Source organism: Colossoma macropomum, unplaced genomic scaffold, assembly GCF_904425465.1.
Source record: "Colossoma macropomum unplaced genomic scaffold, Colossoma_macropomum, whole genome shotgun sequence".
Taxonomy (NCBI): Eukaryota; Metazoa; Chordata; class Actinopteri; order Characiformes; family Serrasalmidae; genus Colossoma; species Colossoma macropomum.
Genome location: NW_023494810.1, coordinates 15,460,095 through 15,604,273, shown reverse-complemented (window position 1 = coordinate 15,604,273; position 144,179 = coordinate 15,460,095). Strand labels below are relative to the sequence as shown.

General features: G+C 37.9%; 2 protein-coding genes across 5 annotated transcripts; both read right to left on the bottom strand.

Moving 5' to 3' along the window:
• Positions 1–40,137: 40,137 nt before the first annotated feature.
• phf2 (PHD finger protein 2) lies at positions 40,138–104,541 on the bottom strand. 3 transcript variants are annotated; one of them, XM_036559024.1, is made up of 22 exons: positions 104,421–104,541; positions 90,526–90,611; positions 90,020–90,134; positions 86,383–86,543; positions 84,716–84,857; positions 83,353–83,539; positions 79,320–79,482; positions 78,512–78,599; positions 77,093–77,199; positions 70,938–71,029; positions 70,247–70,336; positions 69,751–70,104; positions 68,251–68,367; positions 65,955–66,070; positions 63,882–64,060; positions 62,623–62,690; positions 59,330–59,499; positions 50,617–50,915; positions 48,118–48,213; positions 45,786–45,895; positions 44,195–44,483; positions 40,138–42,760 (listed from the first exon to the last, which is right to left on the bottom strand). In XM_036559024.1, the coding sequence occupies exons 1-22, from the start codon at positions 104,516–104,518 to the stop codon at positions 42,672–42,674; spliced, it is 3,216 nt and encodes a 1,071-aa protein (XP_036414917.1). In that variant the 5' UTR covers positions 104,519–104,541; the 3' UTR covers positions 40,138–42,671. The 3 variants fall into 3 exon arrangements, with proteins under 3 accessions (XP_036414917.1, XP_036414918.1, XP_036414920.1); XM_036559025.1 differs by having other exon boundaries at positions 50,617–50,894; XM_036559027.1 differs by lacking the exons at positions 40,138–42,760; positions 44,195–44,483; positions 45,786–45,895 and adding an exon at positions 46,141–47,663 and having other exon boundaries at positions 48,007–48,213.
• Positions 104,542–106,605: 2,064 nt separating this feature from the next.
• On the bottom strand, positions 106,606–141,767 carry LOC118799250 (constitutive coactivator of PPAR-gamma-like protein 1 homolog). Of its 2 annotated transcripts, none has more exons than XM_036558976.1 (17): positions 140,968–141,767; positions 138,242–138,488; positions 134,322–134,404; positions 133,179–133,307; positions 131,845–131,935; positions 126,698–126,801; positions 125,624–125,853; positions 123,751–123,835; positions 123,433–123,654; positions 121,133–121,304; positions 120,472–120,721; positions 119,398–119,512; positions 115,152–115,361; positions 112,344–112,530; positions 111,501–111,642; positions 111,209–111,305; positions 106,606–108,543 (listed from the first exon to the last, which is right to left on the bottom strand). In XM_036558976.1, exons 1-17 carry the CDS (start codon positions 141,439–141,441, stop codon positions 108,244–108,246), a joined length of 3,138 nt encoding a protein of 1,045 aa, XP_036414869.1. In that variant the 5' UTR covers positions 141,442–141,767; the 3' UTR covers positions 106,606–108,243. The 2 variants fall into 2 exon arrangements, with proteins under 2 accessions (XP_036414869.1, XP_036414870.1); XM_036558977.1 differs by having other exon boundaries at positions 111,501–111,639.
• Positions 141,768–144,179: the final 2,412 nt, after the last annotated feature.

Genomic DNA, 144,179 nt, shown 5'->3' with positions numbered 1-144,179 from the left:
AGACATGTCTCGCACCGTCAGGAGAAGGAAAATGAGTATTTATCCGTCAACTTGTGTGGTTGTAAACGGCAGACTAAATAGGTTTTAGATAAGGGGGCTCCAATCCAGCTCTCAGCGACGATTACTGCGGAAATCCTCTCCACTCCTCCTTAGTGGAATCAAGTGTGGAATGTCAGATACAAAAAGAGCTGTACCCCCTCCTACCCCAATACACACACACCCAAGCCAAAGTTGTTTTTTTTGTTTTTGTTTTTTTTTTTGATCCAATCAGTGAAACTTCTGTCGTGAAATATCCTGGCTCACCAAAATGACAACCATCAGATTCTGGGGGGTATTTTGTGTCTATACTCCAAAGTCGTTGGATGGACCACAGTCTGCGAAAGACTATGATAGGGCCCCTTAAATGTTTTTCTTCATCACTTTCTGCCCCAAATTCTTTTGAGGTTCTTTCAGCAATCAGGGTGATTTCCGTAAAATGTTGCCATTCTGCTTCTTCTGCAATCGCACCATTACGCCGTACGCTATTGGTTTTTCTTCTAAGCGGCGGCGCTGGTCGTGTAAAAGGCAGGGCAGCGAATTAATCGTGTGCATACGAGCCCCTGGTTGCTGGCAGGCATACGGTGCCGCTGATTAACACTGAGCTGGGAACTAAAGCTGTTGTCCCAGGTGCGCTGTGTTTGGAGAAGGGCCGTGTCCAACACGGAATACTTCACAGAGGAAGTCCATCACTGGGGCCTACATGAGGGAAGTTGGGCTGCATTTAACCAGCAATGATAAGCTTCAGGGTACACAAGAACTGTGGCTATTACTGCCACTGTCCGTTGACATTACTATTAGGATTGTTATTGTTATCAGCGTTGCGCTGTATGCCTATTGTGCTGATACATTATTGGTGTTATTTGTAGAACTGCACATCTGTAGTACTGTCATTGTGCACATGTTCTTATGTTAACATCCATATACTTTGCTGTACATATACTCAGGGATTTGCAAGCCAAATTTTTTTTGTACGTATACCATGACAATGAAGGTATTAAGTTATTGATTCATTCATGCAAGATAAGGGCTATGTTTAGGTTTGAGAGTATGCATTAGGTTTATTGTTGGTCCTACAAGGGAGATTTATCATTTTGCTGTCTAATTATGCACAGTCTGCTTTTACAGCAGAACAGTGCCTGGGGGCAGTGGGGGGTGTAATTTTTACTTTGTTCTCACTCTTCCTTATTACTGTTTGGTAGTTTTTTTCAAGTAAAAAACTGCCAACCCATAGGTGGCTTTCCCAAGGGCACAACTATGAACACCCAGTGAGCTCTAGAATTTGAATCCACAACCTTCTCATTGTTGGCTCACTTCTCCTGTTGCTAGGCTTGCATTGAAGTTAAAGGGGACTTTCACCGATTTCTGCATAACTAAATCATTTAGATGTAAACATGGTCATTCAGAGAAGTTTGTAAAATGCTCTGTTCTAGAGAAACTTGCCAAGCCAGAATAGTTCACAGCATTGGTGACAGGAACCAGATGTCTGAAGTGCTTAATGCTTCTAAAGCTACCTCAGAAAGTTACTACCTGAAATGGGTATGAACACACTGCCTCATATCGGAATTAGTTTTTTTCCTATAGTTTTGAGAAAGTTTTGGTCTAAAACCTTAATTTCTGAAATACATTCTTGGCTTAAAAAGTACATGTAGAGTGTTATAAATAAGAAAACAAGTTTTTCACATTTACCACTATTTTACCATTATCAACATTACTGGAAACACAGAAGATATGTATAAATTAATCCATTTACCACTGTAAACAAATCAAAGTCTGTAACTGTCTCTACAGTGTACATTTTCACATCAAACCACTCTGGACAACTTTGTTTATATGTCATTGATTGAATTATGCTGAAATTGTGAAAATTTGGTGAAATTCCCGTTTTAGACTAGGGTTAGAGTGAATGTTAGGTTTATGGTTGGGGAACATCTTGAGTGAATGTGGTAGAAGTTTAGTGTAAGTTTAGGAGAAGATGAGTATCTACAAAGCGTCTACAGTGGACCATCAAATTTAACTGCTAGCAACAAATTACATGATAGAAAAAGCACTGAGGGCTGTGCAGATTTGCTTCAGCTGTGCTCTACATTATGTATGACAACCCCAACCCCAGCAACACGGCACTAATCCACCGTTTTCTGTGTAATTGCATTGAAGCTATTCGGCTTAACATCATGCACTGAAAGCTTCAGAGCAGCGATCCAAGCTATTGTCGATCTACCGAGTGCATATTCCTCAGGAATTCTTCTGACCATGGAAGCTATGCGATGTGGACCGCCTGCCTCTCCAGGAAAGTTGGATCAAGAGAAAATGCGAAGTTGAGTTTCAACCTCCAGTCTTAGTTCCAACCATGATGTTGTTACACAACTTTTTGGATCTTTAATAGGACTGAGGAAGCAGAAGGTGTATTGAAAGTGGTTAACCTTTCAAAGTCCCAAGATCCACATGTGGCCACTCTCATAACTACATAGCTTCCATACTGGTTTCATAGTAGTTACTGAATAATTTACAGTAGTTACTGTATAATAGGTCTTAGGAATAGTTCAGACCAGTATGTCAGTGTTGGTTAACAGTGAATGAAACAGTGTAGCCACTATTTAGCATTGGGCAGAATACTTTGGAGAAAAAAAAAAGATTGCTGAGTACTGACCTAAATCTTAATACTGTCCTTAATGTATTCAGTAATGTATCCATTACAGTACATAAAAGGCAACATATATAGATTGCCCCAAGCAGGACCGCCTATCTCTTGAACTCCTACACACTCATATCTTTTGTTTTTGTGAGTTGTCTCTTAAATGCCTCTTAAGTGTAAATGCCCTAAAACTGTAGTGAGCGCAGTGGTGGCGCTATGATTGGGCCATCAGGCCTTGGCCTGCCCATGCTTATTATTGGCCCACCCAAAATAAGTGCACAGATTTATTTTTAATATTAAAATCTTAATAAAATCTAATCTAAATTCTTAATAAAAAAACAAAATTACACACTCTCAAACATGAGTTCAATTTTTGACATTGACAAATCAAAATCCAAGTTAAGCCAGTACCTGTAACAGTGAGGGGTTCACTAAGCATTGCACCCTGCTGAAGTACCAACACATTCTACAAAACCCAGCTACAGTTTTCAGCTCTGAATCAAGGCACTAAATCTCATGACTCTAAAAAGAAAATTATGAGTTTAAGAAGTCCAGCATTAACATTGATGCTGCCAGCATTTTGGAGATCAATGTAGGGAGGACCGCTGCATGGATTTAAGGATTGGAAGCAAATTAACATGGCTTGTTTTAAGCATGAAAGTAGCCGGACTCACCATTTAGCATTGGATTAGCACAGAAACTACAGTTATCTAAATCTACACATGGAACAACAATCAACCAGCTCATTAACAATGAGGTGTGCAAAGCAAGATTTTTTTATTATATGCTCAGGTTGACTAACATAAAGTGTGTCTGCATTTTTTTTCTCCTGAAGTGTATGGACAACACTTAGCGAATGTCTCCATAGAAGTAAAATTTGCTCCACTTGTGAATTTGTCGTGCACTTTTCAGTACAGTTGGTTACAAATGGGTTAGACCCTGGAACAGAGTTCGGCACCATTTTTCAATTGAATTTTTTTTTTTTTAGGTTTTTGGCTAATGCATAATATGGCCACCATTGTGCTAAACTTGCTATACAAAACTTTTGATTAATCTATAAATATTTTCTCTAAGTAGTAATTCGTCATATCTCAATAACACTCATTTGCAAATTTGACTATGATGTAACATAATTCTATGAAACGCATGCATCATGTTCATTACAACACCGTTACTAAACGTATCACTCATGAACATGTCTCTACTGAAGAGACTGTCCAGTTTGATCATCTCAGAAGAGTTTAGTGATGCTGAAATTAATAACTGGCTCATTACATGGATTTATCAGTCCACTCAGGCTTTAGCAGGAACTTCAGTGTTTGCAAAGGAGCAGTTTTTTAAGTTCTTTAGAGACCACCTAATGAATGGGTTTGCTACATTCTGTGTGCTCATTTTAAATTGTTAATAAACAAGCACTGATGTTTCTTTTAAAGATTGTATATTTCATGTATATATTTTTTAATTTTGTGTCTAAGTGTTCTAAAGATATTCTCCTAAAAAATAACTGTATTCTGAATACTTTTCAAAATAGTATGACGTAGTGGGTAACACCACTGACCTTTATGTTGCAGACAGGGGTTCGATTACCTGCTCGGGCAAGAATACAACATTGTTCCAAGAAAGGCAAAGCACTAAAATGCTACGTTTTTCCTGCCTCTGTAACATGATTCAATTGTAAGTCAATCTTGATAAGATCTGGATCTTTTCCTGCACCTTATATGGAAATAATACTATATTTTGCACTTCTTGCACTTCTAACTGCATTTCATTGGCTCTGTGCCTGTACTCTGCACAATGACAATAGAGTGAATCTTATCTAATCTAATAAGAGCATCTGGCAAATGTTGTGAAGGTTAATTTCTGTATTCTAATTTCCCAGTACTTGCGTTCTCTTGCATCCTTTTCCTGGTAATTAGTGGCTACTAGCGTCCATTTACCATTAGCCATGTCAACCTTCCAGTTTAAGAGGCTAACACTAAGCCTAAACCTAACTGAGTTTTACTAGATGCTTCGTTAACAGTTTGGACATTGGTAGATAAGTTAGCCTATAGGGGAACCATCAAAAAAGTACATAAGTACATCAGTCAGGAGCCACTAGACAGCTTTTCATTTATATGCAGGCTTCACCTTCTCAAGCCTGCATGCATTTAGAGATGTGTAGGATTCTTAGCATTTCTGGCCACCATCCAGGAGCGCTAATAAAATAAGTGTTATTGTTCCTGACTGGCCTTAAGAGAGGCAGGCCGCTGCATTCCGTGCAGCTGCCGGGGCGGCCATGAACGGTGTTGATTAGAGCAATTGGGGCATCCTGAGCTGAAGCAGCTGCTTTGATTCGGCTTGATTGCCGGGCCTGAGTGCGTTCAGCTAAAGTACGCATCTGTCAGGGATTGTTTGGCAAGCTGCATGGATGACAACTTCTTTTTTCCATTTTTTTCTTTGCCCTGCATTTGTAGTCTAACGCATGCTTAATTTAACTCCCGCCATCCAAATCGGGGATGACAAACTGATGATTAAATGGCGAGGATCAGCTCGGACGTTCAAGGCCTGACACTGTGGCACATTATCGTTGGCGTGCAGCAACCTGCCCTAACTGGCTGCAGGCACGGCCGCTTAGTTTGGAAAAGTCTTCTTCATATTTTTCAAGCTGGAAATGACTTCCTTCTCAGATGGGAAAGGAATACAAACATTTGGACATTTGGACTCGGATACAAGTTCTCCGACCATAACTGCTTGGCACTGTGGCCTGTTCCTCGGCTTTCTTCATCTTCTTCTCCTTACTTAACCATTCTCATATTCTCATGAATGTGCAACAGGCAGCTTTAGCACACCCAGGGAAACAGCTGGAATGAACACATAGGTCTCTCACCTTGGTTTATGTACAATATTTTCCACCTTACTCCAAATTTCAATCAGGCAAGATGTGTTCAGTGTCTGTATTAGTTTTGCACTGGAGCTACAAAGCCAGTAAAACTAACAAGTAATGGAAGCTTATACCTCATTACTGGTTGTTAAGTACTCTTTAGTCCATAAGTGGGTCTATTTCAGATTACGTAACAACTTAATGTGGATTGAAGCATTTGTATAATGGTTTAAATGTGCTGTTGGCATGATGCTAATTGGTGAGTCCTCTATGTTCCATTACTTGTTAGCCTAATCACTCCAGTACAAAACATCATTATTGCCATTAAAATGCATTACAACATTGCTGCCATTAACAGTAACTAACTACATTACAATGTTACTTCCATTAAAAGTAATTTGCTACAATACAACATTACTGCCTCTAAAAGTAACTAATTACATTGTTACTGCCATTAAAAGCAACTTGCTATGTCACAGTGTTAATGCCATCAAAAGTAATTTGCTGCATTACAACATTACTGCAATAAAAAGTAACTGACTACATTGCAATGTTACTGCCATAATAACTCTCTTATTTAGTGTTACTGCCATTAAAAGTAACTCATTTTATTACAGCGTTACTACCATGAAAAGTACCTTATTACATTACGTTACTGCCATTAAAAGTAACTCTTTACATAAAAACATTATTTCCACGAAAAGTCTCTCATTACATTACAATGTTACTGCAATTAAAAATAACTGGTTACATCACAGTGTTATTGCTGTTAAAAGTAACTTGTTACATTATGGTGTTACTGCCATTACAGGTAACTCACCAAATGAAAACATTGTTGCCATAAAAAAAAATCCTGTTACCTTAGTGTTACTGCTTTTAAAACTAACTCTTAATTACAATGTTATTGGCATTAAAAGCAATGAGTGCTGATGAAAGTAAAAGTAGCTTCACCACAAAAAAAGTAATCTGTGTCCTCTCATTTCTTTGCTTGTGTAACTTCAGTTACTTTATAACACTTTAAAGCAAATATCAACACTATGTCTTGGCTAATCGACTACCATTTGGCCAAGATGAAAACTGTGTAAATGAGATTTTTTTTTCTAGCTATCACTTCAATCCTACTCTGACAGGTGGAACCACCACATGAGCACAAGCCTGCGGTCTGGTGGATGTATTCTGTGTTTCTTTTGCATGATATATTTTGGTGTTGTGATCTGTGCAGGGAACTCTGCAGGTATCTGACTTTACTGCTTCATGAAGTAAAGCATCTGCAGCCTTTTAGAGTCAAATGAACTGTGTGCTCAGTGTCGAGTTTCTTGATGAAGGACCGGCCTGTTCTGGCTGTCAGTCTGCGCATTCAAACACATTATTACTTCAGCCGTACCGCACATAGACTAATTAATGTACATACATGCTCCTGTTTCCTCTGCTGTCCCGGCCCCACGCTTGGCTGTTGAAACATGAATGACTCTCCAATGGGCCAAACCCTCCGCTTCTCTCTTAGCACCATTTAATTACATGACATCTGTGCTGACACTGTGAATGCCCGTTTGAGCCGAGGAGCCAAAAAACCATAAGCAGTCTTATGGGTGAGCTTATAGCTAACATAAACAAAAAGCAGCAACTTAATTCTACAGTTAGCTTGGTTATAAGCAGCTATTACATTCTCAAAGTGCCAAATGGAACCAAAAAGCATTCTTGAAAGTGAGTGAAGTAAGAGAACGTGTATGTTGAATGTATATGTAATTCAGTACATTAATAACTATGTAGTTACTTTTGTATTATGTAATTACACTTGAATATTATAGGAAAATAAAAGTGAAAACATTTTTTAACTATAAAGTTTTTTTTTCCTAGAACGGCATGTCCAAGCCAAGAAACATTTAGAAACCTTTATTTTGATTAGTATAGTGAATTGCTTTGTTTTTGTCATTGCTTGACATTCAAAGTTCAGACATCAAACCTGTGAATAGAATGTAAATTAAATGTGTATGTAATTCATCACATTAATAATTACTTTTGTATTTACATAATTACATTTGAATTGTGTAGCAAAATGAAAGTTCTAACAAGATTACTTTGAAGTACATCCAAGCCAAGAAACCTTTAGGAACCTTTATTTTGAAGAGTGTAGTAAATTGCCTTGTTTTTGTCATTTGGAATGTCAAATGAATGTATATGTAATTCAGTACCTTAATAAATCTGATCAAATCTAATTACATTTGTATTTACACAGTTACATTTGAATTGTATAGCAAAATCAAAGATATGAATAACTTCTAAAGGTTAAAGCTTTTACCTAGAACTGTAATTCCAAGCCAAGAAACATTTAGAAACTTGTATTTTGGAAAGTGTAATAAATTTCATAAATACTAATGCATGATGTGACTAAACATATTGAATTACTATGACGACAGGCGTCGTGGTAGATTACAATGTTTATCGTGATCTAGTTTATGCTTGTTGTCATCGGTATACAATAACAGATTTTCTTTTTCTTTTTTTGAAGTAAATTCCTTCCATGGGTTCAGACACGTTGACGCTTTCCAACAAAATAAACTTGTATTTATTTCTGTTCGGTAACTACACAGAGAGAAATGCTCCACTAGATCAGTGTCAGAGGTGATGATAACTGTGCGTATGAGTGTGTGTGTGTGTGTGTGTGTGTGTGTGTGTGTGTGTGTTTCGGTATGGGGGGGCACATCTGAGAGCAATCTCAGCATGTGACAGAACACAGACATAACAGTCTGCTCTGACACTTGTTACCAGCACATAAACACTTGCCTTAGTGAGCTGTGGAGGAGAGAGAGGTTTGCAGCAGCTGAGACTGCAGAGCATATCTGCTATTTATCAACCACTAATTAACTGTTAATTTGCCAACCTTTGGGTTCAAGCATGCGGCCAATTTATCACACCCAGCGCACCCTCTTTGCAGTGGTCCCGCGGGGGAGTGGTCAGCATGCTCACACTAGCTCCCCTTCATAGCCTTCATAGCCTTCATAGTTTCATTCCTAAATGCTGTATATTTATATATATTGGTAACAATCTTGAGTGTAATGCATTTTGGAATAAAACCCTTCATAAAGAGATGTTGTTGTCATTTTTCTCCACTTAATTAATGTTACAAAGATTACATAATCAATTACATAGTGAGTTGCATTTGACTGCATCCTGTATTAGCAGGTTCGAGTCAACAGGTTTGCATCTGCCTTAATGCCAAGATATGACAAAAATATGGCTAAAAGTAAAAGTTGTTTTTTTTTTACTGCTAAACAAGACTGTACACACAAGGAATGCACTGGAATGTATGAAAAAATATGTAAAAATACAAAAGATGAAGTATATTTAAAAAGTGTCAAAATGAACATGAGAAACAGTGATTAAAAACTATTTTTCTTTGCTCTCCTGAGCCAGTCAGTGCAGTTCAAACAGTTTGAGTGGCATCAGATCAACAGTGAAAATGTCAGCTGCATGGAACTGTTTCCCAGTTTCTATGAGGGACATTAGACAAACGATTTATGATCTCTGTTCATGCAGATTATCAAAGAGGGGGGCCAAGAACTTCTCCACTACAGGTTTGATACCGTTTAATATAAGTAGAAAGGAAAGTGAACGCCAGCATGTTGACGCAGTCTATAGCTTCAGTAAAAATAATTAAAAAGTTCACATGTAATTTTACCTTACCATATGCAAATGTTTGAACACCGCCAGTCAACTTACGTTTTGTTGAAAATTACTTACATCCTCTACAAAGATCACATTTTAGCACACTATTTCAATGTATTTGCTGAGTTTAACATATCAGAAAGCAGCAAAAACAGGAAAAAAAATGAATGTGAAATAACTTTTGCACAGGCCACATTTTATGTTTTATTTTTCATTCCCAATGTGTGAAATTCAGCAAATAAACAGTAAACAGTGCTCTAAAATGTGCAGAAATGTGTTCTCTGTACTGTATTATATGTGTGCTGTGTTATGTATGTATTTAGAAAAACAACAAACCATTGAAATTGACCAGGGGCACCCAAACCTTTGCAAACAACTGTATATGATCTTTGGTAGTATCATGTGATAGCATAAGACCTAGCTAAATTGGTGAGGAAAATTGTGTCAAAACAAACAAACAAAAACTATAAATTATGAATAAATAAAGAAAACATTGCAGTTTAATTCCTTTGTTCATTTAAAAATAGCAGTGAAAACTTTCAAAAGAAGCTAATGTGTCCAAAAACTTTAAACAGGCAAATTATCTACATGGCATGCTGTACACTGACTGCTGAAATTGCTGTTGTACTACATGATTTGTAGTAATGCTTGCACTTCTATTGCGGAAGGCTAGCATTATACACAGCAATTATAACACTGAGAGACTGTCTTTACGTCTTTATGTCTGAGTGAATGTGATTGTTTAGGGTGTGTAAGCCAGTGTAGACAGCGTGTACAGCACACACACACACACACACACACACACACACACACTCACACACACACACACACACACTATAAAACTAGTAGGTGACAGCTGCTGTCAGTAGGCCCGTGGAAGTGAGCGCACAAAACATCCTTGCTGACAGATTTGTTATCCTGAGTGGGCTGCTAAAGTTAACGTCACAATCGCTAACACCTCCCTGAAAGATCCCTCCATAAGGGCTTGAGCAAAGCATGAAAAGAGCTATTGCAAATGGCACTGAAACCCGGATAACCTGGCGAAACCGGGCTGTCGTCGACCACTGCTTTCTCACGCAGACAGTTTTGACACGGCTAATTGGCTAGAACATGTACAATAGTCATTAAGAAGTGAGTCTGCGATGCTTGGAGTGACACGAGGAACAACACTAAAGCTCAGGTGGATTTAGCCTTGGCAGACAGTTGATGAATCAGACGCTAGTGCTAGATTTAATAATGAATCAGAAGATTGTGTAATTGTGCATAGTGTTGATGAGATGTTTTTATGTTTCCTGTATAAGCGTTCAGAAATGCTACCTGTCAAAAGTTTGGGGATGTCTCTTATTCTTTTGAGAAAAGCAAATGCCTGTTAGCATTAAACAGCTACATGCTGTTTGGAATTTGTTTCAGTACTCAGCTTTGTGTTTATCATAAGCTGTTAGGTAACGGAACAAGCAGTAGTTTGTCACTTTATGGGCCGTTTTTTCATTTAGCAATTCATGGCCAGTTTTGGTTTCTCACTTGGCACTTTCTGGCTGCTGTAGATACACTGTACTGCATGCTTGCATGCTTTTTTGGATCTTTCTACTAACTGGTTCAAAGTCAGAACTAAAAACACATTTCAGCCTTTGAACTAATTTGGACTTTAAAATTGTTTTGCTTTGAATGATCTTATAACTTAATTATGTTTGTTTTATTAAAACAAATGACTGAACATTCAATTTTGTCACTACCAATACAGTAATAATGCCTCTGGAATTCCACCAAATGTGTCGTTAGTGACAATTTTAGGTAATATTGAGTCGAACTCAAAAACATTAGCAGTACCTGACTAGCAAACACAGCTTTGAATAGTTGAACACACAAAATCCTTTTTTTTTGTTATCTAGTAGCATTCGCTTAAATGCACAAAATATGTGTTTCAGTGGTGACAATTCTTAATGTTTCAGTTTTCATACTTTGGGACACTTCATAACAATGGGATCTAACTGTTCACCAATGTGTACTTTTTAGTGTGAAGTAGCATTGGGAGAAAAAATCGACTTTTCACTGTTCAATTCACAGAACATCATAATCATATTTTTGTGCAGGCTCTGCATTTCCCTACTGTAAAATTCACTCATGTGCACCCAGACACCTTATAAAGTCAGATAATTTTTGCAGCGCAGGTTGGTGGAAGAAATAAGGCAGGATCTCACTTTTTTACAGGCACAAATTGGTAGCAATTTCTGTGTATATGAAATAAAAGGTAACTATTAAACTATAGTAAACATGACCCTAAGTAAGAGCATGGCTTTGTTTAACAACCACCTCAGCAAACTGTTAACAGGCTAACAGGCTAATCCAGTAATGTTCAGAGTTAGGCTGTAGGTTTAAGAATTCAAACTTGTCCAAACGGCATCTCATCGTCTTCAAATGCTGACTGAAGGCCCATCTCTTTGTGAAGCAATGAACACTAATCTAGCACCTATTGAAATGTTTTGTGTTGCACTCATACTTTAGCTAGAATACATTTTCTGAGTGAACATTTGTAAGTCTCTTTGAATAAGAGCATCTGTTCAATGCAGATTTACTGAACTGCAGCATCTAAAGTTAAACAAAGTCAACTTTATTGACTTTTAGAAGCTTTAAGTGTCCAAATTTAGGCTAGAACTGCTGTAAATAGTATTAAAATCAGTCTGGCTAAGGTACAGCAGCATTGTTTTGGCACTAACATAACATTCTCAAGGCTCATTAGTGCTACCAAGTAGCAATAGCATAGCAGACGTTTCTATATTAAACACTGCTATATAAACACGTTTACAATTATATGACAAAAAAAGCTTGTGAAATGACTTTACATTTGGATATCTGTTTTAGTGTGTTACCTTGCAGTGCTCTACGTTAGCAGTTGTCAACTGAACTCGGTAGGTCTTTGTTTTTTTTCCTCAATGAAATATTTAGGAGCCCAACATTTCTGAAGAAAAATCCAGCAAAGCTCAGCTTTTGCTTAAAGCTGGTTTCAGAACTAGGTCTAGGTCAGGGGTTGGCAACATAGGGCTCCGCGGACAACAGTCTTGCCCAGCTAACGAAAAGGCAAAGAGAAAAAATTTAAGATGAACATCAGTGATTTTGAGATGAATGGACTTATTTGCATTCTGGTAGAACGGGGAAACTTGAACAAGAAACTGTAGAATGAGAAGCTGACTTCAGCCTCGTAAAAAAATCAAACATTGAGAGACATTTTACAAGAAACTGTTCTACTTTTGTTGAAAGATTTCCCTCTGGAGATGCGAGAAAAACAGCTATAGCTGAGCTAAAGCTTAAAGCAGAGCAAAGTAAGTCTGCGTTTTCATTTATATTTTATTTTTTAGCCTATACTAGTAAATTAGCACATACTGAGACATATTTACAGCCAAGATGGTAAAATGGGCATAAAATGTTGTGGCTCCCAAGGCAGTTTGATTTTTGTTAAAAGGACAAAATGGCTCTTCCTAACACTTGGATTGCCGACCCCTGGTATAGGAGGTTGACAAGCTGGACAAGTTGGTCTACCCGTTTGACCAGCTGGTTTACAAGCAAAGGATATGTTTTTGTCTAGTCCAGCTTGTCAACCACCTATACCAAGGGTGCACAACTCCAGTCCTGGAGGACTGGTGTCCAGCAGTTTGGTGATTTTCCTGCTCAAGTACATCTATTTCAACTCATCTGTCAATTGTCGTGTTTAGGGGATGTGTTTGAGTAGGGGAACCAACAAATTGCGCCCTCCAGGAGCGGAGTTGTGCACCCCTGGCCTCGACCATCAAACACCAACTTAGACCGTCTGAAACCAGCGTAGGGTATGTTTTCGTTTAAGTTTGATGGTATCTCTGGTCTGCCAACATGAACATCTTTACCATACTAGTCGACCATCTCGATCATGCTTGTCGACCTGCTTGGTCAAGTTGTTCGACCAGCTAAACTATCAAAATCAAACAAAGCATGTCCTGTGCTGGTCAGACAGCTTAGTTGGTCTACTAGCTTAACCAGCTTGGGCTGATCAAGTTTTCTAGCAGGGATGTAACACAAACAAAAAGATAAAATTTATTGTATTTTTATTAATTTATTTTTTTTAATTATACTTTAAGCCTATAAGGTGGGAAAACACAACTATAGACATAACGGGTGCAGAGTTAAGGTTACATTCAGATTAACTAAGTTAACTGTACTACTGCATGACAAATACAGGGAAAAAATCATAATGTAGGTTATAAAAATCTTAAACTGAGATGCATTGAGAGTCATTGTAGAATTGTATATTGGCATGCTGGATCGAGACTGAATGGAATCATGAGGTGCCTAGAGATTCAACCTCCAGTATAAAAAGCAGTTTTTGTCTATATTGTGATTTGGCAGATCTTTTTTCCAAACTACTGTTAAAAGCACATATTGAACGTGTTTTAGTCCAAAGGTGGTTTAAACACCTGAAAGGTTTCAGTGCTGGCATCCCAACAAGGGGATAAAAAGTGTGCTCTGTGTGCATTATTCCCAACCTAGCACTTGGACATACTGACACAAATATTGACATGTGTGATATTGTTTTTCTTAAAGTCTACCTGCTGAAGTTCAGTTATTGCAAGCCAACAAAGAAAACATACCCATTGATTAAAAATCACTTTGAAAAGCTAAGCAGGCTTTTGTAAGCTTTTGTCTGCCTGTTTTTTCTCTGGCATTGTTCAACATCAGAAAGTAAAGTTGGCCGTCTATAAAAGCCTTTAAACATGGCCTTGGCAAATTCCTCTACAAATTGTTGTAACAATTCCTCCATTCAAAAGCATTTATCCTCCATAAAAGTGGACTGTAAATGGCTGATCATTTTATTATGCTTGGCGTGCTCTTGTTTCACACACTTTATCCCGATTCTCGAATCGAGTGAATCCTCGCAAATTAGCTGACAATTTTACGGTAAACCTGGAACAAATGTAAACAGCACCTTGCAATTTGGGATGTTTCGTTTTTTCCAACTTTCTGGAGCTAATGACTTCAGGAAGTGTGTGTGCGGTGTGAGTGTGTGTGTGTTGCCCGCAGTTGTTGTTGGAGAAAGGTCCGAGCAGAGATAGTGAAGGGAAAGCTGAGTCCTGCAGTAATTAACATCACTCAGGCATAGAGCTCCAAGCCCAGAGCCAAATGAGGCAGTTTGGCTGTAATTTAACTTCCTGGGGCAAATCTCTGGGGCACTTTTGAGAAAGGACAGACTGTTTACAAACAGAGTCCAATTACAGAGCTTAAGAGCAGCAAGAGAATAACGACGGAGAAACACACACACCAGGCCTGGGTGAGTGAGTTGCAAGAAAGAAGTAAATCTCAAGTCTCAAGTCCTGAGTCAAGTCCCACTTCTTTTTTTTTTTTTAAACTTGGGACACTATCTGATGGCCTACTGCCCCAACACACACTCTCTTTCAGAGACAATAACTCTTTTCCTTTATTTTATTGCTATTGACATTCAATTCACAGTTTATAATAGTGCGGATAGTGCATGGCAAGTATCAGTGAAATTGTGTACAGTGATCACCTATAAAGGCCCAACAACTCCCCCCTACCACCCCCTCCCTGCCCAAAACCCAAGCCAACCCAACCCATCCAAGCGAAGAAACAATAAGAAGAAAAGAAAGAAAAACCAATGAAGAAAAAAATAATAATAGCAACAACTATAATAGACAGTGGACAGACAGCAGGCAAAATGGACAGATATAACAAACAGAGACATGATAATACATAATGCCTCAACAAGCAGAAACTGAAAGTACACTCATATTGATTTCATGGGATTTTAGGTGTGTGAGAAAAAAAGTTTGCTTTATGTTGGAGAAGGTGTTTTTTCACTTTTTTGCATGTTGTGACGATGATATGGGTAAATGTCAAATTTAATATGGATCATTCTATTGAATTCAAAGTCCGAGTTAAAAACACATTTTAGACTTTTAGCTGATTTGAACTTTAGACTAAAATTCCTTTGTGTTGAGAGACCCTCTACCTTAATTATGTTTATTTTACTAAAACAATTTATTGAACATTCAATTCTGTCACAACCAAAACAATCATAATACTACCGACACTTTAGCACAAAAACATTAGCCAGTACATGACCAGCAAACACAGCTTTGAACAGCTGTACACACATAAAATCATAATATATTTTATTAAAATAAGAGAATTTACTTAATTGTAGAAAATATGTATTTCGGTAGTGACAATTCTTAATGTTACACACTGATTTTTAGACTTACTTCAAAACAATGGAATCTAACGGCTCTAACAATGGAAACTTTGTGGCCATTAGGAACAGGGAAAATACAAAAAAAATCAAGTGTAAATGTAAAGTTAAGGTTAAGGTTAAATGATAATTTTGTAAATATTTAGCTTATTATTATCTCTATTAATGCCTTGGGTTTAATAGATTGTAACATAATCCTTGTAAATATCAAACATCTGAATACTTAATTCTTAATATATATAGGTGTGTGTGTGTGTGTATGTATATATATATATATATATATATACATATATATACACACACACACGCACACTCCACAGAGAGTCTGGGACGAGAAATGAGCTCTCAATATACCATAGTAGTTTAGAACAAAACATTCAAGTTATTCAAGTACAAGTTATTCATTTTTCAGGAGATATTTCTGAGAAGATAAGATAAAAGAAAACACACTTGCATAAGGAAGGGGAAAGTCAAAGGAGAAAGAAAAGAAGAAAATGTGCAAATCACACAAAGAAGCTGCTGGTGGTCTCATCAGTGGAATACTTGGGATCAAGGGCTGAACAATTAATCATTTTTATATCGAATTTGCAGTTTTTATTTCTTAAGAGGGGTCATTTTAATCATACCCTATTTAATTAATGAATTACTTATATTCTACATTATTCAATGTTGTCTTTACAAGTTTTAAGTGGGGATATTTAACCTATGAACACAGAGCTTGTGAACTGTCACTCTACATTCAGTGTTTAAGTCTCAAGCTTGAAAAAATGAATATGCTGGTCTTCGTAAGGAAAGAAAGCCTGCAGCCTAATCTATAGAAAATTGCAAATTGCAAGCGCAATATTGATCAGAAAAAATCGCAATTGGATATTTTCCCCAGATTGTTCAGCCCTTTATGGATTATGAGAAGCAGAAAATACAACCAACTTCTAAGACTGAATGGAAGAGTGGAAAAAGAGCAGAAGTTGATATAAACTTTAAGGGTGGACGCACTGAATAGTGAAAAGAACTAATATTTTATTTAGTTGTTGAGGCTTTTGTGTAATTGTCTGTTAAATGTATGTTTTCTGCTTTTGTTCCTGATGCTGAAAAATTAGTAACTTCTACTTAAAGGGCATTTTAGCTGGAAAGGGTGATCTCTAACTTTTACAGAGTAATGTGTGTTGTTCTGTTAGAAAATCCTGAAAACCTGCTGCTCATCTTGAAATGTAGACCAACAGGCCTAAAATGTCACGACAAAAGCCAAAATTCAAAATGTTTGCGCCACATGCAGGAAAAACACTGTTCAATCACAGCACTTTAATTTTAATGATGCTGGTTTCCTCCGCAGTCTGCTGCCCACGCTTTGAAACCAAAGAAACAGAAAATAAACACCAGGCCCGGGAAAGAAAACACGGCAGCATGTTTTACCCCACATCTCTGCATTCATCTGAACACAACACACATACTCATTCACACACACACTCACACACACATGCACAACTCTCTCACACACACACATGCACAGCTCACACATACGTGCACACATACACATGCACACAGTTCTCATATATGCGCAACTCTCTCACACACACACACACATACACAACTCACACATGTGCACACATGCACATACACACAGCTCTCATATATGCACAACTCACACACACACACACACACACACACACACACACTCATACACACACACAGTCACACATGATTTACCCCATGTGCATGTATTGCTTTCATGTATGCATCTTCCTACACACAGACATACACAAGCATGCAAACCTTCACACATTCATGTGCACACGTACACACTCAAACTTGTACAACACACATACTCCCAGTGTGCTGTGTGAGGTGTTGCAGTATGTGCGGTGTGTGTTCTGTGGACACTGTGCAGACTCTAGCCTGGTAAAGCCCAGCACAGCTGTGAAGTGTGTGTGTGTGTGTGTGTGTGTCTGAATTACCTGAATTAGTGCAAGACACCGGTCCCCCTACAGAGCTGCCTAATGCTCTGTTTATTTTAAGGGTTTTGCTTCTAGCAAATCATTCCTTATCTGACACTCACTTATTGCCCCACTGGGTCACCCAATAAAAGAGGGGGAAAGGAAGCGGTGGGAGGTTGGTGGTTACGAAGGCTGTATACCTTTACCACAGCAGCATTGATCTTTACTAAAAATGTTAGAAACGGATGAAGAACAGAACATCTGGGGATACCAAAACAAAAAAAAACATTATTAAAAATATTTTTTCTTTATATACGCTACTGTGCAAAAGCCAGAGATTATTCACCTTCATTTAATTCCACCTTCATTTCCAAGCAAAACATAAAGTACAATTTACTCCTTTTTCTGAGATTTTTTCTGTGGAGATTAGGCTTTAAATAATCCACTTGCAATCACAATCAGGCAAAGGTTTATAGACCACCAGAACTGCCACCACCAGATAAACAGTACTTACATAGCAGAAAATCAAGCTTCATGTCTGAAAAAACCCTACAGGTGTTTCAGTCCATCCTTCAGTAGTGAGAAGACAATACCACTATATGGGTCTGATGAGGATGAGTAGCTGTCAAGTAAAGGAAAGAGACAAAAAAGAAGAAAATTCGCAAGGACGTTGTTGGTGGTATCAGAACAATGGACTGTCCAGCCAAGAGTCCAGACCTCAAAATCATTGAATGATTGGGATTACTTGGATCGTGACAAGCAGACCAACCAACTTCTAAGACTGAACTTTGGATGTGTGAAAAATCAATGCAGATTTCTTTGAAAAAACTGAAAGCAAGAATGGAAGCTGTAATAAAGGCAAAGACAAAATACTGAAAAAAAAATTATTGTTTTTTCCTCCTTTTTTCATTTTTTGCTGACACTGAAAAGTGAATAACTTTTACATAATGGCCATTTTGTCTGAAAATGAAATATATGAAGGGTGTTCTCATCTGTACTCTATATACTCTATATACATTTTTTTTTCATAATAATACTTACACCTATAGAATATGTCTAAATATGACAACATATAGGCATCCCAATAAAGTGTATTTGTTAATCTCCACTAAATATGACAACAGGATTACACAAAAAAAAAATAAAGTAAATAAACAATTAACAAACTTATACATTTCTGCTCAATGTAAAAATGTCTTTGAATGGTTTTTATGGCCTAAAATTTCCTTCCAAAACTGACTCAGGCTTTTTCTATCAGTACAGAACACAATACGTTTTGTGGTGGATGGTGTTTATCTCAGACGTGCGGGCTTCAGTAATTACAAAGCACCATAAAACATGTGTTTTGAAACCGTTGGCCTAAATGACAGAGCAGCAAATGTTCCTTGACGTCTTTGCCCATGGCTTTGAGCTCCGTTTGAATGGATTAGCCTAGCCATGCTAAGCTGAGCCTATCTCATCTTTGTGAGCCATCCTAATGAAAAAAGAAGCACTGAAGCGGCCTGCTGCCTCTTTATGTCTGCTACCACTTACTCCAAAATTTCTTTATAATTGCCCCCAATCCTACGCCTGCTTGTAAATACTTCTTCTGCCCTGACAGCTAATTTATTTAGTTTAGATTGCTGCTATGTATAGGCCTGGCATGTGAACCCCCGAAAAGTGTGTCATCTGCATCCCAGCATGAAGACAAAAAGTGCTAAGATCATTATTGCTCCGCTTTTGGATGTGTTTATTTACCCAGAGAGGGCGAAATTGCCGTCCATCCATGCTTGGCAACGCAGATGGCAATTCCTCCAGCTTTGCATGGTTAGAACTGTCTCACTAACAAATGAAGAAACGAAACATAATTGGCCTCCCCTTCACAACCTGCAATTCAGAATTCCCCTCGGATTTTGTAATATCCCAGTGAAGCAACTCAGCCAAAGCTACCATCCTGTGCTGGGATGGGGATATTATTTTCTAATCTAGGGATTTTTGTTTCTCTTTAATTCCCCCCGATAGCACAACACACAAGTAAATGCACTCTCAAATGCATTTAATGTGAGCCCTGAGCCCGGCTCTTGTACAAACCCTGCAGTGTTTCTAAGCCGAAGCACAAAACACGATTTAGTTAGTGTTCATCAGGCAGAAAGGGACATGTCCCAACCTCTATCAGCAGGCTTAGAGTTCACAGCACAGCTTCCCCGTAAAGGAAAAGGCAGCATGTATTTGCTCAGCGTTCCATGGCTGATGCTCCGGGGGATGTTGGAGTTGTTTTCACTGCCACTTTACCATCAAGTGTTTGACGACCCCAAAGGGTAATTAACGGCTCAGCCTTCACCTTGTCCCTTTATTGTCAGTCTGGTTACAAAAGAGGGAGGCCTGTACCCGTCTGTCCTAACAGGGCCACAATCAGCAGCCCCACTCTGTTTGCACCCCCAGTTGCTTGAGGTTGCTGCCCTGCATCCATCTGCAGGGCATGATGTGGATTCAGACTAGAGATGCGCAGGTCTGGAATTTCTGGGCCCAATAGGATAACCAGTGTAACACCTTATTGTGGCTGATAATAACATACGACTACAATTTTATTCATTTTTTAATTAACTATTTAATTCTTTTTATTTTTTACATTATTTTATGTAGATATTGTAGCATGTTCAAGAAATGTTTATTCTGGGTTGTTGTTCTCCAGCAGTTATTCTCTGGGTTTATTCTGACAAGGACAATTCTGACATTGTGAAGGTGGAGCTAGCTTTTCTTTACTGTGTTTGTGTTGGAACAGGAAGAACTAGTCAGTGGGAGCTTGGAAGCAAGAGAGTGCAGACATGAGCTAATGCTAGAGCGAGCTGTTAGCCTAAGCCTTGCTTATTGTAGGGCGCAGCTGTGACCAACTACAGCCTTTAATATAGCACAACTTGTGCATAAGCTGTGTCCTCCTCAATAGCAATAAATGCTACAATGTTTTATATTATACCACAGTTGGTTCCATGCTATGGGATTGGCTGAGAGGCATCCTATGAGTGCCAATGTCTTTTTAAGTATCACACCGCCGTATTCACTTTTAACGTAGCAGTGAGAACCACCCATTAAAACAGTAACAGCCACAGTTTTAAGTAACATGCCTGTCAGAAAATTATAATGACAGCAAGCCGGCCCAAGTGTGCTACAATGACAAAACCAAACCACTCAAACAAAGCTGTTTACACCTGAGCTTAGTTTTTGAGGGACATTCTGTTTCTGTTTCTGTTTCTGATGCATCGCTTCACGCTAATGTTCCACCTTAAATACTGTGGCTAAGCCCAACGCCTTTCAAAACCTGGTTAAACTAGTCAAAAACAGATCAAGAAACCAATCCATGAGGTGGAGAACGGTGAGCTGTGTGAAGCTTTTCTAATTTTTATAAGGACATTACTAGCCTGCTGGAAGTTTCAGTTTGTAGTACCTTGGTTTTAATCTGTTGTGAGCTTCTGATATTTCTTTTAAATATGTCACACTGTGAGGTTTGTAGCTTGTTCTCTCGAGCTATTGGCTAGCTAGCTAGCTAAAAAGTTTGTAGTCTGTATATTTTTTACGTTGAAGTACAAATCTAGGTGTGTAGGTCAACAGAAACCCTATCATCTATTTCTGTGTTTAAAAAAAGGCTACTCTGTTAAATTTGAACAGCCTCGAATGTCTGGGCCTTTTCTGGGGCATTTAACTTAAAAAGGGGTGAATAAATGTTTAATACTATTTGCTGTAAATTAAGAACTGAAATTATTTTATTTAAAATATGAAATATCTATTTAGCTATCTATCTGTCTCTCTCTCTCTCTCTCTCTCTCTATATATATATATATATACACATATATATGTGTGTTTTTGGGCAGTTTACATGCACATTTATACATTTGTTGTGCATGAAGCTTGGAAGTAATTCACAAATGGGTTTGCTGATGTGTAACTGTTTCTACGGAAGCTAGCTTTACTGAGCTAGACAGCACGTGCAGACCAAATAAGTTTTCTGCTGCTCCAGACAGCTAGCTAACCAGCACATTCTCCTGTATTAAACAGAAATAAAAGCGCAATTGACAAAATGTCAGAAATCTGTGCAACCTACTGATGTATTCTTTAAATGTATTTTTAGCACTCCAGAGTGTAGGTGTGAGCAAGTAGTCAAAATATAGAAATCTGCTTGGCACATTGTAATTTCTACAGTCTTAGATTGAGCTCTACTGTTGGATTTAGTTCTTACACTTTACATCTGATATGTATTTGCATTAATAACATTTTATGACATTTAGTTTAACATTAATGTTTGAAAACATGATAGATAAGATTTTTTAAAAACATGATGTATTTGATCTGGTGTCTCTGCTCAGAGGGATCCCACCATTACCTGTAAGATATATAAATGTTAATATTACTTCACTTCTACTTTTTATTTTTTATAGCAATTGTTTTATAATTTTATAATTTGTTATATAATTGTATAGCAAAATATGAATTTTCCATGAATATAGCGCCATGAAATTGGACATTTAAATAATCAGCAGCATGCAGAAATTTTTAAAAATGCCAAAAATCTGTTGAGTAATGAGGAAGTTATGATTTAATTATGAGAACCCATCATATCTCAATGCACATACATTTGTTTACAAGCAAAACTTGACTGCTCCAACATGGCAGACATGTAGATGTATCACTTCAGATTGAGAACAACAGACAGTGTGGCATCTAGTATTTATATCTGTGCCTAACAAGTACAACTTTTGGCTCTCCATTTGACTTAAAACTCTGCTTAGCTGGTGTTATGCTAGCATAACTCATAGGTAGCTTGTTAGCAAGTTAAAGTAGGTCAGTCGCTACTCAAATTAGTTTTAGGTGTTACTTAAAGTCATTTCAAGATCTATTCTTTGGTATTTAAGGGTAGTTATTCTTCATCATGACTTGCAAGCTATGCTAATCATAGTTAATATGCTGTGTTAGCTACCTTGACTTACATAGCTAGGTAAAAACTTCAACATCATATAGGCAGCCCAGGCAGCACAAACCCTATTACCAACTGTTAATTATTAAGGGTTGTTATAGGAGTGTATGGTAACTTGAACTACTACGCATTTTGAAAGTTAACTTTACACACACACATACAAAATACTACACAATTTAGACTGATATGTTTTTTCTTATTCATTGGGCACCAAAAGGGACCCTTCAGTGTGTCCAGATTATGTGAACACAAATGTTTGATTTACCCACCTTATTCAGAACACCTTTTAAATCTCACTGATCAGAACCAGGAGGTTCATGCTAATATGAACGGAAGTGTCTACAGCATGTCACCAATGCAGAACACTCACTGAAGAAGGTTTTTCCTCAGATAATGGAGACATTGTCTACTAGTAACTTGCTGGATGGTGGGGTAGCGCTGCGCCTGTCAAAGCACCTGAGTGGAAGCAGGGGCCCGAGGCAGCCGCTGTTTCCTCCAGCCTGCCAATTTAGGCTAAAGAACGAGCTTCTCAATTATTTACACTTCAGGGGGTCAGAGGTCAGATGGCAGAGATTGGCGAGTGGGCACCTTGCGCTGTGGGTTGTGGAAGGTGACGTGAGTGATTTTTTACATGCACCCATATGGCACAGGGAGAAGTAGCAGCAGGCCAAGTATTTGCCATATAATGGTGCTAGTCCAGAAAATTAGATATGATGAGTGCAAGCATACTTGGGGATAGCCCCAGCTAACCCACCCTAACCTTAGCTTCAGCAACCGAAAGCTCAGCGCCAGTTTTACTTTTTACAACAAATAACAAAACAAAAAAGCATTTTTTATGGAGAGCAACCAGATGTCCTCACAATTCAAAAATGTTTACGTTTTAATTATCTTGGCGACATTTGGTCCCCATTAAGCACTAAATACACACACAGCAATGGTTTGGTGCTACTATAAGTAAAGAGGGCAATTACACACCCTCTTGACTTGATTATTTTCTGTTCATATAAAGTTATGTTTTATTTACTAGTTAATGGGCAATTAAATATAAAATGTTTGTCTAAAAAAGTCTCTAATGGTAGCTGGCATAAGCAAAGTGTCCACTTCATGTTCATAGCTCATTAAGAGCTATTTAATAGGAGTCTCTCAGGCTTGTTGTAATTACTGTCTAACATTACTGGGACGAGACACAAATTTAGCCCTGGCTACTTCAAAGTACATGGCTATAATCTTCCCATCAGATGTTCAGACCGCTTCTTGCAACAGAATGTCAATCAAAGCTGGGCTAATTATTTAGACGGGGCTGTATAAGCAGAATCCTTGTGGGTAAGGCAAGCCCAAATGCTAGCTTTTAAGCGTTCCGCTTTAAACGGACCAAAATTGAGGGCAGAATAATCCCTGTCAGTCGTAACTGGTCTGCCTCACATCAGCCCGGAATGTGTTCAATACGGGCGCACCACATTCGTCTCTTTAACGTAAACTTGCCCGATTTCATCCGCCCCGGTAGAGAGAGAAAGAGCTTGAGTTAGGAGGATTTAGGCAAAGCATTACAGCCGGCAGGCATGTGACCACATAATTTCTCCCCGAAATGCCCTACACTTCCTCTGCCCGCCGTCATTACGGCTCTCAATAACCCACATGAAAGCCCGTGGCCGTCCCGGGCCTTGTGAGCTGATTGGCCATTTTGGAAAATGAGGCCATGTTCTATATCAGGGGCTTCTTGACGACATAACAAGGCCTTTTAATATTCAGAGGAAGTGGTGGGGGTCAGGGAGCTCACAGCCGCTTGACCCCAGGGGTCCAGAGGGCAGAGTGCCGAGGGGTGGCACATGGTGGAGAGAGAGGCCTAATGATTTAGATATCTGTTACATGCTCAGCAGAAAGCCAGTCGACTCACATTACCTGTGCTGAAACAGGCCGAGCACTGCTTGGTAACTTTAAAAGGGATAGTTTGGCCAAATGTACAGTTTTAGCCCTTACACCAAATGTAATCGATCAGCCAGGACATCTTTCGTGTTTGAAGTTTTGCATTGGCGCTACAAGGCTAATTGTAGCTAACAAGTTTTGTAAGCTTATTCCCTGCCAGTTAGCATCATACACACTGCATGCCTAAATCATCACACACTTGCATCAAATTGTTAAGTAATCTCAGATAGACTTGGGTATGTGGTTTCTGACACTATATGACATCTGGAACAAAACCTTGTATCTCCAAAATAAGAAACTTTACAGGTGAAGGAAAAAAACATTCTTAAATTTCAATGAGTAATTTTGTTCTAAGGGATTTTTGACCATTTCTGTTGGTTCGTTCATCATGAAATGTTGACACTGTATAAAAGGTAACTGATGTTTTCAAATTATTCTAAAAATAAAAAAAAACATCAATGGAGTTTTGTTTCACAAGCGATGATAAGCTTGCATTACTTGCTTTGCTCTATAAACTAAATAAGCAAACGTCAGACACCAAATATGTCTTAGTTGATTGACTACATTTGGGATCTCTTAAAGTTGACAGAGTGAATCAGAGACATTATAAAGGAGGAGGACACAATTCACAGGTTGAAAAATGAATGAGAATGGACGTCTGAAGTCCTTTCCGTGTCCTGTATTCGGCATCCTGCCCATATTAGCAACCTTTTGGCAAAAATGAGTGGAAAATTACTAATCTACACAAAAAGGTTTCTAACCTGTTACATTTTGTCCTACGTACATATTTTTACTGAATGTCACTGGATTTCCTGAAATACAAAGTCTTTGATAAGCTGAAATATAAACATTGATACATCTGTGCTAATATCAAGCTACCACTCCTGTGCACTAAAATGATGTTGCATGAAAGTAAGTCTATTAATAAATTTCAACACTATCATATAATAACGCCAGCTTCTCTTAATGTACTTTACCACTGCCAAACTTAACTACCACACTTGAAGCTTGCTGGTTTGTTTGGGGTATTTTTGTGTACTTGCCTGTCTTATGATGTCAATTCAGTGTGCAGCAGTGTTAGCATGCAATAATATTTTGTGCATTATTTCAGCCAAACACTGAAAACTATTTAAGGTATTTTCTGCAGAATTTAAGAGTGAATTCAAATATCTTTTTGAAACATTAATATGACTTTCAGTTTCCAGTTTATAGGTCTCTACCCATTCCGCCCAGGGTTTTGCCAGGATGGCCGCAGACAGGATAGACTTTCCAATGAGATGTTTAGAGCTTTGTTTCTAGAAAGCTGCTTTGGGGTAAGGTCTGTTGTAGAAAACACTGTACAAATAAAAATGAACTGCAATGCATTTGAAGCGCATTGCGCTAAATGTTTGCTCAGACGACAGTTAAATCAAAAACAATCGACTGCTATCGATGCGTGCTAGCTGCAGGCTGTGGACTCATGACTTTGGTCTGAAACGCTTGCGTAAATATTAAAGCGAATGTCAAATACAGACAATTACTGTGCAGTGCTGATTTGTTTACTTGTCGGCCTGTGGTGTAACTGCTAAAGTGAAACAGTCCGCACTTTTTTTTCTGTCACAGAAGCCGTCTCTCCTCAGGTGGATTACAGCGGCATTCGCTTGAGTTTGCCTGAAAAACTTGTGCCCTCAGACACTTGCTGATGCGTGGCACGGTGTTGAATTTCACCTAAATGCCCTGGTAAACATGAGGCTTACACGCTGCAACAAAGGCGTGCCCTTGAAAAACGCTTTCAAAAGCAATTTCCGTCTCGTACAGCCACATGTAAACGGAGTAATTGTAGTTGGGAGACTACCAAGCACCAGCTGACTACAATCCTCTACGCTTTGCATGAGGCAGAATTTTGAATTACACTCTTTAGCTGGAGCGAGCCTGTGATTTGGATGTAGTGGTAGTCCACAGTAGTTGTATTATATGTAATAGGAAGGATTAGGGGGTAAACGTGGCCCAGTTTACACCATATGCCAGTTAAGAAATCATAAAAGAATAAGAATTTAATAATAATATCATATCTAATGATAATAAATCTAATAATAACATAATATTTGCAATTGGGCCTGTCTGCGTCTCTGGACTGACTGCAAAAGTTTCTAAAAGTGATGTAACTCGCTGGATCCATTTAAATAAATGGAAACGTATCAGTCATCAAAATATCCCATTACCCACTAAAGACTTTTTTTTTTTTTCAAATTAACTCACAAGAGCTGTTCTGTTGTTATTTGGGGACGCTGCCTCTACCCTGAAGTTACAGCTAGAAGTGTTTCCTTATGGACGCTGGGATTGCTTACATAGAAAATGGCTGGTTTCATATGTACGCTTAAAAAGCCAGATGTTTGCATTCAGCCTCAAGCCTAAATTTGATGCATCTGCTGTTTGGCCTATCTGTTTACGGACATCTAAAAGGTTGAGATTAAGAGTGTTTATTCACGTCACAAGGCCGACGTGATCACACTGCGGTGTGAAACACTTCACGACCATGCATGTGAATGGGGGTCATAGGGAGTTTAAAGACTTAATATGGGACGCTGATTGGCTAATGGGGCTCCACATATGCTCATTCATAAAATGTCCACGCAAACCTTTCCAACTACTTTTCTTTTTTCTTTTTTTATGGAAAAAAAGTTGGAATATGCTGCTTTGTGTAAACCGAAGTGGTTCCATATAGAATTTTAAAGTCTCTTGCCACAGGCAAAGTTATGTAAGTAGGCTAAATAAGGCCAACTCTTTCTGTGCTAATCATGTTAATGATAGCCTTTTATATATGCAATCATATACACAGTGGATGTTTTGATACTGATGAAAATGAATGGAAACAGAAGTGGGACACAGATGGTGACAGCACATGGCCCTGAAGATTTAAACTACAAACAGAATATTCGCGTGCTTGTGATATTTTGTAAACTGCAAAGAGGGGAACTCTCAGGGCCTTCAAAGCCTTCTGCGAAATAAAAATACATGTCTGTCATTTTTCTTTAATTTTTATTGAATACAGTTATCTTGCTCATTGTATTTAAACTGTTTTGTAGTAAAATGTAGTAATTTTGTAGTTTTGTCTGTAAACGAAAGCGCTAAATTCTTAAAACATCCAGTAAAAAATATCCAATCAAATTTTTTTTCCTCCGTGCTATCTACGTAGTGACTTCTTCCATTATTTAAGCCTTCAGAAGCCTAACACATATTATTAAACGGAAATAACTCCAATTTTTCAAAAGTTCTATAAGCATAATTAAACTGATAAGATAAGTAAACAAAGTCATTCAGAGTGGTTTAATATGAAATGCAGAATCAGAATCGTTTACAGTGGTGATGATAGGAACCAGATGTCTGAAGGGTTTAATGCCTCTAAAAGCAACTTCACAGAAAGTTATTGCATGAAATGGTTATAAATATGTTGTCTGGAATGTGTTGCAATAATCTTTTTGCTTACAATGTATTTTTTTAAAAATACATGCAGGGTGGAGAGATACATGCAGGAAAACTACTGCCCAAATAAAACTTTACTGTCATCAACATTACATATAAAAACTTAGAAGGTTCACTGGTGGTTTTGTATAGTACATAAAATGTACATTTGCATCATAGAAAAAAAAGAAAGCGGTCAGGTTCCGTTTTAAGAAGTGACAGAAGAATCAACCAATCATGTTTTGATTTGCAATGGCAGGGACCAATTTCATGTGGAAAAAAACATCTGGAAGTCCTAGATATGTTACTGAGTGAGCCGTAGTCTAAACAAGCATCTTTCAGATGTTAGAAAACATCAGCATCCCTATGCTACAGCTGTTTATTGAAAGAGTCACTATAAAACTGCAACTTTTGGTGTAAAATGTGTTATTTTATGTTACAGTTTTCAATGAAAAATATAGAGTGTTTTTTATGAGCTTCAAATGTTTGTATTTAGTCTAGAACGGCCAAGAAATGTTTATGTGAATCACACTGTAAGCTTAGTGCTAACATGCTACAGGAATCCTATAGGTGTGCTAGCAGAAATTAGCATTATCAGAGATGTTTGTTTTTTCAGAATTTTGACATTTGTGATCCAAACTAAAGGCCTATTGCTAATTCTTATGGCTTGCCACTGATTGTGTCACGTACTGAACTATGCTTTTCTACTGCATTTCTTTCTTTTGGACTTGAAAACATACTAAATCGCTCACTCAACATTTTTCCCCAGAACTGCCACACCGCTCATGTATTTTTCCTTGCCTTGCCAGCTGGCTGCAGGCTCAGATATAGTGGTTACATGTTAATGTAATAATATCGTTTCATGGTCACTTTCAGCCATGTCACTTCACTCCGTTCCTGGGCCGGTAGGAAAATTAAAGCTGAAGTGTTACCTTCCAGGTTGTCTGCTCAAGTCTGTCAAAAGTTAAATCCACACACCACCATGAAGAGAGTCTCCACATTCTCATATGCCGTCTTCCCTAGGATCGGAATCAAGTAAAAATAACAATAATACTACTCTCACATGGCAAATGACCTAATTTAGCAGAAGGGCAAGTCTGAAGGCTGCATAAAATGAGAGCATACGTATTGGCAGGCACACACATGAGCACATACACGTACTAGTGTGTTGGGCTGTGTTTGTGGGGTGTTTCCATGATCTTTTGTATGAGTATATGTAAGTGCAGCTCCACCTAAGCTAATCCTAACCTCAGTAACTTGGCCTCATTCACTTCTTACAAAAAAGCTGCAGTTTTATGGGGGAAAAAGTCATTTTTCCTGGTCACCAAAGCACCAAAATGTTCATGTTTTCATCATCCTGGCAATATCTGGTCCTTACAAAGAGTTAAATGCACACAATGTTGCTAGCTAACTTTAGTTAAAAGTGCTAGCTAGCTAACCTTAGATATTTACACTCTGTGTTGGGGTGTCTCGCATTTTGGTTTCACACAGTATAATTATAATTCTTACCATAGCTAGCTACTGAAGCTAGGTTACCATTTGGCACAAGTTCTGTATGTCAACAGCTAATGTTAATGTTAACACCAGCTAACTTTAGCTAACCCCATTTCACTATAGAGCGTTACTCTTATCAAATGTCTTACAGCTCCTGTCTTCTTTTTCCGCTCTATAGTTTTGAAACAAAATTTTTGTTTTGTAATCTTACTGTATCATAATAGCATTAAGTCAGTAATAGTACTGACACCTTGGGAATGTCTGTAGAATAACCATAGAGATGAGTGCAGTGTAACCATGGAAAAATGGTTGTAACCTATTGATCTATTTATCAGTTGTGTAGGCCTTTATCAGGCCATGTTATCACTTGCATCATCTGTATTATGATAGCCAAGCTGTACGAGTAGACCTGCACTGTTTAGTGACTCCGCCCACAATTTCTAGCTAACTTTGAAAGTACAAAACCTAGATTTTGAAAAGTCCCCAGTGGAAACTAGGTCTGTGAATGCACACAAGATCACTATAAGTGGTCTACCGGGTGTCCACACTCCCTCCCTCCTCTATCCTCCGCAATCTGCTCAAGATGAAATCAAAGCTGCTTATCACAAGTGACAGCCCTGAACCACACACACCCTACAGGCTGATTAAAAAGCCTAAGCCCACTGTTAGAGTAAACTACATTGATGTAGTAATGTGTGTGTGTATATATATATATATATATATATATATGTGTGTGTGTGTGTGTGTGTGTGTGTGTGCATTGTGTTGAAAAGGTCTAAAATGTCTTACTAAAAATCTTGTGACATTAACAACTTCTTCTCCATTTTAGAGATACATACATTAGATATACTAAAACACACAAGTCAGCGACCAAATTCAAAATGAAGTTATTAATTACTCAGGAGATTAGAAATGAGATAATCATATTACATGAAGTCAAAAGTTAAAGAAAAATAAGTAAAAAAAAATTAGAACAACAATTTCCACAACAGTGCTCAGACCACATCACTGAATGTGTTAGATTGCTTCAAATGTGAGAAGCAGAAAATTCAACCAACTTCTAAGACTAAAACTGAGCTCAGATTTGTTGGAGAAACTGAAAGCAAGTCTCTCACAAAGAATGGAAGCTGCTAAAAAGGCAAAGCATGGAGAAAATTCAGAACTCATATTTAGTAATTGAGGCTTCTGTCATTTTTTTGTTAAATATGTTTTGTGCTTCTTTTCCTGCCTATGATAAATGAGTACTTAGACTGGACATTAAATAACTTTTGTACAGTACTGTAAATAGATAGATACATAGATACATAGATACATAGATAGATAGATAGATAGATAGATAGAACTGAACAAAGTAAGCAAGAAAGAAAAGCGGTGACATCACGGCCACACAAAGACATGATTCGCTCAGACATTCCTGTGCAATTAAAGCATCCTCCTGCCGGCACGTTTCTCTGGACCACTGGGGACTGCTTTAATAAGGACACACACACACGGTGCACCAGACACTGGCCCTTCACATCTGGAGCGCTAGCCCACATATGATAGCAATGAGATCAGCTCAAATATGACACACAGCAGGCCCTGTTTGCGCTGCACTGACGCTCTAATTACCGACCCACTTACCCTCCTCAAGGTACCAATAATTAATTCCTACCAGACAGAGGCAGAGGGGCGAAAATAAACGCTGCTGCGGCTTACACAGCAAAGTCCCGCAGACTCTACCACAATGTGAAGAAAATGCAGTCTGCAAATGTGGATGCATTTGGCCTTTTGTTCTAAAAAATGTGAAAGAAGAAATGTGTTACAAATGGCTTTCTATTCTAAAACTTAAAAGAAGAAGAAAGATTTGTGGCTTACTTGGCCATTATGATAAAAAAAAAAATTATAATAATTGTTATTATTATACTGTTATTACCAGTGCACTTGGCCTTCTATTCAAAAAATGTGTAAAAGTGAAAAAAAAAGAAGTGTGAAAGTTGTTGTTTGACTATTTTACAGATAACAAAGGAAGTGGTATTGGCTCAAACTATTAAATAATAATGACTCAAGCAGAGCTGTTAAACACTGTAGCAGTTTTCAGCAGGCAAACACTCCAACACTCAGTTATCACCTGTATGGCTCTGTGTGTGTGTGTGTGTGTGTGTGTGTGTGTGTGTGTGTGTGCGTGTATATGTACGAGTGCATTTATTGCACCTACTGGTACTGTTCTCACTTTCATATTGAAATATCAGATACAAACCTCTATTCCAAAAAATTGGCAGTTTGTGAAATGCAAATAAAAACAGAAAGCAGAGATTCGTAAATTCGCTTTGACCTGTATTTAAACTAAAAAAGCACAAAGACAAGATACTTAATGTTTTACCTTGTCAGCTTCATTGCTTCCATCTGAAATGGACTAATGCACAGAGGAAATGTATATTGTGGTCTGTCAAGTTAGCCTTTCAGATGGAAATAATGTTTATGGGAAAAATGGATGTCATGTTCTCTCGACCAAAGATTAGGAGGACCAATCAGACTGTTACCAGTGTAAAGTTTAAGTCAGTGTTTGTCATGGAATGGTGTGCATTAGTGCACATGGCTTGGGTAACTTGTACATCTGTGAAGGTGTCACTAACGTTGAAAGATATAATGTAAACATATTTTGGAGCAATATATTGTCATTGTTCAAAGAAAAACAAGTATCTCCAAAAGGCTAACAGGAAAGGACAAAAATGTATTTAACTTTTAATGTCATTTAATGTAAAGCGATTTTATTCCAATGAATGTTGGAGCATTTCTATTGGTCCATTCATCATGAAATTTTCACACAATGTGAAGGATAATTATTGTTTTTTTTTCTTGGATATGCTGCCTTATAGGCAATGTTCATGCTTATTTATTACGGCCCTGTGTGTTTGCACAACTGAAGAATGGCAAAAATACTTTCTCTACAGTCCCCAGATTATTGTGTTGTTAAAAGGAAAGTTGATGTAAGACAGTGGTCTGTGCTCCTGTCCCAACGTTTTTGGAACATGTTGCAGGTGACAAATTTGGAATGAGCATAAATTCACAAAAAACCCAAAACATGTTCAAGAAGTACAACATCAGATATTGTGTTTTTGTTCTGTTTTCAATGTAATACAGGTCTAACCGAATTCTCTAATCACTGCTTCCTGTATTATTAGAATTTCACTTACTGTCCCAAGTTTTTTGGGACTGAGGTTTGTACATAAACAGTATAAAAACAAGCCCCATTTCCCACCTTCGCCAGCCACACACATACACACAGACGCTCCGCCAGCAGTGACTCTCAAATGATTTTTCTCTTCTTGTGAGGAAAACCCCAATCTAATGCTTTTAATCAGTGATGTTAGACGAAGGGAATTTCCTGCGAAAGCTCGGGCCACCTGCTCTTCTCAACAAGAACAAACAGCACCAAACTGCTGCTCTCTCTCCACGTCTGTCCGTTACTGTTTAAACACTGCGTTCAAAACGTCTGAGTAAGCAGAGGCGTGTATTAAATATTTAAATGAACAAAAAACCCAAACTGACCCCAACAGTTTAGGCCTAAAGTAAAAAAAAAAAACAGAGAAAAACACAGAGAAAGTTTAGATTTATATAATAGTATAATAGGGCACACACATATAGTCATATGCAAATGTTTGTGTGCCACTGTTCAAATTATATGTTTTGTTGATTTTGTATGTGAAAAAAATACACATCCGCTACACAGAACAAACTCCTGCACATTTAAATGCACAATTACTGTTTATTTGCTGAATTTAACATGCTGGGACAAAATGTGCCCTGTGTAAATGTTATGGAACGTTTTATTGTATTGTATGTATTATTTTTTCTAATACTCTAAACTCATTTTTAAGTTGTTCTGTAGAGGAAAACTTATTTTCACTCAAAACGTATAATTTGCCTGGAAGTGATCAAACTTTTGCATACAACTGTATGTTAACTAGATGTAATCATACTGTACCATACTATACCATACGTACATTGTATACTGTGCACACACTGTTACAATGTACATATGGTATAGTATAGTACAATATGATGCAATATGCTAGCGAGAGTTTAAAATAAATGTTCCTAAATAGTTCCTAGTTTATAGTTCTAGGAAAAACCTTTAAACTTTAAACCTTTGAAGTTAAAAAATTCATAATGAAAAGACCAAAAGAATTTATACAACATTCTTTGTCAAACTGACAAATTTTACATTAGCTTCCATTACATTCATGAAAAGTTACCATTTTATGGTACCATATTATGTTTTGTTCCAACCTTGAGAACATATATATGGGAGTGGGCTTTACACATACAAGAATTATCAGTTATGATAATTACTTAGTTAATACCACCTTTATCACAGAAGTTAAATGCGTTTTTGCGTTTTTGACAAAGTGTGTTACACGTCAACTGTTGTTCTTTTTAAACTTCTTTATATCCATAATTGTTATAAATGGATCTAAAGCATTTTGTAATGAAACTTTATATATATGTATATATGTATATATGTATCGCTGCTGTTGGGACAAAACCTCATATCTCCATTTTTGTTGTTTTTCAGTTTTTGACATAATTTTAAAATGCGTGTTACCCTTTAAATTGTGCGTAAATTTCATGATGAATGAAATAACCAAAAATGACATGGGGAAAAAATTCTGGTTCCATTGACTTACAATTAAAGGTAGGTAAAAGTAGGTTTTTTTCTTCTACTGTAAAGTTATCATTTTGGAGATACAGGGTTTTGTTCCAACAATATATAGAATTATATATATTAATGTGTGTGTGTGTGTGTGTGTGTCTAAATAATAGCAAAATTTTGTAAAAATAATGTTATTATTATAGTGCTATTAGAGCAAAAACTAAATAAAACTATTTAACCTATGTTTCCTGTTTTAAGTCACCAAAGTAAAATGAAAAAGAAAAGAACATTTGCTTTATTTCTTCCTAAATGTCCTCACTTTACATCCGAATGTCTAAAAGCCCTCAATTAAAGGGCTTAGCGAGGCCCCCTGGCCCTGGGAGCCCCCGTCTCATACCCGATCCAACCCCAATCTAGCCCACTCCATCTTTCTAAAAAGACCATTCTTTTTTGATGTTAACTAACTGCTAAAACAATGTTTGCTAAACAGTGCTGCGGCGAGACAAACAAACTGATGGCAGGAACAACTGGGCCTGATGAACGGGGCTTCTCCTGCAGTTCCTCTGTGGAGTCCTCGCACACATAAACATCATTAATACACTCCGGAGTACTTAAGGGCCACGGGGCCGCTACTTTGTCGAGGAGTTTGGTTTACCGTAAAGCAATGAGCAATTGCATTCTGTCTGCTGTGGCCGACACATGGCAGATGTTGATGTCAGAAAACAGCATTTTCATGTTAAGAGTGGAACGCTGCCACGTCTTCAAACAATAACAAATATGTACTCAAAGATTGTTTTATCCCACAATTATTTGAAATGAATGTCACGCCGTCAAGATTTATGTGGGATCGTTTTGAACGTCAGAGAACGAAGGGAAGCGATTGAAGGAAAATTAAACATGAAAAGCTAAACAGGCCACATTCTTACAATAATTATTTGCTTATGGCAAATTGTTTTTGTTTTTTGTTTTTTTTGTTTTTTTTTATTATTTGTGCCTGAGATATCTCAGCATACTTCTGCTCCGGGGGAAATGTTTAATCATTTTAAAGCTGGACTGACCTACATTCTGCCATGCTCCTTATAATGCCATAAGAAACCTTAAAAGTAGCCTAACGTATATTTGTCCAGAAGTTTGTAGACAACTGCTCATCCATGTTTCCTCTGTAATCAAGGGTATTAATAGAGAGTTTGTGCCCCTTTGCTGCAGTAGCAGCCTCTAGTCTTCTGAGAAGGTTTTACACTAGATGTTGGAACATTGCTGTGAGGATTTGATTGCATTCAGTCACAAGCATTGTTGAGGTCAGCTATTGGTGTTGGATGATTAGTTCTGAATCACAAAGTCCACTCCAGCTCATCCCAAAGGTATTGGGTGGAGCTCAATCACTCCAGAGAATGCAGTTCCACTTCTCCCTAGCCCAGTGCTGGGGCTTCATAGGAGGCCTTTCTAAGGAGATTATACACTTTTTTTTGTTTAATATAAGTGTTTGTGCACTTGAACACCCGTGTCAGGAATAGGTGCACCTTAAAGTAGCTAAATTCACTAATTACAAGAAGTGTCTGGATACTTGTGGACATATATGTTGAGTTGATTTCTTCACCCTTCCCGAACCAGGGCCTACTGACACATCTCTCCTGAGCGTTCTGTCGCCCCCTGCTGGTACAGAAACAACCTCTCTGGTGTAGGTGATTCTAAACCAGCAACCTGCAGAGATGGACAATGAATAGTTACATTGCTTTTACTTTCATGTACTCATGTAAAATTTTAATGGATTATACTTCTCTATCATTTTTAGATGAAAGCAATTGACTTTACTATGTAAAAAGTAATCTAGTTACATTTTAGATTTGAACGTTTTATATATTAAGCTCCTAATTGCTTTCTTATGTTTGATTTTATTATGTAATGCTGGTGACAGTATCTGTACTGCTTTAATATCAGTCACACCTCTCATTCCAGAGGCTCCTCATTTAAACCAAGAATGCATCAAAAAGACAACAGCAGAAAAACAGGACCTAACAAACTTCACTTCCTTTGCTGATAGATTTTGGATGTATTATGAAGTTTCACTGCAGTTCTATAAGATCCTCAGTACTGAAGTAGTTTTTTTAACCTGGTACTTGTATACTATTGTTTTTAGAAATAAACTTTTATTTGAATTACTAACTTTCAAACAATCAGGAATTCTTGTATGAGTTGAGGATATTCTATCTCTACCTTCATCTGGCAGCCTGAATGCTGGCAAAACAATAGGCCATAATACAGAACAATCAACGTTTCTCATACAAATATATATATATATATATAAATATTTAATTGATATTTTGGGATAAATTGTCAGCATATTGCAATATATTTCATTTTTATACGGTACTATGCAAAAGTCAAGTTTCTATCTATATAACTATTTTTTAATCAGTGTTTATCTTTGTAACTATCTCTCTATTCATGTATCTCTCTATCCTCCTATGTATTTATGTATGCAAAGTTGTATGTATGTGCAAAAATTTTAACACCCCTCAAATTACACGTTTTATTGATTTTCTAAGTGCAAAATAAGTTAACACATTAACACAGAAAACACACTTAAATATGGCATTTTTCTAGTTCACAGTTTTCATTTATTTGCATAACTTTTGCACAGGCAACGTTTTATTTCCCATCCTCCTCCCCGCAGATGTGTTAAATTTAGCAAATAAACATAAACCATATATTACAAAATAAAGTACATGAACTTATTTTCACTTCGAAAATCAACAATACTTGTCATTTGACCAGGGGCGCCAAAACTTTTGCATACGACTGTAACTATCAGAAGTGCTGATATAATCCCACCCCTCCCACACACTTTCTGATTTCCGCATTAGGGAAAATACTCCTAATCAGCAGACTCTGATGATATTTGGCTTGATTGTGTGAATAATTATTGGCCCCCATGCGGCCCATTCGGAGCCTGAAGTGAACTTGAGTTTTTACTTCTGTTTTTTTTCTGAAATCAGCCCCACGGAGGGTCTGACTCTATTCAGAGGCTATTAATGGTGTTGACCTTGGCGGGAGTGTAATTAATGAGTTTTGGCTGGGTTCGCCGGGTTGAATTGTATGTTAAAATGGAGCAAAAGCAGCACGTGCAGCTCGGCCCCCAGCGGCCCTCATGGCTCTAAATGGAAGGGCTGTGTTGGAGAAAAGACGTTTCTCTAGAGTACCGGACCTGAGCGCTACAGTAGCATGAGCACATTTAAAAGTAATTACCCCATCATGTTCCAGCGCACACGTCCCAAACGAACGGTGGAAGAGCTTGCAACAAAATCAGACTTTTTTCATCAGTGTTGTGTAGCAGTGTTGTGTAGTTCTTCAGATTGATGGAGAACGTGCTGAAGATAAAGCATGTTTTTGAAAAGGGCTCTGTAAAGCACCAAAAAGGGTTCCTCTATTGTTACGCATGTAAAAATAACAGAACCCTTTCTGGAGCTATATAGAAAAGGTTCTATAGAGAACAATATACAACACATTCTCCATCAACCTGAAGAACCTTTCATGATGCAAAGAATGCTTTATTCATGTAAAGGGTTTCTTTGAATATTCACGATTCAATATAGAACCATTTTCTTTACTAAAGAACCCATGAAGAACCATATTTTTTAAGTTTGTAGTCCTAATGTATTACTGGAAAAGTAACTTAACTACCAAACTTGGCAAAGCTTGCTGGTTTGTTCTTACAAAAAAGGAAAGTCCGCATCAATAATTATCACTAAGGCAATAAGTGGTCACATCCTTCGAAAAACAAGCACAGACCAGCATGTCTGGTCTCAGGAAAACCAGCATATGTTGTGTTCGGATGCTGGTATGCTGGTCAGCAGCAGTGGAAGTTGTTATGCTGATCACTGGCAAAAGCACCATATGTTGTGTTTGGAAAGCTGGTATGCTGGTCAACCAGCATGACCATGTTGGGTGACCAGCTAAACCAGCACATGACCAGGATTAGACCAGCATAAAGCAGTTTAGACCAGCATGGAATGCATGCTAGTCTGTGTTTTTTCAGCAGGGATGTCATAACACTTGATGTGCTTTGATAAGAACAATACGAGCATAAAACAGCTAGAAATATTCAGAAGAATTACAGAATGAGGGGACGTCATCTGTGTAGACTCCCACCGAACTGATAAAGAAAAGCTAAATTAAGTAAACGTAATCAAATACGATATTACTGAACTTACATGAAGCTTGCTCAAAATCTGTTTTCAGTGAGCTAAAATTGTGTTTCTGTGTGGACAGAAAACAGTGTTTTCTAAAATATCTGTGTTGAAGTGAATGGGGTCTGAAACACCAGATGAGGTGAAGGACAGTGATACACTGCCCATTAAAAGTTTTGTGACACCCAGATTTCAAAATGCTTGAAATGAATTGTATGTTTTTGGTGTGTTCACCGGCAAAACCACCATATTTTTCAGTACCTTAACCCCCTTAAATTCCCAGACTTATTACATACTAAGGCTTATTATTCAGTATTTACAGGGCACTGGTTGAGCTATTCTGAGGTTATAGAAGTGTATACTAAAACTTTGGGCCATTTAAGGGGTTAAAGGACCCATATCCTATATTTTTCTTCCATTTAATTTTTTCCCCCCTGAGATCCACTTATGACATTTGTGTGGTTTTATGCAGCAAAAACAGTCATGATTCATTTTTACATGACCATTTTCCAATCTCTCTTTATTCCTTACAATTAAACAGGCTGTTTTTGTTAGTGTGTCTATATGTAAACAAGATCTGTTCTGATTAGCTTCCCCGCACTTTTAAAAATAATGGTTCTTCAGTAAAAAAAATGGTTCTATATAGAACTATGAACACTCAGAGAACCCTTTTTTGAAAAGGGTTATCTATTGTTACAGGCTTGACCTTATAACAATATCATGCAAAGGGTTCTTTGAGTGTTCATGGTTCTATATCACCATTTTCTACACTAAAAAAACCCTTGAGGAACCATAATTTTAAGAGTGTATATTGTACCTCATTCAAAATCCAGTTTGGACTGAAAGACTCTTTTTAACTTCAGGCGTGAGTGGGAAAATAAAGCAAATTATGTTTTTTTTGTCTTTTCAAAAACTTCAAAAGAAGGCATCTCCAAACTTTTCATGGAAGTATGAGTAGGTAAAACCATAAGTTGTTCAAAAATAGCTGCTCATAAAGACACTTAATATGGTAGGCAATCATGAACATACAGTACTGGGAAAAAGTTTTAGGCATCTGAGAAAATGTATTTAAAAAGCAATTAATCTGGGCACTAATATTACAAATAATGAAGATAACATTAATACAAAACGTGATTTTATGTATGTCGATGTGTTTGTTTTAATCATTTCCAAATCTCTCCTTAAGGGCAAATTAACTCTAATACATCTGATTCAGCCAGTCAGGGACTTGGAAAGAGTTTGTTTGACTGGAGCGAGAAGGCTGCTCTCCAGAACCAGGGTTGGAGGCCACAGTTCTAGAGAAACTTACCAAGTTAGAACTGTTCACACTGGTGATGATAGGAACCAGCCGTCTGAAGAACAATACTGCAGAAAGTTATTACATTAAACCTCCCTGCTGTCTGAGACTTGTTTCTGTTCATTCAGAGATAAGCTTTTGGCCTAAAATGTAATTTTTCAAATCTACTCATGGCAGAGAGGTACATACAGGGAGTTCTAAGGCAAAATAGAACCCAAAGAAAACTTATTTTCCACATTTACCTCCATTTTATCATCAATATAACATATAAAACTCTGAAGATACGTGTAGGTTCACTGGTGGTTTTAGGTAGTAAATAAAATGGCTTTACTTGTGTTGCAGACATTGTGACACCTGGTTCCTATCACCACCACTGTAATGAAAATCTGAGTTTTTAGGTCTATAGAACAGAGCATTTCACATCAAACCACTCTCAATGATTTTGTTTATGTCTGAAAGATTGAATTATGCAGAAAATGTTAAAAGTCTGTGGAAGGATTACTTGTAGTTATCATCCATACCTGGCTTAAATCAATGCTTTGTTAAGTTAAATGAAGTGTGCAGATGATGGAATCGAACAAATCCATGTGATGGCTCAGGGCACTGAAAAGAAATCTGGAATTGAACTCGGTTCTTCAAACTAGATATCATAAGATATCAACTACTTTTTAAAATATTATTTTTATTTGCAATTTGTCTAATGCTGTATGGTGTTTTTGCAAGGACAAGCACATTTATTTCCAAGGTGCATGGTTTTAAACAGTGTGCTTAGGTGACTTTTGCACAGTACTATATGCAAAGTTTTAAATACAACAAAGGGAATCGAGAAAAACATGAAAGGCCAGACGCAAAGGTAACATTCACTGCCCTGGTACAGTGGATGCATTTAATTGGTTGAACATATAAAAATAAACCACAACAAAGCAACACACATTTTGTACAAATAAAAACCTGAAATAGTTCCATTGACAAAGATCGATCTGAGTGTGTTTCAAATCAGAAAGGTGGATACAAGATTTACACTGATAACTAAAACACTGCAATTGATCAGCAAACCGTTGTAAAGAATGTACATAATCTATTATCAAAATAAAATTCATGGCGTGACTGTACGGGTATTTAAAAGAGCTGCATAATAATAATAATAATAATAATAATAATAACAGTAATAATAATAATAATAATAATGTAACATTTTAAATGGATGACCTGTTGCAGTTGACAAAATAAAAACAAAAGGGGTAAAAAAAACACTTTCACTAAGACAAAAATGGAACTATTGCCGAAACTCAATGAGGCATGTTAATGACGAGGTTTCTAAGGGGCTCTCACACTGATAAAATATTTCAAACAAAAAACTCTTAAGAATTATACAAGTATAAAAGGCTACAAACATTAATAAATTACATCACTGACACAGAAAACACTTCACAAGGTGCTAGTAAAATAACTTTTGACTCCCAGTCGGGGGTATTTGAAGTTGAACGCGAGGCTGGTCTTTCAAAAACTTTGCTTTTGTCTTGACATTATTATTATTATCATTTCTTTTTTTCTTGTTTTTTGTCAAAGTTTCCTCCCCTGTTGTAACTGAATCGATACAATACATGTAGCTTCGTGTATGTAAGGCCATATGATATTTTATGCTGTGATGATTCTTTTGTTCTCCAGGCAACACCAAAGAAAAAAAAGATAAAACAAAGATGGTTAAAAAAACAAAGCACTGCTATTGTGTATCTAAAAAGACAAAAGAAAAAAAAAAAATAAAACAAAAACAAAAACCAAAAATAGAACGAAATGACTATTTCTATATCTTTATATATACTTTTTTTGTTTATAATTTGCAAAAAACTAGTAAAAATGTATAATGAAGTATTAAGGAAAAAGGATACAAAACGTAGTCATTTAAAAAGCTATATACAGGCTACATTCTACATACTGTACTGTGAAGCAATACAAATGCATATTTCAGTCTAGGGTAACGGGTGCTGCCTGCGAGACAAACAGAGGAGAGAAAGTATCCCTATGTAGTGATACACATCGACGTGGATGAGGCTTATCAGAGCTGTAAGGTCCCACGGAGTTAGTGTCTTTTTTATTTTTGGAGAACTGTTTATAAACAAAAACAAGCGCAACATTTACAGACGATACAGTAACTTGAAACGATAAATACATGAAACGCTAATGTTAATTCACAAGCTGTGGCGCCATAGGACGTCCAACATCTCAAACAAGATGACATAAAACCACCTTGATGCAGGAATCAGGGTTAAAAATTCTTTTGAGTATTGCTAACATTTTTTACTACAATGTACTAGTTTGTTAGATTGAGATGAAAATATATCTTAGTAAAATGAGAAAATATATGTATTTTAATGTATGTAATTAACCTGAAATGTTGGTTTTCACTCATGATATGCATGTAATGATTTGTGACGAAATGGTAGAATTTGTTTCTGTTAAAACATACAAATGTCCTATTGTTAAAAAAAAACGAAAAAAAAATCATAAAAAACAAATATGAAATATTAGATGAAGCGCTACAGTTCATGGTTCACAGTAGCTGTTATAAAAAAAAAAAACATTTAAAACTACTCACAATATCACTCAGTTTTTGTGCTTCGTTGATGTCTTTAAGTGCCTTTTGGCTTTCCTCAAACTACCTATGACATGTACAATTATATTAGGTCAATAAATATTATCAGTGATAGTGCTTAGCAAACGAAAAGTAACTCGTTCCATGAAAGTAATGCTTACAAAACAAGAGACCCTTTTATCACAAGGAGAGTCGATAGAAAACGTGGGGTGTTAGACTGGTGCAGGGCAGTCGCTGTGAAAATTCTCAAAAAACAAAAAGTCTCCATTAATACTTTTTCAACATCAAAAGACAATGATAAGCCACATCCAAAAAAGCTGGATTTCAACCCCCTCCCCCCATCCTAAACCCCCCTCTAACCAATGCATGCATGCAACTGGACACATGCAAGGGATACTTTCTTTATCTTGGAATGACTGCTATGTATTTCATAATATCTTAGCAACCCCTGATAAACTGACAGCTGTAGTAAAACGAGACAAATTCTTCTTACAAAATATTAATAGCAGGTATTCTGTACATTTTTTAATATCTGAAAGTTATAAAGTATAAGTAGAGGCAAAAACCTATTTGAGCTATGTTCTTCTTAGAAATCGAAAAGTCGCGATTCTTCTCGCAATCCCCTTCCTACTTTCAGTTCTTGCTGTTCACGTCCCCAGTGTTTTTTGTTTTTTTGGGGGGGCGGGGGGGGTGGGTGGTGGTGGGGGGAGAGGGAGGGATGGGTTTGGCTAGTCCACGCGGGGTCCATAAGATCGTCATCAGGAGAAAACGTGGCCCCCCTCTCCGCTGTCCCAGTTACAGCAGGAGCTTCCCGTTCCGATGGATCTTTAAGATTTTTCCAAGTCTCTGTTTGGCCGTTGCCATGCCTTTCTTTAGCCTCTTGGCTGGAAGACGGGAAAAAAAAACAATGTTAATGACATATGCAACCCCTGAATGATGATTTTTTTTATAGATAAAACACATGATCAGTCATGAGGACTACTTAGGACTTAGGATTAGTCACTATAATGACAATATCATGAAAAAAGTGCATGTATGTTGTCGGTGTATGGATTACTTAAAAAACAAATTGTACAGCAACGCTTTATGTGGTTCATATAACACACGTGTCTTTGTGACAGATTGTAATACTGTACAGGAAGTGTAGGGGTTGCTATGGCTACTATTGTCCTTTGCACCATGAAAGAAGAAACTACTTGTTGTACAGATGGAACTAAATCATAGCGGAGGTAGAAAGAGGGAAAGGAAGGATGGCATAATAGTTACATTTGCAATCACAATTTTTAAAAACAAATTCAATAATTTTAATACCTTTTTAAGCCCTTCACGAGACAAAAAAATTCAATTTTGTGCCTCTCAATCTCATACAAGTCCTTTAATGTTGAGTATCAGCTGATAACGATTATTTGTGTTTTCACAAATAAAATTGCTGCATTCTGGACTGATATGTATGTATATAAAGTCATGAATATGCTATAATTTCATATTAATTTAACAAGCCACAGCTGCTTGCTCCTTTCCACAAGTTCTTCTTTCTGTTAATGCCAGTTTAAAACCAGAAGCAAAGCGGCCAGTAAAGCAGGAGTTTTCTGCGATAATTTTGTTTACAAGCACTTGAGACTTGTGAGTGAAAAAACATTGCAGGAGTGTATTTAGTATGTGGTTTTGGTGGCATGTCAACAGAAAACAGACTTAAGGTAGTCGTGTGCAGTCGTATGCAGCCGTGTGCACACATTTTACGTACCCACGTTTAGCGGCTAGTTTAACCAAGACATTTTTTAGACTTTATATCACCTTAAATTTTTAAAAATCTATTTTAAAACTTTATAAAACCTGAACTCTGCTGAAACCCTAGACTAGTTTAATAATAGTTGATCGGTTAATTGATTATACAAAAAATCATTATTTGCAGCTGTAACGTAACAAATTCAGATACTTCTAGGGTATACAAGTGCCTTGTTGTAAGGTGGCGATTAAACTGCATTTTGGAATTAAAATAATATTCAATAAAGTATGCATTCATTTTTTGGCTCAAAATTCTCAAGTTATCGTTTTTATTATCTATATTTCATATATATTCTATATCTAAATAGTTCCTCCACTCACATTTGTATTTTAAAAATAATTCAGAATTGTACCACAATAACCAAATCAAATCAAACTGTGGTGGAGTCTGAGATCTCATGATTGACTGAATCATTTTCTAAAGAATCATAATCAGTTTGAATTGTGAGGTCAGGCATTTACATCCCTAGTTTGTTCCTTATATAATAAGAGTCTCTAGGCTACTGACGATCAGGATCAATTGAACTTAGCACCTTTGGCGTCTGATGAGTTCCCACGCTCCACCTTCGCTGGCTGGGCCGAGTTGCTGTTGGGGGATGACGTGGAGGGGCGTTTCTGGTTGAGGAAGACTCCCGGGGCCATGGGCTGACCACTCACAGGCTTGCCTGGTCCAGTGCTGTACTCGTGGTCGGCCGCGTTGCTTTCTGAGTCCAGGTTGGGCTCTGATGAACTGTTGTCCTGAGAGTGTTTAAGAGGCTCCTCCACGGCTATGGGTTTCTTTTTGGTGCTTTTCTTCTTCTTCTTGGTCTTCTGCTGTTCTTCCTGTAACGGGGACAGAGAGGAACACTGACACAATCAATATAAGAGCAACTAAATTGTTTACTGAAAAGCTACACTGAGTAATTACTTTAGTATTTACTTAAGTTATTACACACTTTACAGAAATAAGGCCCAGAGCTCAAAGTCTCACAGCAAATTGTTGTGCACAATTTCTATTTTTTTGCTGTATTTGTTTTGCTGTATCAGTGTTTTCTTTTAAATTAATATGTGTACTTTTAAATTGACCAGGGGTGCCTAAACTTTTGCATTTGTCTGGATAAGCAACAGCTGTTGGTCAATACAGAGATGTTGTGCTAGTTATTCTTAAACAATATAGTAAAAAGAAAACACTGAAGAATGCAATGGCTGTTTTGCTAACACTAGTTGGCAAGCCAGCTAAATGCTTTGTTGGGTTGTAAGTTAAGGTTATAAAAAAATGAAAATAGTTAAATTTAATACTTTATTAAAAATAAATTGAAGGAAAGGTGAAATTACTATGATTTAATTATACTCAGAAAAGTCCTGGTACAAGGAAAAAAGTACTGAAATGAAAGAAGCTGTTATTTTCCACCTCAGACAATCAGTTCTTGCAATGAGATCACATGAATGCACATGAATAGTAAGAGCTGGAAACTATAAGACTATAGTGATATTATATTTTATAAATTATAAAATCACATTTACAAATTTTTAAATAAGAAAAGATTCTAGTAACACTACTTTGATGGTCCACTGAATGGTCACCTTGTCTTTAATTTAGATGTGTATTACGTGCACTTTTATTTTATCTGAAGAATATTTTAATGGATGGTTCTAAAGAAACATTTCAGTAGATGATTTTTGTGTACTTGAAGAACAAAAAATAGCCTTTGTTTTTGCCCTTTGATAGTTCATGTCCCTGGACAATTCATCATATGAATTAAAAAACAAAATTCTTGTTTTCCTGTAATCTTCCATCAAAACGTAATGACCTTTGTCTGCCTCTAAAACGTCTTCTGATTTTTAATTATGTAACTGTGCAATAATATTATGTTTCCCTCTCCCACCAACTAAAACTATCATTGAGCACATCAGAGACCCCACTTACATTTACTCGAAAATGTGACATGAAACAGAAGGAAAATGAGTTACGATTTTCGATTAACGCTTAGGTTTAATGCACATAATGTAAAGGATCTATACTCACTGTATGTCTTTTCTAGAAATCTTCCTAACCAAAGCCCATTTAGGAACCTTTCAGTATAATCATCAGTGTATATGACTAATTTTCTGATACTGGATTGAGTAATTGAGGGAGTGATGAACCTGGTGGGAGAGTTTGGCAGCAGCAGCAGCGAGCCCTGTTTCTATGGATGCAACCCGCGCTCCTTCCCGTGCTGGTCTTTCATGTCGTGGTACAGAGGGCCCGACTCGTGCTGCAAAACAGAACAAACAAGATATCAGAGTCATATTATTAGACATGTGGGCCTCCTGGTCAAGTGACATGTTTTGTTCATTTTCTAAATTACAAAAAGTGCACATACTCTAAAAAAAGACACTTTAATGCACAATTCTGTTTAATTGCTGAATTTAGCACAATTGGGAAAAAAAACATTGGAAACAAAAAATAAAATGTGGCCTGTGCAAACGTTATGGCACATTTTATATTTTGCTTTATTTTTTCCCCAATATGATAACTCAGCAAATTAACAGAGGCTGTTCACCAAAATCTTTAAGTTTAACTTTAATATTTAAGTTTGTTTCCTCTAGAGGATTTGTTAACTTATTTTTACTGAGAAAATTAACAAAATATATCATTTGGACTGGGGATGTTGCGTGTGACTATAAAGTTTGTCAGAAAAGACAAAAAGGTTTTTAGATTCTCATGTAATGGCTTTCCATTCATTCTAAGTTATGAAAGTTTTAGAATGGGTAGGGGTGCAAATTCGCACCAGTGCCTCAATCTAGAGCTAGCAATTCAACTGCAGCAGCTGCAAAAGTATGTGCTTTGGCCAAAATTTAATTTAATGCAATTTAAACAATTTCTCCAGTCATTATTTTTAATGACTATTTTATTGTAAAAACTGCCCACATATTTTACTATTTATTTTTTTTTTATGAAATACAGAGGTAATACTGTAAACTGTAATAAAAGGTTAGGAAATTATTGTAACGATGTTTTTATACTGGTACACGCCTAACCACTGGGAGGTTAAAAACAACGGCAAAACAACAGACCAGCTAAAATGAATGTAGGGCTTTAGGCTTACCTTTTTCATGACAGCAGTTGTTTTACAAAATGTTCTTAGCAGCACACAGAGGAATGTGTTTCAAAATGTTTTATTATACAAAAATAGCCAAGGGAAATCAGGTTTTTGTGTGGCAAAAGTAACAGAGGCTGCAACTTCAGAGGAGTTCAAGAGCAAACACAGCTAACCAGATGCTGATGAGGACTCACTGTCTTCTTACAGGTGTGCCAACATCTATTTTGTCAGTTTGTCAGAGAAATACATTTTCATTGTTTGTGGACGTAGCTAACATCAGCCAGAGTAAGTTAATCAGCCGTGTTATCTCCATCCGCTCAGTCATGTCCTTAACAGCGTGTTTTACTAAAGGCCTATCTAGGGACAAACACTGCAAATTAGCGCATCACTATAAATGTTGTAACATCTGGCATCAGGCAGTTCTTTTGTACTTTTCGTTGTTGTACTCTATCTGTCCAGGGACGGATCATGGTCTTGCATGGACACTAGCATTTTTGGAGGCCCCCCAAACTCTAACCATTACACTAACTAACTAAATAATTACATGAATAAATAACCTGAAAAGTGAGACTAAACAACAGTTAATATATGTGTTTATAAGCAGTGCATTTTTTCAACTTTTTTCTTTTGAGAATAAACAAAATTAGCCTTATTAATAATTAATGTGCAACATTCTATTGTGTCTACATTGTAACTGTTTAAGCTTTAGTGTAAGGTTTTATGTACGTGAAGACATACTTCAATCAACTTTCCTTCTTTTTTTCCTTTGAACCAAAATGAGTTGTATTGCAAAAACAAAAATATTGGTACACAAATAAAATGGGTAAAACATCACATTTGAATGTCAGCAACAGAATCAATGATACTATGAAACCTGAGGGGGCTGAGAACATATTTCTTGTTTTATTTCATTTATTTGAGCATATTCAATGGCTATTCATTTATAAAATGCTTGTATCTGCATTGGACTGCCCCAAGTATTTGAGTCCCCTCTGGTCTGAGGCCCTCCTGAGTCCCCTGTGCACTGGCCCCACTGGCCTAGTCAGTAACCCATCCCTGTATCTGTCCCTATCAAATAAACATCCATCCATCCATCCATCATCTAAACCGCTTATCCTTCTGGGTCGCGGTGGGGTGCTGGAGCCTATCCCAGCTGTCATTGGGCGGAAGGCAGGATATCAAATAAACATTACTTAAATAAATCAATAAATAAATGTAAATAAAGATGTCACAATGTGTTGACTAATTTACTAAAATATTATAACTGAATCGATGCCCGATCAGAGATTTATACCTCTAGTGATAATGTGAGGTGGTATGATATGGCTTATATATCATTAGTGGTTCAGTTACTTGCCGATGTTTATATTCTGCTCTCATGCTGTAGTCCGTACCTGTTGGACTGTATGGAGTGTCGTCTGAGTTTTTCCTTTTCTTCGATCGTGATTTGAAAATGGGATTGTCCTCTTCCGACTCCAGAGAGGGATACACTGGAACAAACGCAAGATTTCGACACACATCAACACAAAGCTGAAGACAATGGAAAAAGCGCAATTTCAAATACCCACATGTATCTACATTCCATACTGCAGCTCTGAGGACTTTCTGATAGAGCAGTAGCTTAGCGTGGGACAGATGCAATGCAGCTGTTTCATACTCTCTTTCTGCTTGTACCTAGTCTCTTTGATCTTCAGCACCAGAGAACATGCAATTTCCAACAATTATCATGACCAAAAAATCCTCTGTTTACAATAGAGAAAAATGCCTGCCTGATAAAACACTCCCCTAGTGTGATCTCGATTGCGAATGTGCGTGCTGGTAATGACTAATTAGGGTATCAGATCAAAAAGCATTTAAAACAACAGTTTAAAGGGCTGGCTAATGGATTATTAACAGGCTACTAATGGTCTTGCTGTTTTTGGAAGGGGTTCACAAGGAGCGCACAGCTGAAAAAGTAGTTCTTTGGAACTAAACTCAAAGCGAGGATTTTGGAGGTCCTTCCATGCGGAATAAACAAAACGCCTGTCACTAGCCCCAAATTGAGAACCTCCCATTTCAAATCTAAAAGCAATTACAATTTTTATTTATTCTCTTTCTCCTTGTTCTAAACAAGTGTTCCTCATTCCCAGCCTTAAGAATCACACAGTGACAGCATTCCCCCAGCACACCTGATTCAGCTCACGAGAGGTTTCTTAATTAGCTGATGAGGTGAATCAGGTATGTTGGAGAGGGGTAAACCTTGGTAGTGGCCCCCATCAGCATAACACTCCATAGCCATTGCATTTTTTTGTGTAGGGGGTCCTTTTTGAAAATAACAGAAAATTAATCCCTTTTCATGGTACCAATAAAAAAATTGTGTTGGAGGAACCTCAGTTGTTGGTGATATATTTTGTGGAAATGTGTGTGATTTACAAAAGCAAGAAGTCCAATTTATCACAGCTGCCTTTGTGGAGAAGTGTGAATTGTTTTCATAACAGGAGGATTCTGACCCCTCCTCTTTCATCCATCATTGCTTGCTAGCAGCTCATCACAGAAAGCCAGCGATGTTCTAGTTAAACAGGGGGAAAATAGAAGAAAATAATTTATTTGGTTATGTTAAAAATATCTATGCAAATTTCCATTCTGCCAATAGGGTACCTGCAGAAAGAGGTTACTCAGACAGGAATGCCATTATGATGCCTGGATAACAGCTTACAATACATTATACAACCATTTTCTGGTCATTGCATAGTACATATGGTACAATATGCATGGTACACTGCCCTGTAAGCCACCTGGCCACTTTAAGTTTTTTTTTTTAAACAATCGCACGATGCACCCACGATGCATAAAACATAACGCACCGTGTACGCAAACAGTACATGGAAAAACTCTCTCTGCCCCTTATGGTTCTTTGCTCACTAGAGTTTGAAGCTGAAGTTACTGGTTGACTCAAAGAAAAAAGTGAGTGAGTAAAACAAAGGCTGAGTTAAAGTGAATTCTTTTCTTTTTTTTCTTTGCTTTGTGATAAACTATTTCTTGCCAATTAATGGCACAACAACCTGGTTCCCTCATCATGCAGCCATGTGTTCTGTACTAGGCCTCAAAATCTTCTTAAATACTACAGCATATTTTTTCATTTATATCACTGATGTTAGATTCACACCAGCCAAATTTCAGTAGGGATTATGTAAGCAATTTTATTACTTATTATTTATTTACTTGCAGCATTTGTGGGCCCCTTCAAAGGGTGGGCCTGTGGTAACCCAAGCCCTGCTGGCTCCGCCTCAGGCCGCCTGGAATTATGAGGCTAACACAGATAATTAGTAATAGAAGCTCATACCTCACAAATTAGTAGCATGCAAACTGCATCCCTAAAATATCACCCATGTACCTCAAACTGTGTTGAGATGTTTAGAAATCTGACATAGACTCACTGTGACATAATTGTATCATTTTTATATACAATATAAAAAACCACACACACTTCCATTGCTTGTTAAGCTCTGCAGCGTCAGGGCTCCCGCATGGCACAACCGCCTAAGTGTTGGCCCTATCATCAGGAGATTGTGTGTTCGATCTCTGGTGATGCTACAGCTGTATGTGGCCAGGAGTCAAGGAGACCACAACTGGCCTCACTTCCTTTTGGGTGGGTAGGATGGGCCCTGTCTCCCTCATCATCCAGCACAGGCGTCTGTTAGCTGATGTTCCGAGTGCGTTCAGCTGCTCAGTGACGTTGTGTTAGCGGCAGTTCGAAAAGATGCAGTGGCTTGCTTCGCAGGTCTGGGAGGAAGCCTGTGCTAGCTTTCGCCCTCCTAGCACTGTAGCTTCAAAACTATAGGAGCAAACTTCAGACATGTCATGTTTAGTGAGACTGACTATGTTTCTGAAAATTGTGTCTGAAAATATCTCACCATAATCTGAGTCTTTGAAGCAGGCATCTAGATGGTCCTGGTCATCATCAAACATGTCTGCGCTGTCCACGCTGCTGCTTTTCTGTGGTTTCTTTGGCGGCCGCTTGGCTGGTCGCTTGCTGTTTCCGGTCGCCGCAGCACCCCCTGCAGGCTTCTTGCTGGCTGGGCCAGTGTGCGAGTTGTTCTTGGCCTGGCTGTTGTTCCAGGCCGGCTGCAGGCAGGTGTCTGAAGACTGCAGGTTGGCCATGGACAGCATGCCCTGGATGGCCTCCTGTGTGCTGGGGGATGCAGGTGGCTGACTGTAAGTCCATCAATAAGAAATAACACAACACACACACATTACTACAAGTGTCAGTGAGAATGAGAAGAGGTTTTTCGAGTTTTAGAGTGAGGGAGAAAAGCAGCCAGTGGGACAGTTAAGGCATCAGGAGATATGAGGACGGATTAGTGCTGGGCGATATTATGTCTTTACTGTATAATGTCTATACCGTGATAATGTTTATAATGATACTGATCACTTATATCAATATATCGCTTATACGAATATATCAGTTACACCAAAGTGTCATCTATACCAAAACATCAATTACACCAATATACTGTCTATACCAATATATCACTTATCCTAAAATATCATACCTACCAACTTATCATTTATACCCATATAACATTTACATAAATATATTGCTTATACCAGTGTTCCACTTTTACTGATATATTGTCTATACCAATATAACAATATATATATCAATATGTTGTCTATTCCTATATGTGATCGATACCAACATTTTGTCTATACCAGAGGTTTTCAAATCCGGAGCTTTAATCCAGTTTCCGGTCATGGATTTTGAAGCCACTGGTAGTTAACTGAACTGTTGATGTGACTGACTGGCTAGTCAGTGTCATACCAACCAATGATTACAAAATCCAGGACTGGAAACTGGACTGGTCTACACATCATCTACACCGAAATAATTTCTATACTGACATATCATATGTACTTCTATACCACTTAATAATATAACAACATATCATCTCAACCGACATGCTGTCTATACTGATGTATCATCTATGCCTATATATGTTCAATACAACACACTGTCTGTACCAACAGATCATCTATACCAATATATCGCTGTTGTCGGAAGAAAACCTCATATCTCCAAAATGATAATTTTACAGGAAAAGGAAAAAACTTGCTTTTAATGTAAGTCAGTGGAAGCAGAATTTTTTCCAAGTAATATTGGGCCATTTCTTTTGGTCCATTCTTCATGAAATTTCCACACAATGTAAAGAGCTACAGCTATTTTCAAATTATGTCAAAAACTGAAAAATGACAAATATGGAGATACAAAGTTTTCTTCCGAAAGCAGCGATATCTTCTATACTGGTATATCTTCTCTGCCAATATACCAGTAAACCTCAGTAATGTCACTCAACCATAGTAATATTGACGGATAATGAGCATAATTCATTATCACATTCAATTCCATACAATGTAGCTGAAGTGCACAAATATTCAGGAACCAAAGCCATGTTCTTCTAACTTTAAGAAAAATCAATCTATTCTTGTAACATTTTACTGTTTTAATTTTAATTTGTATGTATTTGAATGTTATATAGTGTATTCATTGTCAAACACACTCACTGCTAAGATAATATTAGACATCTGTATAGCACTGTATTTTTTTTTTTTTGCCAAAGAAGCAGTTCTAGCAGAGTAAAGCAACTGTTGTTATTACTTAGCAACTAGTGGTGACTGGAATGACACAGGCATAGTGTAAAAACACTGCTGTTAGAATGCAGGTAGAACATGGTTATGAAGTTTTCCAAGCAATCTGACTGTGTGATTGGAATTAAAGCTAGTATGTATACTTCAAATGACAAAAACACTACACAAAACTGCACTACCACCAAACACGCCGCTGTATGTATACTTAAATAAAACTTGTGTACGTCTCAGCCCTGCTAGAAGCCAGCTGCATGCAGTGCACCAATCACAGTCATGGGCAGGTCTCAGAACGAATGATGCGTTGATGAGCTAACAAAGTACTTATGCTACTATCTTAGCTTTTAGTGCTGGCAGCTTTTTCTGATAACCTGATATAGGTGATCATAATATCCTACCTGTAATACTGGTAGCATTTTCTGATAAGGTCATTTAGGCTATTAAAATATCCTACATACAGTTTTATGTAGGGAGCTCTCTATAAATATGCATTACAATAGGACAAGGTAGGACAATCCTTCTCAACACCACCTTAGCTGTTGTATCAAATTTTATCAATGCTGTCCAGCCCTAGCATAGATGGTGTACTCCAGGCAGGCTAAACTGACTCAGAAAAGTTTTCCCACTACAGGCTGTATGTGGCGTTGCTGTTGGGACTGGCCTTTCTGAGCTCAGTGTTGTTTATGTCATGAAAAGAACCCACACTATTACTGCTCTGAAAAAATACAAGCCTCTAAAACATGGTGAAAGGAGAGGAGAATGGGAAAAAGAGCTAGGAATGATGGGATAGGTCAAATAGTTGACAGACGAGTCCAGAAATAGCCAGCCAAAAATGCACAAACACTTCAAGCCAAGGGTGTGTCTGCTCGACAGGCATGAAAGCAAAAATATGCCACAGTTTGGATTTGAGACAGACTGCATAATCAAAAGGCAACAGCAAAATTCCCAACATTTCACATCTTGTCTGTATTCACTACAGGTTTGCAGCAGTGTAGACAGTCTCACAAATGTACCTGCTCATTTAATTTAACAACATACATTATTAATTCACTGTTTTTTTGGTCAGATACATTAACTGTATCCAGTGTTTCCAGAAGTATCCAGACACCCCATCTAATTAGTCAATTCAGCTACTTTAAGGTGACTCAGGCATTCAGTTGCGCACATACATCTTCCACAGAAAAGCACTGCCAATAAAATGAGGTACTCTGGAGCAGCTGCACATGAGCCTAAGGTCACCATGTGTAATGCCAAATGTCCACTAGAGGGGTATAAAGCCCCCAACATTGGGCTGTGAAGCAGTGGAACTGTGTTCTCTGACGTGATGGAGCTCTATCCAAAACCTCTGGGATGAGCTGGAATGGAGTTTATGATCCAGAACTAATCATCCAACATCAGGGTCTGACCTCACTAATGCTTTTGTGGCTGAATACAATTAAATCCTCACAGCAATGTTCCAACATCTAGTGTAAAGCCTTCCCGGTAGAGTAGAGGCTGTTACTGCCACAAAAGGGTGGCCACCTCTCCATTAATAAAGTTGATTTCAGTAGAAATACTGAATGAGTTGTCACAAAAATATTAAATATTTTAATTTTCAAATATTCTAGAAGATTTATTTATCATTATTGTTACTACTATCAATATTATTACAAAACTGAATAACAGCTACTACTGTATTTTTGTTATTTTTACTATTATTAGTAGTATTATTAAGTATTAAGCTGCTTTTTTTGTATGCTGCTAGATTCTAGTTTATATCTTACTTTTTATTTATGCTTTCTAATGAAATATGTTTGAAACACAACACAAAATATCACTGCTGAACAATTAATGTCATATTAAGTAGCATAAAATGCTAATCCGTGTAATCATCCCCAGTCTGGCAACACAGAAAAGGCTGCTGGTGCTGTTTAAACGTGTCAGGTGCAAAAGAACAGAGGTAGTGTTGTCTTTTTAACCAGCAACTTAAAAAACCTAAACTATTTTTTGTTAAACCCTTTTTGGTACACTGAAAAAACATGCATTACATAACATTACATAATTCAAATGTGTGCACTGGTTCCACATGAATGAAACATACTAGATCAATTACGGTCATTCGTTTTACCTCCTGTTGACTAGAATTGTGTCGGAATTGATGTACACATCTGAATCAAGTAAATTCAAAGTAACACATTTTTCAGTATGAATGGGGGAGTGACCAATAGTTCAGATTCTATATGATCAGATGAAATAAACTGGAAATACATTCTTGCAGATAAATTCAACTGAGAGCGTGCAAGATAGCAATCAATAACAACTAACAAGGACTACACCAGGCAATTAAAATACTATTGCTTGTAAATAGAGCTCTATAACAGGTAGTGAGCCTGGACAGCAGTACTCACTGTTGCCGAGATATCACCAACCAACAACTGAGTACGACTGACTAGAAAAGACTAACATGAAAAAAGTGAACTATAAACTTCTGTTTTGCGTGATATGCTGGCAGATTATCTTCCTCTGTTTAGATGCACTATTATGGCGGAGTACAAGTGACTCACTAGCATTTAGCTAGAATTTTTTTGTTTCATGTTCACAAACAGCGGATAAAAGTCTTAGTCATTCAAATTTTTCGTTTTCAAATATGTTGATGTTACCAAATTTGATCAAATATTTGTTCTTCCATTTACAGAGGAATTTCATACATTTTTCTGCCTAATTAATGGTTAAATAAACAAAGTCCCTCAGAGGGGTTAGATGTTAAATGCTCCGTTCTCGAGAAACCTATCGGTTGATAGGAACCAGATGTCTGAAGAGTGTAAAGCCTTTAAAAGCAACACTGCACCAAGTTACTACATGAAATGGTTATGAATATGCTTCCTGATGCCTGAGGCATTATTTTACAACAGATTTGAGACAAGGTTTTGCCCTAAAACATACTCTTAAATGCCATTAATGGTGGAAGGGTATATGTAGTTGTAAGGCAAAAGTACTCTTTTTTTCCCTATTTACCACTACTCTACCATAATCAACATTACATATAAAAACTCATGTAGGTTGACTGGTCATTTTGGAGGGCTAAATAAAATAGCTATATTTGTGCTGTATACATTGTGATCCCTGGTTCCATTCACCACCATTGTAAAAATATCTGAGCTAGTACGTTTCTCTACTATGCACCATTTCACATCAAACCAATCTGAATGACTGATTCATCTCAATGATTTACTTATGCAGAAATGTAGAAATATTGGCAGATTAGGCCTTTAAACTTGTGATTTTTTATTCAATCAGACAGCCAACCCCCCACCCCACCCTTAAACAGAAGGCAGCTTAGTCTATTATTAACTAGAAAGGGGGAAGTCTACAGAAAAAGCACAGTATACTTCTTTTCTTTTACAAACAAAATAAAAATCTACCAGCTTTGTGGTATCATGGCTCTGCTTTTAGGCCTGTTGGCTCAGCATTAAAGGGTTAATCGCTGTGCAGGATATAGGAATAGTGGTTCCAGCTTGTGGAAAGCAGCACGAAAATACGGATTTACCCTGTCCAGATTACCACCTATTAAGTCATTAACCAGTGAGCTGGAACAATGAGGAAAGTGCTTGTTTAATGTGGTTATAATTGACTGGAGTCATTTCCTCCCCACAGTCCGCAGTCATATGTCAGGTCTAAACGCATGAAAAAATAATTTGAGAAATTAACATATTTTAACCATGTTTTCTTTCTCCTCCCCCCCCATACCTTTGTGCTAATTTGCAGCTTTCAGCAGAGTGGAAATAGACCATCAAAAACTGCACAAAGCAGCAAACAGTGAAATGAAGAGGAATGGCCTCGAGCGTTGACTGCGTTTTGATAAATTAATAGTGGAGGAGTATCAAATAAATAGTGCTTATATACGTAAACTGCTGACAAAGTGGTTAAACTATTATTTTAACCATTAGTAGACTAGCTGTATATTGAGTACATGCCTGGATATGAATTATTTTCAATGCGTTTACTCACAAGTAGCAGCCAAGTTAAGAAATTGAAACGTAATATTGTGTTTTCACTCTCAGAAGTCCAGGTACACACTCCATCATGCGAAACACACCTCCACCATGGCTGCCTGCCAAAGACTGATTTACTTTAACGTGTTATGTTAGCAGATATAATGTGCTGTACAGTAGGTCACAGATGTGAATTAGACACGTCTCCAGTCATAACACCAAGTTTCACCAATATTTAAAACAACCAAATATAATGTTTTATAATAACGTACAATAACTTTTCAAATGCTGCAAGAAAGCTTTTCTACATAAATAAAAATAATATAAAATGTGAAAGGCAAATAAATGAAAAAATTAAAGATAAAATTGTTTTGATGTAATATACACTATGATTCAAAAGTTTGGAATCACTGTAATATTAATAATTTGTGTAATTTTATGTACAATAAGATATATAATTTCTAAAAATGCAGATTAAAATCTTGTAAACTAGATGCCAAAATGTATTTTTTAGATTTTATTTTGAACAATCAAAGAACTTATTTAAATAGTTTTATTATATACTCTGAACTCGGCTGTTAAATTTAGGGGACTTACGGGAAGAGGTGCCCCCAGGGTAAAATGCCCCCCACCCCTCCTATTTTATCTCCTGAGCAAAATCTAATCTTGACACATTTATCAAATGTGCTTTGGTCTAATAAATTCAGAAATTTTACTTCACTGCATTCTGGGGATTTGTTCTTTTTGGGGTCTTCTGATGGACTGTTTCATCATTGGATACGATTAATCTACACATTTATATTAAGTTGGTTTTATATAATTATATTAAGCTAAGTTCGTTTCTGTGCTATAAATACTAAACTGCTGTTTCAGTTTATCCATTAAATGTGAGCAATTTTATTCATCGACATCCTGTACACGCTAAACTCATGCACAGATATAGTTTAGCTTTACAGTAAATGGCCATTGTGTTTATTTTAGCCTCATTCTTAATGTTTTACAGCTTTCACTGTCATTTTTTTAAAACCATCCAGAACTCCATTTATCATAGCCATGCACTTTAAAATATATAATTTAGCTTAATTGAAACTTTGAAATTGTAGGAATATCATAATGAGTTAATTTAAAAAAATGTCTTTCATATTTTGAAAACACTGATTCTAAACTTTTGAACAGTAGCATGTTTTATTCATAATGTACACATCTAAATTAAATAAATGCAATGCATTACTTTTCATTGTAGTTGATGTATCAGGACAGTTCTTCTCCTCCATTTTTTATGCTTATCTGTCAGTTTTTTAATTACATTATTTTAAAGTTTTTTTCGATCATGTTAAAATTTGCTTAGACTAAACAGTGAAGCTGGTTTCTGCCTTGCGTCAGACTTCACCACTCATTGGGTCGCTTGGTCCTATTTCTGTGAAATTCTGGGTAAAAACTGCAGCATGTACAATTTATTCTCTGTGGTCAATACCATCTAAACTAAACCAGCTACTTTCAGATGCAATCATTGACAACAGAATGGGATGCTCTAGAGAAGCTGCACGTGAGCCTAAGGTCACCATGCTCAATGCCAAGTGTCGGCTAGATGGGGATAAAACCCTCCAGCATTAGGATGTGGAGCAGTGAAACTGAGTTCACTGGAGTGATGGAGCTCCATCCAATCCCTTTGGGATGAGTTGGAGTGGTGTTTGTGATCCAGAACTAATAATCCAATGTCAGTACCTGACCTCACTAATGCTCTTGGATGAAGGCTATCAAGTCCTCACTTTCAACAGCTACAAAACAAGCCATTATCAGAGTGTTTGCAAAAAGCACCAATAACAAAGAGATTTTAAGAGGTAAGTAGTGCACAAATGAAAATGGTTTTCACACCATGGAGTTCTATGGTATATAAGCTCAATACACACACAGCAGGAAACGAATCAGTGCCACCACCTGGCCAGATCAAAAAAAAAATGCACATTCGGCCTACACTGTAGACCAGTGGTCACCAGCCCTCCTCCCAGGGATCTACTTTCCTGCTTGTTTAGTAACAACCTGCATCTAACAAGCTGTCTCAACCCTGACGTAACTCTTAAACACCTGATCCAGATATTCAGAGAACTGGGAAGAGGTCAGTTAGCTGGAGAAGGCAGTGTTGGCAGATTGTGCTTTGCAAGAAGACAGATTACCAGGATCGTTGGTTACCACTGTTGTAGACTATGAGTCTTTTTTAATTTGTATTTTATTTGGAATATGAATGATAACACTGTCTATCGGGATATTTTAAGAAGACTATCGGCGATTTTGTTAAAAAAGACTATTGGCGAATTGTCCAACCCTACCACTGACCACAAGGCATTTTCAGGACGTTCAGACGACTAGGCACCTTGCGTCTTGCTAATTTCAGCAAATAATTCTTGCTAAATTCAGCAAATAAATAGAAATTGTGCACGGAAACTTGCAGGACAATTATATATTTAAGTTTGTTATTTTTACTTTTTACTTCATTTTTTACTAAATCAACAAAACATGAAATTTGATGAGGGGTGTTCAAACGTCTGCAAATGACTGAATAAGAATATACATAACAATACGTCTTTTGATTGTGGTAATCTTTGTGTCAAGTGTTGTTTGAAAACAGCCAAAGTACATTTTCTTCCATGTTGGCTGAGTGACTAGAGAGAAGGAATCTTTGATATTGATTGGTCAACATCCTTGATACTGACGGGCGTACTGACTAGAGCGCTTTTATGTGGGATACACAGCATAGGCTAGAGGAGTGCTTTTCATTTGAGGTACACGTTGCTCCACAGACAACAAAGAGAAAAGCGCACTTGAAAGTGTTTGACAAGGCGTCGTGTGAACGACCCCTAAAATTATATTGATACTGATGAGTTAGTAATGATGTGCTTTTGTTGATTCGCTAAACATCCAGCTGAAACCAAAGATCACACACAGCTTTAAAGACTACTTCAGTGTTACTGCAGACATGGAGAGCAGCAGTTCAAGCATGGTGTGATCTGTGTACCTGTTGTTGCTGTAGTCAATGCCGCCCACTTGCTTGCTGGCCTGAAGGAGGTCCAGGATTCCTGCTGCGCTGCCCCCTTTCTTCTTGGACACCTTGGAATTGCGGCCTTTGACCTCTGTCTTGGCATCTGTGTCTATGTGGAGTGATTCTTCGTCTGAGGAGTCAGCACTCTAAATGAAAAGACACATGAAATAGTGAGTATATAACCTTCACTTAAACATTTGAAGCTACTGTGTAAGCCAAATTCAACAAGTAAACTGAGACATAAAGTTATTTAGTGATTTTATAACTTTGGTTTTGGTCTCGTTGTAGAGACGGGGGGGATCGCTGTGTCAGTAAAGTATCTTTGAGACGGGACGTGTGAAACATAGCGCGAAAGCTCTGTTTCGCAACGACTGAGAACCGGCGTGCAGACTGCAGGTCACATAGCAGCGATGTGCTATTCGCATTTATAAGCACTGCAGTTGGTTTCCTGGTACATTAAATCTGCAACGAGAGACTGTCACACTAAAAAGTGGCAAAGCTGAAGTCGCTTCTCTTTTGAATTTTCCTGTTCCACCTTAAATGGTGCTGCATTTACATCCGGCGCCTCAGTTAGAATTTAAGGTGGAACGGGTAAATTCGAACAAGAAGCTGGAGAATAAGAAGCGACTTCAGCCTCGTAAAACAGCCGAACGTTGAGAGACATTTAACTGATCTACTTTTGAGGAAAAGTTTTCTGGCGGAGATGGGAGGAAAGCGGCTATAGCTAAAGCTTAAAGCAGAGCAAAGTAAATCAGCGTTTTCGTTTATAGTGTTTAGCCTATACTAGCACATTATCACATACTGGACAGTAAATGTTGCGGCTCCCAAGGTGGTTTGATTTTTGTTGAAAGGACAAAATGTTAACATTTGGGTTGTGACTCCTGACCTAACCTGGCTTTAACGCAGAGGGAGCCGGTCGGATTTCTCGCTTATCCAGTGGTGTTTTTGTTATGTGCCGCCACAGACTGTCCGGGCGCTGCACTTCCGCACTTCCAAGTTCCGCCTTTTGTGTTCCGTCAACATTACGTTATAAATTAAATATTTAGAAAATCGATTTTTGACATTTGTGAATCGATTCAGAATCGTTCACGTCCGCATCGCGATGCATCTAAGAATCTATTTTTTCCTGCACCCCTATTAGGCACTATGTAAGACCTCTCTGTTATATGTTTTAGCATTAACTGATTTAATGATAATTGTAATTAACTGAGTCAATGAGTAACTCAACATCTTTTGGCAACAAACTGTTTCACCAATCATTTGGAAATCTGTGACTGTAAACACGTGCATTTGTGAGCTGGTGTAGGTGATTCTTGCATGGTGTGGGTAATGGCTGTTTCTTCACTTTAAATGACTCACACAAAAGTCACTTGCATTCTAATAGGTTCCCCTTGAGGAGAAACTGCAGATGGCTAAACGTGCGCAAGTGAGGGAGTTCCACATGCTTTATAAATTATAAAAAAAGTTATGATAGTGCAGTGGCTCACTGGAGTTCAGCTACGGATGCCCGTGGGAAACCATGTATGATCATCAAGTATTCTTTTTCATTTTTCAATTTTACAACTGAGGTGCTTAAACTGTACAGAAAATGCTGTGAATCTTCCTCAGACTGTGTGTTGTACACTGGAAAACCCACAGCAGAGAGTTAGGATTTTTCCATACTGTGGTCTAATGACTTATTCCATAACAATCCCTTGTTTTAACAGAAAATGCGAATAAAATATTACCAGTACATATTATTTGATATTATTTCACAAACTTATTAATTTATAAATTTAATTAGTCCTCTCTAGTACTGTATAGGCCATTCTACCAAACTGGTTCAAAGTCAGTTGAAAATACATTTCAGACTTAACTGACTGGGAGTTTAGACTAAAATCACTTTGCTTTGAATAACCCTACACCTTAACTATGTTCATATTATTAAAATAAATGACTGTTTCAGTAGTGACTGTTTCAGCTGTGACAATTTCAGCTAATTCTGAGCATAGCTCAAAAATACTAGCCAGTACATGACTACCAAACACAGCCCTGAACAGTTGTACACACATAAAATCATAAAAGTTTTGCACTGAAACACAAAAAAGTTTACACAACTGCATAAAATATGTGTTTCAGCAATGACAGCTCTTAATGTTACATGCTGATTTTTAGACTTGGTCTTCAGACTTCAGGGATCTAACGTGGCCATATTGCAGTCTCACTTCCTGCTCTAAAATGCAGGGATGTGGCTAAAATAAGGCTCCATCTATGGACTAGACTAAAACGTTTTGTGTTTCAGTAGTGACATGAAAATACAGGACAACTTTTTTTAATAAAGTATTTTAATTTAAAAAATAAACTCATGATAAACCTAATTTGTTCAAAGTTGTTTTTTAAAACAACATTGAAAAAAATGCAAAAAAATGCAAAAATGAATTTGTATTATTTTAAGTATAAATAGGGATTAAGGTTTGGGACAGATATTTCCCAATACAAAGCACTCTATCAATGATGATTTGCATATATTTAGCTTATTACTATCTCAATTAGTGTGTTGGGTTTAAACAGATCATAACCTGACTCAAGTAAATATCTAGGGTCTGAATACTTAATTTTTTTAAAATATTTTTTACTGTGGGACCACACATCGTTTGAATGGTCCAGATCAATTCTTTTTCCCAACAAGGCGATTATTACCTGGCATTATCGCTGGCTTACTTGTCAGTCACTGCCGATTTCTGATTACGTCTCACAGGCCTAGTGTGAACACGTACATGAAAGTAGTTCACCTGTGTTGATTCATGAGCATGCCTTGAAAAAGCCCTGTGACAAGAAAGGTCACTATCTGACCCTCTACGACCCTGCACTGTGCGTGCCTTTCTGTCTCTTGTGGTTGACTTCCTCACTCCCGGCCGCTTCACACCACAACTATTTCCTTCATCAGTCCTGTGGTGGTGCTTGGCTCGGCCCTGTGGCTTTCTCTCTTTGATTCGCTCTGTGTGTTAGTCTAAGTCAGAACATTAAGTGGAATTACACCAGCCCAGCAGTGGGACACATGTGATCTCTACTGGAGTGTTTTTTAAACGCACCCAGAAGGAATCTATTAGTTACTTCACAAAATAGTAGATTGTGATTAAGTCTCAATTCCTTAGAATTTATAATTAATCAGTGACTTTAAGTTCATGCCATTCTTTAGTTACAGAAATGGGTTGTAGATGTTGGTCTTTCATTAGTACTTAGTTGGAAGTTCCCAAAAAGCTGTAAGTGTGAGGAAACTTCCTGCTTACCTTAATTACTGCAGGCTGCGTTTTTGGCTTTTTCGTTGGCTGGATGGGCTCTCTGATGTTTGATAAAACTGAAAAAAAGAGATTCAGAATTTTAGAAGACATTTTAAAAAATGACTATTGATAAGATAAAACCACTATGAAATGAAAACTGAATAGGGAAGTTATAACTGTGGGCTAAAAGCTTTAAAAATGATTTCCTGAATAATTACCATTCCACTACTACTGAACAGTATTTCAATACTTTATTAACATGTGATTGTTCCATATGCTGTAAGACTCTGTATTTGCCCCATAGCTAAAGCTACATAAGGATGGGACAATATGAAAATGTTATAAATAGCATGTTTTTCAATATTATCACGTCATTGTTGAAAATGTAAAAAAAAATGAAAATGAAAAGAAAAAATTAAATGAAAGTTTTAAAAATACAATCATTGGAATCAAGTTAGATATTATTAGGACGACTGAAAAAGTTTGAGCGCCCCAAAATAACTTTTGTTAATTTTCTAAGTGATGATAATTACATATTTTCTTCAGAGAACACACTTAAATATGGCTTTTTCTGCTCATTTCAAAGCACAATTATTGTTTACTTGCTAAATTCAACATATTGGCACATTTGCAAAATTAATGGCACATTTCATATTTTAGGTTTTATTTTTTGTACAATATGTTGAAACTCAGCAAATACATAGAATTTTGCCCTAACATTAGCAGAAAAATGTTAAGTTTAAGTTTCGTCTCTGTAGAGGATGTGCTAACAAATTTTCACTTAAGAAAATACCAAATTATGTGATTTGACCAGGGTGTTCCAACTTTTGTGTACAAATATATAACCATACACATATACTGGAATAATTCAAATTTAACATTTTACATCATAGGACATCATTAAATCTGGTGACCATCATATTCCTAAAGCTATTTAAACAACAGAACCCTCTAGGTCATGTGTTATCATGAATATCATTATAGCTGTGGCAGTAGGTCATTCACCATAACACCTTGAGTATTTTATTACTTTTATGCCAATTTTGAAAAATAAAGGAAAAAGTAATACCTCAAAATTTACTTTTTTTAATATACTGACAATTTCTTTCCACCAAAATTAGTAGCACACTGTTGTCCAAACACTGTTGTTACTTAGCACTGATACAGAAAAAACTGTTGTTATCAGATAAACAATGCAGGCAAAACACTTTTCAACCCATCAGATTGTGAGGTTGTGACTAACTGTTGTACAAATTGACATTACTCACAGGAAAAGTCCCTCTTGACAGGAGTTTTTTTCCGCCTGATTGGAAACTCGTCGATTTTTAGCTCCCCCTCGTCTGAAACGTACTCATACTCGTCTCGTACAGGCTTGGGTTTGTCCTCTTTTACATTTTGTAAGGAGCCAAACACGCTGGAGTTGGTCTGAGTCTTCAGCGTCTTCGCCCTGAGGAAACAGCGAGCCGATGGAGCCGTGATGGATCAGGCAATCAGAAACAATCAAAAACTTTGAAAAGTTAAACACGAGAGATTAAGTCAACAACTGCCAGATGATTTCGTGTCTAAAATATGGCTGTGTATCGTAATGTCAAGTTTCTGATAAATGTAGGATTTATTATCTTCATTTTCACCCAATTTAGGGTTTAGCCTATCACATGACAGTACCAGTCTGGGAATGTGAAGGCAACACATATTTCTTTGCCCGCCTGGACGAAAACATTAAGCACCCGAGTGTGCTATGTAACCAAACAGACATCTGACCGCTCTTCTGTTCTTAAGGAATCAAGGCCATGGTCAGCACACGGCACAGCAAGGACTTAGAACTTAAAACACCAAAGTTTTTTTCAGCTCTGTTTGTCTCATCTGTTGATTTTTTATTGTTTTGTTTGATGAGAGTATTTGCACTTATTATACAATAAAATGCATCTGATGTTGATTTATATTCCTATATATAATTTTCTTACTGAATAGAGGTGGTTTGTGAAACATATAAAATAATGAATTTGTATTTTGTTTTCTCCATGCTTTTTAAGATTCTTTACCTCTTAATGTGATATCAGGACTGATTCATGATATTAAAAAAACATTAGATTAACTCAACTCAAGTGTTTATTTCTGCTGTTTAATCTACTCTTCTCCATTAAAAACATGACCTCTCCATGCTGTTGTGGCATTTGTTTCAGGGATAAAGAAAGTGATCTATCAAAGCTGAAAATTCGAAGATTTTTGTTTGTGTTACAAACTTTTTTCTGCATAAATCAATCAATGAGATGTAAACAGTCATTCAGAGTGCTTTGGTGTGAAATGGTGCATTAAAGAGAAACTTACAGATTCTGATTTTCTTTACAGTGGTGGTGATAGGAACCAGGGGTTGCGATGTCTACAACACAAATATAGCCATTTTATTTACTATTCAAAATGACAAGTGAACCTACATGTGTTTTATGAGTTTTATATGTAATGGTGATGATGGTAAAATGGTTGTAGATCTGAAAAAAATATGTTTTCTTTGGGTAACATTTTACTTTATAACGCCCTGCCATGACTATGAGGTTTAGGCCAAAATCTTCATAAAACATCAAGCAGTGTATTCATAACCATTTAATGTAACAACTTAGAGGCATTAAATATCTGATATCTGATAATAAAATATTAGATATCTGGTTCCTATCACCACCACAAGTTTCTCTAGAACGGAGCATTTCACATTAAACAACGCTGAATGACTTTGTTTACATCTTAATCATTTAATTATGTAGATATGCTGGAATCCCCCTTTATAATGAAGAAAACAAATGAATAGGAATATACTTAACATTTTAGTCACCTTTTATTGCTACTCTGATTAAAGTAATCCAATAAGTGTTTCAATAGTGATGTGAATTGTGTTCTGAATGTGTGCACACTCGCTCAGAACTAAAGGCAGCATAGAGCTTCTTTTATATAGAATCTTAAATGCTCTACATTTTACTATGACCAGCATGAACATGCATTTGGCCGACCTACTCTGGGGGCAGACTGACAAGAGTTAAATCACAGAAACATCTTTATTGCATTGATCTTATAGGGTTAAAGCACAGCAGTAGAGTAAATCCATGCACTGCTAAACAGACAAATTCATGAATGTAACAGAACAGAAAATAAGAAGAATTTTAGAAATTCAGAATTATTTATGCCTTGAGCCCGTGGCTTATTTAGTTACTAACCTTAAGGCTTTTATTCAGAACCAACTCTGAAACTACTAATTTAAGCTAGTTTCTTAGTAGTTACAAGAGTTTAAAGAATTAATAAAGGTGTAAACCCACCAGACTGTGTATTTGAGAATGCAGTAAAATACATACCCCAGCAATTTCTTGTTTGACATTGAAAACGAAAATTTATTGTCTTTATGTCCCAGCGGCGTCTTTTCAAATTTGTGCTCCTCTTCCATTTTCAGTAATGAATCTGGTTTGCTGTTCTGCAAGAGAATAACATAACATATTCCTCGATCACTGTTAATCATTCCGGATAACAGCATAAATGAGATCATACATTTCCTTGAAGAAGTTTTTTAATGTTTAATGTTTTTTTCTACTTCATAATTCTGTTTTGGTTCAGTAAAAAAGATTGAAGAGAGATGATGTGAGATGACTGAAGTGAGATTAGCAGTATCATCTGCAGTCAAAAGAAAAGAATTGCAGTATGTTACGTCATATGAAAATACTTACAGCATCGCATTGCTTAGCACAAATCTTTAAAAAACTGCAAAAAAATAACATCATGGCAAAAGTATTAGGATTCCCAGTCTCTCACTAATAGCACTGTCAATTGCAGGTTGTTTCCATGAATCAATCAAGTTAGAAGACTGTACAAAAAAAATGCCGGCTGGGGCTTTAAGATGCACAAATGTAATTATATTTCTCGTGCAGTCTGTTTTCTTTTAATGTGTAATGTTAGTCCACATCCTGAATCAGCCCTGATATGTTGTCTGGATTTAGAATATTCTGTGGCAGCGCAAACTCTTTTTTTTCTTACCCTTTGGCATGATTTTTAAACTGATAAAGCCGTGCTGCAGCCTTGCATGCATGCAAAGTTTTCCTTTGCTGCTCTAGGTAAAACTCAGTCAGTTTAGCCTGGTTGATTTACAGCAGCGAGTCACACTGAAGCAAGTTGAAGTTCCAAAGCATCGGCATCTTTTTTCAGTTCCATGCACCCAAGCTAAACTTAACGTAAAGTAAAATAAGTAGAAGGGAAGAGCTGTGGAGTAAAGCTAGCATTACAGTGTGCTGCAGAGAGATCTAACAGGCAGCTTTTTAACAAACTTCTCTCTCATAAAACAGAAAAAACTGATTATGTTGGCCCCCTTATTAATGGAATGAGAACCCTAATTTCCCAACTTTTTTACAAGCTGCTTAATGTTAATTTATTCCTAATAAATGGAAGCAGCCACAATTGCACACGACATCACAGGTGTAGTAGGTGATACGGAAGATATTTAACATCATTTTCACAAAGATGTTTTCACAATAGATATGTATCACAATCTTTAGTTTTTGAACAAACTGGAAAAAACTAAATGCCCCTCATGAACTTGGCTTGTAACTCACTCGCTCATTTTTAGCTGGCTGAAAATTCTCCACAAGGGGGTGTCATCAGCAGTCACTTTTTAATTTTTAAGAGTATTCCTCACATCAATGACACTTGTGTTCTTGATTTTATTCAATGTTTAAAAATGTATTATTTTACAAAAATCATCCAGCATTTGGTAAAAATATATAAATAAAATAAGATAAAGGCATAAAAGGCTGCAATCTATTTCTGTTACTTGTTACTACACAGTTTACACAGTTACTCTTCACTGGTTATAGTTGTGTACCAGCTCTCTATAACTGGTGTAAATCTGTCTTTATTATGATACAAGCAGTTGTTTAGTGTTCTAGAAATACTGACTTAACTTGTATTCAGAAAATTGATCATATTCTCAATAGCATATCGTTTTATTGCTCATCCTTAGTCGATAGTGATCGAACAGGAAAGACTGAAGACTCGGGGCCTGACGACCTTGGTGAACATTTTAGCCAAAATATTCCCTCCATCTGTAAGTGCTTGGGGAGCTGCTTGGACCTGGCCGCTTGGAGCGACTACAAACGTATCAAGGCTGCTTGGCATTGACTTTTCCACGAAACCAAAGCCCTCTAATGTCTTCCGTTCACCAGAACTAGGCCTTTTTCTACAAAAGCCGTCCCAACAATAACGACACAACATGCTTATTTTTGCGGCAGAAACGGAGGCATATGTAAATACTTACCGAGCGTGCCGGGGATATGACATAGTGTAAGAGAGCATTAGGTAAACTCTGAGCCTGGGTGAAGGGCTCTGCTCTTGCTGCCTTTGATGAGCTCTGAACAGAAAGAATGACTGAGCCACAGAGTTATTTCTGCTGATTGCTTTGATCTGAGACGTGTAAATCACTTTTGGACGATTCTCGAAGCCACCCTCCCTCCCTTTCACTGCAACTTCTCAACTTGTCACGGGGCTTAATATCATTTGCATGGGCTTTCAAAGCTGGCTCTTGCCTGGTTTCTACATTAAAGGATCATCACCATGTTTCCTTTGTGGGGAACACCAGGATCAGATGCATTCTCCTTGCAGGCTTACCTTGTATTTCCATTTTGCTTCCGTCTTGTTTTTGTTGAGTTCTCGGATTTCGAACTTCTCAACGTCGTTCTGTTTGTTCATCTCTTTCTCCATGAAGCTCATCATGGTCTTCGGAGGCTGTAAAATCAGCACCAGGAAATGACTAGTGCTTAGTAGTTTGTCTGAACAAAATTCGGTAGTTTTGTGGCTTTGATTATACTCGTCATGGTCAAAATATCACCTCATGATCAAAAAAAGAAAACCGTCTACCTAGAAAACTAACTTTATAGTTGGATTGGAGACATGTAAAACGTCTTGATTTAAAATTAAAATTAATTTAAAATTTGTTAATTTGTAACTTCAAAAGGCTTTAAAGGTTTGCATGTCAAAATTTGGTCATATTGGTTCTATTCATCATTAATTTTTTTTTTTCAAATTATTTTTCAAGTGGAAAGATAGATTTACAAGGTTTTTTTATGACAGCAACAATATATTATTTGCATTATGTATACTAAGAATACATTATGTATACTAAGTTAAGGTGATTTCTGATGCATTCGGTTTAAGCAACAGAACACTTGAGGTCATCTGCTGTGGTGGTTAACATCTTGGCTGCTCTTCCCAATTCACAATACCTCAAGTGGTCTATTGCTTTTATACAACAGCTTTGCAAAGCAAAGAAGAAAAAGTAAAGAAAAAAGGGTTTTTCTTTCTGGCATTCCTTCCACCAAAAAAAGATCAACACAGAAACATCCTAACACTGAAATCTTATCTGTTTAGTCACCATAACAACTTCAGTTAGGATTGGAATTAGAAAGGTAGCTATTACAGAATAACAGTTTGTAAGTTCATTATCTTATAACTCTAGATAACATCTTTACAGTATTAGAGAAGCGTCTTAACTGGATAAAATTCCCTAAATACTGGCCTAAATTTGTGATAATGCCAGTGGAGGTTGTTAGTGGTCCTAACCTGTTCTAAACTTCCACTTCTACCGTTAGTCTTTCTGTGGAACATAGAATGTTATCGGTTCTAGGCAAGTGTGACATGCAGCATAATAAGTTCACTATAACTAGCAAAATGGTATTAAATTTACAGTCGTGTGCAAAAGTTTGAACAACCCCAGTCAAATAATGTTTTTTGAGTGAAAGTAAGTAAATATTCTCTATAGAAAATATTAGAAAAAAATTAGAAAATAAAATATAAAATGTGCCATAACTTTTGTGCAGGCCACATTTTTATTTATTTATATATTTTTTTTATTACGTTTTATTTTTTCCTATATTTTAAATTTGTACAGTATTTGTGCATTAAAATGCGCAGACGTGGAGGAAGTGTTAACCTATTTTCACTTATTAAATCAACATTTAACTAGGGGCACCATAAGACTGTATTCACATTGCAAAACAACAGTGTGGATAGAACGGTTTTCAATGCTTTTCAGGCTGTTTGTTAAGAACTAACTGTTATATAATCTCTGTGATTGTACAGTCAGACAAGAATCGTTCCAAATCCACTCACCTTTGCTTTTTTAGGCTGATCCATCTTGGAAAGGATGTCCTTGGCATGGGACTCCAAAGCTGCCAGGCTGGAAGGCTTTTTCTCAGGCAATCCTCCTTCTTTCACTTTCTTCGCTTTCTTCTTCCCACCTTCCTTCACTTTGGGCACCTTTGGGGGCTTGGGTGCCTTGGGCATTTTGGGCGGTTTCGGTGGTTTTGGGGGTTTTGGAGCTTTCTTCCTGGCCAGTTTATCTCGCGGTGGAGTGGACATTAGCGTGGGAGACACAGGCTCTTCCGGCTCTGGTGGGGCTGAGGGGGGCTCCTCTGCTGGGGGCTTAGAGTTGCTAGGCTCACTCTTTATGGCTTTAGTTGCATTCTGGAAGACAAGAGACACAACTCATTAAAGGAATATATTGGTGCTTTTTTCAGATCAGGGAAAAAATTATATACATTTGATTTTTTGCCAAACAATTGCTTTACAAATCTGAACAAATGCTGTAAAGACATGTAGGTACTACCTCTGCAATCCGAATCTCTTTGGCAAGGTCTTTAATGAGCTGTGTTGGCTTCATATTCTCAGGAAGCTCATCTTCGTGCTCTAGAAGGGCCTGAAGAAGAAATGTTTATTAACAAACCAATTCTAACACATTTGCAGTTCAGAAAGACTCTAGATCAACCTTAAAGGCCTCATATCTTATATTTGTCTTGTATTTTATTTTGAGGTCCACTTACACTGTTTGTGTGGTTTTACAGACCAAAGCAGTTTTAATAAATTTTTGCATGACCATTTTCCAACTTCACTTTATCCCTTAAAATTAAATAGGATGTTTTTGTTTCTGAGCCTTTAAGATTTATGAATGTAAATGACCTCTGTTGTAATTGGCAGCCCTGTTTTGTGCCTCATTTGTGCCTGAAATACTTCTTGTAACTGCAATAGAAATGGGCCGTGCTAAGCTGCTGTAAGTCGAACAGGCGGATATATGTAAATGCTCTGATTTCTGTGACATCACAAATACAATTAATTAAAAACAAGCTGTTTACGAAGTTCAGTTTCCATATATGGGGTATGTGGACTGGGTAGGGAACTGGTAACATTGTCTACATATGAAATCAAATCCTTTTATTTAAACAAAAGCAAGGAAAATTAGTTTTCTATGATATGGCCCCTTCAAGAACACAAAAAATTCTAGGACTTCAGTGTATACCTACCTGTTTTTTAGTCCATGATCTGAAGGCTCCGTTGATAATTTTGGCACCATGTACCAGATAAGGGGCTGGTTGTTTATTTGCCTTATGTAAACCTGCAAAATATGTATTAAAACATTAGTATTGCTCTGACATTCAACGTTACTGGACTGGAGAGTTTAACTGCCAAAAAGAACATATCTCTACAAAATGGACCATAAACACAGTATTCTTTAACATTTTGATTTTCTAGCAAATTATTAAATAAGCACAATGCAACACCGAGGCTATCAAAAATTAGGAAAAGCTAAAAGATGTTGGCTTTAGAAAAGCCAGTAATGCCCAAACATTACAATACAATCTTTCTGAAGACCAAAAACAGACATTTTTCACACCATTTTAACAAATTACACAACATAACAAAATTCCACAATTCCTGGACATCTGATATTTTGGGATTACTATAAGAGTACTACACATTATTGTTATTTTAGGAGTACTACACACATTGAAGCCCTGCCACTCACTGGCCATTTTATCAGAAACACCTTCCATAAGGGTGCACTTTGCAGGTATGCAATTAAAAGTTGTTATTGCACCAGTCAGAACTATTGTTGTTTTTGTACGAGGCATGTCGTCTCAATAAATGCCTTTTCAGCTCCATTTTATTTACATACAGTCAGGTGTAAAAGTTTGAATATGCCCACCCCCAAATTACATGTGAAAATAAGTGACACATCATCTACAGAAAAAAAAACACTTAAAAAAGTCATTTTTTCTGTTAATTTCAGTGCACAATTTCTATTTATGTAAAAAACAGAATACAACATATTGGGAAAAAATAAAACATAAAATACAAAATGTAACATAACTTTAGCACAGACTACATTTTATGTTTTAGTTTTGTTTCCAACATGTTAAATTTAACAAATAAACAGTAATTGTGCATTAAAATATGCAGAAGTGTGTTCTCTGTAGAGGATGTGTTGTAACTTATCTTCATTTAGAAAATCAACAAAAACATGTACTTTAACCAAAGACGCCCAAACTTTACAGCAGTGTTTTTGCCTCAAACCAACAGTTAAAAACACACCTAATACATAATCTGTTTTTTTGCCATGTAAACATAAGATGACAGCTAACAACTGTGAAAAATTGTTACAATAATTGCCATCAGCTCAAATAATTGCAATCAGGCATTTATGTAATAACTGTGACAGGCCTAAAATATTTAGTCACGAGCGTCTCTGTGGTCAGAAACTGACCACTTGTTTAAAGGGCTAGAGGACAGCTTACACAAACTGTGCATCACTACGCTACGGTCTCTAACTGTGTTTAAAACCCAAACATCGTCACTCTGACCAGAACTGCTTTAACAAATACACTTAAAAACCTCATTAAAAACATTAAATATGGATGATTTCTTTGCCTCTGCTAAATGATCCTGGAACCTTTCCCAGCAACTTTTCCTTAAATTGTTAGCTATGGTGCCCGGCTCTGTGGCCCCTCTGTCAGAAACACTCAGAGCATGACACTCTGCTGAAAGGTGAAGGGGGCTTTATATCAGAAAGTGCACTGGCAACCATAGCCATTACCGCTAAATAACAATGGCCATTCATACATCAAACTGATTACTGTGATCCGCAGGGGCCTGAAACAGTTACACGGCTTTTCCTAACGCATGCTTCAACACTGATTACATTGGACTGGATACATGGCCACTACAGGAAATACACTGCACACTGCATTTAAATTAATAACATGAACACAAAGTGAAAGCTGAAAGGGTGGATGGAGAGAAGAGGTCCAAGGCTGGCAGGGGGCCAATGGGGCCTTTTGGGAAAAAAGCCAACCCCCCCCCATTTACCTGCAGTCACACGAGGATCTCAAAAAGATGACCCTGAAAACAGACCCCCCCAGTGCGCCCAGAGAACAAGTGTGGTCCTCAACCGCCTGGTGCGTGCGCATTCCATACGCAATCTGGACGAATTAAGGGAACGTGAGCGGGGGGAGGAAAAAAGAAATGGTGGAAATATAAACAGAGCGCGCAGGGCCAGCTGAGAGGAGTTTAAACACCGGGCTGTAATGGAGCAAGTGATTCTGCCTTTTGAAGCTAATCATCTGTGAACTCTGCGATGCACCGATCTAATGACTGCAATAATATTCCTGCTGAACGAACTCTACCCATCTGCTCAGCAGGCCTCTGCCAGAAACAGGCGAAAGCGAAGGCCCTTAGACCCAATAAAAGAGGCCTTTTAAGAGTCCTATAACTATAACTTATACTGAGATTGGGCTGTGTGGGATAGGACCAATATAGCACTTAGGAGGATTGGCACCCACCGTGGGGCGTCATTTAGAATATGAAGTTAACAGCTTTACCGAAAATCCTCTTCACACAAACTTGGAGGAAAAGGGCAGCAAACACAGGATTCAACAGTGACTGCTACGTGTTTTTGGGAATTATTTATAGTCTCACTGGCTACTGATGAAGAGGTGAACTACGCCACCTAGTGGTATTTGTAACAGGCTGGGCTTATGGATGTTAGTGATTAACCGATTAATCATAACTGACAAACAGTTAAATGTTCAATCAATACCTAATAAGCAACAAACGACTGAAATTTGAATCGGCAGGTTTTTCATTCAACTTGAATGTTTTTGAATTGTACGCATGAGGGCACAAGAGCGCATCTTGTTCTGGTAGGCCTGCTTAGCAAAGCACATGGCCAAGAGTCGACCACTATACCCAGACATGCTGAAGTTGAAGAATTGACTCTTTTGGAATCTACGTCGGAATCACTAACCCTGTTGTGTGGGATTACTTTTTACAGGCCACATGGTAAGATGCACACTATGTAACATCTGCAAGCACTAATTGAGCAAAGACAGCTCTTGTCCATGTCCTTGTCCATGTTCTTGAGGTGAAAGTGCGATGAACAGCGGTGTGTGGAAATTACACAACTGATGTATAAAATGAAAGACAATGATGCTGCCCACCACTGCATACTGGCCAACAGAATATGTAGTGGATAGCTGGTTAACGGTTAATCATTGTCTAATTCCGATCAGTTATCAAATGAAAAAATCTCCAAAAATTCACACTCCTAGACAGGCTATTCGGCAGACGATGCTGAATTGTTTGCTGAATAATAGCAGTTAATGTATTCCTACCTTGTACAAGCAGTTCAACAGACATTTTATCAGCCATCAGCACAGAAAGACTTTGCAGGTTTACATTTAAGGGTTGACATGTCCATTGCCTGCTGTCCCTGGCAACTAAAAATGCAGAGCCTTTGGCCCAACACCATTAATAACAAGACCACTAATTTTGCAATATAAACAAAACTATCTGCTCTTTAATGGCCCAAACTGGCATTAAAAAAAATATTTTCAGATAACACACATCAACTAAAGCGGTACATCCAAAGCATGAGGCAACTGGCTGTTCAGCACAATGAGTCATGTATAATTATACTAAAACATGTTGGTACAGGTGTAGCAGCAGCATTCAAACAAAGATGAGTGAATTATTTCAATCATTAAACTGCACATACAGATCAGCCGAAATACAAACAATAAACTGGCTGGCTGCAAATTGCAATCCTGACCAATTCCAAGTGCATCCCTCACTATAAACCCGATTCTAGAACTCTGAGCATTTCTTTGCAGCCTGGTGCTATTAGGGGTGGGAATCTCTAGGCACCTCACGATTCGATTCGATTATGATTCAGAGGGCTGCGATGCGATTATAAAACGATTATCGATGCATCTTGATGCATCTTTTTTCTATAAAGAATTTCTTTTTTTTCTCACTGTGTGACAACTGGGAACTTTTAAAGCAAAGTATTTGTAATGATCCACAATGAATTTAATTCCAGTATCTTTTATTACTAAATCAAATGGAAGTGATGTGGCAAGTGAACTGGAAGGCTCTCAGTCACTGCTCTTGTTTGGAGCACATGAGACGCAGGCTGCCACTCATTTGCGATAAAATGTGCATCATCATCATCATCATCATTAACCGCTTAGTCCAGATAGGGTCGTGGTAGCAGTTGGGAGAGCAGAGAATCCCAGACGACCCTGTCCCCCACAACTTCCTCCAGCTCATTCCCAGGGACCCCAAGCTGCTCCCAGGCCAACTTGGAGATATAATCCCTCCAGCGAGTCCTAGGACGACCCCGGGGTCTTGTCCCAGTAGGCCGTGCCTGGTACACTCCCACCGGGAGGCATCCAGGGGGCATCCGGATCAGATGCCCGAACCACCTCAACTGGCTCCTCTCAATGCGGAGGAGTAGCAGCTCTACTCTGAGCTCCTCCCATATGGCCGAGCTCATCACTCTATCAAGTAGAGTGTAGCCCACCACCCTGCGAAGAAAGCTCATTTCCGCCACTTGTATTCGCGATCTCATTCTTTCGGTCATTACCCACAGCTCATGACCATAGGTGGTCTCCAGCTTTTCGTTCGAATTGTCCCGTTCCACCTTAAATGGTGCAGCGGTTACATTCTGGCATCCCAGGCACCATTTAAGGTGGAACGGGAAGATTCAAACGAGAAACTGGAGAACAAGAAACTGACTTCAGCCTTGTAAAAAGTAGAACATTGAGAGACATTTTACAAGAAACTGTTCTACTTTTGTGGAAAATTTTCCCGCTGGTGATGCAAGAAAAGCGGCTACAGCTGAGCTAAAGCTTAAAGCAGAGCAAAGTAAGTCTGCGTTTTTGTTTGTATTATATTTTTACCCTACACTAGGAGATTAGCATGTACTGAGACACAAGTACAGCCAAGATGGTAAAATGGACTCAAAATGTTGTGGTTTCCAAGGTGGTTTGATTTGTGTTGAAAAGACAAGATGAGTCTTACTAACATTTGGGTTGCCGACCCCTGCACTAGCTTTTAATGTAGTGTGCACGCCACAGACTGTCCGGGCGCTGCACTTCTGCACTTTGCAAAGTTCTGCCCTTTGCATTCCATCAGAATCGTCCACATCCGCATCGTGATGCATCTAAGAATCGATTCCCCCCCACCCCTAATAGCCAGGTTATTACAATATGGCTTTTATGCTGCTGGCAGTGCTGACAATAAAAAGGTATTGGACAACAATGAGTGCATATACATGCACTCAATAATCCAATCATAATCGGATTTCTGCAGTTATCTGATTATTCAAATGGTCATGGAAACACCATACTCCGATCTAGAAATCCGATTAAAAAAACCTGATAAAGAGAGCTGGATTTTAGCTCAGTTATCAGATTTCTCAGTGCATGTAAACTCATACTCTGATTTTTATCGGATTTCTCAGTCTGCGCATGCACGAGAACAGACGGTGGATGTTGTGAGATGGCAGCAAAACACTTTTGGAGAGGCGCTGAAACCAAACACTAAATAAAGGATTTAAATATTCTTTATTTTCTAGATAATGTATGTTCAAATTTTCAGGTAAAGTGGTGTGATGTTTAAAAAAAAAAAGCCACAGCATGAGTTTCACCTTATGTTTACATCATTTCTTCTTCTGTGAGTTTATTGAGTTTATTTACTATATCATATTTATGATAAGAACCATATTCAACAAATTAAGTTAACGTAATACATTTTTATTGTGCAAAATAGTTAAAAACAACTAAACAGTATATAGATAAACCTATGGTGCGTATGTGTAAGCACGCAGCAGCTTCTCTGGCTTGGCAAATGGTGTTAAATGTTGTTTCACAGCTAAATTTCTCAGGTCATTTGTCTCATACGCGCCTCCCATTAACTCATGCTTACATCTAAGAGTCTGACTCTGCTAGAGTTTAGTAAATATTACCACATTACATGTCGTTGTCTGATACAGCTGACCCATGACACTGCAGACACATTGTCAGGTTCCATTTACTGGCACACATGCATGCGTCACTCAGTAGCACATGTGCAGGTCAGAAATTGCTCTGTGGTTTTGGTATTGGCAATACTGATACTGTGGTTAAGTGCCAGTATCGGTGCAGATACCATATCGTTATCGGTGCAACCCTACTTGCAGCTAGCATTAGCTTTGTAGCTCTAGTGTAAAACTAAAAAAGCAAACCTGGGACACCAAGTTTAGTTGAAAAATACAGTAAATTCGATTTTTTTGCCAAAACCTAGCATTTTAAAATCAAAGCAAAGCATCAAAATTAACATGACTGAGCGCAATACTCACTTCTAAATCTCTCCAGGTAGTGCCTCCCGGTGTACCAGCAGGCCGTCTCGAAGTTGGGGAACGGAGTGAGGCTGGCGACTTTCAGCCTTTTTTCCACTTCATATGCCCTGAGTGGAGGGAAGCAAATGGGCCTTCACAATGTGGATTAATGAAAAGTGCACTCAGAGCGAAAGCCACCAGTGCACAGATGTGAGAAGCACTTGAGCTTGCCAGAGCAGATGCCCTTGACTTTGACTTTTTTATTTCATCGTTACAGGGGCTGCAGCTGAGAATAGAACGGGGTTTGATGCCTGAATGCTTCGGAGATAAAATCAGTCATTAGTCTGTATCGCATTGCAAGTTGCATGCTGAAGCAGTAAGACCCATAAAATCTGGAGAAATGTTTTCCATCATGACACATCACCCAACCTCGCCAGGGGATTATCTTCACCATGCGAATACTCTCGACTATGGGTGTAAACCTTTGACCTTACAACGATCTGATATGATTACGATTCTTTAGGAAAATGCAACTTGACATCTCAGATTTCACCACAGTTCAATATGATTTGATTATTTGGGTTTATTTCAGAATTATGCTAAAAAAAATAAGTTGTATGCAAATGTTTGAGTGCCCCTGGTCAAATTACATGTTTTGTTGATTTTCAAAGTAAAAATAAGTACACAATCTCTACAGAGTACACACTTCTGCACATTTTGATGCACAATTACTGTTTATTTGCTAAATTTAACATACATAAAATGACGTGTAAACGTTCAGCACATTTTACATTTCATGCGTTCATTTGTTTTTACTTAGAAAAATTAACAAAACATGTAATTTGACTGGGGACTTTTGCATATGATTGTACACTGAATACCCAAATGTGACTTACGGAATTCAGGCAATAAAAACAAGGGGCCTCATTCACCAACTGTTCCTAAGAAGAAAATTCCTTTTAAAACCCACTTACGCAGTTTTCACAAAGATTCTGACACTCACCAGTGTTTTCTTACTTGGAACTTGCTCTTAGGTAAGAACAGAATCTACACACAGCCAAGAGCATAAAGATGTGAACAGATCTGTGCTTTAAAAACACATCATGAACCTGGTGTAGCCTTTTTCTAAGGACCTTTCTCAAGAACAAATTTAAAAAAAAACTTACTCTTTTACTATTGGTGAAAGAGGCCCAACACCCAGAGCTTTCTTAAAATTAGTTTTTGAAAATACACAAAAATGTTATCTCGAGATCCTGTTATCCTGGCCAAAAAAGAATGTACACTATACTGAATATTATTCTTATCTATCATGATTTGATTACAGAATTTCAAAACTGGTGCATCTTCAGATCACTGTTGAATATTACATTTTACTCAAGTACTGCACTGAAAAGAAAAACCAAACACTAAGAGAGCTCTAAAGCATTAAAGCACACTGACCTCATCTGCATCTCAACACTCATGTTGTGGACGAAGTGGCCAGAGAAGGCCAGGCAGTCCACGGGTGTCAGCACTGCATTAATCCAACCTGCAAATAACAGAAAGCATGAGCATCTTGGCAGTACTGCAGTACTGTAAGACATAGTTGAAACGACAGTTTTATTATTGTTGTTGCTTTTCCTATTACACATTTTTTATCTGTCCACCTCTACAGTTACCTTTGTAGTCCACTGCTGTACATTCCGTCAGCACCCATCTATTATTATCAGTATTAGTAGTAGTAGTGCTATATTGTCTGACTGCATGAATAATCCAATTCAATACTACAATGTAATGAAAAAACATCACTGATAATTGTTGCAGTAAAATGCTAATCCTGTCCAATCTGGCATCCCAGAATAGGATGCTGGCTCTGTTTGAACAGCACTGAGCAGAGGAGGAAAGCAGTGGAAACAGCGTTTTTTTAAATTAAATATGAAAACTTTTAGGTAAACTCTTGTCAGTGATCGGAGGAGTGATCAAGGTTTTAAGCTACCCAAAACTGCTTTCCACCAGAGCACTCGCCAAGACAGTATTAATAATTTTACTACAGCTCTGTACAGCTAGGCAACACACACATTTATTCTTTAAAATAAATAAAACTGAGAGCACGCCAGCTAGACAGCAATCAGAGGAATAAATAATCAATGTTTGGTTGATGTGCATTGATCATTTCACTCTGAACGATGGGGGTTTTAGTCTTACAGATGTAAAAGGTTATTGCTTTATGAATTCTCTGTATTCCTGACATGCAGCCTGGACTGCTCACCTGACGGGATGAAGAGCGTTTGCCCTTGCTTCAGCGTGCACTTATAGCATTTGTCCACCTGGTCGGCGAAGAACATTTCGGAGTGATTGGAGGAGGATCTCCAGCGCTCATACAGAGACAGGTTGGCTGAGGTGGGTTTGATCAGGAAAAAAATCTTCTCCCCCTAAAAACACCAGCACATTGTCACCAACATCATACTACGCAGTGTAAACACAAGTTATTACTTGGACTGTAGCGGAGTTTGTACTGATAGACCTACGTGCTGCTGTACTGTTATTCAACCCAGAGCTTTACTGTTTACTGTTTACATTATACACAGACAACCAAAGTCAATGACACCTGAGTGTGAGAGATGCAAGTAGATACTTCAGCACAGGAGTTAGAACTGTTAGTCCCTTATCACAACAGAAATAAAATGCAATTTCCACTTGTTTCAGAGGCTCTTCAGATAAACAATGAATATAACATTGATGGAATATGTTTTGATGGAAATATATAGTTTTACAAACTGGATGTTTGTAGGTGAGCAAGCAACATTTAGAAAGGTGTTTTTATTGTTGTTAAATTATATTTGTGCTGTGCTGGTAGTGCTGTTTTTATCTCTGTATGTCCATCTTTGTGGAGAGGGGTGTATTGTTTTCACAGCAGGGGGTTCTCACCCCTCATTACTCAATAGCAGCTCAAAACAGAGTCACAACATTTCACGAGAGCCAATAGTGTCCCAGGTAACCGGATAGCAGAGTTACTGGGAACAATATTTTATTTTATTTGATTATTTTATAAAATATGGCCATCAGGAGGCCTGCAGAAAGAGGCTAAAGTGATGCATTAGTGAACCAAATTTACACAATTTTGCCTCTACTCCAATTGTAGCCTGATCAACCAGGATATGTTTAGTGTCTTAAGTTTGCTTCTTTAGTTTTAGTTTTGGAGCTACAAGGCTAATGTAGTTAAAAAGTAATTCAAGCTCAACAATTAACATCGTGCAAACAGCATGCCTAAATTTTTAAACACTTGCACATGGAGCCAACTCATCTCAAACAGACTTGCTTAAGTTACACTGGATGACATACTGTTATTCACATTTTCATTTACACATTTTGTCAGACACTTTTATGCACTATGACTTACAATTAGCATGAGGGGTCTTGCCTAGATGGGGAATTAAACCCCAGAGCAGTGTGGTACCCACTATCTGTCTATAAAAGTGGATAAAATTGAGGCATGTGAGCAATGATTTTAGCACATGGTTTGCACAGTGCTAACTGGGGGGCTATAAGCTTCCATTAGCTTCATAGGTCCAGTGCAAAAATAGAAAAGCCACAAATATTTGAAATGGCCAACTACATTTGTGGTTAGGAAAAAAAAAATCTGAATTAGGATTTTGAGATTCCATACAAGGAAAATGCAATGTATGAAAATTCCCATCGTTTTTGCTATTCACTGACTTGGAGAAAGAAACGGGGATTTCTTGGGACAGTGATGGAAACCTTAATGCTGGTCTTGGTCACAAAATCTCAACCCAAATGACCTGTTATGGGAGATTTTGGAGTGACCACTCAGAACAGCCCTTTCCTTCACCATAAGAAAAACAATGAATGGTGGAATTTAGTGTTTCATCCCTCCAGTAGAGCTCTGCAGAGTTTCTGCCAAAGCCCACTGACGTTCTTCTGGCAGCCTGTGGTGGCCCGGCGCTCTATTAAAATACTTCATGTTGGTGTTTCCTTTCCATGTTTTCCTTCAGTTTGGGAGTTACCTCCACTGTAACTGGAGGCTATACAAGGCGTCTTACATGTCTGGGTGTTCTGGGTGTCAAAAACGCAGTCTTACACTCTTTTGCTGGCCGTTTCTTAATTTTTTTTTTTTTGGATAATGATTTCCGAATTACTTTCACCCCAACAGCCCAGAGAATAAAAGTTGCTGCTGTTGCTGTAGGTGTTAAAAGTACATGGAAAGTTTCTGGTGGCCTGTTTGACTACACATTACAGCATTAGATTTGTGGAAGAAATGAGTGACGGGCCTTTCATTCATGTGTAAATAAAAATATCTTGCAGAGGAATCAATGAATCACTAAATGAGTCATGACCAAAAGTTTTCAAACTAAAAACAGCTTACTAATTTTCTTACTCTGTCAGAGAATGTGTTTTAAATCACAGCAAAACAAGTAGTGGTCAGTGGGGCTAAAGCTGACCAAAAGTGTAAGCTGTGGTAATGACTGCTGAACACACAGACATAACATAGCGGCAAAGCACTGTCTGTTCTGGTTCACGTGTAAATGTGGTTGAGGTTTGGGCAAAAACAACATGGCTGTTAAAGTGATAGTTCAGCAATAAAACCTCATTTAAACAACTGTCTCCTTGAACATAAATGCAGCTTTTCAGCAAAGACATGTTTGGTATCTGAAATTTGCTACTGTTTTTTTTGCACTACGAGGCTAAAGTAGCGAAGAACAAATCAAAGCTTATATTCCACCAATTAGTATTGTGCAAACGGCTCACCCAGATCTTCACAGCTTTACCTCAAACTGTGTTCTGTTGTCAAGTAATCTCAAATAGACTTGATAACTAGAACTTTATTGAACTATCACTATCGCTAAGGGCAACTGCACAGAAAAACATCTCCATAGCAGGAGGTGGCCACTGTCTGCATTTTAAATCAAAGAAAGAAAGCTGGACGGTCTAGGCTGCCAGCTTGGCAGACAGCTATGGGATAATAGCTTCTGCACTACAGTTAGTCTTTAAAATGTATGAAAAATGAAAAATGGAACCATCTGTTGTAAACATGCCGACTCATATGCTACAACAGGCTGCAGTAGTCTCTAGAGCCAGACTTTCCAGTTTTAAGACCAGGAAAACACTTTTCTTATGATGCATCTTAAAGGTCGGAGGAACATTTGAAAAATTACAAACACTTTAACCTCATCACATCTATGTTACACAACTGTCCACTTGTGGCAGAAGGAGAGGAGGCGACAGTGTGGAGTGGATTATTTAAATGGAACGCACTCGGTTATCCTCAGCAAGCTAATTGGCTAGCCATGCAAACTTTGCAATGCAAAACATTTTTAAGAGGTTTGAGCCTAACATACATAACGTACATACATAAAGTATATGTTATTTGAATGTCCTACAATCTTGAAATGTCTGTGTTTAAGCTAAACCTGGCACAAAAGAGTAAAATCACACCTTTGTCAGCTAACCTAACATAGAAAACCCCATAAAGGCACTAATGCAAATTAGCATTACTGTCATGGTGGATAATAAAGCTCCACAGAAGTGAACCTTTACACATTGAGTGTAAAGTGAAATGAAATCTGTGGTTGGTGCATGTTCATAATATTATCATGACAAAAAATAAAAAAGTCCATTAAATGATCATGTACCATATGTTTTATTACCATGGGCACCTTCAGACCTCTCGTGTGTCACTAGGCTGAGCAGGCAATCTGAAAATTCTCTCTCATGGCCAACCACTTATGCTGTCTTAACATGGTCAATTAGCAAAAAAAGCTCTGCAAAGGACAGAGTAGCATCAACGGGCCCTAAAACTCACCAGATCAAAAAGCGTCTTTTGAAATAAATGGAATATCATCATACTGACTGTTTAATCAGTTCAATCAGCTGTAACATGTATAAGCTGTTTTTAAATATTACCTTTTTTGACCACAACTAAACAAAATTCATCATTCAGTAAACAGTGCTAAACTGATCACATAACACAAAATCCTGAGGCTCTACATATTGAATATTCTAAAAGTTGAAATATTCATCAATGCTGACTTTTAATTAACACAAGCAAAAAAAAATAAAAAAATAAAATGTGTATCCAGTTATACTTTTAAAAATGAAGGTGCCTTCGGAGCGACTTCATTAAGAACATATCATTTTTGTAAATGTGTAAATGTGGCTGAAGAATCTAGGTTCTCTACCAATTAAAGGTTTTTCCCAGAAGCATACATACCTAGCAAGCATCCTTTCGGAACCTTTATTTTTAAGAGAAAAGGCAGTAAAAAAAAATCCTTTCATAAATTCACCTTTAAGACATGGTACCACACTGAGGCTCCGCCATTCTCGATGTGGAAGTCAGTGTAGCTGTCCTTCACACAGATCAGACAGTATTTGGTTACTTTGGGCTTCCCGAGCAGAGCATCGTCTGGCCAGTAATTCTCCACCCAGGATGATCTCCTCACGATCAGTGGACTCTCCACAATACTGGACATTCTGGACAGTTACAAAAAAAATATTTGTTATTTTTATTATTCTATACCATTTAAATGTCTGTTTCAATTTGATTTCTGTATGTTTTTATTACTTACATTCATGTGCAAGTATTAGAGTTTTAATAGATGTCAAGAAATCTGTGTTGTTTTCTCTATTTATTCATGAAAAGAGAACCTTTTAACTTTTTCATCTATGCACTTGCAGTACTACTGGCCAGCTATACACCACATTAAAGTCCGTTGTCATTTTATCCTATTTAAAAGTCTGTTTCAAATGACTTTCAATATATTTTACATTTTCAATAAAAGCGTATTCATAGATTCTTCTTTTTTTACTTACTCAGTTCATCACATTCAACCATCTGTTTCAACTGACATTCAGTATATTTTTCAGTAGATGTTACATTCATATGTAAGTGTAAGAGTTATCAGTTTATGTCTAGGATTTTTTTCATCTGTTTATTCAAGTAAAGAGAACTTTTTAATTACGCACTCTTCACAATACTTAACATTCTAGACACTTGCACAAAAAACAATAAAATCAATCTGATAATTTTATCCCATTTAAATTTTAACAGATTTTCAGTTTACTGATTTTTTTTAACACAATTACAGTCGTTTGCAAAAGTTTGAAAATCTGTGGTCAAATTGCATATATTTATATATGCATATATATATATTTTTTTGATTTTGTAAGTGAAAATAAGTGAACTCATTCTCTTCAGAGAACACACTTAACCACACAAGTTTACTACACAATGTCTATTTATTTGCTGAGTTTAAAAGAACAACCCATAAAATATAATATGTGCCATTACTCATGCACAGGCCATATTGTATGTTTTATTTTTTCCAATATGTTAAACTGAGCAAATTACACTAATGGTGCATTAAAGTGTGCACACAGAGAGGATGTGTAGAGACCATATTTTCACTTAGAAAATTAACAAAACATGTAATGTGAGTAGGGTGCCTAAATTTTTGCACACAAATGTGTATTGATTTTCATATGCATAGATTTTCAGGTGGTTTTCAGTTTTATTTCTTTCATTATTTCCTTTTTTTGATATTTTGATGGTTTGCATCACTACAAAAATGTACCAACAGTTCTCCCATAGACTGTATTAAGATAGAGGGACAGTGAACGTCAGAAAAATGTGGATCCAGCGCTGCTCACCTTGTGTCGGAAAACTCCAGATTGATCACGTTTAATACTTTCTTTCTGTTTGTGCTGTAATAATAATCCACAAATTCCTTTAGCTTCATTTTGCTGTCAGTCTGTTTGGTGACATCGACAACATCCACAAGAACATCAGGCCCTGGAAAAAAGGGAATAATATTGTGGAAAAGTGAACTCACTTATTATTATGGTCAATAATGACTCATAGCTGATAAAGAAGAATTTCAATGCTTAACTTTTGGTATGCAAAGGCGCCCTCTAGCGAAAACACATCAGGGCTGTTTCATTTAGGATATGATGTCAGTGCAAGATATGTTAAAAATACATACTACAATAAATGGCATTTAATAAAGACAGGAAGGAATTTCTTATTGTTCTTTCTTATTGTTTTTATTGTTCAGCTCTTTTTGTTACCAGAAAAGTAAGCACTTTCAGTTCTGTAAGCACTGTTTTGACACATTGTGCTAATAATAAAAATGATAATGTGTACTAAAACCCTCTAGTCAACATTGCATGTTTGGGAAAAACTGGCAACAGAGTGAATTTCTTTTTGCTAGTTTATTAGTGCTGTTGTGTGTGAATGCCATTAAAAAGCAAGTATCTTATACTAATAGTTGTTAAGGCATGTCTAAAAGTTTGTAGACACCTGCTCACTCAACACATCTCCTGAAATCAATGGTATTAGTAAGACATTTTTGCCCTATTTGCTGCAGGAACAGCCTATAGTCTTCTGGGAAAGTGTTACACTAGATGTTGGAACATTGTTGTGAGGATCTGATTGCATTCACAATAGCAGTAGTGAGGTCAGTTACTGGTGTTGGATGATTAGCTGTGGATCACAAACGCCACTCCAACTCATCTCAAAGGTATTAGATGGAGCTCCATCACTCCAGAGAATGCAGTTCCACTGCTCCACAGCCCAAAGCTATGGGCTTTTATGCTCCTCCAGTAGATGCTTGGCATTAGGCATGGTGACCTTAGGCTAATGTGCGACTGCTCCAGGGCGTCCACGCTATGTGCGCACAACTTAATACCTGTCAGCAATGGGTGCACCTTAAAGCTGCACTGTGTAAGAAGTAGCAAGTGCTGCTGTGAGTCACCTTGTAAAGCCTAAAAGTAATAATTTAACAATCAGAGGTGTCGGGTCAGATTTTGCAGGGGTTTTTTGGAGCATGTCATATGTCTTTACATAATACCTTCACAGGCACAAGCTCAAAAAGAAGGTCCAGCTCAATGTTTAGGTATCAAATGCAAAATTATGCTGATTTAGATAAGTTGACAACAGTAGATAACCCACTTAAATCCTCAAAAGAAACGTCCTTCACCAAGTTATTTTTGACTACTTTTTCAATGTCCTCACAATCATTAAATTTATCCGCTCAGGGAAGGGTTCCAAAGCACAACCAACATTCCAAAATTTTGGATACATATCTTACATAGTGCAGCTTTAAAATAGCTAAATTTGCTAATTATAAGGGCTGTCTGGATGGGCACTTAAGTTACTTCACTTTCGTTTAGCTGATTAGTGCTTAACCGTTAGCATTTTGGTTATGTGTTTTTTGTGCCACTTTATGTTGTACTGCTGTTAAACGCTTGCATGATGATTAAAGTGCATGATGACACTGTGATGTATGTGATCACTGACATGTTAACTGTGTTCTTACCAACATAGTTTTCAACATCACTGACGTAGAATGTGGGTGCAGGCATGGTCATCCCCAACCCCTCCTTCTTCTGGATCAGAATAGGTTCATTAAAGCCGTTCTCCTCCAGATAGTCCACAGTCAGTTGACACCCACTAAGCTTGACCACCACATCCTCTGAGCTGCAAGGGACAAGATCACAGTTGGCTTCTGGGAGATTTTAACCCATTAAGCTCTAAGAACCTGTTATCGTGTCCACACAGTTCTTCATTTGCATACTACAGAACTGAAACATTAGTTTCATCGTAGTTACTGAATAGTAAGTCTTAAAAGAGTAGTCCAGGGATTTTATTCCAACCAGGAACAACAATCAAGAGCAACAATTATCAGGAACATTATTTTCAGCACGTTTCCCTGTATTTTACCTGAAAAGAACGTAAAACCTGATAGATCAAAACTAATAATAGTTAATGTGCAGTATTCCTTTAAGATTAATAAGAGTATAACAAACCCAGAGTTTAAGAGGAATGAGCTGAAGTCGATGTGTAGTGTCACTATTTTTTGGGGTCTCTACAAGGATGATTGGAGAGCGCCATCTACTGACACACTGGGGAACTTAGAGACTGGGAATATCTCAAAAGCTTAAATAAAAATACATCTGAAGTACATATACATACAAATACATATAAAGTACTGTTTGGACTGAAGTGATGGTGGTAAATTTTATTGATTATTAGGGTTGCACAATATATCATTTGTTATATTACAATACTGGCCTTAACATTACTTATATCACAGAAGGCTTCAATATGCAAATGATCCCTCTAACCACCGTGTTGTTTACAGTTCCAGATGAGTTTTGATGCGTCAAGGAAGTCACATCATTCAACAAACTAATAATTTTGGTCAAAATTATGCTGGTCCATCTTTAATCATGTTATATCATAAACTGACCAACGCATTTTTAATATATTGCGAGGCGCATCATGATTTTAACACATCAATATAATTTCTGTCCATACTGCGCATCCCCAATAATTATGGATTAAAGGTTAGTGACTTTATATGTGATTGTAAAAGTCATTTTTAGTGTTTGTTTTTTAAAAGAGACTTAAGGTTAAAGCTGCCATGTTCTACATTTTTCTTGTATTTTTTTCCCCGGAGGCCCACTTTTTTAACATTTGCATGGGTTTATGTACCAAAAAAAGTTCAACAGTAATAGTTCATGAATCCTAGTTCATTTTTACATGATCATTTTCCACCCTCTCTTTACACCTTAGAAGTAAACATGCTGGTTTTGTTACTGTGCCTTTCAGTCTGAGATATGTAAATCATCTCTGTTCCGATTTACTGCCTTGTATTGTGACTAATTAAAAAAAGTTTGGCCTGAAACATTCCTTATATCTTTAAAATGAATGGGTGGAGCTAAACTGTTCTAGGCTGAATAGGTGGATAGACATGCACTGGTTTCTTTGACATCACAAAAACAATGAATTCAAAACGGGTTCTTTTTGCCACTTAACTTCTATACAAGGGCCGTATGGACTGGGGAGTGAACTGAACGTTTTGAAGCGTTTTTCTGCACTCGGATTAAAAATAGCATTTGGTATTCCAAGATAAACTTACATGAGAAACCTGTTCATGCATTTGTTACAAGTAGAATTGATTACTGTAATGCTCTTTCTGATGGGCTGCCTAAGAAAACAATACATCCAACTACAACGCAGCAGCATGAATTCTAGCAAAAACAAAAAAAGAGAGCTCATATAACCCCTGTTTTGAAAGAACTGCACTGGCTACCAGTATCTATTAGGATAGTTTTTAAAGTTCTGCTACTAGTGTTTAATACTCTAAATGACCTAGCACCCACTTGCATCACTTCCCAACACGTGATCTTAGGCATCTCTTCCACAGCACAGCAGAACGGTCCTAAGCACGGAAGGTAAACATTATAGTGGCATTTCCACATGGACACGGTTCGACGCAGAACGCTTATAAACCGGGCTCAGACATTTTATTTTGACACAGTTAACTAACCATGCTCAGGGCCACAGAACTCTTCACTGGGATGATGTAACAACATAGCTATTCGCTGACTGGTTCTACGTCGGTATTGTGTTGGCACCCTCCTGCATTATTTCAAACCCAAAACCAATTAAATAAGTTCAGTTTGCTCAATTTGTCAAGTCACGGATTCCAAATAAATGAAAGCAGTGCAAGATTTTAAATCCATCATTCAATAACCTTCAAAGCTTCAGTCTAACACCAATTTCTAAATGTTAAAGTTCCAGGACAGAGTAACTGTTTAGTATTAATGTAGCTAGCATACTGCTCACCACAGAACAGGTTTGATTCTGACTAACAAAAGCTGCGGTGATGCAGGTTTAGATGATAAACACTCAACTCTAAGGAAGCGAAGTCGAGGCTGGCGTTAGAGGGATAGAAAGCTGAAGTTAAACCTGTTCTGTGGTGTTTGGAGCTGTAGTGTCCTAGCTAAGCTAATGCTAGCTGGCTCCCCTCTCCTAGCTAACTTAACTAAAGAGATTTAAACATGCCAGTACAGGTTCAGTTTAACTAAATTGTGCTCTACTATCACAAGTATAGACTATAAAACCTTATATTAGCGAGAGCAAAGTCGTCTGATTGGTGTTGGAGTGACAGAAATCTAAATCCAACCTGTTCTGTAGTGTTTTTACTGTAACCTACTAGGCTAAGCTAACATGAGCGTATGAAACCTCCCACTAGAGTGCAGGCTCTGATCCAGCGAACCGATGCTTAAAAACACCTGTTTAGAGAATAAAGACTGAGATCACATATTCCAATGACTGGTTTTGAAGCAACAAAGATCCAAAGATTGTTCTGTGGCGCTTTGAACTGTACCCTCCTGGGCTAGGCTAATGCTAGTGTAGTTAGCTGGCTAAAGGTGCAATGGACCGCAGGACAGGCTCAGTTTCAGTAACTGGTGATCAAATACCACCCGTTTAGATGATAAAGAATCTGAGACCAATGTTGGAGTGACAAATAGAATTGAACGTGTTTTGCGGTGGGTGGTGTGTGTGTAAATATTAGACTGTTAGCAGTTAGCCACTCTATTGTGTACTTTTCTTCAAAACTTCCTGGTTCTGATTTAGCAGAACAGCAGACGGAAAAAGAAATCATAAACGGTCTCACAAGTCCGCACCAGCATAGAAACGGCACGGTACGGCCCTGAGAACCATTTGGCTCTACAGTGGAAAAGAGGCCTTTGATCTGCAGATACTGGACTTCTGAAAATACCTTCCATAAATACAGAAAACATGGGGAGGCATCTTTATGTTATTATGCTTCTAAACTGTGGAACTCAATGCCACATTTTATTGGACAGTCAAGCTCAGTGCACACTTTCAAGAAAAATTTATAAAAGGTATCTCTTCAACTTAGCATTTAATTAAAATTCGAAGTATTTTTGTTATTTTTTAGCTTTATTTATTAATTTGATCTGTGTCATTGCCTTATATGATTTGAAATCAATACTTATAGTTTCTTCTACTAGTCTTAAGCTTTATCACCTGTCTGTAAAGAACTTTGAAATGCCACCGGCATGAAAAGTTTTATAAAAGTATTATTATTATTATTATTATTATATGAACCCCTTGAAGACAAGTGAGTGCAGGTTTACCTGGGAAATGTGCGGCTGCGGAGCTCCTTTATAAAAACCTGGCTGCCGTTCTGAACCGGTTTGACGTCCCCACTCTGTCCCGTGTCATGTTTATTCCAGTTCTTTTTCTTTTTCACTGCAAAGGAAAATGCCCAAGGCAGAGAAAAAAGTAGCTTAGCCAAAGTCACTGAGGCACGGCCACTCTAATGCACATTTATTCCACTGACCTATTCTGAATTCATAATCAGCTACACTCTTTCACTGAGAAAAAATGAACACAATTCGGTATACGAAGAGCGCATTAAGAAGGACAAACTTACATATGGAGATACAAGGCATGAGGCAGTTTCCAAGAAAAAGCTTGAAAGATAAATCACTGACTAGAGCAAAAAACTGTAAACTACATGGGTTTCTCACGGCCTAAGGGTTTAAATTCTATACAGCATTAATATATGGTAATGTGCCCCTATGAAAGTAAATAGTATGCTTTTAATTATGCACAGTAGTGAAGCAGTGAAGGTACTCACAGGTGGATTTGCCGTGTGTTTTCTCACAGTTGGGACAGTGATAGATGTCAATGTCGGGTGCATCATCCTCATCTACTCCAACACAGCTGCAACACAACAAAACACATCACTTCAGAAGAGTTGCCCAGTCACTTCCATGTCAATGTCACTGCTGTGCAGAGAATGGTCTGCTATCCAAATAATATCTGGTCAGTAGTGGTCCCTTTCCATGGATTGAAGGAAAAGAGGGAGGGTGATACATTTCGCAAGGATGATCTACAGTCAATAAGTGCAAACCTACAACATGCACCTATAATGTAGATGTTTCTGATAAATAAGGCCAATGAGTGTAGCTACAAGGTGACAAAGGAGACATACTTGCCCTTTTTTTCAGTTAAATACAGTACAATATGCTCACTGAAACACAAATGTGTAGAGTATAAAACAAATAACACTTTAATTCAGCCTCTGATTCATGTATTTTACCCTTTCATTTGGTCCTGCGTAAAAAAAAGGTCATTTTCTGGGTGCTGATTTTGTACGCTAATCACCACTGCTCTCATCTACTGTCTCTGTACAGGGGGTGGAGTAGGGGGTGTTGTCACTGTGCCAGTTTGGAGAGCTCAACAATGGGGGCAGCTGAGCAGAGTATAGAGATAGAGAGACTGTACATGCTCTGCTTTTTAAGCTTGTGTCCACTGAAAGTCTGACACAGTCACTAAATCGTGTGCATGTGCCAGCTGAGCATGTCATTACACAGCAATGTTTAATGCAGAAACCTTTGTTTAGCTTTTGTTTACCCAATCTGTTACTGCTAAGATGCTAATTTCCATTAGCCTAGTAATGGGGACTTCTATGTTCATCAGTGTTAGCATCAAGCTAACAAGATGTCTCATTTTTAGATTCATTCCCTCAAAGTTCCAACAAAACATCATAAAAACCAGCTTGCTGGGCCTTTTCAATACGCTTCCTGATCAGAAACAGTGTAGCTCGACTTTCTTCAAGTTTAAAAATGAAGGACAAAAGCTGTACATTATCTCATTTACCTTTCCACTTTGAAAACGTATCTAGCACATTATCTTTCACAAGTATAGCAATTTATTTATCCATTTCATAAACAAAATATGACATAAAGTAGGCTGACCTGCTAACAGGCTAACAGCTGACAGGCTAATTAGGCCCCTTCAGAAATATTTAGCTACAGGCTGTAAGTTAAAATGTTTACTGAAAGGGTCAGACGAAATGTTACTGAAATGTTACCTGAATGTCTGTTCAGTCATCAGTAGACTGTGTTTTAGCTACAGCTGCCATTGTTATCAGTGTCATTATCAGTTTTTTACTGAAATGTTCAAAATAACATGTTAGCTATTTAGCTAACCAGCTGCATTTGTCTGTGATTTAACAAAATAACCTAACACATTATCTTTCACAAGTGCTGCACTTTATTTTTCCATTTCATAAACAAAATATGACATTAAAGTAGGCTGACCTGCTAACAGGCTAGCAGGCTAATTAGGCCCCTTCAGAAATATTCAGGTACAGGCTTTAAATGAAACTTTTTACTGAAAGGGTCAGACGAAGTGTTACTGAAATGTTACCTGAATGTCTGTTCAGTCATCAGGGGACTGTGTTCTAGCTACAGCTGCCATGAATCGAAAAAAAAAAAAAGGTTTAATTGCATTAAAGGTTGTGTTACTGACAAATAGCTGAGACATCTGTATGTGAAAGGGATGGTGGAATTATGAAGGTTAGCTGAGTATGCATGGTTACTCAAGTGCTCAACTGAGCATTTGCTTAATGTGACACAACAACAAGCATCAAATCCTAACAGCCTGCAGAATTACATGCTTTCTGTGAAAGGGAAACATGCCAAAACTTCACATTTCAGTTTCTTGGATGGCAGATACAGTGACAAGTGCATGTGAAATGGCAAGGAAAATGCAGTTTTGTTTATTATCTCTCATTCAAGACTAATTATTCTGTAACTACTATGAAATACATACGCAACATATATATTTATGGGAGTTTACAGGGTTTAAACAGCCTAATTCAGTGGCGCTGTTTCTTCTCTATAGCAGGAGAAAGCTGATAAGGGTTAACAGTGCCCTCAGTGTCCCCTGCCCTGCAATTTTTCCACCTACTGCACATTCCGGCCAGACGAGGGAGTCGGCGAGAGGGGAAGCGGATATTACACTGGGCTCACCCATGGCTCCTCTCCAGCACAATATTACTACCGCATGCAGCATTACTAATATCCTGCCTGCACTTAATTTAGTCAGTGGGTGGTGCGAGCCTTATGTCATGGTAAAAGTGATATATGTATATAAACAGTGATGTGTATATGATGATTACTTATATAACGTGGACCGCCTTACATTATCCAGTACTGCATTGTGTGTACTGCTTTGTTTGTCACTGTCATGCCCGGTTTGTGTTGTATGAACCATACATGTTGCACCAGCGATAAACCTTTTTATTACCCTGCTGTGGTATAATGGCAATAAAGCCGAACTGATCTGAACAAGGCCTTCTTAGGAGGCCCCATGTAAGACCAGTGTTTGCGTGACAAACCCACAATACAACGTTCATGACCCATTTGCAACAGGATTAAAGGAGCAGTAAGTCCAGCAATCAAATGTAGACCATTTTCCTCTTACTCCAAGGTTAGTCTATCAGTCAAGACACAGTTGGTATCTAAAGCAATGAAGCTACAAGGCTAATGCAGCTAGTAATGGAAGCCTACCATACCATAGGCACTGTGTCCTTGGGTCATTCCTATTTGCCTCCTACAATGGTGCCAGAATAGTCCTATGAGTGATATTTTCTGGTGTGAAGACTAGGAAACCCCCTTCTGATGATGTATGTTTTAGATGGGTCAAACTTTTAAAGAGCCACAACTGCTTTGGGGGGTACATGAGGGTTGACGTTCCCCCGCTAGTTGGCTAATGCAGAAGGAAGCCAGATCGCCAATGAGGCTGCTAGGAGGCCAAATATTGTCGCATATATTAACCTTTACATGAATGCCTTTCTTTATCACTGTGAGGGGATTCCTAATGATTGGACCACATATGTGAATAATGCATGCTGGGTATTGTAGTGAGAAAAAAGGATACAAAATGAATTCTGTCAAACCAATAAAGCCGAGGGATGCAATGCTGTGATGCAGAATATTATCCAACATATTAAACAGTAGTTTTATGCCTGAATGCCACTTTAAGTCATCTTAAACAGACTTGCTAATGTGGTTTCTGACACCATACGACACACTGTTATCTATAAAAATGGACATAAGATAATAGTATTTATAGATAACAGTATAGATGACATATTATGTCAGAAACTATGTAAGCAGGTCTACTTGAGATTACTTAACAACTCGACACAGTTAGGGCTCGTGCTTGATGATTTAGGCATGGAGTTTGTTAAATGTCCATTTCTTGTTGTGAAATACTGCTTTTAGACAAGTGCCCCCCCTCTCTTCTGCACTGTCCATTACTCGATGGCGATCGTTTGCATCTGCACACTTCCCAGTGGAGGGCCTTTCCCATATTGATTTAAAGAGGAAATACACAACTGTTCTTCCTCTGCTGGTGAACATCCAATAAAAGCAAGCAGACTGTTAATTGGGTTTCCCACTAATGGGCTTTGTACACGTATAATCTAATTTTGCATGCAGTGAGACGCTGTTTGCCTGCTGCAAACCACCAAGTGCACTGTTTACGATAATGCATTTTCATATAACACCTCTGAGCATTAACACATCTTAATGATCATGAGGAAACTGTTAGAAACATTTTATACAATCCTGTAGAAATAGCATAACTGTTTGCCACTCTATAATTTTTTATAGATTATATTAAATTCTTTAGGAAGCATTCTATACATTAGACATACTCACTTCATGTTATTATTAATAAGCACTGATGGAAAGAAGATTTATTACTAGTAATATCAGAACACTATTAAATACAAAATTAGTAATCAATGGGGAAAAATGAGGACTAAGATAATAGTAGAGATGTAACGAACTGTGGGCTTATGCCAATATCCAATATTTTTCATGTTCAGTCATATGCTAAAGTTTGTGCACCCTTGGTCAAGTGACATGTTTTGTTGATTTTCTATGTTAAAAATAAGTTAAAAGATCCTCTACAGAGAACACACATTTTAATGCACAATTGCTGTTTATTTGATAAATAACATGCATATATATATATATATATATATATATATATATATATATATATATATATATATACATATATATATATAAAATGTGGTCTGTGCAAACGTTATGTCACATCCTATATTTTATTTTTTCCAATTTCCAGACAAACACTGTATTCAAGCATGTTCTTTGTAGAGGATGTGTTAACTTATTTTCAGTTACAAAATCAATAAAACAATAAAACCGCAAGTTCAAACTTTTGCACATGACTGCACATATCTGTCGATGCTGATGTATAAACATTTATATAAAGTATGAACTGTGACTACATCTACCTGGATTATCATTACAGAGAAACATTTGTAGTATTAGAAATGCAGTAAAATGAATAAAATGCAGATATTTTAGCACAGTAGCCCAGCATCACCTGTATGTTCTGTATGCTCTTCTACAGTATAATAAATGCATTACCAAATATCACCTTGAAACATTGGCCAAATCCAAACATATGTTCAACTCCGATCACTTATTGGAGTAAATATCTGCTGGTACCGATATGATTCTGATATCATTGTAAAACCCTTAATAATAGCAATAAAACAACCTTAAATCTCAGCCCTCATGACGATTTAATTCAATTATTTTGGTACGATTCAGGGTTATTAAAAAAAAATCACAAATATAACTGGAGGAACTATTTACATAGTAGTAAAATACAGACAATACAAATAATACAACAAGCATTTTTTTGGCTGTTTACATTTGAAAGTAGCCTGTAAAGTTTTATTTTGGCAAAATGGAAAAATAAAAACAAAATACAAACTGTAGAGGTGAGTGACACTGCATAAATGTATATGTAATATGTATAGGTAATATAGCCATACTTCACTAAGTTTCCATAATACACAACATGTCACTATATATATATATAGAAGTTGGAAAAAAACTTTATAAAGTAACTCTGAAGTCTGTGAATACAGTGATTTGTATGAAACATTTCACATACTGCGCTCCAGTAAATCCAATTAACCAGGCATAATTAGTCTCTCTTTGTAATCAAACATGCAGTTGATCAGAGTTTTTTAAATACTGATGTCATTCACAATGCTCAGAAAAGCATACCATGATGTATTATGGCTTAATTTATCACTTTAACGACAAATATTGTCACACCGCACTGTCCTAGTTCAGATCAATGCATCATGAAGTGCTTTTACACCTCGAGTAATAAATGTTTTAAAATCGATAACGTCTGCTACTGAGCACCAAAGTGAAAGCAAAAACTACATCATGACTGAAATCGGTAGCAACTGTAAAAAAAACACCACGTCGGACTGGGATTTCATGCTTTTGGGATTTCGCGCTTTTCTAATCATCAATATCTTGCGTCATCCTGATTGACAGGTCTGCTGCAAATGGAGAACGCTCATAAATGATTCATCTGACTGGACCCTCACACAGCCTGTAGAAAGCCCCACGGATTAAGGGCTGAACAATATAATGCTTGTTAATCGTTACTGTAATACTGTCCTTTGCAATACTGATATCACAGATGGCTGCAATATGCAAATGTTTTGTTGATTTTAAATAAGTCAACACATCCTCTACAGAGAACACATTTCTGCATGTTTCAATTCATAATTTCTATTTATCTGCTGAGTTTAACATATTGGGAAAAAAATAAAATATAAAATGTACCACAGCTTTTGCAAAGGCCACTTTTTACATTTGTCTATTTTTTTTTCTCAAATAAGCAAATAAGCAGTAATTGTGCATTAAAATGTGTGTTCTCTGTAGAGAATGTGTCGTTATGGTCACTTAGAAAATCAACAAAACGTCATTTGACCAGGGGTGCCCAAACTTTCGCATTTGAATGTATGTATGTTTTTTTTTTTGATCAGTAATAGACAAATGTTTTTTGGTAATGTGTTCCTAATGTCTAAAAACGGAAGTCTGCTTCACTACTCCTTTGTACGTTTCATGGATGGAATATGGAGATGGCCTGGACTGGATGATCTACACAATTTGGAACATAGTTTATCAGGCATTCAGAGGCGCCATACAATTAAGAGGTCTACAAACCAGTAGTAAAACTGTATAGTCAATTTGACAGGGAACCAGAGAAGTGATGCTAAAGCTGGTCTAATATGATCTCATTTTCGTACGTTAGTATTCTCACTGCTGCATTTTGCACAAGTTGTAGTTTGCTTGTTGTAGTTGTAAAAGGTCTGGTGATCAATGCATTACAAATCAGAGTGGGAAAAAACACAAGCATGGATTTATTTCTTGGCATCTTGCAAAGAGAGTCTCACTCTTGCTGTATTCTCTAGATGACAGAATGCAGTTTTAGTATTGTTATTTACGTAATGTTTACAGTGTGCTGTGAGCGTCCTGATCACTCACAGCTTCAGATGCGTTTCTGCTGTTTTACTTGTTCAAGTTATGCAGTTGTATGCAAAAGTTTGAACACCGCCAGTCAAACAACATACTTTGTTGATTTCCAAAGTGTTCCTCTGCAGGGAACAAGCTTAAATATGGCACATTTCAGTGCACAATTTCTATTTATTTACTGAGTTTAACATATTCAAGTGTGCAAAGACCACATTTTATGTTTCATTCTTTTCCCAATATGTTAAATTCAGCAAATAAACAATAATTGTGCATTACAATTTGCAAAAGTGCGTTTGTTATTTTCAAACATGTAATTTGACCAGGGGCACCCAAACTTTTGCATATGACTGTACATGTAATCCAACAAGAGTAAATTTGGTTAAATTGATAATAAAGGCCCATCTTTAAACATATCACATTATTGATTATCTTGCATGCTGTAACGCAACTGTAATATGTAGCAGCATAATTGCAATACTAATATTTTGCCCTTTTTCATCGATTGTTGTGCAGGACACATGGTTATTTCACAAAAACAAAGTTGCAACATTTTAACTACATTGTGCCAAAATGTTACAGCTTTGCATCAAAATAGAAGATAATCTGCAGATGTGTGTAAAAAGGAACATGAGTAACCACACACTCTGGAAATGTAGGTTACTGGAAATGACACAAATTTCAGTTCCCTTCAAGTTCAAATTTAAAGTGTCTACTATTGGTTTATAAACCTTACAATGAAGAGCACTGCATTGAAAAGTTTACTAATATAATGCAATGTAATATAATATGGCCAAGTTATGTTTTCCTTTAAACTTAAATAAGAGAATGTTCTTATTTTCTGCAAATTTTAGTGCATAATTTCTATTGATTTGCTGATTATATGCGCTGTGAATCAAATACAGTTAGACTTACTGCTATAAAATGACTCATAACATGAATTGTTTCTATAGTTGTATTTGATCAATCCATGATATTCTATTATAGTGATGACCACGAATGCTAACAAACTGCACTGTGCAGCTCTTAGAACTAGAAAATACTGGTCTGGTTAGCCTATCATGGATGGTTGATTAGCCAAGCTGTTTGAAATGGGGAGGTTTCTCAGTCAAGCACAATAATGATAGGCAAAGAGTAACAGACTGAACAGTGACAGAGTGCTGACACTGTTTAACACAAGGATCAGGTACCCTGCTAATAGCTCAAATACACTAACTCATCAGCCAAGCGTGCCAGTTACCGGAGCGAGAAGAAAACGCATAGCTAAAGTTGGCTGGCTTACTTCTGTTTCATTTAAGGTGGAACATCATTTTTTTTCTTCTCCCCACAGGAGGACTCAGACACAAGATCAGAGTGTAAATAAACTTGTAATGCTTGGTTCATTTAATATTAATTTGTAGCCTTATAGTTTACATTTTGGGTTTACTTTTATAAAGATTTTGCACTTTAGTTTATCTATATATATATATATTTTTTATTTATGCCTTCTAAGAAAATGACGTGCTAGCACTGCATCTACAAGAACTGTTGTCTTGTAGATGCAACAGTGAAGTTACAAGAAGAAAAAAAAGGCTTTGGAAACCACCAAAAAATAAATAAACAAATAAATAAAAAATGGTGAATTTCTGTTAGCTTTCTTTTATTATTCTGTATCGAAAATGAATTGTATCATCATGCAAAAACGACTATACATATCATATCATGAATTTTACGTACTGTTACACCCCTGATGTCTACTGATTTTCACAACAAAACGTGCAATTTGACCACATATAATATAATAATCCCTTAACTTGCAGACCTATTAGTTAGTTATTAGTCTTAAGACTTCTTATTTAATAACTACTTCAAAACTAATATATAAGTTCTGTAGTTATGAGAGTGAGGAATTGAAGTGTGGGCCCACATACAAACCCTTAGAGTTTAAGAGGTTAATTTCTCTCAACACTAAATACTTTATAATGATAGACTGAACTCAGTTGCCTTTCAATACGTTTGCTTATTTTAAGCATGAATTAATACCTTTAGGTGTTATTTTGAGTTCACCTTTAACAGCAACATGTTACATTAAAATATGCTGCGCTGTGTGCAGTTATTACTGTTTAAGGGGAAAATCTCAGACAGTCTGCGATGCTTCCCCAGACTGGCTCTGTGCCCTGCAGACGGAGAGAGAGCGATGATGTCATTCATTACTACCTTAGAGGAGAAGTGCACACACGCACACGCACACACACACACACACACACACACACACACACACTCACACACACACACACAACAACAACAACAAACAGAACCATGTGGGGTCGAAGCAGAACCTGTTTTACCCTGCAGCAGCACCAGCCGTTCTGACCTAAACCCGCATCTCACCTGCTAGAAGAAAACTACAAAACACATTAGAGAATGATAAGGGCAGACTAACAGGTTAAATGCCACGCAAGAGTGCTGGATAAAAAAATCAAATGCAAAAATTAATCACACAGCACTAGCATCATTTCCTTTATGTAACAAATAACACAGATGCGTTATGCTAGTTGTCGCAAGGTAAACTAATCTTTTCCATTCTATTAAGCACATAATAGATCAGTGCTAAACATTCTGCCTGTCAGTGTCCTGCACCGCTAACACACCAGAACACCAGGCACACCAGAAAGACTCGACAAACCCAGCATATAACAACAGAGACTAGCAGATACTGCGGTTAATGCTCAAAACTAAAAGGTGAAGCTGTTCAGTTTAACAGACTGATAACAGTGGAAGACGTCATTTTGCAGGCCTGAATTTTCAGGAATATTAAAATATAGGAAAATGTGCCATTTTGCTGTCTAACTACGCCCGGTCTGGGAGCACCACACCACCAGCAGCAGATTTCCAGTTTTATAATCAATCTGTACAAAAGAAAAATCAACACTGTATACTTGGGTGGCCAAGTAACAGGTGGTTCTAGTAATTGTTAAGAAACACTCAAGAGGATACCAAATATGTGTATCATGTTCAAACTCAGCAATCAAACATAAGCTAAATATAGTTTAACATCAGCAGTAACAGCTACATAAAACACAGACACAGGAAGACACAAATCTGTCTGTCTTAGAGGTGGGCAATATGACAATATATGCATTATCGTGATCAATTTTACTATCATGATAAACAATATGCATTTCTGAGCAACTGCATGTTTCATTAAAAAGAAAACATATTTATCTGGTTTAACTGGGTTTAGCCTGGCATGTCATGTGAAACAAATAAAAATCATAGTGCCAAGAGATTTTGATGGCGGCACTATAAGTGCATTGCGTCCGTTTGCCAAAATATTGTGGTACATTTCATGTATTGTGAAAGTGCCTTTTAGTATCATAAAGGGACGAACAATGATACTGGAGTCATATCGGCATCGGCAGATAATTGCTTAAAAAATAACACCATCGCACAGATGTTTACATTTACAGATGTGTACATTTGTTACCTAGTAGTAAAGAATGTTAAATTTCTCCTCAGTGCTAATCCAGACAGATGCAGTCCCAGTTTATACATTGTAAAAATGTTTATGCATCAACATCAGCAGATATATACATGAAAAATGTTGAATATCTGCACATCCCTACCAAAAACCGTTCCTATCTGCTGAGCACTGATCAGACAGCATCAAAGTACAAATAACACCAGATATGCTCAGGTGTTTTACTAACAACACGTCATCTGCACACAAGCAGTGCAGGTTGTCACATGTACATCCCCACAGGCCACTGGCCAGAAATATCACCAAGCTCACTGATGTCCTGTGTGCATGACTTGGCCCTCTTCACCTTATATTCTCCGCTTACAGCTTTTAAAAATGATCTGAACATTCAGAATCAGTGTTGAGGACAGTACTGTCAACTAGCCAGCAAAGAGCCTTGAGTATAACTAAGCATTTACAAACCACTTTCAGAAGAGGCTAGGCTGAGAAAAAGGACACTGCATGCACCACTTTGGGCGACGGACCTGAATGAAATGCAATGGAGATACACTGCATGTCCAAAAGTGTACAGGCGCTCCATCAAGTGACACAGGCGTTCAGTGTGGACGGACGGTTTGTCTACTCTCCACAGAAAATAATGTGTGCATATCTGATGCAAGCATGATCAAAAAATACCCACTCACATCAATGTCCCACAGTACTAGTAGAAATGTGGTAGAAATGTGGACCACATGTCGAGTAAATCTAACCAACTGTGGTTTCGGTTTTGTGAGAGACGTGGGAATAAGCCATGCCTGCCTTCACTTCTATGGTGACAGGAAAGGTAAGAACATGTCAAGAGTTGGCAAAAAGCACAATCCACTCTGTCATATAATTTTACTCACTCTAGCCAAACAAACGTGACCCATGTGCGCAGCTCGAGCCCTGCCCGAAACATCACATTTGTTTGGTGAGAGTGAGGTTCCTGTGCATTGGAGCTGACATGCCATGCGGACCCGGACTGCTTTTTTCGGAGTTTGAACGTGTTCGGAATAGTTTCACTTGGAGCTTCGCTGGGCCAACTATGCAGACAGGCCTCCAAAAAGCAGTGAATTATTTATAAACTCATAACATATCATTTCATGTTTAATAAGTAAGTTATACACATTTTCTGCTCATTTTCATTTGTATGTGCACTTGTTAAAAGCACAGACAGCTGCAGCTTGCTACTTCCACCACTCTGCTTGGGCTGAACAGGCCATTTCCATTGAATGATGCTGCACAGAAAACATCTTATACATTCAACACTACTACTTGTTCTTGCATGTAAGCTTTTCTTACATTGAACAACAAGATGAAATAAGGACATTCACGTTCATATTCTCTCACTCTTGTTGCTTTTTATAAAGCAGTGACAATTTTCACTGCATGATTCAGATACAGCTTACTGTAATATTTCTACTGGGGTTACAGTTACAGTTGGTCAGTGTAGTCTTTATAGTCATTAACCTGTACCTAGGCTTTCTAGCTTGCACCCATACACTGCAAAGGCAAGACCCACCCATGATGTGTGCCCTTTCAACCCATAGGTCAGTGACTCATGCTATGTACTAGGGCCGGGCAATATGACAATATTGTACCGATATAGTGATAAACTGTCACAGTACACTTTCCTGAGCATAACATGGATATTGTCAATACTTAAAAAAGTGAACATAATTAGTCCTGTTTAACTGAATTTAGTGCAGTGCAGTGTGTTAAACATGGAATAAAAGTCACTGCAGCTGTAGGTTTATTATTATTACTGCTATTACAGTATTGTTAAATGTGGCACTACAGGTTCCATTTTATTAAATATCAAAAAAAAATATATATATAATATATATATATATATATATATATATATATATATATATATATATATATATATATATATAGTGATGTATGTTGTATTGTAAAAATGTCTTGAAGTAATATCAAATTTACAATCTGTTTTATATTTACAAAAAGTGAAAAGTTAAATATTTGTTTTTTTTTTTTATTTAAAGTTTATTGAGCCACTTTTTTGAGCTCCTTTTTCTTTCTTGAGAGCTATTTAAGTTTTTTTTTTATCTGTTTGAAGCTAACTTTAAAATGTGGTGACAGTTTTATTTTGAAAGGTCTTTTTTTAAATGAAACAAACACCCAACAGACTCTCAGTAACATGTCAAAAACATACGAGGTTTAGGATTAGATTTTGGGTTGAGGTTAAACTCAGGGTTAGGATTAGGGCCAGGGTTAGGGTTAGGTGTTTATGTCAACAATACATCTACTTAATGTAAGTAATGTATCAACAGTACATCTTCAAGATATTTACCTCAATATATTCCGATGCTGCACTACTTCTGTTTCACTGATATGTTATTGATGTGTTACTAATACTCTTGTTAAGAGTTTATTAATCATCTACAAAGAACCACTCCAAATAGTGTTACCTAAAATGTTTTTTTGCAAGGTAATTTTGCCACCTGTACTGTCTAAAGCTCAACGCATTTATTTTTATGATATTCAAATATCCATATAATGTAAGTTGTGAGTAAAAGTTTCACTCTTGTACATTTTCACTCTACAAACACCATATTTGTGGTAAATATCTGCCCCAAATATTGATGATCAGATCGCTCTAAGCGCTGAAAAAAAATATCGGACGACCTCAATCGAAAATCCCGATTTCAAAAGAAACTTTGACTGAGCAGGTGTCCACAAACTTCTGGCCATACGATGTCAATGTAGGTTAAATGCTTGTATGTGCTGGTCTAATCAGCGCTGCGACCCCGAAAGGGTTAAAACGGTAGGCGCGTAAAATGTCTCAGTCAATGAACTGCAAGGCTACTGCATGCTCTCCATTAACACCGAGCTTTTACAGGCAAAAGCGTCTCCATCACGCTACCGCGTACAATCCCTTTATTTATCGGGAGAGAACATTTTAAAAAGCGTGACAAATAACAAGCTAACATCCTTGCAATGCAAGCCGCTAAACTGATTTCCCCTGTCGAGCCCTGCATGCTGCTGTCAGCGGCTGGGAGAGGAGAGCAGAGACAGATGCACCGATTAATCACCGAATAGAGTTTGTAGCCGATCAATCTGATCAGTAACGAGTGGTGAAGGACGCATGAGAGCATGTCGAGCATATGCACGGCTTGTGCCGAGAGATAAAACCTGCAATGTCTGGCACAGGCAGGCTATTATTCCTCGGAGCTGTCGCTTGTGTTCGAGGGCAAGATGCCCCAGAAAAGAGCTGCAAAAAGGTCCAAAATACCCACAGAACGGGCGCCAAATACCTCAGGAGGCACAGCACCGCACGCCGAGGAGCCCAAACGCGCACCATCGACAGAAATGTGCAGTGAAAAGCATTGTTTTCTTTCTGCAATGTTGTTGCAGAGCCACCCACAGCCATTAGCACAGCCTTTAGCATACACACATACGCTCAGTCACAACGGAGTCTGAAGAGCGCTTCAAAAAGCCCGAAACGGGGCTCAAAAGGGGGATATTTCACGAAGCAGACCCCCGCCGAGTGGTAAATAAGAATATGGAGGTAAACAAAAACAAGTCGCCAGCTGAAGGGGAACTGAGGGCCTTGGAGGGACGGAGGAGGAAAAAATACACACAAAAAACACAAGATGGGAGACGGGGCTGAAGTTGGCTTCCTATTCGCCAGCTTCTTGTTCGAATTTTCCCGTTCCACCTTAAATGGTGCAGCAGTTACATTCTAGAGCCCGAGGCGCCAGAATGTAACTGCTGCACCATTTAAGGTGGAACGGGAAAATCCGAACAAGAAGCAGGCGAATAAGGGCAACTACACAGATACAGCCCTCTAAACGGAGGCAGGGGGAGGTAAAGATAAAGAAGTGGGTGTGAAATAAAAAGGGCAGACGTATTTACCTGCCGTGGAACCAGTCCTTACAGGCGTCGCACTCGATCATGAACTGGGTTACGTCGTACGGTAACCTGCAGATGCAATACACGGGCACGGTCGCCATGTTAGATCAGCGTTCACAACAGCAGAGGAGGGAGAGAGAGTGAGTGAAAGAGAGAGAGAGAGAGAAGGGGGGGGGGCAGGAAGGCAAAAAAAGCCTCAATGCAATAGCAGCGAACGCTGGGGAGCTCCTCAGGGCGAGTGTGTATGCATATCCGAGCGGGACGAGGGTCTAGCAGGGGAGTGGTGGAGAGGGTGTGTGTGTGTGTGCTGGGTGAAGGGGGAAGGGGGGCGTATGTTGTGTGTATGTGGGGGTGTGGAGACGTTAGGGAACTTTTTAATGCTGAAGGAAATCACAGTTAAAGCAGCGGGAGGAGCTACACAAATTGCAGGATTTACACGACGCTTGCAGGAGACGTAGCTAACGCTGTGGAGCGACAGATGTATTATCTGAGCAGTAAGAGCTTATTTCCTCGAAAATAACACTCTTATTAGAATAAATACAAAAAACGTTAATAGAATAAGTAGTGATTTTACACAAGTCAGTGTGTACGCTTAACCGTTCCCGCAGCTCTGTTCGTGTCAGTACAGTTAATATTTGTAATATTTGCAGTTATTATTGGTTTGGCTAATCACGAATTCTTAAATCAGCTGGACATAAAATTTAACCATGTGAAATTTAAAGTTTAATCCATGTGATGGCTGGAGAAATCTGGAACTATAGTTTTTTGCTGTATTTGTGTTTATTTTTTATTTATTTTAAAGATATAGAATAAGAATATAAGAATAATAATATTTAAATAATAAATGCTTAAAACGTATACACATTACTGCATATGTGTATGTATAGACGTAATTATATATACGTAACATTGTAATGTGGATATAAATATAATGTGTGTATATATATATATATATATATATATATATATATATTACAATGTTATGTATATATAATTACGTCCATGTATTAGCAATAATAATACGACATATATGTAATTATAATATTATTTATGTATGCATAATATAATGATAATACTTTTTTTTTTAAATTAATTTCGTCTTTCTCAGTGTTTCAGTCATTGATGCAGCTCAGATTTCTTAATTTCTAGTAATTTAAAACTTGTGAGGTCATATGACTAAAATGCACAGTTTATTTTATACATGTAAAACCAAATTTGTTTTATATTACTGAAAACATTGATTCCAAACTTTTTAATTGTAGTGTATATACAATTCTTTGAATAGGATTGGAATTTAAAACTACAGCTTTTTTTTTTTTGCAGTTTGGCTTCATACGCTACTAAAACACTAAATCTATTGACTAGCGCCATGTGTCATGGTGTGTGTATATATATATATATATATATATATATATATATATATATATATATATATATAAATTGTATTTTACTATGTAATGTAACTATTAACAAAGTTTGAATGATACAAGTATTGACAGTAAAGAAAAAGAACCGGTTCTGCTGAGTTAGTGCGCAGAAAAATGAATAGTGTATCCTCCAGTAGGTGGCGCACACCGTCTCTAAAAATATATAATATAAGGCGTGAAGACGAACGGAATGGATATGAGACAAGTAAATAAAGAAGGGCTTTCACTATTGGTTATATTAGTGAACTGGTAGTAAACTGTTGTTTATTATTTTGATCATTAATCACATTTAAAAAAAAAAAAACAAATAATAAAAATAGATTTTGGAATTCTGTTCTTTTTATTTTTGTTGTCTTTTTATTTTACATTTTAATATATTTTTTGTTTATTTGTATTATTTTTATTATTTAGTTTTTTAAAGTCGTTTTGTTATTAATTATATATAGAAATTATATTATAGTATTACGTTTTTGTTATTGTCCTATATATATAGTAGGGCAAAAAATATCTTGTATTGTATTTTGTATATATCTCATATATATTGTATATACACAAAACTGTATTGCTTTTCTAAGAGGGACCAGTAAGCGAATTTACAGTGTGCATTATCATGCAAATCTTCAATTTTAATTTTAACTGATTTTTTTAAAGAAATCCAGGTTTTAAATCAATTAATTATGACAGCACTAAAATAAACATGATGTTAAATGTCCTAAATCATTAAGCCCTAACTCCAATAAAATAGCCCACACACAGAAAAATTATACTAAAAGAATAAAGACTTTTATTAAGCATTGTAAGTTGCATTCAATTTCCTTCAAAATACATCACACCACAATCCATCAACAATCACTCAAACCCAACAGTAGATCATTCTTTTACACCCCATGAGTTAGGAAAAAACTCCGATCAACTTACATTAAGGTAACCTATTTAGTCTTGCGGGCAGGGGAATACACCATATTTCTGATCACTAATGTGCAATGAAAAGCATCAGGAGGATTAGATGGAAAACTTTTTAAGTAATGATTCTCGTTCAGAAGTAGAATAAGCTCCGAAAACACTAAAGTAAACACCGAAAATGATTACAAGTTTACCTGCTTACGCTAAACTCTCAAATGGGAGGGTCATACGTTTCGTTTGTTTCAGGCTAAGAAAAGAGGGGCGTTTGAAGATCAAAGCTTTTTTTTCTTTTTTTTTATCCCCAGACAGATGTTTTTGGTTTTTTTGCTAATATGAATGCAGAAAAAACAGCAACGAAGAACAAGAATGGATACAGAGATGGATGAGTACACCAGGGTTAACAATATTTAAAGTGGCTAGATAACATCTGATACTTTTTTATTTTGAGTAAATGCAACAGAGGTCAATAATCACAAAAATTTAAAGGTTAGCGCAAATCAGTTACTAACAGTTAACACCTTTTATAGGACTATTACTGATTATTAGCCATTTTTAAGATTTTGCAAATGGGCACAGTACTTGTAGAGATGGAAGAAAAAGGACAACATGCATAATAACTACACACTTGTTTTTAACCGTGAAACCATGCAGAAAAGTTGCTGAAACCGTCGTACTAATGTTCTACAATTGATTCAAGAAACCACACGGATAATCGATCACTGGTGCATGGCAATTTCTGACAAAGAAAACACTGGTGTTTTTTCATCGGATCATTCTGCGATTTGTCTGTTTCTTGATGTTTCTTACAACGCTAAAGTATGACACTGATCATTAGAACCTAAAGCTGCAGTATTTATATACTAGTTACTTAATTTCCAAACAATTCTGCACGTTATTTTAATTTTTTTTTTAGCACAAGTAAACCCACAGTGATGACCCAAGTGAGAAATGTATTCTTGCTCTCTCTCTTTTTCTGTTGTGAGTTTTACTTCTTAAAAGGAAAAAAAAAGCATTTACTGTGACACAACACAAATTCAATTACAATGGCAAATATATATATGGTGCCAAGTACTGGTAGAACATCTCAACCTATAAGATACTAAACGACTGCCAAATGAAGGTTTTCTCGGCTTCAGCAATTCAAGAGAACGTAAAATAAAATGTCTGTGTAACCAGTCTTGAAACAGGTAAATATATCAGTGAGGAGGGAGTAGCCTTAACTCCTTATACTGGTATTATTCTCTAAGAAACTGGTATACTTTACGTCTTTATGTAGCTTTTTTATCTTTTTTTTAAACTGAGAAATGTCGTTACTCGCTGTTTTTAACTCGCTGACATCAAAGAGGGATTTCTTTAAAAATTTCATACAGTAAGTCCTCATATTTATCACTTTTCGGAGAGGAAAAAATGTTCACCAACTGCAGGCTTTCCATCTTTCTGGATTTTCCTTAACCCTGAACCTTCCAACATCCTTCGCCCTCTCTATAAAAATAGGTTTACTCTTCTGTTTTTAACACAGAGGCGTCCACAGCTTCGTCTCTGTGGCGCTCGCTGTCCGCATTTAGTGCATTTAAATGAGGATTAATATTGCACATTTTAGAGTCGTTGCTAAAGGCACTTTCCGGTTGGTGGGGACCCCTGCTGTCCACTTTGTTTCCATTCACTTGTTCCGCCTCACGGACCTCCAGCCCGTTCTCGGCCGCCGCTGACCCCTCGGAGGACGTTTTGCTCTCCACCTTCGGCTTCTTTCGCTCTTTCACCACCTCGCTGGCAGACGCAGCATACGCAGGCTTAATCTGGAAAAGATGAGGTCCTTTTTAAAAGTCTGGTTACTTAAGACGAAAAATCAAACATTCACAATTTCCACCCTTATCCTGTTAGTACTGTGCAAACTGTGTGCCTAAATCAGACCCACCAGAATTTTGCGGCCATTTTTTGTAATTGTTGTAGACTAAAATGTTTGACTCTGCAGCAGTATTGAAAATTTATAATGAATGTGAGATTTATTTAACTTGTTTTAAATTTCAATTAGTTTTTGTCAAAGCAAATAGGAAATTAAGCGTACCTCTCGGAACCAAGAACACGAAAATATAAGTCTCAAAAAGAGCATTTTTTAAAAGTTTTACATCAGTTATGTAATGAGGGTAGCACGGCGCCCTCACAGCAAAAAGGGCCTGGGTTCGATTCCCTGGTTGGGCGTCCAGGGTCCTTTCTGTGTGCATGTTCTCCCTGTGTCTGTGTAGGTTTCCTACGGGTGCTCTGGTTTCCTCCCACAGTCCAAAGACATGCAGTCAGGCCAACTGGACATGCTAAATTGCCCCTAGGTGTGAGTGTGTGTGTGTGTGTGTATATGTCTGTCTGTCTGCCCTGTGATGGACCTGTCCAGGGTGTTTTCTGCCTTCCACCAATGACTGTTGGGATAGGGTCCAGCACCCCCTCACAGCCCAGAAGGATAAGCGGCACAGATAGTGTGTGTGTGTGATGTAATGAAAATTGGCTACAATAAAAATGTACGGATAAATCATCCACATATACACTCTGCAAACAGAACATGTTGTCTACATAAACTTAGAAATGTCTAGGATATCTGAGGAAATGTATTGAAATTAGAGCTTCCAGTAGTGCTGAGACTCTGAACTAATTTAAACCCAGCAGCTAATGTTTATCTTGAAGCCTTATCTGCAATTTGGTCCATTTTTATAAACAACAGTATGCCATTCAGTGTCAAAAAACACATAAGCAAGACTATGTGACACTAATTAACAACTCAACACAGTTAGAGGCAAGTGATGATGGTGATTTGCACGTTGCTAATTAGCAGCTATCAGCTTTTATTACTTCTTAGCTACATTAGCCTTGTAGCTCAAGTGCAAAGCTATAGTGACTTCAGACACAAAACTTGTCTTAGCTGTTTGACTGCAATGGGATAAGGGGGGAAAACTATGTGCATGCGATTTTTAATCAAACTGTGTTGAAAGTGTTGAAAGGGTCTAACAGATTTCTTAAGTTGTGTCGTCATTCTGTAGTCAGCATCATGACCATAGTAGGCAGTCTGGGCCTAAGCTGGGTTTTTGTTTTGCTAAACAAAAATGTTCTAAAGCCAATATGTTATGCCATACTTAAATTTTTCCTCCAAATATCACTTGCTCTTATGAGCTTTTTTGGAGTCTAAATACAAATAATACAACATGCAAGCTAACATTAAACTGACATAACAAGCTTGACTACTGCAACTCGCTCTTGGCTGGTCTTCCTCTGCGGGCCATCAGGCCCCTGCAACTCATCCAGAATGCAGCAGTGTGGTTCGTCTTTAACCATCACTCATGTCACTCCACTGCTGTGCTCCCTTCACTGGCTTCCTGAAGTTGCCCACATCAGATTTAAAATCCTGATGCTTGCCTACAAAGCCAAAAACGGACCAGCCCCTCCCTACCTAATGGCAATGGTTAACACTCAAACTGTTCCTCGAGTCCTTTGAGCTTCAAGTACAGCTCGGCTTGACTTGCCATTCTTTAAGACGCATGGAAGACAAGCATCATGACTTTTCTGTCCTGGCACCCAGGTGGTGGAACGAACTTCCACTGGCAGTCCAAACACCTGACTCTCTTGCGGTCTTCAAACGCAGACTGAAGACACACCTCTTTGTACAGCACTGAAGTGAGCACTAAGTATTTATTGAAATGTATAGTACTGCACTATGTCTAATTCTGTTTGTTTTTCTCTAGGAATCAACATGGGCTTTTGTTTCCAGCAATATCTGAGCTCAGGAGTAGCTTTTACTCTAACCTATTTGTACTTAGCTAAGATACTTTCTCTGAGTTGACAACAAAGCACTTCTGTAAGTTGCTCTGGATAAAAGCGTCTGTGAAATGCTATAAATTTAGAATGTAAAATAACACTGGTGATTTAACAAAATACTTTGGTACTTTTAATTAGCACAATATTTTCCTATTAAAAACTGCTATTATCGATTATATTGCCCCCTTAACCAGCGGACCACTTCATGTCAGTGGTGTTCCTTGATGGCAGTCACCTCTTTCAGCAAGTAACGTACCCGGCCACACTGCACATATTTTTTTAGGAATGGTTTGAGAAACATAACAAAGCGTTCCAGGTGTTGCCTCCAGATTCCCCAGATCGAGCATCTGTTGGATGTGCTGGTACAAGAAGTTCGATCTGCAGTGGCCCCACCTCAAAACTTAACTTGTAAAGTCCATGCCTCGTGGGTCGGAGCTGTTTTGGCGACACACGGAGGACCAACAGCATATTAAGCAAGTGATAATATGGGCATGACGCTGAGTACGGAACGATGACACAACTTCTGAGGTCCAATACTTCACATTATGAGCATGTATGATAGCCACAGACCAGAAACGGATTTGAACATTTGGTGAATTTCTTACAGAGCGTGAACATGAAGCACTGAATTATGGGAGCAGAATAAAGACTAGAGTAACTAACCTGGTATGATCCCTGACTCTTGAAACCTCTCCCATGATATCTGGCTCCTCGGCCAAAGGTCCTTATAACAGGGGTGGAAATCACACCTCTTGGTCGTCTACTCAAAAGACAAAGAATGCTTCAAGCTCACCAAAGACATTCACAAACCCATTGTTAAAGTGTATTAAAATGTATGAAATATTCAGTAACTACTATGAAAGTAATTACTATAACTAATGTAGATATGAGAGTGAAGAACTGAAGAGGACCCACATTTTTATCATTCAAACTTGAATGATAAACTCTGACTCACCCTCTGGTTGGTCCACCAACTGACACCACCTGAATGGGAAAGGAGCCTCGCCCCCGTCCTCGCCGAGCGCCTGCCCACTGACCCACCACTGTGCCAGCTATCTCCAGCTTACCACCCTGAGATGGCATGGGCTGGAGTCCTACTTCCAAAAACACACAAACAATTCAGCAGTTCAGGACGATTAGTGAATAATGTTGATGACAGTGATGATTAAAAAAATGTCAACATGATTACTGAACGTGAGCCAAAGTTGCAGGAACAGCTCAAAATGTGCCTTGACATGACTGCAATATGCATCCACAATGCATAAAAAGACAGTAAACTGTACAGAGGATCACCTACTGACACACATGCTTTAAAAGGCGCAGTGCAATTATGGAGCCGTTAACAAGCTCAAGTCAAAAGTCTAAGAGGGATAGCGGTGTTAATACATGAAGTTCTTTACATGTCTAAAAATTCACTTATGCTTACATTTGGGAATACTAGTGTCTTCCTTGGATTTCATAAATCAATACATGAACAACAAGCTTTTTAACCAGACGTTAGTAAGCATCGTCACAGGGGGCTGTAACTCGGTTAACCACCACTGGACACAGGCCTACTATAAATGACATATTTTATTTTATCTATAATGTAACACTTCTGTGTTTGAGCATTTATTACAGCATAATAACAGCAGCACAATCATATTAACTTGCTATTAGCACTGTGCTGCCTTTTATTTCAGGAAAACACACATGCACAAACACATTTGTACACAAACACACACTTAAAAACTATGAATGAAGAGAAATCTTAACTGCTTTTTACTCACTTTAACACGTTTGTATGAAATACACTTACCAGGCATGGCCCTTCCTCGGCCTGGTGGAGGGGGAAGTGGTGGAGGTGGGTAGAAGGTGCCATTGGGGGGGTAGAAGGGCATGGCATGTGGAGGTGGTGGTGGGAAGGGGAGGGGAGGTGGCCGTGAAAAGTTCAAACCCTCCAAGATACTCTGACGCATCTTCTCCACCTTAGCAACCTGCTCAGCCTACAGACAACAGAGGAAGACAGGAAAAAAAGCTTTAGCACCTCCACAGCTCATACTGCAGAACCACGACGATGCCCAGTTTAAAAAACACCCTCTAACACACCTTAGCTAATGAATGTCATGCTAAGTAGCTGATGAGCTGAATCAGACACCACTTATTACACAGGACCAACAGTACTACCTATCAATATACTGTATTTTGTTTATTGTTTATTTAAAGTGATGATTTAGTCAAGTGTACACAATTTTCCCTTTACTACAAGTGTAGTCAATCAAGCTATGATTTGTTTGCTGTCCGGAATATTTTGGTGAAAAATTTAAATTATACAAATTTCCACTTACCACAGACGTAGCTGATCGGCTAAGGCAAGTTAGGGGTTCAAATTCTGCTTCTTTAATTTAGTGCTGGGAAAAAAATCTTTTCTGTAAATACATCCTCAAAACGTCTCTGAATTTGTTCAAACCACATCCAGGTCTTCATTGAGGTCATACAGACTTGTTGATGTGGTTTAGGATGCTGTAAGGTAGGCAATGTGCAGCTGAATGCTGGGAGCAGCCGTTTTAGTCAGCTGTTGTGCCAAATTCTGACTCACCTGCAGGCTCCAACTCCCCCTTGCGTGTGCCCACATTGTATATACATAAGGATGCTTGATCACGATTACATTTTCTGTTGTTTCTATTTGCAAACATCTTCAGTTATAAAAATTCAAAGTGAACGATTATTTAGAAATAAAAACAACAGACACTTCAATAATTTGTAGTATCTCTATGCCTGTGTGACATGCGCACAGGAAAAGAGAAGGCAGAATTTGGCACAACACCTTTTGTCAGCAATGGCTGTGGATGGATGTGGTTTGAGCGGGTTGAGAGAAGGTTTGAAGATGTATTCATGAAAAATTGATTTGGATGATTATTGCCTTCTAGTCTTTGTTAGCAATGTTAGCCTTGTAGCTCCAGCACAAATCCTCCAAATTTTGTAAATGTGATTTTTGATGAACTGCTGCCTTACTGAACTATTCCTTTACCAATTAACAGAAGCTTATTCTCCACCAATTAGCACTGTGCAAACTGCATTCCTAAATCATCACACACTTGCCTCAAACTGCAAGTACAAAATACAAACAAACTTTATGGCAGCTACCAGAGATGTTCCCAAGTCGTTGAGAGCCGTGTCTCGAGTCTGAGGTGCAAGTCTCAAGTCTTTAGTAAAGAGTTTCAGTCTCATTAGCTAAGATTCAACACGGCTCTAAATAACAAGCCTTTCATCACAGAAAAACTTTGTGTGATGGACAGAACTGAAGCGCTACACAAAGTAAATACAGTGCTTAGAATAAAGAAGCAAACAACTTGAAATGGCTGGTTAGTCTGTAGTGTATATTTTCTAGCTAAATTTGGTCAAATAAGATATTTTAGCTAGCATTAGCTTTCCAAATTTCCTTGCTAAGGTCAAATATAATTAATAATGTACTCTATTTTTGCCAAGTCTTCTTATATGTCTTGTTTGGAATTGAGATTACTTGGAATTGCGACTCTTGGAATCAACTCCACTCATTCTCATCGTTTACAATCAGAATCGAAGGCAACTCCAAAATTTCTAACAAACAGCCCTACAGGCTAACAATTCAATGAACTGGAGCACTATGCCAAGGATGCATTGTTAAGGATGAGAAGGCAGAGGCTCTAGTATGGCTTTTTCACTAACTAGTCTGACTACTCTAGCTAATGTTAGCAAAGTCTTAAAACAGTGAAAAGATATTTCTCTGACAAAATTACATTTCTCACATCGTACACTTAGGAGGCCTGGCATAAAAGATGATGATTCTCGAGTCTGCATTCAACGTTGTAGCAGTTAGTTTTTAACTAGTTTTTAAATGTATTCTTCTGTGTGCTGCTAAATTTTTTGCATTTTTAGTTTCCGAACACCAGGGCTACCACCTAAAAATAGCCTACATGAATATCACAATTAGTCAGAATGCACAAGTATATTGTTCATAATACTGTTACCTGAATCTATTGCTAGTTTTGTCTCTTGTCCTTTAAACTGCATTTACTCCATGTAGCTTTTAATACTGTCCTTCAGACTCAGGTTTTTAAAATAATGAAAAAAAGCTCATTATTTGAAGCCGTATCAAATCTGACACTGCAGGAAGCTGCAAAAAAGACAACAGCATTAAAATAATTACTGCTGTTTACTTTTTTGGATTTAACAACCCACGGGAGCTTTTCCCATAACCTGCTCCAGGGCCAGAGTGAGTTTAACTTCCCTGCGGCACTGGGATAATCCTGACATTTTATCATGGAAGTTATGCCACTTATTAAACAAAAACCTGAGAGTGCCAACAGTGTTTTACATTGCTGAGTCCCCACCTCTGGCTGCTACAATGGTTTTTAGTTAGGAGAGGTACTTTTGTCTATTTCTAGAGATAACAGTCCATAAGCATAGTACATAAGCAAGTCTTTTTGAGGTAACTTAGCTCAGAATAGTTTGAGGCAAGCGTGTGATGATTTAGGCATGCAGTTTGCACAATGCTAATTGGTGAGGCCAAAACCATCACTTCAAGATAAGCTAAAAGCTAAGTGCTCCAGACGAAGGCAGTGAGTAGCCGCTGAAGTAACTGTACCTGACCATCACAGAGGTCAATGAGCGGAGCTTTGTCCCGGGTGGCTCTGATCAGTTTGCTCTGCAGCAGCTTGCCATCGAAATACATCCATGGACAGCAGTGCTCCCAGGGAATGGGCTGGCCGCACACATCGTTGGCAAACAGGGCCATGTCCACTCCACTCATGAAGAGAGCAGCCAGCTGGACACCGCGGGGGTCCAGGTTATCGATCTAGAGATGACATACACAGAACCGGTTACGGCCGCACTGGAGCAGAGGAGCTGAGCTCAGCACAGCCAATGAAAAAGAGCACCCCCCCCAGGCAGCAGCGAAGCACGAAGCAAGCAGGGGAGCACGCAGCAGCAAAGCAAGAGCCAGCGCAGCCAACACATACAGCTAAAGAGAGCAGCCTACACACAGCCAGCCACACACAGGCCGACACGAAGCTACAGAGCCAACACACACACACACAAACAATAGGGTTGGGCGATATTCATTATTCAAAGTCATATATTCAAATGTTTTTTTTAAATATCCTAGTAGACAATGTTATTGTTCATATTAGTCATAAATAATAAACAAAGTCCATTAGTCTTTGACAATGTCCATGAACCCTATAAGACTAAGCCAAGAAGTGGCCACCTGGACATATCTCATTATTTTTAACTCTAAAGTAGTGATACACTCTCTATGAATATTCAGTATCATCTGATTCAGCACAAACTCAGCCTTTTCAGTTACTGAATGTAAATAATAAATGTGAAAGACAAAAACGGTGTGCAAAGGCAAAAAAATACAAATAGTGTTTTTTTTTGTTTTGTTTTGTTTTTTTATCGACAATTTGAGCTCCTGAATTCTTCTCAGGAGGGGTTTGTAATTTATTCTTATTGGTGAGGTGAGGGACTCTTTTGACCAATAACCGACCATTATTAGTCAGTGATTAATTATAAATGACAAACATAAAGCCAGGGACACGACCCATGAAAACGTCAAACACAGCACTGCAAAAATGCAGCCTAACATCAGAGATATGACTAATTTCACAGCTTTTAAGCTTTTTGTCTTAAGGATAACTACATATGCTAACCATTATCTACTCAACATGGCATGTAAAAACAGTCAATTGTAGCCTACCTTAGCACTGTGTCATGTGGCTAAATATTCTAGTTGCAAAAGCCCTGTGAACTATATTTAGGATGACTTAATCTCTGCTAAATCCCTTTACCAGTGGCTCTGGCGCTATTGATTAAAATTAAATGGAGTCAAGGAGAAAAACTGGAGTTGTGCGTCACTAAGAAAGGCTAATTGGCTAATTGGTTAATCACTGACATCCCTAATTGTTATCCAGCTGCACAGGAACACATCACACTCTGACAATTTTCAGATGTCTCCGGCCTCCACATTGCTGGCCTTTAAAGTCATAATTTAAATGTCTGAAAACATTTCAGAAGCTGAGATGGACCTGCTAGTGCGTTGCAATGCACTAACTATGTCAGCAATCACACTATGAAGCGTGATGTGGGAGGAGTCTCTAAATCTAAGTACCTGCTTTGATTGGATCTGCTGATTGAGGTATTTAATCCTCTGATTGGCTACCAAGCAAAGGCAAACAAAACAAAAAAATCATTCTATACTGATCTAATGAACAGGAACGAGATGACTCTGCAGATGCAGTGTGGATCTGTCCTGTGATTTCACAGGAAAACAGAAAACAGTATATGGTATATTGTCATTGTCATAAAGCTCTGCTTCTCTAGTTTATAGAGGAATTTGACGTTTGGTGAACCGTGCAACACAAATCTTACAGGGCCGAGTGTGTTGCTTAGGTATAGGGCGCGGGAATGGATGTCATGTTGTGTTGCACTAGGGGATCGTTCCGCCAGGGCTCATTCTTTGTTTACCTGCTGCAAATACTCACACTGCAAGAGTTTAAAGTAATTGCTGTTTTATGTTTTTTTTCAGGTTTGTCATTCTTCATATTGAATTAAATAAAATTGGAGCAAATCTTAACCAGCTCTAAAGGGGTATCAAACAACTATATAACTGACGGTCTGGATCCACATACACATACAAATCCCAAACAAAGAGTAGGGATCTGGACATGCTAACATTAACAGCTCTTCCATTCACAGATTTGTTCTTGGCTCAAATCTTACACGTACACTAAAGAGGGAGTCAATCTAAAGTCTTTAAGAGAAACAGACAAGTAAACGATTATCATCTGACATCTCAGCTAACGTCATTAGCCCAGTCACAGCTTAACTTACTTCACATGGCACTTTTTAGATGGAAAACAGCACATTTTGAGGGGTAAAACATGAGGTTTGTTGATCGGTAGTGGTAGTATCACTGCACACCTTACCATAATGCTGAGATTTTCTTCCTACTCACCAAAATCTTATTCCAATTTTCTGTTCCATCTTAAATGGTGCAGTATTTCGTCCTGTCATCCATGAGCAGTTTGTGAAGAGTTAGTTAGCTTTCAAACGTGATAAATTCAGTAAAGTTTTATTCCATTAAATCTATAGGATTTCATCTATGAAATAAGCTTGTGCTTGATTTTTCATCTCTGCAAATGTATTTAGTGAGACCATAAGCAGGTAGAACATGTGGGGTTTTTCAACTATTCTAAACCAGCTTAGACTGATGAACGCTGCCACAATGGCAGATCATCCATAAAACACCACATTACGACATCACATTCCTAAGCCCTATGCATGTAACTAGTTTAACAAGAGTTGACAGAGTACACAGTGTACAGTGTACTTCATTTGTGTTCATGGGTGGAGTACTGTCTTTTGTGTGTTGTTGCCTATGATTACAAATCAGTGTGGGGCAAAATAATTTTTCACTTAGAGCTGCAAAGCCCTGGTAAGAAGAAACCACAGAAGGTGTTATGGTAGTCTTTAAGTCTAATCAGGCCCTTTTAAAATTCTGCATTTTATAATCTTGCCACATGGCGGCGCTGAATAGATTCTTGCAACATCCGCTGATGTCGAAATGTACTGAGCACAGTCTACCTTTGAGAGAAACATTCTCTTCTGTGTGAAAACCATCTCCTTTGTAGTGAATCCTGAGTTTGTGCATTCCTTCCATCTCCCAAGTTTGTGCTTGGTGCTTTTTAGAAATGCTCTGATAATGGTTGGACTGTTGAATATGCACACGTAATTGCTAGGGTCTGCCCAATAAGTACATGGCCAATACCAATACTATTAGATAACCAATCATTTTGGCTGATATCATTTTATATTTAGATTTTAGATTTTAATTTTATACTCAAGCAAACAGTGCTTTACTGACATATTTGATTGTCAGTTCTCACCTGTCACACTTCTTAAAATCAAATAAACAGAATCCCACAGTCTCAAATAATATAAGCATTGCAGTCCTACAGTTTAAGAAAGAGCTCTTCATAATGGGTGGTTTTTGCCTACTGTCGAGAAGTTGTGAGTTCAAATCCTGACAGTACTGTCATGAAAAATAAGTCACACATTATCAGCAATATTTTCGCTGACACTGATAAAACTGCGGGATGTCAAAAATGGTCGATATTATCAGCCAGCCAATATTTTGGCTGGGTCCTAGCAATTACATTTCACATTAAAGTTGCCAATCATCATTTTAATGCCAAACGGGACTGCACAATATGATGTCAAACTCAACTGCCCCATAATATGTTGCCTAATTTTGTATCTCCAAAAATAATTGCAAATATAACTTAAATGTTCAATACAAAAGCCCAGCCCTAATGCAAATTTAATATCATTGTTCAAGACTGTTGACAATGCAATGATAATATCATCAAATCGCCCAAGCCTAACACACATAGCTACAGACAAAGGCGCACAGCTAGTGTGGATGGCTTACAGAATGTCCATGTAATTCATGAACTGGTTTATCAATCTAGATAAACTGACAGACATGGAGACAGGAAATTAAAGGACATCAACAAAAGCCCACTACAGGGAATCTACCAGTAAACCATCCACACAAACCCCAGCCATTCCCTGCCATTTAAAGCCAGTCAAAAAAGATGGAACATCTTTTCCTGCAAAGCCAGTGCTTAAATGAAAGCATGCCTTTACACACGGGTAAGGGCCAGCACATTTTGTTGCAATAACAATATGAGGAGTGTCCTGGGGGAAAAAAAGGTTGTACTCTGTGCTGGATGGTTCATTTGAACAAAAACCAACCCATTATGTTAAACTACACTGAAAATAGAAGTATTCCCAGGACATTCCACATACAATAGTTGCCACACAATCACCTTCAGTTCCTGCAGCTGGTCAGGCTCATAAAGTTTAGGAGAAAGTGCTTGGGCTAGGAAAGCATCAAGTTCGTTACGACGCAAAATTCTTACTCCTGGCCATTGTAACATAAACCTAGAGCAAAACACAAAGGAGTGAAATACAACAAAAATACAGGAACCCGTTATTTTCACCTGTTCAACTGGTTTTCTAGATGCAGAATAAGACCACAAAGTAATGGTGAACGTACATGACAATTTAATTTAGTCTAAGACTAGGCTTGAAGGAATACTTCACCAAAAATTATGTGGCTAATGTGGCTAACAATGAACCAAAGCTAGCATGATCTCTGCATAAACTCTGTCATACTTGCTAGGAACACTAGGATTGTTGGATGAAGTGTTCCTTAACCCCTTATATGACCAGGACCCACCAGCAGGTCTAAAGTTATATACCCTAAGAATAACCAATTTGCACTGTAGTCCATATAGTTGCTGAATAATAAGCCTTAATATGTAATAAGCCTGGGATTTTAAGGGGTTAAATTCCTGGCTCTGGAAGACATATATAATCCCATGGGTGCAAAATATGGTGTATTCTTAAAATATTCAAGTATTATGGTCACAGTATGGTTGTACGCTCTTAAAGCAATAGTTTGAAAATGTATCTCAATTATACTCGATCAGTCAAGGCATGTGTGCTCTCTGAAGTTTGCTTCCTTGCTTTTGCACTGAAGCTGCAAGACAAACGTAGCTGACAAGTAAGGAAGGTTATACCCCACCAATTAGCCCTGTAGAAATTGCACCTAAATCCTCAAATTATGTAGTCCAATTTTAATCAGACATCCTTATGTAGTTTCTGATACTACCTGTTATTTTATATATATATATATATAATATAACATTACTTGTTACTATATTATTGTTACAATATTCTACATATACAAAGCAAAATTTAGGCACAAAACATGTCTTGACTGATCAAATGGGAAACAGGTAAATTTGATTTTAGGCTAAACTATCGCTTTAATTGAGAGGACACAGGTAATTGGTGTGTGTTTATTTCTATGTGAGAGAATGTGAATGTTCTCTCACCGCAGTACACAGCAGAGCACCATAAGTGGAGTGGGTACGTTGGCAGGATTCAGCATTGCCGGCGTGTCGGACCTCATGCAGGCCAGGAAGGCCCTCATGCGCCGGTTTTTATCTTCCACAGCTTTGCCCAGCCAAAGCTTCTTTAGGTTGGGGCAGGTCCACTCTCGAAATGGCAGCGCCTCCACCAGCTCCGGAGTATGTGGGGATTTGCCCTTGTAAGCTGCCCATTCCTTTATAATAACAGGCTGATCTGTGGTCAGAGAAAAGAAGCAACTGTAGATGAGGCACTCAACTAAGACACTAAAATCGACCAATAGAATTTCGTATGGTCAAAAATTTAAACAGAATCACAGATTAAGTAACTTTTCGAGTTATTTTAATAAGAGTTTGATTTAGTATGAGCACACTGTTAAAGTTTCATAATGTACATTCATTCCCCAGTCCATACACTGAAAAATAAAGGTTCGTAATGGAAAGGTGTCAAGTGGTTGCACACAATTAAAATACATCACATCAACACAATTTTTCTCTTTAAGTTTGTTTTTTGTTTAAGTAAGTATTGATTTATGTGCAACCACTTGACAAATTTTAATGACGTAAATATACAGGGCCATTTTTTTAGTATATAGGCCACAACTGCATTATCACACTTTTTACTTACACTCTGGCAGGCGATTTCTCCTCATTGCAAGTCTCTCGGCCTTCCTCTTTGCCTCGGCCAGGCTAAACAGAACTCCATAAACGTACTGACGGATTGGCCGGTAGAGCTGCACCGCAGATGGCAGGTCCTTGTTAGCTTCGTCTTCGATGGTGACTGATAACTTAATCTCACCCTGCAAAAGAGAAAGTGATTCCTGAGTAGGGCTGTAAACAATTACCAATGTCAGTTATAAAAAAGGTGATGTGTTTTTATATTTGAAGTATCATTTACTTCAAAATAAAAAAGCCCTATAAAACCTTATGATGTTCATATGCTTCACACAGTCACTTTGCCAGATTGTAATACCCTATACAAAGTCTAGAAGTTAATACGGCTTCTATTCTATTTAATATGTGCTCTATAATGCTCTACAATGACCCACGCAGTCATTCTGACTGGTTGCAATATAGCAGAAAGCGTAGCTGGTGATATGGATGTTTCACTACACCATACCAGAAAAAGTTGCTTGCTGCAAAGGTATAAACGTGAATCACAGCAGTGGCAAAGGCAGGGAAATCAAACAAAAGTGTGACAGTTTGATTTAATCGATTAATCAAATAATAGCTGATACTACTCGAGAGAACTCAAACAGCCTAATCCACAACTAATCATATTAAGATTCTCTAGTCAGACTATGTTTGATACTAGGCATTAGCATTTTAATCATTTGTTGTGTTTGAGTTTTAGTAATAATGATAGTTATGGTTGGAATCTCTTATGGTTGAGACTTATGGCTGGACTTTGCCTGAAAATAATGTAGGGCTGTGGCCTTTTTTTTTTTTAGGTGACAGCACTGGTGTCGTACAAAAATACAGCAACACACAGAGGAACATGTTTTATTTTTAAAAAACAGCTGAGGGACATCGGTAGGTTTTTGTGTTGGATGGGCATTAAAGGCTGCTTCACCAGCTAACAAAGCTAGCCAGTGTCACAGTGTCAGAGGCTGATGAGAACATGTCTTTTACACAAAGTATTTTCTCCTCAGTGGACAATGTGCTAACATGTTATTTGTCAGAGAAATATATTTCCACTGTTCTGGACCTTGCTATCATCAGCTAGAGCAGCCTTCTCAACCACATCCATAACATCTTCTAACACACATTGAGGCGCTCATATTTTGGTGTAGTAAAGTAAAACATAACATGCTCACAAATATGAGCAAAACTGACAAGTTTCACTGAATTGCTGGCCTGTATATTTTCTCTGTCTTCCAGTATTTAAACACTGGCACCTCGAATGGTTAACCGAGTCCCCAAGCATACCTCTATAAAGGAGCAGGTTTTTATTCTTTGTTATAATTCAAATATTTATTTACACTTTATTTATTTTTACTGATGAAAAAAAATGGATGCGAGTTTCACATCATGTCTGATCTACTTTTTTTTTAATATAAGCAACGCAGGAAGATGGTGAAGAGGGAAAAAATGGGTCCATTAAGTGACAGCGTTATTAAACTTTTCTCTTAGCCAGTCTTCCCTCAGAGCCAGACACTGTGTAACAGCCCCTTCTTCTATAAAGTGCAAGTTCAGACTTCACAGAAGCTACTGTATCACTGTGTATATGTGTATAGTGGACTTTAAAAAGAACCCTGGCTATTAACACGGGTCGCAGTAAATATCCTAAACTACTAAAATGTTTTGTTACAATGACACAAAATATTTTATTTATTATAAAATTACACAGCTGTATTTGACATGTTTAACACATCGGAATCGCCATTATTTTAGACATGTAATGCACTTGTACAGTGCCGCATCGTGCAGCTTATGGATGTGAGTTTCAGGGAAGGGGAAGCAAAGAAACTAGTATTATTTTCAAGTACTCATTTTCTCTGTATCATCATGAATAAAACACTGGAGTGTTTTTTATAACAAATTTTAATAGTTTAAAGTATTTACACCATGTTAAGGCCAAAACGTCTTACCAGCTGGGATTCCTTTTAAGGCACTGCTTCAGCTCAGAGCTCCAAGCATTAAAAGGAGCCTACAATCTACTGGAGCAACCATGAGCTGTGACATGAAAGGGGGCATTTGTCACCCCTCTGGTGTAAATAGAAACTGTCCTAGATTTACTAAATATGTCAAATACCTGTGGTTTTAAAACATGAAAAAAAACAGTATTTATCATCTCAATTTATTGATTTTTCAAAATTGCTTATCGCCCTAGCCCTAATAACAACGGTAATAATAATAATTATGCTTTATTTATATAGCACCTTCCATTACATTTAACAGGCAACAGTAAAGTGCGTAGAAACAAACCTTGGTGAGGACGTGGTAGATGTAAGGGTACATGAGGCCCTTCTTGTGTCTGTGTTCTGCAACCCGTAGGACCTCGGGAGCCACCATGGGCAGTGGAGGGGTGGTGATGTCCATGTGGTTCCTGGTTGGCATTGAGAGCAGAGATGGTATCTGGGCGTTCATTCCGTGATGACCTCCAACCTCCAGGCCCTGACCCACAGAGGAGGTCACAGAAGGATCAGACTGAACAGGGAATGGGAGAATACAGAGGAGTAAGAATGGTGAAAAACAGAGGAAAATAATGCCACAGCAATATACATGTGCCTGTGCATCACTTACTTTATTTTGGTCCCCCACATCTCCTTCTGGGACATTGTCCATCTGATTTCTTTGTTTGTCCCATCCCTTATGGTCACTTACATGACTGGAAAACAAATAGAAAATAAACTTTATTGTCTTTATATACTCCTCTGCTTACACGGTGCTTAGCTTTTTTAACCTAAAGGTCTGTAGATATATTTAGTAAATCCTTCTATGATAGGATAAATTCTGTGGAAAGTGCAGATTCTAAACTTCAATTCACACCCGACCCATTTGTTGTTAGTAAGCAGAAGAGGAGGTATTTTATTAAGTTGGCTTGACAAAGCTAACCTACTATTCTTTGTTTTATTCTATGTGTTTTTTTCACGGGTCGCAGTTTTCCATAAAACAACAAGCCTATACAGTTGCTTGGCAGAATGTTCAGAAATGTTTAAATCTGAACATACCCCAGCAACACCTCAGCAACCACCTGGAATACCATAGCAAATGCCTAGCAATACCTTTAACAGTCACCTGGTATTTCATAGCACTGGCCAAGCCACACCTTAGCAACCACCTGAGGTACCATAGCAACTGCCTAACAATACCTTTAGCAGTCGCCTGGGATACCAAAGCAATGGCCTAGCAACACCTTAATAACAACCTAAGACACCATGAGAATGGCCTAGAAACACCTTAGCAACCACTTAGAATACAATATCAACAGCCTAGCAACAACTAGGCAACCAACTATTGCTGTGGGATTTGACAGCAACAGTTCTGTCAAGTCAACTTAAAGTTCACAAACTTTCACCTTCTCGTTGTGATTTGAATTTGATAAAGTTATCGTAATGTGTAGGATGTTATTCTGTTCTGGAAAACTGTTCTTTACATTTTTGCCATTTTTTTAAAGCAAAACTAACAGAAAAAGTCAGAAATAAGGAATCATACCTGTAGATAGTGTTTGTAAATAATAATTATTTAACTATCTATGTAATTACATATTTAACTATATAAATAAAGTTTTATGTAACATGAATAGAAGGCATAACAAAAGTACCACAACAACTCTAGACATCTAAAGGTTAAACTAGTATTCAAGCAGGTTTAGGCAGGTCATTCTCTGTGCACAAATGTATGTGCAGCCCACATTCAACAGAAGTATGACTGGTTTGTGTACTAAATACTATGACCTAACAGCTCCCAGGTGTAATGTGCGTGTGGTATCAGTTTCAGGACTCCATGAAGGTAAAGAACCAAAGCAGAAGTGTGAGGGCAGGTTCTCTTTTTCTTCAATTTTAAAAATCTAGATACATATTTCACTACTGCAGCAAAGCTTCAATGATGTCTAGCTCTGCACAAGACTGCACAAGGCAGCAGAGACAATGTACAGTTTGTCAAAACCTATAGCCAACTAATTTGTTACAAAGAATCAGGAGACAGAGTCATGTTAGGATCAGTCTGTTGAGAGCAAATGGCATTGAAGAATACATTTTCTTTAAATGCCATCACGTTCTCAGTGCTCTTATTAGCTGGCCCCATTATTAATTCCTTGGTCCACAGGGAAAAGTAAAAAATAACATTGTCTAAGATATTTACAGAGACCTTTCTGCAGCAGGAAAGTAGGAAAGGGCGACATGAACTCAAATTTAATTCACAGTCCTTGGAGAATAAATATCCTCGTTGATGTTATCAAAAAATAATTTGCTATTAATCTCATCAATATTACCATAATTAATCTATTTTCAAGAATACTATATCATGTTAAACATAATAATAATAAATGGTGTTAACAATTAATATTAACTGTGACTATTTTCACTATTCAATGTTCATTTTATCATCATATACTTTTTCTTAAAAATGAGTCATTTCTATTCTTCCCAGTCCCTCAGTGCTGCTGGTCACTCACTTGGCAGTGGGGCCTGTGGTCTCCTCGTTCTCAGAAGAAGAGGAAGCAGAGGAGGTGTTGAAGAAGGCCGGCTCAGTGTGGTTGGGGCTGCCTGGGTTTGCCGGGTTGATGGGAGATGCCCTCTCGTACAGCGGTGTGTGGTGCTTGCCTTCGTGCGGAATGTTGCCAAAGCTGTTCTGATCCGAAAGCCCTTTACCCGCCGGCTCCGGCCCAGAGGGGTTTTGCTGGACCTGAGGGGAAATGAGATAAAAACACAGTAGATGGGGAGTAATTGTCAGCTAGAGATTAGTGTGAGCTGCGTGAGGATGGGTAGCTGTCAGCCTGTCATGATTATTATGCTGTTCAATCCATGCTCCACGCACTAATGTGTTCTTTTGTATAAAGTGTTAAAAGGTAGGACAAGCTTCACAAAATGTTGGGAAAAATTCTATTCAGCCTAATAAGAAACTAGCACAATTCAGTTTTTGCCATATAGCATGCATGGACTTTTATTTTGATAATATATGAAAATATATTTGCTTTGCAGAAACAACACCACTAGCCACTGTAGCATGGCTGAAGTAACTCTATGGGATTTGTTGAAAACATACAGTACTGTGCAAAAGTCAGAGACCACCTTTCCATTTATTTAATTTTTGGTTGAAAAAAACAGAAGTTTCCAAAACTGGAGCTAAATAAATATTAAACTATATAGAGCCAACTGTGCAGACCTAGCAGACGACTAATATGACAGCATCAGCATAAACAGTACTTAAAGCTATTACTGTTTACTAACATTGAAACATCAATATCAAACTGTGCCATTTAATACTAAATTTCAATATCAAAGCATCTGTGAGCAAACTGGCATGACTGTTCCTAAATCTAGATTGATAACTGGGTGTCTAAACTACATTCTGTACGCATGTCATTAGCATCAGCACTTCTTGATTAGTCTGCAGTCTGTTACTATGAACATACCATTTTCAGCACCTCATAATAATTTACATTGTCAGCTATTTCATGACTGTGGCAGGTCTAGCTGCCTGTAGGTGGACATGAGTAGTAAAAGAGCCAGAACAGTGCAGAACTCACCCCAGACTGCAGCTGGATGGCGGGTTGAGGAATGTTGAGCATCTGTGGAGGTGTGTGTGTGTAGTGTGGCACAGCTGCAGGAACCCCGAGCCGCTTTGGTCTGACTGTAGACATAGAGACGGAAAATATTGTAAGACTGTGTTAGGTGCAATGTTTTTCCAGCGGGCACAACCTCAAACTCGTCCGTCTCTTACAGGCAAAGGATTTTTTTATCATTTATCCTGACCAAAATTATTTGTTTGTTAAATCACTCTAATACTTTGATTCATCTAAACATCTACAGAAACTATTAACCCCTTAAAATTCCAGGCTTATTACAAACTAAGGCTTATTATTCAGTAACTACAGTGACTTCAATGCAAACAAGCTGAGCTACTCTTAGGTTATAGAAGTGTGTAATAAAACTTTGGGGCCACCAGTGGGCCCTGGCCATTTAAGTTGTGATTGGTCAGGATACTGTGATAGTTAGAGGTTGATTTGCCTATTGCAATATAAGGCCAATATTGCAATTACAATTAACAAACAAGATATTGCGCTGCGTTATAAAAGATACACAGTGTGGGTCCACATACATGTTGGGGGTTAAATTAAGGGGAGGTTCTTACTGTGCAAGAATGAAAAATACAAGGTGCACTGCACGGCCTTTTTGTCTTGGGAGTAAACACTGCATATTTAAAGTCTGCTTCTTGCAGCTAAGTGAAAGCATTGTAACTGTCACGCCTGATTCACATGCTGGCGGTAGACTGACAGCGCCAAACCATATATTCTGCTGTTTTCAACAGAGCCACGATGGAAAAATTCTGCCACTGCCAGTAGCAAAATCCCTTTAGACCACAGCAGGAGGTGGAACGTTGTGTCAAGAGTTAAATTTTCCCAACTTTTGCCATCGAGAACAGCTGTGAAACTATCCCGTTCCAAACTTTCCTTTCAAATTCCAAATGAACTCAGTATTAAACAACCAAAAATGAAGGTGTACAGAGCATCCCCTGCCTTTTTCCACCTCAAATAATCTACACTGCAGCTTACCTCTGATACTCATCCGTTTTCGCTGGTAATGCTGTCACCACATCAAGTTTTGCCTGGCTATATGACGCGTTTTTTTTTTCTAATGCAAGTCAGTTGCGCTATCTGACCACTGTTTCAATATGTACAGGTAGAAAGTTCTGTCATTCACGTTTTAGTAACCTATCTAGTATTAATGTACTACTAATCTGATCTACCACTCAGAAGAAAAGTGGCTTCAGAGAACATGGCAAAGGGCTAACCTTAGCAGTCAGAAACTCTCAGACGCTAAACCCAAGTTCACGTGATATTTATGATTACGTTCTTTCTTACTATATTAATTATACAGCATTTCAAGGCGAAATAAAAGATGAAAATAAACTACAACTAACTCTTTCAGTGAACTGAGCTACTTAAAGGTTCGCATGGACATGAAACTGACCCATTCTTGTGACTTTGAGACCCGAACCGTCTAGGCCTGACAGGAGCTGCTAAACCCAACGCAAAACCGCTTGCAGGCACTTACAGAGATGGATTAACGCACACATAGTTTTACTTTGCTTTGCTTTGTTATTAAGAGCTTGAATTGATCAACCAGATTGATACACTAATGGTATTTGTTATATGCTTGACATACAGTCTTCTCTGAAAGTATTGGAATGGCAAGGCCAATTTTGTGGTTTCCGCTATACACTCAGGACACTGGGTTTTGAGATCAAAAGCTGAATATGAGACGACAGATCAGAATTTCAGCTTTTATTTCCTGATATTTACATCTAAATGTGCTGGTGGCAGACTTCCCAATTTATAGGTGAGCAAAAGTCGTAAAGTATATTAAATAACTCTTAATATTTGGTTGCATATCTTGCTTGCAATACCTGCATCAAGCTGGCAACCCACTGACTCCAAATCACCAAACTGCTGCATTCTTCTTTTGTGATGCTTTTCTAGGCTTTTACAGCAGTTTCTTTCAGTTGTTGTTTGTTTTGGCGTTTTTTCGCACCGCAGTCTCCTCTTCAGGAGATGAAATGCAATGCTCAATTAGGTTAAGTTCTGCTGACTGCCTTGGCCAGCCTAAAACTGTCCACTTTTTCCTCTGATGAAGTCCTTTGTTGTGTTGGCAGTGTGTTTTGGATCATTGTCTTGCTGCATAATAAAGTTCCTCTTGATTTGATTGGATGATTTTTTCTGTAAACTGGCAGACAGAATGTTTGCATAGACTTCTGAATTCGTTCTGCTGCTACCATTATGAGTTACATCATTAATAAACATTAGCGAGCACGTTCCAAATGCAGCTATAAAAGCCCAAACTGTGATACTACCTCCACAGGGCTTGATTTATCAGCTTCTGAGTTTTGAATCATGAGCAGATCCTTTCATTCTCCACACTCTACTACTGATGAGTGGTTTGCATCTTGTGCTATGGCCTCCAAATTTCCCTTCCAAAGTCTTCTTTGAACAGTTGACTGTGATACCTTCTCACTACCTTGTTGGCAATGCCACTGACTGTTGCTTTGGGTTTTTCCTCACAGCTTTCACAACGTTTCTGTCATCACCTGCTGTTGTTTTCCTTGGCTGACCTGTTCGATGTCTGGTTGTCAGTACACAAGGGATTCTTTGTTTTTCAGGACATTCCAAATTGTTGTATGGGCTATGCCCAATGCTTGTGCAATGGCTGTGATCGAGTTTCCCCCTTTTCTTTGCTTCAAAATGGCCTGCTTTTTCCCCATACACAGCTCACTGGTGTTCATGTTGGTTTATCATATATTAACAACAAATACAGTCTTCAAAGGCAAATCCCATGGCTCAAACCATGAGTAGACATTCAAAGCTGTTAACTGTTTAAACAACCAATCTAACAGGGCACAACTGAGAAGCAAGAAACACCAACTGCTCACATCACAATATTTTAGTTTATCAAGTTTAACACAGTTGTTTAACACATCTAGATGTAAATTTCAGGAAAGAAGGCTGCAATTCTGATCTATTGTCTCATATTCATCATTTCAGCTCAAGCCCAGATGTCTTCAGTGTATAGCAAAAACAAAGGAACTGTCCTTGCTGCCCCAGTGCTTTCAGAGGAGACTGTGTTTCAGTCAAGCTTAACAAGCAAGGCGAAAGATCCGCTGTGACCTTTCCACCAACCCTCTCATCAAACATGGTGTGATTGCGACTGATGTACTGTGGAACATCATTCTCGGTTTCACTCAGGGACACGTTCACCCACTCCTCAAACTCCTGAGCTATACTGAACGCAGCTATGGCAATATTAGAGAGAGAGAGGAAGAGGGAGAAATGTGTGCCATCATATTCTCTCAAATAAAAACAAATGCACTACATAAGTCACTCATTAGAGCCCAATGTACTAGATGAAAAGCTTGCCCTAACCTAGCCCAAAACCTGATCAACTCAATCTCTCCTACTGAAAACACAAAGGAAAAGGTCACCTCAGTCCTCAAAAAACAAGTACAGTGTGAATTCTCCTTTTTTCACAGACTTGCCTTTTCTCCTTCTGGTCTTAAAGCGCACTTTTACCACAGAATGTTTGGACATACAGGCTGTACTTACGTATGAAATATGAAGTGCAAAAGTATTCTACATTAAACACCTCAGTGTAAGAGTGGATAATATATATAATACACCATAAGATATATAATAAGAAACAAAACGCCTCCATCATTATCCGTAAAACAAGGGCTGTTTTTCCATTCCTCCCAAGTGCTGTACATCCACCCACAGTGAAGCTGATGTGGAGGTATGTTTAAACGTGAGTAGGCAGAGAAGCAGTGACTCTACACCACAACCAAGTGGGGGCACTGAACGTGTAGGCTAATTGTCATGCTTATGACTAAACAACTGGCATTAAAGCAAACTCATTAGGCAGGAGCAGTAAATCATAGGTTTTGCTTGTCAGCCACAATAAAACCACATACCACTCTAAAGTGAAACATGATATGAAAATGCCAGGGGGAGGTGGGATCCTGCATCATAAACCAAAAATATCACACCAAATAATATCAAAAATAAATACAATAAAGTTATAAGCCAAAAATATAAGCAAAAGTATATAATAGTAAAAAAATCAATAACAAAACAGCAACAACAATAATAATAATAAATATTTTTCTCATTAATAAATCAGGATTTCTCGGTTAGCCTGATAACTTAGGACAAACATCAAGCCTGTCCAATAGGAGAAGAGCTAAGGAACATTGCTGCTGGACAATCCTCAAACTTTTGGCTTAAGTTTTCCAGTATACTGAAAAATCCTACTTTGTGAAATACAGTGTAAATTCAAAAACCAGCTGTGCAATCTAGAAAAAAAACACAACCAAAAAAAAGAAAAAAAAAACTAGACAAAATCAATTTAAAAGACACTGAACCAACAGGAAGTGATGAAGGCTAGTTCTGTAAAAGGCTAGGCTGTAAAAAACAAATGCTCTGCTATTTCTTCTTCTGAGAACATAATTAATTACAAAATCTACACTGATGTATTCTGCCTACAGACAAATCAAACTGCACGGGATAGACAGAGATAGGCCTTCAGACACCTGTATTTCTAAAACATAGAGGTGAAGAGTTTTATTCAGACTGGTTTTGCTATTCTATATTTGCTTTAACCACAATATGATTACCAATGTAAGGCTACACCGTAGCACTGTTTTGTTTAGGTTATTTTGATGCTTCACTAGTTAATGCCATCAAAGTTAACATTCAGGTATCGAGACAACCCTAGTTGGACCAAATTAAGGTGGTTAATTCCTCTAAATAATTCCTCTATTAGCACTGTCTGAAAGAACCTGTTCAAACTTTTCAGGCTGGATGAGAGAAGCTTTTTTTCCACACAAGCAGCTCCCATGCAAAAAGCTTTTCTGAGGGAAGCCCATTTGTATGCATGTGGCATAGTGGCCATTCCAAAGTGCACACAAGGTCTGGGGCTAGTGGGAAAATTTCAGGCATTACTGAGAGGCCTGAGGCTGGGAGACCGCTCATAAAGACAGAGACTGCCTGTCAAACCAAACTGCTAAACACAACGTCAGCTAAGCAGGAACGACCTCTAGACATGTCCTGTTCAAACATACATAAATCAAAAACGACCATAAAAATAAATAGGAAGAATTAAATGATCATGTGCCGGAGCTTACCTATATAAGGAGAGGACTGGAGGGGTTTGCTGGCGGCTGAGTAATACTCCACTGCCTTCTTGAAGCGGACAAGTTTGTCATCGGTCCTAGACTGGGAATGGCAGAGAAAAAAAAGCGCCAGTTTATTCAACTTTTCCAAACAAAACAGATGCATAGCTATGGGGGGCCTGAGGGTGCTACTCTATTTTGAGCCCAGGCTCCCTCGCATTTCTCACTAGTTGAAAATAAAACAAATTTTCTGAAAAAGAGACAAATTAATTAATTGTATTTGTCACTCCATCGCGAATAAAGATGTTACACAATATAAAGTCTTGGTTAAAGTGATCTTATTGGTGAAATGTAATTTACCCTTCCACTTGTCCTAGTTTTGTGCTAGCTCCTAGCACAGCTAGCTAGCATAGTATTTGACAGTGATTATGGTGAGTAAGCAATATTGGTAAGTTCAATATTGCATTTTTTTAAAGAAGCTACAAAAAGGGCTCTAAAAATATAGTACTCTGGATTTACAGACTGTAACCTGCTCCTAACACTGACAGACAGAGGATCCTCTTAATCGATATCTGCAGCACCATTCTCCAGTAAGCCATTTCAGCGTGGCTGGTTGTGGTAACACAACATTAGCTGCCGTGCCTGGTTAACCTGGTCAAAATAAACATGCCTTCTGGTCAGAAACTTTGTTCTTTGTAAGAAGCTAACCTTGTTCTTGGTATGGCTCGGTAGCTGCTGGTATGGTTTGGTAGATGTTGAAGGTTTAATAAGATGCATGTTTACAGCCCATAAATCACTTTTTGTTAAAATAATTAACCCCTAGAATGGTCAGGGTCCACCGGCAGGCCCAAAGTTTTATTACACACTTCTATAGCCTAAGAATAGCTCAGGTAGTTTGCACTGAAGTCCCTATAGTTACTGAATAACAAGCCTGAGTGTGCAATAAGCTTGAGAATTTAAGGGCTCCAACAGTTCCATGTCGTTTCATGAGGGAACAATAACATGCATGGAGGGCTGCTGCACTTCATGTGCTACTTTATCAGTTTAACATGATGACAGGAGGGGAAAAAAGATGTCACATGAGCTGCTACAGAATCTTCTAATGCCAGACAACTTATCAGGACTGATTCAGAACATGAACTAACATTAAAATACAAATATGATTACTTTTGTGCATCTTAAAGCTGAGGACAGCGTGTTTTGGACATTTTAATCGTCCAACTTGATTGACATTGCAAAAGATGGAAATTAAAAGCAATTCACATCAATTGACTTAAGCCAAGTAGCTAGCAATTTGTAACCAGGTCCCCTATGTGCTACGCCACTGGCATGCAAAAAGAGCTTACCTGGGAGTGCTTGAATATGTCTTTAGCAATAGCTTCCAGGTCGTTGATGTCCGGCAGGTTGCGGACATAATCTGCCACAGCCCTTATCACAACATCACACGGAGGAAGCACAAGCTGGTGGGCACGGACCTGTGTCAAAACAACTACCCATCACACTTCCAGCAAAGAGCCCTGCTCAAAAATGTGATGGGTGTCATAGGGGGATATATCTGTCTTGGTATAAAAGTGCTTTTGAAAGATAATCAGCAAAACACAGCATTCAATACTTATCATTTCAAATATTCATCGCTACCACTGTAAGAACCTGTATTGATTTAAAGCATTTTATCGCTCACTCTTGGTCTCTTACACACACAAATAAATATACTTTTAGTACCAGCTGTAAGTTTAGACATCCGCAACTGAATATATGCTTTTCATAATATTAGACATTTTGATCTAAAGGTTTATCCTTAAACGTTTGAACCTTGTTTCCAAGACAAAAAATAAAAATACAGAAACCCTTCTATGAGTAGGTGTGTCTCAACTTTTGACCAGCACTATTAAAGGATACTAAAGAGTGTGGCAAAAAAAAGGCTACAATGAACATGTGGGCCCCACAGTGGAATGAAAGTGGAAAAACTGAGCTAAGCGCTCTCTACGCTAGCTCGCACTGAACCAATAAAGCCATCTGCCGGTCAGGTCAGTGCTAAGGAAAAACCCCAGAGAAAGAAACTCATAGGTTGAGCCTTTCCTTCTATTCTCCAAACGCTTATGCAACTAATTGCTTTTTAAGGCTACAAGACACACTGGTGTTTAGGGCTAAAAGAGTGTGCGCAGTGCAGAAGGATGAAGTGATTTCACACGGTCCCGATAAGTTACTTGCCAGACCTCATTTCAATCTGGTTGTCACGGAAACCGGTCACCGTGGCTCACTACAGAGGAAATCTGTTTCGTACAAGCCTTATTTTTGCTCCCTTTTAAAAAACATCCAGAATGGAAAACCTCCAGAGATAGTCACTCTACAAACATCTGTGGGTGTACACATGGACAACACACACAGTAGCAAGGATAACTCATGCATGTGTTTAAAAACAGAGCTACACAGGACAAAACTGTATCAACATACATGACCATGCGTTGCTGATGGGAGGCTTACTGTACCTTCAGAGACGCTAATGGGTGCTCTGGACCGAGTAAACTCCAGTGAAAGGCCGCAAGATCCTCGTCAGGCAAAATGTGATTCCCTGCAAACACCACGCAGTTAGTAAGCACATACATTACTAACCCATTCTTTTCACACAACAGTAACAGTACTTAGTAATTATTTACACTGCACTATTACAACTATTCATGTTATCATATTAGAGCATCACCGGCAACTCATAGTGTTCCCATGACCTCACACAAACGCACTGCCACCATTTTGGAAGGCATTTTGAACTGTTACAAGTTTGACATTGTAACAATAACGGAACCCTTTTCAGTGCTATATAGAACACTTTCAAATAGGTTCTTTATAATATCATAAACTCAAGAACCATTTCATGATGCAAAGAAGACTTTAAGAGGGTATCATTAAAGATTAAACATAATCAAACATTTCCAGTGAAGGTTTAAGGTATTTTTGATTAAGGATACATTTATTGAGGTAAATTAATGCCTTTATTGAGGGAAGCTAATGATGGTTTGTATTTGCCAGCTTCTTGTCTAAAATTTGTTCTACATTTAAGGCACCTCAATGTAACTGCAGCGCAGGTGGAAAAGAAAGCTCAAATAAGAAACTGGCAAATAAGAAGCTAACTTTAGCATTAAATATATGTATGAGTTTATTATTTAGGAGCTTTGGCAGTTTTGGTAACCACTTTTATTAGTTTTGTAAAATCTCACTCATTGGAACCCTGGAGATATGTAGGCTATACGGTTCCAGTCCACCATTTTACCTAATATTGTCCTGACAGCATTTTCTGGAGACATATAAAGTGTACATATATCTTTTCATTTTTTCTGCGGTCATTCGGGTCTAATTTGCTTGCTCTTCATCCACCTGCAAGGTTGAAGTGGCAGCAACGGTGACGAAACAAGCTATATCAAAGCACAGTCAGAGTTACAGCTCGCCTACCAAAATGGCGATGGGTGTTCTTAATGGCGTAATCAAATACTATGAACAGCAGTAATATAGAAGTTTGGCAAATGTCAGAAACTGCCCAAATATCTGCAAGATGCTTAACTTCAGACTGATCTCTATGACCTATGTTCCCCTATGATATATATCCCCATTAGTCTAATGCATAATGGTAAAGATGAGATCTACCCCCACATTAACACTTACTAGAATGGCTAGAGGTCATTTTGACCAAATACTAAATGCTTATTTATACCACAACAGAGAATAGATTGTATAGAATATAATGGAGCTTAAAAAAGAACATAAAAGCAACCATCAGCACCATACTCTCTCCTAGTTGCTGCCCAACAGTTCACATCTCATCCTTGTTTATCATATATTTGCAGCCAAACAAAACTTTATAACATATTGTTGGTTTTTATACCATTGTCTGTATTGTCTGACCTGTCACATTCTATCACTATTGTTATATTCTGGTTTGGCTTGCACTTTATATACTATTTGTCAATTTTTTCCAGATATTTTGTGAGGTAAATGAGGTGAGGCAATTAGCCTCTGAATAACCACTGCTAAAACATCTGGAATGGCAGGATTAAATATCCCACAGAAATAAAACCCTGTCTAATGTATGAGATCAAAATGACCACTATGGCCTTTCGAGGTAGACATACTCTGATAAGGTGAATATCCACTGCTAAAATAACGTCATACTGGAATAGCAGGAAACAAGAGCTGGCTCACTGAGACAAAACACAGTCTAATATATATGGTCATAATAACCCAAATAGCCTTACAAGGTAGAAATATTCAGAACTTTTTGTGTTTTGGAATATTGATCTCATAACACTGTCAGACTAAAACCTGCACTAATTTAGCAAAAGTCAGGAACAGTAGACATGGTCAGGGGGCTATTTTGTCGAATTTACCACATCTTGAAAAATTAAACCTATCAAATTCACAGTCCTAGTTTTTATTGTTTTAAAGGGAAAAGTCATCGTGGGGTCTTGTATTCCTGCTGTCACAATTATTACAAAATCACTTAATCACAATTATCTGAGATGATTACAGAGTTTGTTATATTGTAGTGGATAATGTCTCTGCCCTCCACGCTGTTGACCAGGGTTTGATCCCCCACTTGGGCAAGCACCCTATGCTACCCCAGTAAGAGTCCTTGGGCAAGACGTCAAACACTACCTTAGCCTGCCTCTGTCAAATGATCAAATTGTAAGACGCTCTGGATAAGAATGTGTGTCAAATGCCGTAAATGGATATGATTGCAATAATTTTCCACAGTCATTAGATTTCACCATTATATTATGTCACAACTGGCGGAGTGTGAATTGAGTATGTTGGGTTGAGGCAAATAAATGTAAATAAAAGTAGTAAATACATTCACTGAGACACAGAATGGGACATATTTCTAATGTGGTACTGTACCATGTTTAGAGGAGAGCGTGAATAATGTTCGTTTATTTGTTAAATATTTAGCTAATTCTAATGTTTTTAGCATGTTTAGCATTCTGTGTAACTGCAGACATTTGTTCAAATAAACATAGCTATGAAACAAGACAGCTAACCAGTTGATTTAGCCAGTTTATGTTTGCACTTTATTAGTCGCATACATTTAACAAAGGAACAAGACAATTAAATCATTAATCGCAATCATTTATATGACAATTAATCGTCAGCTAAAATTTCCTGATCGTGACAGCCCTTGTCACATTTGCCTATTTTTGAGTGCTGTGTTTCAAACAGAGAGAGGACTCATCTCCCAAGAATCACCATTGTGGAATGAGGTACACCATCTGTACACTCCCATTCACAAGCTCATTCCTTTCAAACTCTCAAACAGAAACAAGTCTAACCAGGAATACAGAACTAGCCAAAGGAGTTGATGGAGCAGACTATAGCTACACTGCTGGTAGCAGCTGAATACAAAATATTTCATCCTAAAAAACCACAAAACTATATAATGTTTAATCAAAGTTCTCTGAGGAGGTGAGACAAGAGAGATGACACAAACAGTGACTTAGGCTAAAGCGCAAGGAGAAAACACACTCAAATCTACGAGGTCCGCTTATGAACTGACTTATGAACAAACTGAATGAACAAACTTACTTCAGTTTATTTTAAACAACTTTGCTGAGCTGAGCTCATACTGTAATGTTATCAAGCAAGAACTTTTTCTAGTAGCTAAACCATATTGTCAGTATTGCTAACTCAGTTATTAGTTTTTACCAGATACAGAACACCTACCTTAGACTTAATTTTCCCCTTTTGGTGATGTTTCTGTCTACACTGTTCACAAAATAAGCCTGCATGGACTTCAAAAAGCCCCAATTTTAAATCCTTTTTTAGGTCTCCAGGCTTGAAGTGTCCTGAAGACACCCATTCTTGTTGCATCATATAGTGTGTTTTGTCGGAGTTTGGGTTATTTATAGCTGCCAACCGCTTGTTATTGCTTTTCTCAGTCTTTCAGCTGTGTATGAAAAAGACTGACTTTTGTTCATTCATTTCCTGCACAACCTGGCATATTAACTGTAAATATGTTTAATACAGAAAAGATGGCTCTTCACCGTAAGTGGCCATGCTTCAACAGTGGATGAGAGGGCGTGGCCACGCCATGCAAGGCTGATACAGACACACCCCCACTATACTGAATAAGTTCAGGGACTCTCTGTGGGATGTAGGAATCAAGCTTTATAGGTTCTAGAATAAAACTTCAATATCTCTGGAGCTTCACTGCAAACGTCATGATTTTTGTTTTGAATGTTTATTTAAAGTGTTAGAAAGTTGATCAAGACTCTTTGACAGCATGACTCTTCCCCTTGCAGATATTTGGGTGGTTCCTGACTTTTGACTTTTGATTGTATTATCGGTAATAACACTAATATTAGTAGTATAATAGTAGTATTTCAATAGCATCACAAACCTGCGTCATGATCACGCAGCTTACCTAAAAGTGAAGCAAAAATGACAAAGCGATTTGGATTGAGATCAAGCTGCTTGGCAACTTCATGCATCAGGTACTGGCTGGTGGTGAGGCTTTTGCCGTTGCGGCTGAGTTTCAGGGCGTGGGCACTGAAGTAGTACGGGATGTTGCACAAAGCATAGTCGGAATCGTAGGCCACCAAGCCATGGAAACCATTCTCTCTGCATAAGGCGATTACTTCCTGGTGATGATCCTCAATGCTCTGGACAACCTTGAAAAAGAAACATATCAAAACAGAATCAGAAACTCTGGAAATCTCTTACCAAATACATCACAAATATGGCAACTGTTTATAGAATTGCTACTGATATGCACAAACAGTTTTCTGGCTCTGACAATAGTTTTCTATACCATTTAGCGTCTTTTTAAGTCCTCCTCTTTCTCTGCTATGCTTCAGCATCCTCATGAAAAGAAAAATATTAAAAATAAGACATTTCTTGGTGGAGACATCTGGTTTACTATGTCATCCTATCACCTCCCTTGGCCACTCAGCAGTCACACCATGACAGTCACATATGTCTGGGAAAAGTACGCTGCATTTCTGACACCATCTGCTATCTGCATTCTAGCTCAAACCAACTGCAATTACTAGACACCATTCACCCATATTTCTTTTAAGTGAGCAAAATTTTAAATGGTTATAATACACTTTACAACATAGCTTTAACCCCTAAACTGCAAGGGCCCATATGTGGACTCAATTACTCGATTATTACTTACATTAGGTTCACTGTAATTACAAAATAATTTGTAGTTATTGAAAAGTAAGTTTTAATATTACGAAATGTTCAAAGCTGCAGCTGAACAGGTTAATGTTTAAGGTTCACAGAGTACAGTCATTGTCTGTAAAACTGCTAACTGCTCAAATGTGAAACAAGAGCATTCATGTTTCTGGATTCTTTCCAAAGCTATGTCTCCTCTCTATGTTTCGTCCATTTCAGAAAATGGCCTACAGACTTGGTCTGGCCCTGTCAGCTGTGTGACGTCCAGTGGAGCCTATGAGGGCAGTAACTCCTGCAGTGAGCAGCCTACTAGAGCACAGCAGAGAAGGGAGATCCCAGCCAAATCACTGCACGCTAGTTTATATCCTCACTGTTTTCTCCTCCTAATAACTAAAACTTTCATAGAGAGTAGCAGTCTCTAAACATACAAAGTCCATGTTTACAGTTTTGTGTCAACCCTGAAGTGGTTCTAATCTTAATTCTACCTTTAGAAAGAAATCATAAAAGATAATACAATCATTGGGCTTAATGTGTAATGTCTGTGAGCTTTCCCTTCTTCATGAATGAGAAAAAATAAAGGCAACTTGAATTTTATGTAACCTCACATGTCAACAGAGTCATTAGACTGATGAGACTGACTTGAATGCATTTAAATATTTATTTATATCAATTTAATAAGACCCTTTCGCTTTCTCTTATCTTCTTTGAAGACAAGTCAATGTCCATATTACTTTAAAATCTTAATAGCAGGTTTTGAGGCCAAGTTAGCTAACGCTAGCTGGCTAATTTAGCTGGTGGCTAAGATTTCTGACAGTTGCACAGATTTGAGGATGAATCTTTCTTCCAGTAGATTAAAGTAATGCCAGATTACCTCACATAATACATTAGACATGTCACTTTTAGTAATTTAATGGCAAGTTTAAACGTGTCCCAACAGACAGCATATGAATAAACATGGGCGAGTGGCTTGTGTTTTACTGTTGTTCTGCTAACACACTGGCTAGCCGCTCGTTAACTGTTGCAACGATAGCAAGCGAGCTAACGTTACTGAAGAACTAAAACTGTAAAACTAACCGACCTCGATGGTTACTTCGAAACATGAACATGAGAATGAAGGTTTTGACGCACCAAAACAAGCAAGATACGGCATGACAAGTCACTGGTAACAACATTAAGGCCACCTAGCACGGCCCTTGTAACCAGCGTGAACCGGCTCCTGCTTTGCTTGCTTGTCAGCTAGTTTAGCCTGTGGTAACGTTAGGGCCGGTCTGATCAAGCAGAACAGCTCTCCTGCAGTCTACCAGGTGTTTTTTCCTGCTCTGACAAACCTGATTCGTTCCAGATGGACCCGAGACATCTCATTAGCTAATGATCAAGGCCTTCTGAGACTGAATCAGGTTTGTAGACCAAGAAAACACTCAAATCTGCAGTGAACTAGTTGGTGCTCTAGGGTTTGGAAACTGGCCTAACTGACTAGCGCTCTGCCAGATACACTCAGTCAAACCTGCACTCTACAGGTTTGTGCGTTCCTGCCTTTAACACGATTAATTCTGCTCAAAAGGGGCTTGGGACTTCTCACTAACTAAAGATGAACTCCTTCTTTGTCTGAACCGGAGCAGGAAAAACATCATATGTGGTCTACAGTACTGGACACCAAACAACATATGTGGTCTACAGTACTGGAGCCGCTGAAGCTGACAGTCGCCTGTAAGGCAACGGGGTAAGACTCCAGTTCTGGAGCGCCACATCTCTGGAAGGGATTCATGTTTTTTGCCCCTCTTCTACACAAATTCAACAAAGCGCACCTGCTGAGGCGCTTAAGTTGAGAGTTGCCCATTATTCGCTTCTATACACCAATTGCAATTTATAAAGGCACTGAATTCAGTCAAATCAAGTGTTATGTGTGGCAGAGGGCTCAACTCTGGTCATTGGCCAAAATAGCAATGCCAGCGCGGTCGGTTTACTTACTCCTATCCGGAACCTGAGCAGTGCCAGGCGGATGCAGTGGGCCATGCACACCGGGGGCAAGAACCAGACTTTGGGCGGCGGAGTGCCGCGATTCTGAACGTGGCTAACGATTTGCTGGGCCGTTTGCCTCTCGTTCACCTGCCGCTTGACCCACTCGTGGAGTCGGCCTTTCTCCAAGGCGCCGTTGAAACACACCAGCAGCTCGATGTTGCCGTTGAAGCAGGCTTTGGCTAGAGCCGCCAGGTAGCCCAGCATATGGTTCCATTGGCCCCCGCTCACCCAGTCCGTGTAGAAACCGCCGTAGAGCCGGTGAAGGCAGTTTTCGGCGTCCACCAGCAGCCTTAGCGGGGACTGAGGCGGCCTCTGTCTGCTGCCCCCAACCAGGCTCCCCCGGGCTAGCTTCTGGAGCTCCACCGGCACCACGGCGCTAGGGCAGTGCTTTTCAATGTACTCCTGGAAACCTTGTACACCCATGACTAGCTAGTATGTTGAGACAGCAAAAAATGAAAAACAATCAAAAACAGTCCAGTTGTAATGCAAAAACCTAAAGAAACGGGGAGTTGTGGCAAACAAGCAGCCCCCCTCCTCCTCCTACATTGAAACCAGAATGAACCAAATATTGCTGAGGATGAAGGTGATGGATCCAAAAAATGAAGCGGATCAAGTTGTCACGGATGCATTATTGGTTGTTTTTTGGTGAGTTGTTGATGTGTTTTCTTTTTTTTTTGGTTCATGGCCGCTGGCCGCCATGTGCAGTCCTATGGAGCCATGTCTGAGAGAGAGGGAGAACAGTGACGCATGAACGAATCGGTTCTGTCGAACCGGCTCTTTTCCATAAGTCGGTCAGAATCAATTCATAATTCCCACTCGTCAGTCGGTTAGAACACTTTCTCAGATGCTCTCAATACTTTAAACTATTTTAAAATATAACGTCCTAAAACACAGTTACATGCTATATTGTATTACATATCTATTACAAGTGGATTCCCAGATAATAACGTCAACCTGAAATCAAAACGGATCTTTTTACTTCGTATCGCCAGTCATATTAAGCACAATTGATAATATTTAAAGTTCAGTCAGAGTGTAGGCATTTGCCCTGCCTCTAAAATAGTTTCTGAAAGCTGAGGTAGTCAAGAGACACTACCTGATGTAGTGTTTCACTCAGAAAATTAGCATGAGCTTGTGGTGACCAACCCCCCAGTGTCTTTTTTGGATCACTTATATCACTACTTAGACCATTTTACATGCTTGACCAATAATATTAATAATATGCTTTCATTTTTGCAGATAATATAGAGAAGACTTATTATGGTGTACATCATACTCACTTGCTAAATTCTAAATAAATGTAGGCATATAATAAAGGAAGGTGAGAATAAACTTTTTTTTTTTAATCATTATGGAAATTATATTCACTGAGTCGGTTCAATTGGACGTGCGCTTCATTGAAACTAAGAGTTTGAAAGAATCGGTTCGTTAAACTGAGTCGAACGTTCCATCATTAGTGACGCAGCGTGTGAGGAGGAGCCCTGCCGGGGCGCTTCACGATCATATTACTGGGACAAAAAACTGTTGCATCTTAAAGGACCAGTCCAATGTCATCTCCTCAAAAGGCACTATTTTCCAGTTTTCAGTTTTCTAAAACAACTTTGGTGTTTTATCTGAAATGTAGGCTTCTAAAGAAAGACATGGAATCAAAGGTTTCTCTGGACTTCCCTGAGGCCAATAGCTACTTCCCAGAAACTGATACACTGATAAACCCTAAAGGCGAACCCTCCAAGGCTGAAAGCTTTCTATCACATTTTAAGGTATTATTTTACTACTCAAAGGGTTCTAAAGCCCCTCATGTTGTATAGTATTCTATAGCATAGCACTTCATCCCTCAACAATATCGGGTGGAAGGAATTCACGATTTTGTATCCTACTTGTGCTTCGTCCATCAGTTTTCTGATGTACCACTCATGTCGAGGTTAATAAATGCAGGTGATGTCAATCTTTCTAGCTGTAATGTTAACTATCAGGCTTCTTTCTGCATTTACCAGCTAGGGAAAAAATTCAAGTAGCCCGCAATCATGCATATCTCCCAAAGCACTTGTAGTTTTTCAAAAGTTCCCTCCAACTTCAAGATGCATCATCAGGAGAGTTAGCAAACATGTTTACAACAGACATAGCAGTGGTTACGTTGTTCCTTTTTGCCTGAGTGTCCCTTTAAAACAACAGCCCAATGGATTTTCATTTCTTAAGTTTTTAAGTTTTAAGTTTTTAAGTTTCTATTCTTTCATCTAAGGTTTGACACCAAAATGACATCCCAATTTTTATGGTTAATAGTAAAATTGATTTTAGAAAATCTTATGCAGCTAATTCCACTAATGCATTATACTGCAATATTCTTGGTTGCCTTATTATTTCCTTCTTATGGTAAGATGTAATTAAAAACAGAACTCATGTAATATTAGTTTTGAATAGTGATGCACTTCTGAAGGCTTTCTGAGTGCGGCCTTTGGCAGATACAGACTCAGCTATCTATTACCCAAAATTCCTTGGGTACAGACTACAACCAATCAGAGTCATTTATTTACAGCTGTCTGACCAACATGACAAAAAGGCAGATATTCAGGTGTGAGTTAAAATCAGAGAAGCTTTAAGAGTTTAAGCGTCTGGCCACTTCCTATTTCTCCCATTATCTTAAATAAAAAGTACGGCAAAACGCCAGAGGGTGCCCACGAGTGAGTCCTCAATGAATGGGGGTGAATGGAGCCAAACAGCTTAATACAAAAAATAGAACATGTCTCTAGCCATTCATTCAGAAACTTGTATTCCATTAAAAAAAATCAAAGAAAACTTACTAGTATATTTCCACTTTTCTACAGCAAAAAGATTTTGGCCAGCAGGAAGCTTGCAATACTGTGACTGAGTGCTGCTTGGTTTTTACTGTGTGATATCATGAATGTATAAGAGACATTGTTTGAAAGTCCTATAAGTGTAGTTGAAAAGTGCTTAAAAATATGACAGCTGTTTTGAAATATTGTATGCTGCTCTGTGTTTAGTTCATTTTTTTTAATATTAAAAAATGATGAAGCATTTACAGATGTAGTTTTTGCACAAAAGCTCCCTAGGAACCCATTCAGTTCGGACTCAATCAGGAGCACGCTCTCTCAAACATAAAAAGACATTATTAAGGAGTAATTCTCCTCACTAGAAATTCTCTG

Coding starts and splice junctions, on each gene's coding strand:
- phf2 (XM_036559024.1), bottom strand. CDS start 104,518: ATGGCGACCGTGCCCGTGTATTGCATCTGCAGGTTACCGTACGACGTA. Junction 83,540..84,715: donor CTGGAGTTTTCCGACACAAG/GTGAGCAGCGCT, acceptor GTAACTGTCCAG/AATGTCCAGTATTGTGGAGA. Junction 50,916..59,329: donor ATTGACTACAGCAACAACAG/GTACACAGATCA, acceptor ATGGACTTACAG/TCAGCCACCTGCATCCCCCA.
- LOC118799250 (XM_036558976.1), bottom strand. CDS start 141,441: ATGGGTGTACAAGGTTTCCAGGAGTACATTGAAAAGCACTGCCCTAGC. Junction 119,513..120,471: donor GTGCTCTGCTGTGTACTGCG/GTGAGAGAACAT, acceptor GTTTTGCTCTAG/GTTTATGTTACAATGGCCAG. Junction 108,544..111,208: donor AGAGTCAGGGATCATACCAG/GTTAGTTACTCT, acceptor CATCTTTTCCAG/ATTAAGCCTGCGTATGCTGC.